Source organism: Saimiri boliviensis, assembly GCF_048565385.1.
Source record: "Saimiri boliviensis isolate mSaiBol1 chromosome 19 unlocalized genomic scaffold, mSaiBol1.pri SUPER_19_unloc_4, whole genome shotgun sequence".
NCBI lineage: Eukaryota > Metazoa > Chordata > Mammalia > Primates > Cebidae > Saimiri > Saimiri boliviensis.
In genome coordinates this window covers 962,028-1,106,206 of record NW_027412505.1, presented here as the reverse complement: position 1 = coordinate 1,106,206, position 144,179 = coordinate 962,028, and the positions used below count along the sequence as shown (strand labels likewise).

Sequence of the window (144,179 nt, the reverse complement as noted above, 5' to 3'; positions counted from 1 at the left end):
AAAACTAAAACCCATCAGTATGCTGCATCCAGATCCATCTCACATTCAAGGATACACAAAGACTCAAAACAAGGGATGGAGAAAGATTTACCAACCAAACAGAGAGCTAAAATAAAGAAATAAAAAGCAGAAGTTACAATTAAGCAACAAAGATCAAAAGAAGCAAAGAAGGACATTATATAATGATAAAAAGATCAATGCAACAACAAGAAGAGCTAAAGATCCTAAATAGATACGCACCCAATACAGGAATACGCAGACATACAAGACTTATAAAGAGACTTAGACTCCCACACAATAATAGTGGGAGACTTCAACATTAATATTAGACAGATCAATGAGACAGAAAATTAACAGCGATATTCAGGACCTGAACTCAGATCTGGAACAAGTAAATGTAATTAACATTTATAGAACTCTCCACTTTAAATATACAAAATATACACTCTTATCAGTACCACATCATATCAACTTACAAGTTTAAACGAAATGTTGGTTGGCTCCTTGTTTGTTATTATCTTCCCTCATTTTCTTTTATATCTCCATTATTAAGGACAATTATAGGCATACCCATATTTAGATTGCATTCTAGCCTGGGCAATAAAGCAATACCCCCATCCTCTCTCCCTCTTCCTCTTTCTCTTTCTTCCTCTTCTTTATTCTTTTTCTAAAAAAAAAAAAAAAAAGAATCTGCCTCATCTATGTCCTCTCCTAGAAACCTTCCTGTGTTCTGCATATAAAGAATAAATAAATAAATAAAAATAAAAATAAAAATAAAAATAAAAATATACAGTATTAACTATAGTCACCTTGATGTGCAATGAAACACTAGAGCTTATTCTTCCTAACTGTAACTTTATACTCACTGACCAATGTCTCCCTTCTCCCTGCCAACCTCTCTCCACCCCCACCCCCCCCAAAAAAAAAAAAAAAAAAGAGAAGGACATTACCAATGTGGCCCTGACCTTTAATAAATGTCATTATTGCTTGACACCAACCTGGGCTATCCTTATTGTTCAAACCAATAGGATAGATGATTTGCTGAGGTTTGGGAGCTTCTGCCCTCCAGAGCGTCCCAGATCTCCCAAAATTTGGTTCAGAGCTAAGGCTGATTTTGCTTTACAGCTCCCTTTATGAAGTTTTTCTCATTTCTGGTAAGGAAGACAAGTTGTTCTGCTTCCATGATGGTGAGAGCAGGCACTTCCTTTCTTGAGTTTCAGCTTGCTTCTGACAGGAAAGGTGAGTGTGAATTTTTTCCTACTTCTAAGATGGTAGAGAACAGTCATCAGCCTGAGCCTTATTTCCAGGTAAGTGGCTAAATTAGAGATTTGTCTTAAAATTTTTCCTTAATGACTAAAAGTTAAGATTACCAACCACTTAGTTTTAATTTCTCCTTAACATTATGATACTCAGTAATCATATTTATTGTGCATTTTTAATTTTCTTAACTTTTTTTATTTATTTATGTTTGGGATTTTGTTGTTATTTCACTTTTCTTTCATCAATTATGACTATATCTTTCTGACTTGGTCAAATCCAAGGGAATATTCAAATTTTAGGAAGCAAGTCATCTGAATTGGCTAAAACTCTTGTAGCTGCCAAGTACGTATTTTCTAATTTGCAGAAATTTCTTCTTCTTTTTTTTAACCTAGTTAAAAAAAAATTTCTGTCACATTAGGCCATCTTTTACCATCCAAGGCCAGACTGAAGGAGCAATGGTGACCTTCCAATCCTAAGATTCTGCCCTGTTCCCTACAGCAACCTGAGTTTGGTTCCTAAGTCTAGTTCTTTCTGGTTTGGTATTTGTTACTTTTAAAATATCAGCAGTTTTTCCCAGCTATGATGTGGTAGTAAGAGATTCAAAAGGATTTTCTTTAAGAGCTTTATAATTAAAAGCAGACTGGGGACAAGAGATCCAAGATGGCTGATCACTAGCAGCTCGGGATTGTAGCTCCCAGTGAAAGCGCAAAGAACGAGAGGACACCACACCGTCACATGAATTCTTGTTGCTCACGCACCAGGAGATTCCCAGTGGAGGAGCCCCACGGGTCGCTATCGCGACTCTTGTGACCGGCGAGGCGGTTTTGCCAGTGCCTCAGAGCGTCAGTTCTTGGTGCAGAGTCAGAAAAGCACCATCAATCTTAACGCTGCTGATTTAGTCAGCGCAGTGGGTTGCTCAGATTTCAGCACTGAGAATCAGTAAGTTGGACGTCCACTCAGAAACCCAATTACAAAGACGGTAAATACAAAGACCACAGATGGATAAATTTATATCGAAGGGAAGAAAACAGCCAAAAAAGGCTGAGAATACCCAAGATCAGAACGCCTCTCCCTCAGCAGGGGATCACAGTTCCTCATCAGCAACGGAACAAGGCTTGATGGAGAACGAGTGTGTTCCAATTACAGAAGCAGGCTTCAAAATGTGGATAATGAGAAAATTCTGTGAATTAAAAGAACTTGTTCTAACTCAATCTAAAGAAACAAAGAACTTTAAAAAAAGGTTTGACGAAATCTTAACAAGAATACACAATTTAGAGAGGAATATAAGTGAATTGATGGAGCTGAAAAACAATACGAGAACTACGTGAAGTATGCACAAGTTTTAACAGCCGAATTGATCAAGCAGAAGAAAGGATATCAGAGGTCGAAGACCAACTCAATGAAATAAAACAAGAAGACAAGATTAGAGTAAAAAGGATAAAGTCGAACGAGCAAAGTCTCCAAGAATTATGGGACTATGTGAAAAGACCTAATCTACACTTGATACGTGTACCTGAATTTGACGAAGAAAATGAATCCAAGCTGGAAAATATGCTTCAGGATATTATTCAGGAAAATTTTTCCAACCTAGTAAGGCAGGATAATATTCAACTCCAGGTAATACAGAGCACACCACAAAGATATTCCTCGAGAAGAGCAACTCCAAGGCACATAGTCATCAGATTCACCAGGGTTGAAATGAAGGAGAAAATACTAAGAGCAGCCAGAGAGAAAGGTCAGGTTACCCACAAAGGGAAGCCTATCAGACTTACAGCAGATACCCTACAAGCCAGAAGAGAGTGGGGACCAATATTCAACATCCTTAAAGAAAAGAACTTTCAACCAAGAATTTCACATCCAGCCAACCTAAGCTTCATAAGTGAAGGAAAAATAAAGTTTTTTCTGAATAAACAAGCACTCAGAGATTTCATCACCACTAGACCTGCTTTACAAGAGCTTCTGAAAGAACCACTACACATAGAAAGGAACAAACAGTATCAGCCTTTCTAAAAAATACTAAAAAGAGCATCAATAAAATGAAGAATTTACATCAACTAATGGGCAAAATAGACAGCTAATATTAAATGGCAGTATTAAACTCACATATGTCATTATTAATTCTAAATTTAAATCGACTAAATCCCCCAATCCAAAGACAGACAGCCAATTTGAATAAAAAACCAAAACCCATCAGTATGCTGCATCCAGACCCATCTCACATTCAAGGATACACAAAGACTCAAAACAAGGGATGGAGAAAGATTTACCAACCAAACAGAGAGCAAAAATAAATAAATAAAAAGCAGAAGTTACAATTTTTGCCTCTGACAAAATAGTCGTTAAAGCAACAAAGATCAAAAGAAGCAAAGAAGGACATTATACAATGATAAAAGGATCAATGCAACAACAAGAAGAGCTAAAGATCCTAAATAGATACACACCCAATACAGGAATACGCAGACATACAAGACTAATAAAGAGACTTAGACTCCCACACAATAATAGTGGGAGACTTCAACATTATTATTAGACAGATCAATGAGACAGAAAATTAACAGCGATATCCAGGACTTGAACTCAGATCTGGAACACGTAAGCGTAATTAACATTTATAGAACTCTTCACTTTAAATACACAAAATATACACTCTTATCAGTACCACATCATACCAACTTACAAGTTTAAACGAAATGTTGGTTGGCTCCTTGTTTGTTATTCTGTTCCCTCATTTTCTTTTATGTCTCCATTATAGGACAATTGTAGGCATACCCATATTTAGATTGCATTCTAGCCTGGGCAATAAAGCAATACCCCCATCCTCTCTCCCTCTTCCTCTTTCTCTTTCTTCCTCTTCTTTATGCTTTTTCTAAAAAAAAAAAAAAAAGTAGCCGGGTGCGGTGGCTCAAGCCTGTAACCCCAGCACTTTGGGAGGCTGAGGCGGGTGGATCACGAGAAAAAAAAAAAAAAAAAAAAAAGCAGATTTCTTATTCTTATTATTATTATGCTTTAAATTCTGTGGTACATGTGCATGTTTGTTACATAGGTATACACATACCATGGGGGCTTCTTGCACCCATCAACCCATGACCTACCTTAGGTATTTCTCCTAATGCTATTCCTCCACTAGGCCCAACCGCAACAGGCCCCGGTGTGTGATATTTTCCTCCCTGTGTCTATGTACTCTCACTGTTCAACTCCCACTTATGAGTGAGAACATGTGGTGTCTTGTTTTCTGTTCTTGTGTCAGTTTGCTGAGAATGATGGTTTCTAGCTTCATCCATGTCCCTGAGAAGGACACAAACTCATCCTTTTTCATGGCTCTATAATATTTCATGGTGTATATGTGCCACATTTTCTTTATCCAGTTTATTATTGATGGACATTTGGGTTGGTTCCAAGTTTTTGCTGTTGTGAACAGTGCCACAGTAAACATACATGTGCATATGTCTGTGGTAGAATGATTTATAATCCTGTGGTTATATACGCAGTAATGGGATTGCTGGGTCCAATGGCATTTCTATTTCTAGATTGTTGAGGAATCACCACACTGTCTTCCACAATGGTGGAACTAATTTACACTCCCACCAACAGTGTAAAAGAGTTCCTATATCTCTACATCCTCTCCAGCATCTGTTGTTTTCTGACGTTTTAAATTATTGTTTTTCTGAAATGACAAATGATGATGAGCTTTTCATTATATGTTTGTTGGCTTCATAAATGTCTTCTTTAGAGGAGTGTCTGTTTATATTCTTTGCCTACTTTTTGATGGAGTTGGTTTTTTTCTGGTAAACTTAAGTTCTTTATAGATTCTGCATATTAGTCCTTTGTCAGATGGATAGATTGCAAAAATTTTCTCCCACTCTGTGGGTTGCCCATTCACTTCGATGATAGTTGTGTTTTGTTTCATTTTAGTTTTCTGTGAAGAAGCTTTTTAGTTTAATTAGATCTCATTTGTCAATTTTGACATTTGTTGCCATTGCTTTTGGTGTTTTAGTCATGAAGTCTTTGCCTATGCCTATGTTCTGAATGGTATTGCCCAGGTTTTTTTCTAGGGTTTTTATAATTTTAGGTCTTCACTTTTAGTCTTTTATCCATCTTGTGTTAATTTTTGTATAAGGTGTAAGTAAGGGGTCCAGTTTCAGTTTTCTGCATATGGCTACCCAGTTTTCCCAACACCTTTTATTAAATAGGTAATCCATTCCCGATTGTTTTTTTGGTCTAGTTTGTCAAAGTTCAGATGGTTGTAGATGTGTGGCATTATTTTTGAGGGCTCTGTCCCATTCGATTGCTCTATATATCTGTGTTGGTTCCAGTACCATGCTGTTTTGGTTACTGTAGTTTGGTAGTATAGTTTGAAGTCAGGTAGCATGATGTCTCCAGTGATGTCCTGTTTGCTTTGCTATGCGGGCTCTTTTTTCATCCCATATGAAATTAAAGGCAGTTTTTGGCAATTCTGTGAAGAAAGTCACTGGTAGCTTGATGGGAATAGCATTGAATCTATGAATTAGTTTGAACCATGGGGCTATTTTTATAATGCTGATTTTTTTGTATCCATGAGCATGGATTTTTAAAATGTGTTTGTGACCTCTCTTATTTCTTTGAGCAATGGTTTGTAGTTCTCCTTTAAGAAGAACTTTGAGTACGGACCCAGGAAGGACAAGGCAGCTGTCTTGGTTCTCCGTGAGTCCATGCTTAACATTGAACTTATATCCCTTTAAATACCAGCTGTTTCTCCAATTTAAGTTCATAGTAGTTGTAACTGATGGGTTGCCATAGGTTGTAGCTTGACTTATACCATGGAGTTCATTTAAATTGCATATATAAACAGTTTCAGTATTGGCTGATTTAGAATGACAGTCTGACAAAATGTTTTGGTATTCAATTAAGTTTTCCTCTACTTGGGTAGGAGTTTTAAAAACAAGTAAGTCTTTTCATTAAAATTCCAGGAAATCTTACACAGTCCTTTAACTATTTGGGAATATTTGACAAATGATGTGATTCTAAAGTTTCCAGAAATCTATATTCAAGAGCTCTTTTTCATGGTCTTTCCATTATTTCAGGAACCTTCTAAAAGACACCATATTCTAGGACATTTTGTGCTTGTGAAGTTTTCAGAAACTGCATCAGTATTAAGCAGTTAAGTGTGGAAATGATGTTAAATAGTTATAGTTACATGATTTACAAGAAAATTTGTTCATTTCTGTGGTCTACAGTTTATCATGGAAACAATATAATTGATAGCATATATTTTGACGTATTAGAATTTTAGGAATTTCATACAATTTCCAAACGTATATGAACATTGATTACAATATAATCTGAAAAAGGTAAAATATTTCTTATTTTGACAGTGCTCCTTATGTAACAACATGTCAAATAATTCCATATACTTCTCTTTTGGATTTTTCAGTGCCCTCTTGTGCATTCCAAATTAAGAAGTCAAAAAGACTTAATTTTGAAGATAAAATTGGATTTGGGGAAGTGTATCAAATATATTAATATTCATATAAATATACTAAAGGCCTAAAACATTTGATATAAAATGGAATGCCAGGTCACAGTAAGTCATTCATTTAACCAAAATGGTAACTCAAAAAATGTTTAAAGGCAAAAGCCTTTACTCCTTGATAGAAGACTCAGCTTTTCAAGCAATGTGTGTCTTTCCCTTCTTTTTTCTGTAATTTATTTGAGGAGAGACAGAAATCTTTTTTATTCTTTAATATTATGTTAAAATCATATTCAAGAAAGAAAGTCAAATTTCTCTCTTGCATTAGTGTACTGTTAATGTCAACTCAAATTTTTAATAAAACCTTAAAGATGAATTCATCCAGTCTTCATCAGTTTGACTATAAGTTGAAATTCTTATAAGCTTTTGATAACCTTTTACAAATTTGTATTAAAGCAAAATTAGTGCTCTAAGAAAACCCTGTTGTGTTTTTATTCCAATGTTCAATTTATGGAAAAATTGAACAATACTCCTTTAAATTTAGCCAGTGTGTTCACACGGTGTTTCTTTTACAAGATGACTAGTTCACAAACCTTCCACAACTTGCTCAAACCTTTAGCTTCATTCTATTTAAGTCAAAACAATTTTTAACCTTCTGTACTAAGCAAAATTTACATTCTAATGTCTTATAATGTTTTACTGAAAGCACATTTCATTTTTTCCACAAAGCTTCCATGTAAAACTTTTTCATTAGTTTCAATTACATGTTTCTATGTTAGCTCTTAGCAATTTTTTTTTTTTTTTTTTTTTTTTGGTGAAACACCTGGCAGGTAAGTGATTTTAATTTTGTACTAAGTATGAAGCCTAGGACACCAGACACAAGTGCATGTAAAGTCTGACTTTTTCAAGCATAGCCAGGGAGCACGGCTAACTCCACATGTTCCCAGACCTTACCTAGAATCTAGTGACTCCAAAGCAGGTAAGTTGAGAAAATTTTAAAAGTAAAAAAGCAGTTTATTACTTTAAAGCATTTTACAAACCTAATATCTGACCTGCCTAATTTAGAGCTAATGTCTTTATTTTACCAATAAACTTTAAAACTGTCTTTATTTCTCAAATATTACTAAAGTCATGCGAAGTAAAATGTACTAGAGTTCTTATTCTTCTGAAAAAATTAATTTGATTTAAACATTCATTATTTTAAAGCCAATTAAAGACCTTTTTGTTTATAAACATCACCCACAACACATAAAAATACACAGAATAGATCCAGTAGTTGTAAGATTTTTCATTTGCCAGTTTTTGGTTTTCTTTTTTCTTTTTTTTTTTTTTTTTTTTTTTTTTTTTTTTTTTTTTACAGTGAACTGATGATATTCATATACATAGATTGCCATCAAATGTTTCAATTTAACAGGAGATTATAGAACACACTTTAACAGTATTCTAATTTGAAGAAAATATATATTTAGGTAAGGACTCATAGTATTTATCTTTTATATCACTTTTAATTTAGCATTTGTTTACTGTAACATTTCTCTATATAACATTTTATGTATGTTACTCATATTTGTAAAGATTACACATATCTCAGAGGTGAAGACTGTAAATATTAAATGTATTCATTCTCCTATCTTCTGAAGCACTTAAGTCAGAGGAACTAAATTATTCATTCTAATTTGACAACTCACTATCTTGTAACATATTATAATGCTTAGAAGAGCTCAGTAAAACAAAGCTCTAGTTACCTTGAAATTGTTTGTTTTTAATACTTCATTAGGAAATAAATTCCAGTTCAAATTGTATTAATTATGCCCCTTGTTCTTCCATGTCTTTCCAACATAGGATTAGAAAGACTTTCTTTATAAGATTAGACTCAGGGAATTAGTACCCCATGTTGAAATTGGCTCTCAGGAAAGCTTCCAGAGAGGAAGTCTTCTAGTTGGGGACTGATAATCCTCATTTTTATTACTGTACTCTGTTACTTCCCTGAAAGTAAGGGAGAATCCTTGGGGATTGTGATCTATCTCTCTTCACTTTTCCTGACTTCCCTTCCCATGGTCAGGAATTTTTTTTTTTTTTTTTGTAATTAAGTTCTGAAGTGCATGTGCAGATCTTGCAGGATTGATGCATAGGTAAACATATGTCATGGTGGTTTGCTGCCTGCATCCCCCCATCACCTACATGAGGCACTTCTCCCAATGTTCTTGTGCTGTGTTTTTCAGCTCCCTGAAGTCATTTATGTTCTTCTCTAAGCTGATTATTCTAGATAGCATTTCATCTAACCTTTTTTCAAGGTTTTTAGCTTCTTTGCATTAGGTTAGAACATGTTCCTTTATCTCAGAGAAGTTTGTTATTACACATCTTCTGAAGCCTGCTTCTGTCAATTCATCAAATTCATTCTCTATCCGGTTTTGTTCCCTTGTTGGTTAGGAGTTGTGATCCTTTGGAGGAGGAGAGTCATTCTGGTCTGTGGCGATTTCATTTTTTTTGTGTTTTTTTCTTCCAAACTTTGTGAATTTTTCTACGTTTGGTCTTTGAAGTTGGTGACTTTTGGATGGGATCTCTGAGTGCACATGCCTTCTGTTGATGTTGAAGCTACTTCTTTCTCTCTCTCTTTTTTTTTTTTTTTTTTTTTTTTTTCAGTTTTTCTTCTAACAGGCCTCTCTGCTATAGAACTACTGGAGGTCCACTGGAGACTGTGTTTGCCTGGGAATCACCTGTGGGGCTGCAGAACAGCAAAGATTGCTGCCTGTTCTTTCCTCTGGTAGCTTCATCCCAGAAGGGTACCCACCAGATATCAGCCAGAGCTCTCCTCTATGAGGTATCTTTTTGGTTATATGGGGGTCAGTGAGTCACTTGAGGAGTCAGTCTCTCCCTTATCTGAGCTCAAGTGTTGGGCTGGGAGCTTCATTGCTCCGTTGAGAGCTGCTGGGCAGGGACGTTTAAGTCTGCTGCAGCAGAACTCACAGTTACCCGTTTCCCAGGTGCTCTGTTCCTGGAAGGTGATGTTTTATTTATAAGTCTCTGATGTGCTGCTGCCTTTTTGTGTCAGAGGTGTCCTGCTCAGCAAGGAGGGAGCCTAGTCGCAATCTGCCTGTAGAGGCACTGCTGAGCTGCTGTGGGCTCAGTCCAGATGCTGTGTAAACTTTGTTTGTGTTTACACAGGTAAGGTTAGAACTGCCTTGGCATCGGTGGATGCCCTTTCCCCCACTGAGCTCCATCATCCCGGGTTGAGCTCAAACTGTTCTGCTGACTGCAAAACTGTCATGCCAGTGGGATTCAGTTGGCTGGTCTTTGTTGTGGGACACCTGCCACTCAAGGCCATTTGGCTCCCTGCCTTCAGCTCCCCTTTTTTTCTGGGGAGTGGGAGGCACTGTCTTGCAGGTGTTCCAGGTGCCAGCCAAAACGGCCACTGAGATTTGTGCTTAAAACTCATGGCACTGGCTGAAGTGGCCTCTCAGATTCGTGCTGGTCAGCCACAGCGCTTGTTGGCCCAGCTAAAATCTCCTGGTACGGGATATAAAGACCATGGGACAAGCGCATTATCTGAACTGAAGTGCAGGAGTGGCTTTAGAAGTTCCCCAATGGCCTCTGTTGGGTAGGAAGGACATCCTCCAGCCAGTTGCACTTCCCAGGTGAGTCAGTGCTCCACCCTGCCTCACTTTGCCCTCTTTAGGCTATGCCCACTGTGCAAGCAGTTCCATTGAGGTGAACCTGGTACCTCGGTTGGAAATGCCGAGGTCACTTGCCTTCTGCATTGTTCTCACTGGGAACTGTGCTCCAGAGCAGTTCCTATTCTGCCATCTTGGCAGAAGTATGGAAGCTTCTAAAGAAGCTTTAAGTGCTATAAATATAGATTAAATGAATGAATGATAGATAAGCAAAAGAATTCGAGAAAGAAGGCAGAAGGAAAAAGGAAGAAGAGAAAGAAGAAAATGGAGGAGACCAGTGTAGGGGGGGGGAGGAGAAGAGAGAGAACTAATGGCTGTCATAATTTTATTTTAAAAACATTATCTACAATAATTAGTATCACCCAATAGAAAAGTGTTATTTAAGGGGAACACTCAACCCATCAGCAATGAAAAGCAGCTAGTTCACTGAAATTGATATTCCATATCATCAACTAAGTCAAATATATTTTATTAATAATATTTGATTGATGAGAGAAGTAGCTTTTCTGTTTCGATTTTGGAGAGATAATCAAAACAAATGCCAGTGTTTACTATCCTTTCAAGCCATGTCCTCATGTGTTTTAATTTTAGTTGGATAAGGGAAAATTGACTGTGGATAGTGACATTCCTCATTACTGTGACAACAGTCTCTCAAAGTTCTCACAGCACAATAATATAGTTTTACAGACCCATTTATCAAATACTTTCACCCGAAATTGAGAAAATATTTAAGGAGAATGAAACCAACTGGTGATTGGTTTCTATTCTCATCATTTTTTAAGAATTTTTCTTAAATTTTACTTTAAGTGCATAGTATATCTGGCATTTCTCCCCAAGTTATCCTTCCGTACCCTCCACTTCCTCACCACCCTCCACTGTCCCTCTCCTAACCCCCACAACTGCCCCCAGTGTGTGATGCTTTTCTCCCTGAGTTCACGTGTTCTCATTGTTCCACACCCACCTATGAGTGAGAACATGTGGTGTTTGGCTTTCTGTTCTTGTGTCATTTTCCTGAGAATGATGGTTTCCAGATTCATCCAAGTTCCTGTGAAGGACACGAACTCATCGTTTTTTATGGCTGCTTACTATTCCATGGTGTATATGTACCACATTTTCTTTGTCCAGTCTATCATTCATGGGCATTTGGGTTGGTTCCAGGTCTTTGCTATTGTACACAGAACTGCAATGAACATATGTGTGCATGTGTCTTTACAGTAGAACAATTTATAGTTCTTTAGGTATATACCCAATAATGGGATTGCTGGGTAAAATGGAATTTCTATTTCTAGATCCTTGAGAAATCGCCAGACTGCCTTCAACAATGGTTGAACTAATTTACACTCCACTCCCCCAACTGTGTAAGAGTGTTCCTATTTGTCCACATTCTCTCCAGTATCTGTTGTCTCTAGATTTTTTTGATGATCGTCATTCTAAATGGCATGAGATGATATCTCAATGTGGTTTTGGTTTGCATTTCTGAAATGACCACTGATGATGAGCATTTTTTCATGTTTCTTGGCCTCATATATGTCTTCTTTTGAAAAGTGTCTGCTCATATCCTTTTCCCACTTTTACATGGGGTTGTTTGCTTTTTTTCTTGTACATCTATTTTAGTTCCTTGTAGATTCTGGATATTAGCCCTTTGTCAGATGGGTAGATAACAAACATTTTTTCCCATTCTCTTGGTTGCTGATTCACTCTAATGGTGATCCTTTTGCTGTACAGAAGCTGTGGAGGTTAATTAGATCACATTTGTCTATCTTGGCTTTTATTGCTATTGCTTTTGGTGTTTTAGTTAGGAAGTCCATGCCTATGCCTATGTCCTGTATGGTTTTGCCTACATTTTCTTCTAGAGTTTTTATGGTGTTAGGTTTTATGTTTAAATATTTGATCCATCTGGAGTTAATTTCAGTGTAAGGTGACAGGTAGGGGTCCAGTTTCTGCTTTCAGCATATTGCTAGCGAGTTTTCCGGACACAATTTATTAAATGTGGAGTCCTTTCCTCATTGGTTGTTTTGCCAGGTTTGTCAAAGATCAGATGGTTGTAGATGTGTGGTGTTTCTTCTGGGGTCTCTATTTTGTTCCATTGGTCTATGTCTCTGTTTTGGTACCAGTACCATGCTGTTTTGATACCAGTACCATGCTGTTTTGATTACGATAGCCTTGTAGTATAGTTTGAAGTCTGGCAATGTGATGTCCCTGGCTTTGTTCTTTCTGCTTAGAATTGTCTTGGCTATGTGGGATCTCTTGTGATTCTATATGAAGTAGAACGTGTTTTTTTTTTTTTTCAGTTCTGTGAAGAAGTTCATTGGTAGCTTGATGGGGATAGCATGGAATCTATAATTACTTTGGGCAGTATGGCCATTTTCATGATACTGATTCTTCCTAACCCTGAGCATGGAATATTTCTCCATCTGTTTGTGTCCTCTGTTATTTTGTTGAGCAGTGGTTTGTAGGTCTCCTTGAAGAGGTCCTTTACATCCTTTGTTAGTTGTATTCCTTGGTATTTTATTCTCTTTGTAGCAGTTGTGAATGGGAGTTTACTCATGATTTGGCTCTCTGTTTGTCTGTTGGTATATAGGAAGGCCTGTGACTTCTACACAATTATTTTGTATCCTGAGACTTTGCTGAAGTTGCTTATCAGTTTCAGAAGATTTTGGACTGAGATGATGGTCTTCTAAATATACAATCATGTCATCTGCAAATAGAGACACTATGACTTCCTTATTTCATAATCGATTACCCTGTATTTCTATGTCTTGGCTGATTGCTCTGGCTAGAATATCCAATAATATGTTGAATAGGAGTGGTGAGAGAGGGCATCCTTGTCCAGTGCCTGATTTCAAAGGAATTCTTCCAGCTTTTGCTCGTTCATTATGATATTGAACTGAACAAGCTGTAGGCTTGTCATACATAGATTTTATCATTTTATGCTAAATTCTGCCAGTACCTAGTTTATTGAGAGTTTTTACCATGAAGCGCTGTTGAATTTTATCAAAGACCTTCTCTGCATCTATTGAGATAATCATGTGATTTTTGACTTTGGTTCCTTTATGTGATGGACTACATTTATGGATTTGCATATGTTCAAACAGCCTTGCATTCCTAGGGTGAAGCCTACTTCGTCGTGACAGATAAGCTTCTAGATGTGCTGTTGCAGTCAGTTTGCCAGTATTTTATTGAAGATTTTTTCATCGATATTCATCATGGAGATTGGGCTGAAGTTTTCTTTTTTAGTTGAGTCTCTGCCCGGTTTTGGTATCAGGATGATGTTGGTCTCACAAAATGAATTAGGGAGGATTCTCTCTCTTCGTATTGATTGATAGTTTCAGAAGGAATGAAACCAGCTTCTTTTTGTATTTCTGGTAGAATTCATCTGTGAACCCTCTGGACCTGGACTTTGGTTGGTTGGTAGGCTATTGATTCCTGCCTCTACTTCAGCCCTTGTTATTGATCTACTCAGGGTTTCAACTTCCTCCTGGTTTCGTCTTGGTAAAGTACAAATGTCGAGGAATTTATTCATTTCATCCAGGTTTACTGGTTTATATGCATAAAGTTATTTGTAGTAATCTCTGATTGTAGTTTGTATTTCTGTGGAGTCAGTGGTCATATCCCCTTTATCGTTTTTTATTGCATCTATTTCATTCTTCTCCCTTTTCTTTTTTATTAATCTGGCTAGGGCACTGTCTATTTGTTGATCTCTTCAAAAAATCTGCTCCTGGATTTATTGATTTTATGAAGGGCTTTTTGTGTCTCTGTCTCCTTCAGTTCTGTTCTGCTCTTACTTAATTTTTGTCTTCTGCTAGCTTTTGAGATTTTTTTGACCTTTCTCTTCTAGCTCTTTTAATTTTTACAATAGAGTGTCAATTTTAGATCTTTCCTTGCTTCTCTAGTTGGCATTTATTACTATAAATTGCCTTCTTGACACTGCTTTAAAAGTGTCCCGGAGATTCTGGCACGTTGTGTCTTTGTTCTCATTTGTTTCAAAGAACATCTTTATTTCTGCCTTCATTTCATTGTTTATCCAGTCGACATTCAGGAGCCAGTTGTTCTATTTTCATGAAGTTCTGCAGTTCTGAGTTAGTTTCTTAATTCTGAGTTCTAATTTGATTGCATATGGTCTGAGAGACGGTTAAGATTTCATTTGTTTTGCATTTACTTAGGAGTGATTTATTTCAAATTATGTGGTCAGTTTTAGAGTAGGTGCTGTGTGGTGCTGAGCAGAATGTATATTCTATGGATTTGGGTTGGATATTTCTGTAGATGTCTATTAGGTCTGCTTGGTCCAGATCTGAGTTCATGTCCTGGGCGTCCTTCTTAATTTTCTGTCTCAATGATATGTCTAACAGTGACAATGGAGTGTTAAAGTATCCCATTATTATTATGTGGGAGTCTAAGTCTCTTTGTAAGTCATTAAGGACTTGCATTATGTTCCTCGGTGCTACCCTGGTGCTCCTGTATTGAGTGCATAAATATTTAGGATCGTTAGCTCTTCTTGTTGCATTGATCCTTTTACCTTTATATAATGCCCTTCATTGTGTCTTTTGATCTTTGTTGTTTTAAAGTCCATTTTATCAGAGACTAGGATTGCAGCTCCTGCTTTTTATTTGCTCTCAATTTGCTTGACACGTCTTTCTGCATCCCTTTATTTTTAGCCTACATGTGTCCTTGCACAAGTGATGGGTTTCCTGAATACAGCACAGTGATGGATTTTGACATTTTATGCAATCAGATGGTCTATGTCTTTTAATTGGGTCATTTAGTCCACTTACATTTAAGGACAATTTTGTTATGTGTGAATTGGATACTGCCATTTTGACGCTAGCAGGCTGTTTTGTCCTTTAGTTGACACATTGTCTTCATTGTGTCGATGGTCTTTACCATTTGGTACATTTTTGGAGTGGCTGTTACTGATTGTTCCTTTCCTTGATTAGTGCTCCTTTCAGAAGTTCTCGTAAGGCAGGCCTGGTGGTGAGAAAATCTCTCAGTAATTGCTTGGCCATAAAGGATTTTCTTTCTCCTTAGAATGTGAAGCTTAGTTTGGTTGGATATTAAATTCTAGGTTGACAGTTCTTTTCTCTAAGGATGTTGAATATTGGCCCCCACTCTCTTCTGGCTTGTAGGGTTTGTGTGGAGAGATCTGCTGTGAGTCTGGTGGGCTTCCCTTTGAGGGTAACCCGACTTTCTCTTTTGCTGCCCTCAGCATTTTTTTCCTTCATTTTGACCCTGGTGAATCTGACAATTATGTGTCTTGGGGTTGCTCTTCTTGAGGTATATCTTTGTGGTGTTCTCCATACTTCCTGGACTTGAATAGTGGCCTGCCTTGCTGGGTTGGGGAAGTTCTCCTGGATAATATCCTGAAGAGTGTTTTCCAGCTTGCATTCATTCTTTCTGTACATTGAGGTACGCCTATCAAATGTAGATTAGGTCTTTTCACATAATACCATATTTCTTGGAGGCTTTGTTCATTTCTTTTCACTCTTTCCTCTCTATTCTTGCCTTCTTATTTTACTTCATTGCATTGATTTTCAATCTCTGATATTTTTTATTCTGCTTGGTCAGTTCTGCTTTTGAAATTTGTGTATGCTTCATGAAGTTGTTGTGGTGTGTTTTTCAGCTCCATCAAGTCGTTTCTATTCTTCTCTAATCTATTTATTCTAATCAGTATATCATCTAACCTTTTTTCTAGGTTCTTAGTTTCTTTGCATTGGGTTAGCACATGTTCTTTTAGCTCTGAGAAGTTTGTTATTACCCACCTTCTGAAGCCTATTTCTGTCAGTTCATCAGATTCATTCTCCATCTATCTTTGATCCTTAGCTGGTGAGGAGTTATGATCCCTTGGATGAGAAGAAGTCTTCTGGTTTTTGGTGTTTTCTTCCTTTTTGAGCTGGTTTCTTCCCATCTTAGTGGCTTTATCTACCTGTGGTCTTTGTACTTGGTGACTTTCAGGTGGGGTCTCTAAATGGATGCCCTTTTTATTGATGTTGAAGCTATTTCTTTCCACTTAGTTTTCCTACTAACAGTCAGGCCCCTCTGCTGCAGGATCACTGGAGGTGCTCTCAAGATCCCACTCACCTGGAGATCACCCGTGGGGCTGCAGAACAGCAAAGGTTGCTGCCGGCTTCTGCCTCCGCTATCCTCATACCACAATGGTATCCACCAGATGTTGGCCTGAGCTTTCCTTTATGAGGTGTCTTTTTGTGTATATGGGGCTCAGAGAATTGCTTGAGGAGACATTCTGTCCCTTATAAGAGCTCAAGTGCTGTGCTGGGAGTTCTGCTGTTTCGTGCAGAGCTGCTGGGCTAGTACCTTTAACTCTGCTGCAGCTGAACTCATAACCTGCTATTTTCCCAGGTGCTCTGTCCTAGGAAGGTCAGCCTTATTAATAAGTTCCTGCCATGCTGCTGCCTTTTTTCATAGATGCCCTGCCTGGCACAAAGTAGTCTGCATTGGTAGTGGCAGACTTCCTTGGTATTGGGGGATGCCCTTCCCCCCACGAAGTTGGGCCATCCCAGTTTCAGCTACGCTTGTTGTGAAACTCTTAATCCAGAGTGTTTCAGATTTCTTGTCTCGTGGGTGTGGTACCCGTCAAGCCAGATCACATCACCTGGTTTCCTGTCTCAGCCCCCTCCCTTTCAGTTGAATGGACAGCTCTGTCTCCCAGGCATTCCAGGCACCAGTTGAAATGGCCACCCAAACTTTTGTGAATTTCTTTGTCCTGATGCATCCCTGGCTGAAACTGCTGAAATGAAAACTCATGGTGCTTTTATGCTCAGGAATCTCCTTGTCTGTTGGCAGTGAAAACTTCTTTGGAAATGTAGTGAGCACTCACTCTCTGCACTGTTCTTGCTGGGAACTACATTCTGAAGATGTTCCTATTCAGCCATCTTGGATCTTCCTTAATCTTATGATTTCTAAGAAAAACTCTATAAGTCGTATCTTATTTATTATTAATATTTTGAATTAAAAGCTTCTTTTGTATTATACGTTTACACCACAGACATAATGGTGATTTTCTGGAGGATCACTAGAACTAGCATCAGACAACATAGGGAAAATTCTTCACAATATACTATATACATCTGTGTGTATTACACACATGTACATATAAATACACACACACACACATATATATATATACACACCTATATACATACACAAACACACAAACACACACACACACACGTTTATTTTGAAACAGAGTCTCACACAGTCTGTCGCCCAGGTTGGAGTGCAATGGCATAATCTCAGCTCACAGCAACCTCCACCTCCTGGTTCACATGATTCTCCTACCTAAACCTTTTGAGTAGCTGGGATTACAGGTGCACACCAGCATTCCTGGTTAATTTTTTTATTTTTAGTAGAGATGAAGTTTCCCTATGCTGGCCACACTGGTCTCGAACTTCTGACCTCGTGATCCATGCACCTCAGCAGCTAGGATTATAGGTGTGAGCCACTGCGCCCAGCCACATGTAGAAGTGCAGTACTACATACAACACTGAACATTACATGCTGCTTGGATTACAGGTGTGAGCCACAGTATCCAGCTGCATATATTTTTTTATTTCTCTTTTTAAGAATCCTGATCTTAAATGAGTTCACAGTTGGATGTAGAAGTGCAATGCTTAGATGCAGATGTGTACATATAGGATACAAAACTTAGATTTAAGTTATGAATAAATGTAATTCTTATAACTGACTATAACAGTATTAGAAAAGTCATATATTGATAAAACCTTCTTCAGAAAAAGGAACTTAAAAACTTAGAGGAACTGCTTCTGTCCAAATATATGCATAGCTAAGGCTCTTACAATGGTGTGGTTTATAGGATAGATATCAGAGTGTAAATCCAATTTTAAAAACGTAGTCAAATGTATTAATCTTATATTTTATGCCTATGATTATTTTGTAATTCAGAGAAAGGCTTTTCCAATTCTGAACTTCTTTAAAATCCTCTAGTGATTTATTTTTCGTGGTGTTTAAATCAATATTGAAACTTTCTGGAATTTACACTCTATTAGGTTTGAATTTTTGTTCAACTTCTTTTCAGTTACATATTCACCATGGGAATTTTTTCATTATACAAATATACATCTTATGCTTTAAATTCAGAGGAAATTATGATATGTTATTCTATTGTGTGCTAACTAAAATGTTGCTTTGTTGACTTAGAGTTCTCTTAGCCATAAGAAAGAAAAAGATCTCTTGCATGAAAATAGCATGTTCTGGGAAAAAATTGCCATGCTTAGACTGGAACTAGACAAAATTCAACAGCAGAACCTGCTAAGGGAAAAAAAATTTTTTGGAGGACATTGAAAGTGTGAAAGAAAAGAATGCTAATATTCAAAAGGCTATAAAATTGGATAAGGAAGAATGAACAAAGACAGTATTTAAAGACAGTGGACAGCTTAGCATTTTGACAACGAAGAATAAAATGGTCAGTTCTGAATTGGAGAATGTGAGACACAACTAGGAAACACTGGAAATGGAAATTCAATCATGTCCTTGTAGACTGGCTACTGATCTACATGACTGTGACCAAAGCCAGATAGCAGAAAGAGACTTCTTTCCAGAGAACAAAACCTCAACAGGTTTATTTACAAGAGACAATGAATTCTCATACATCTAACCTGAAAGAGAACAGCAAGATTCTTTCTGAACAACTGTAATGCTTATTGTAAAAATTAACAGCCTAAAAATTCAGCTCCATCACACAAGATAAACTGTGAAAGAAAAGACAGGACAGGCTGCCATCTTTCCTGTTGGAGGAACTTAATTATTCCAGCCTGTGGGCATTGGAGAGTACAAACTGACCAGGGGCAGAAGAGTTCCCGCAGCACAGCACAGCTGCTTTACCAAATCATGGCCAGACTGCTTCTGTTAGCAGGCTCCTGATCCTTCTTACTGAATAGGACCTCCCACCTGGTGCTTACAGCTACCCTCACAGGTGTTCCCTGGCCTATGGAGATTTGAAACATTCCTTAGACAGAGCTCCCACAGAGAAAGGCAGGCCACCATCTTTGCTGTTTGGATGACTAGGTTCTGGCCTTAGGGCTTTGTAGAACCCAAGCTGACCAGGGGTGTAAGTGGTAGCTCAGCACAGCAGAGCCACCTTGCAAAAACATGGCCAGACCCTTGTTTAAGTCAATCCCCAACCACATTTTTAATCACTTCCATATCTCCTCAATGAGCAGGTCCTCCTGGCTTGGGTCTTTATCCAGGACCCCACTGAAGCCAACAAGCCAGTAGCAACTTGGCAATTTCTTGGACAGAGCTTCACAGATCGACTGAAATCCTCTCTGCCACTGCCTCTGCAGTGGATCTGCCCTTGTTACCTTCAGAATATCAAGAAAGCAAAGACCCTAAGTGCCATATTGATAAGTCTAACAAGCTGCAGTTGACCCAAGGAACAAGGCAGTCCATCTCTTGTGGATACCACATACCCCCCACTGCTTATCACTGGACAGGGAACTCTGGCTTGGGCCGATAGAACAGACCCTCTATCCTGTGATGATTACACTAAGTGATAGCTAACTCACATCTCTCTGCGGTAGAGCCCCCAGGAGACAAGCAAAGTGATGGAGCAGGAAGCCAGCTGATGTGAAGCCCAGAGGGCAGGAACAGATATCTCTCTAGGCTCTACTTGGTCTTATGAGACACTTTATCCCAGCACTTTAGGAGTGTGGAGGTCTGATCAGCCATATCTCATGTGAAGATTGCCCAGCAGAGATCAGGTATGTGATTTACCCTATTAATAAAAGGAAACTTGCTCAAAAAAGAAGTCTGGCCACGTTTTTGTAGAGTAGCTGTGCTGTGCTGGGGCCTCACTTTTCAGAGAGTTATCTGAGGCGTGATATCTACTGGGCATTCTTGCACATGAGATGAAGCTGGTCTGACCTCAGCACTCCTTAGTCTGCTTGCCTCTCCCGGGGCCCCAGCCTGGCCACGCCTGCCTACAGGGCACTCTCAGCTGCCCACACCTTTGTTTCTGTGCCAGTGGACCATGCCTGAGCAGTGAAGAGATGCAGCAAAGTGGACCCTTCAGGCACGCACCCGTCTCTACATTGCTTCTCCATACTGAAGCTCTTTATACACAAACGTCCTACATCACTTTGCTGGTGTGTGTTTACATGAGGGGATTTTGCTGCACTTGCCCTACCAGCACATGGGAATGTAGCACACACTTCAACCCACACCAACTCCCATTGAAGAAAGAGCCATGGCAGGCAGAAGAACATAATCACAACCTCTGCCAACACCTTCTCCTTGTGCTAATTCTGTGCACAAAAAGGGAATGGTAATATACGTTGAGTGGTCGTTGCTGCTTAGGGGGTCACAGAGATGGCACCCAGACATGCACAGGCCAGCACCCTAACCTGAACCAACACTACCACCAGTGCAACAGCACACACAGCAGGGGTCTTCTGGCCGCCACCAAGCTGTCTTGCCTCCACCACTTCCACCACTGGGCAAATGCCAACAGGGAAGCAGGCAGTTTTGCATCTGCTAACACTCTGCCACAGCTGCCACACTTTGCTGCCTTCAGTACAGTAGACTCCAAACTTTGAGGAGCCAGAGAACAAAGTTGAGACCCAATATAAGTTTCCCAGAGTTAAAGCACACAACCCAGGAATTGAGAGATGAATTTTGCCCCCCAAAATCCTCCAAAACCAAAGGCAGCTGCCTGATTCTACCTTAAACCACAATCAAACCCTCAAGGTCATCAAATATGATAAAAGAAAAATATCCTGTGCAAAGGTCAGCAACCTCAAAGGTTGAAGGTCAATAAGCTCATAAAGATGAGGAAGAATCTGTGCAAGAACACTGAAACTCAAGAAGTCAGCATGCCTTCTTTCCTCCAGATGATTACATCAACTGTTCAGCCTGTTCAAGTTTTCAGAACTGGCCAGAGGCTGACATGTCTGCAATGATACAAGTAGAATTCAGAATGTGGGTAGAAACAAAGTTCACTGAGTGAAAGAAGTATGTCATCATCCAATGCAAGGAGGCCAAAAATCATTGTAAAACATCGCAGGAGCTAACAGGCAATATATCCAGTATAAACAACATTACTGGTGCTCACTTTGGCAGCACATATATTAAAATTGGAATGATTCAGAGAAGATTAGCATGGCCACTGCTCAAGGAGGACCTAAAAATTCATGAAGCATTCCATATTTGTAGAAAGAATCAATATCTTGAAAATATCCATACTACCCAAAGTAATTTATAGATTCAATGCTGTCCCCCTCAAGCTACCAATGATCTTATTCACAGAACTGGAAAAACCCACCTTAAACTTCATATGGAATCAAAAGAGAGTGTGCATAGCCAAGACAATGCTAAGCAAAAAGAACAAAGCCAGAGGCATCATGCTACCCGATTTCAAACTATAATACAAAGCTACAGTAATCAAAACAGCATGGTACTGGTACTAAAACAGAGAAATAGACCAGTGGAACAGAACAGAGGTCCTGGTGGCAATGGCACACATCCACAACCATCTCATCTTTGACAAACCTGACAAAGACAAGCAATGGGAAAAGGATTTCTTGTTTAATAATTGTTGTTGGGAAAACAGGCTACCAGTGTCCAGAAAGCAGAAACTGGACCTCTTCCTTTCACCTTACAGTAGAATTACCTCCAGATGGATTAAAGATCTAGACATAAGACCTAATGCCATAAAAAAATCTAGACAAAAAATAGGCAAAGCCATTCAGGACATAGGTGTAGGCAAGTACTTCATGACTAAAACACCAAAAGCATTGGCAACAAAAAGGAAAATAGACAAATGGGACCTTATTAAACTCCAGAGCTTATGTACAGCAAAAAAAACCATCATTAGAGTGAACCAGCAACCAGCAGAATGAGAAACAATTTTTGCAATCTACCCATCTGACAAATGGCTGATATCCATAATCTACAAAGAAATAAAACAGATTTACAAGGAAAAAAACAAAAGTGGACAAAGGATATGAACAGACACTTTTGAAAAGAAGATATATATCACCTCATGCCAGTTAGAATGGTGACCATTAAAAAATCTGGAGACAACAGATACCAGAGAGCATGTGGAGAAATAGGAACACTTTTACACTGTTTCTAGGAGTACAAACTAGTTGAACCATTTGTGGAAGGCAGTGTGGCACTTGCTCAAGGGCCTGGAAATAGTAATTCTATTTGACCCAGCAATCCCATTACTGGGTATATACCCAAAGGATTATAAATCATTCTATTATAAAGACACATGCACACGTATGTTCACAGTGGCACTGTTTACAATGGCAAAGACCTGAAAACAACCCAAATGTCCAGAGACGATAGACTGGACAAGGAAAATATGACACACATACACCATGGAATATTATGCAGCCACAAAAAACGATGAGTTTGTGTCCTTTGTAGGGACATGAATCAATCTGGAAACCATCATTCTCAGCAAACTGACAGAAGAAAGAAAATCCAACACTGCATGTTCTCACTCATAGGCAGGTGATGAATAATGATAACACATGGACACAGGGAGGGGTGCATCACACACTGGGGTGTTTTTGGGGGTGGCCAACAGGGGGACACCAGGGGTTGGGGAAGTCAGGGAGGGATTACCTGAAGAGAAATGCCAGATGTATGTGACGGGATGGAGGCAGGAAACCACATTGCCATATGCGTACCTATGCAACAATTCTGCATGATCTGCATGTGTACCCTATAACCTGAAGTACAGCTTTTAAAAAAAGAATAAACTGATGTGATAGAGCTGAAAAGCACACTACATGAATTTTTATAATGCAGCCACATGTAATTGTGTGTGATTGCCTTATAAAAATTTTTGTAATGTGTGTGGGCACCCAAGGGTGCCCTGTAAGCAGGTGTTGCCAGGCTGGGGTCCTGGGAGAGGCAAGCAGACTAAGGAGTGCTGAGGTCAGACCGGCACCATCTCATGTGCAAGACCACCTAGTAGAATAGATCAAGCAAAGGTAAGAGTCTCAGAGCTTGAAAACTGGCTTTCTGAAAGAAAAGAGGCAAGAATGGGGGAAAAGAATAAAAAGGAATGAACAAAACCTTTGAGAAATAAAGTATTATGTAAAAAGGTGAAATATATGCCATATTAATGTACCTGAAAGAGATGACAAAAATGTAACCAAATTGGAAAACATATTTCAGAATATCATTCATCAGAATTTCCCCAACCTAGCCAGACAGAACAACATTGAATTCAGGAAATCTAGAGAAGCTCAGATATGCCACAAGAAGAACATCTCTAAGACACATAATCATCAGGTTCTCCAAGATCAAAATGAAATAAAACTTGTCAAAGGCAGCTAGCGAGAAAGACAAGGTCACCTACAAAAGGAATCCCATCAGACTAACAGTGAACTGCTCAGCTGAAACCCCACAAGCCAGAAGAGATATTCAACTACTTAAAGAAAAAAATTTCAACCTGGAATTTCAAGTCCAGCAAAACTAAGTGTCATAAGTGAAGGAGAAATAAGAACATTTTCAGGCAAGCAAATGCTGAGGGAATTCATTACCAGCAGATCTATCTTACAAGAGCTCCTGAAAGTAGAATTTAATATGGAAAGAAAAGATCATCACCAGCCACTACAAAAATGCACTGAATTACACAGACCAGTGATGCTAAAAAAAAACAACCATGTACACAAGTCTGTGAAGTTATCAATTAGGAGCGGGATGACAGGATCAAATACTTACATATCATTGCTAACTTTAAATGTAAATGGGCTAAATGCTCCAATTGAAAGACATAGGGCGACAAGATAGATAAAGAGCCAAGACTCATTTGATTATGCTGTCTTTAAGAGACCCATCTCAAATGAACTCCCATACATAGGCTCAAAATGAATGGAGAAAAATCCTTCAAGTAAATGGGAAACAGAAAAAAACAGGTGTTGCAATCCTGGTTTCTGACAAAACAGGCTATACGAATAAAGATAAAAAGAGAAGGGCATGGGCCCGGCACGGTGGCTCAAGCCTGTAATTCCAGCACTTCGGGAGGCCAAGGCGGGCGGATCATGATGTCAAGAGTACAAGCCAATCCTGGCCAACATGGTGAAACCCCATCTCTACTAAAAATACAAAAAAAAAAAAAAAAAAAAAAAAAAAATTAACTGAGCGTGGTGGCATGGTCCTGTAGTCCCAGCTACCTGGGAGGATGAGGCAGGAGAATTGCTTGAACCCAGGACACAGAGGTTGCAGTGAGTTCAGATTGCACCACTGCACTCCAGTCTGGTGCCTGGCAACAGAGCGAGACTCTACCTCAGAAGAAAAAAAAAAAAGAGAGAGAGAAGGACATTACCAATGTGGCCCTGACCTTTGATAAATGTTATTATTGCTTGATACCAACCTGGGCTATCCTTATTGTTCAAACCAATGGGATAGATGATTTGCTGAAGTTTGGGAGCTTCTGCCCCCTGGAGAGTCCCGGATCTCCCAAAATTTGGTTCAGAGGTAAGGTTGATTTTGCTTTACAGCTCCTTTTGTGAAGTTTTTCTCATTTCCGGTAAGGAAGACAAGTTGTTCTGCTTCCATGATGGTGGAGAGCAGGCACTTCCTTTCTTGAGTCTCAGCTTGCTTCTGACAGGAAAGGTGAGTGTGAATTTTTTCCTGTTTCTAAGATGGTAGAGAACAGTCATCAGCCTGAGCCTTATTTCCAGGTAAGTGGCTAAATTAGAGATTTGTCTTAAAATTTTTCCTTAATGACCAAAAGTTAAGATTACCAACCACTTAGTTTTAATTTCTCCTTAACATTAAGACACTCAGTAATCATATTTATTGTGCATTTTTTAATTTTGCTTAACTTTTTTTATTTATTTATGTTTGAGATTTTATTTCACTTTTCTTTCATCAAGTATGACCATATCTTTCTGACTTGGTCAAATCCAAGGGAATGTTCCAAATTTTGGGAAGCAAGTCATCTGAATTGGCTAAAACTCTTGTAGCTGCCAAGTATGTATTTTCTAGTTTGTAGAAATTTCTTCTTCTTCTTTTTTTTTTTTTTTTAACCTAAGAGTTTCTGTCCACATTAGGCCATCTTTTATCAGCCAAGGCCAAACTGAAGGAGCAGTGGTGACCTTCCAATCCTAAGATTCTGCCCTGTTCCCTACAGCAACCTGAGTTTGGTTCCTAAATCTAATTCTTTCTGGTTTGATATTTGTTACTTTTAAAATATCAGCAGTTTTTCCCAGCTATGATGTGGTAGTAAGAGATTCAAAAGGATTTTCTTTAAGAGCTTTATAATTAAAAGCATATTTCTTTTATTATTATTATCATCAACCCATGATCTACCTTAGGTATTTCTCCTAATGCTATCCCTCCCCTAGGCCCATCCGCAACAGGCCCAGGTGTGTGATATTTTCCTCCCTGTGTCCATGTACTCTCATTGTTCAACTCCCACTTCTGAGTAAGAACACGTGGCATTTGGTTTTCCATTCTTGTGTCAGTTTGCTGAGAATGATGGTTTCTAGTTTCATCCATGTCCCTGAGAAGGACATGAACTCATTCTTTTTCATGGCTGTGGGTGTATATGTGTGACATTTTCCTTATCCAGTTTATTATTGATGGGCATCTGGGTTGGTTCCAAGTTTTTGCTGTTGTGAACAGTGCTGCAGTAAACATATGTGTGCATATGTCTTTGTGGTAGAATGATTTATAATCCTGTGGGTATATACCCAGTAGTGGGATTGCTGGGTCCAATGGCATTTCTATTTCTAGATCGTTGAGGAATCACCACACTGTCTTCCACAATGGTTGAACTAATTTACACTCCTACCAACAGTGTAAAATATTTCCTATATCTCTACATCCTCTCCAGCATCTGTTGTTTTCTGACTTTTTTAATTATTGTTTTTCTGAAATGACAAGTGATGATGAGCTTTTCATCATATGTTTGTTAGCTTCATAAATGTCTTCTTTCCAGGAGTGTCTGTTTATATTCTTTGCCTACTTTTTGATGGAGTTGGTTTTTTCTTGTAAATTTAAGTTCTTTGTAGATTCTGTATATTAGTCCTTTGTCAGATGGATAGATTGCAAAAATGTTCTCCCATTCTGTGGGTTGCCCATTCACTCCGATGATAGTTGTGTTTTGTTTCATTTTAGTTTTCTGTGCAGAAGCTTTTTAGTTTAGTTTAATTCTGTGCAGAAGCATTTGTCAATTTTGACATTTGTTGCCATTGCTTTTGGTGTTTTAGTCATAAAGTCTTTGCCTATGCCTATGTTCTGAATGGTATTGCCTAGGTTTTTTTCTAGGGTTTTTATAATTTTAGGTCTTCACTTTTAGTCTTTTACCCATCTTGTGTTAATTTTTGTATAAGGTGTAAGTAAGGGGTCCAGTTTCAGTTTTCTGTATATGGTTACCCAGGTTTCCCAACACCTTTTATTAAATAGGTAATCCATTCCCGATGGTATTTTTGGTCTAGTTTGTCAAAGTTCAGATGGTTGTAGATGTGTGGCATTATTTTTGAGGGCTCTGTCCCATTCCATTGCTCTATATATCTGTGTTGGTTCCAGTACCATGCTGTTTTGGTTACTTTAGGCTGGTAGTATAGTTTGAAGTCAGGTAGCATGATGTCTCCAGTGTTGTTCTTTTTGATTTGCTATGCGGGTTCTTTTTTCATCCCAGATGAAATTAAAGGTAGTTTTTGGAAATTCTGTGAAGAAATTGTAAATGGTAGCTTGATAGGAATAGCATTGAATCTATAAATTAGTTTGAACCATGGGGCCATTTTTATAATATTGATTTTTTGTATCCATGAGCATGGATTTTTAAAATGTGTTTGTGACCTCTCTTATTTCTTTGAGCAATGGTTTGTAGTTCTCCTTTAAGAAGAACTTTGAGTACGGACCCAGGAAGGACAAGGCAGCTGTCTTGGTTCTCCGTGAGTCCATGCTTAACATTGAACTTATATTCCTTTAAATATCAGTTGTTTCTCCAATTTAAGTTCATAGTAGTTGTAACTGATGGGTTGTCATAGGTAACTTGACTTATACCATGGAGTTCATTCAAATTGCATATATAAACAGTTTCAGTATTGGCTGATTTAGAATGACAGTCTGACAAAATGTTTTCTTGGTATTCAATTAAGTTTTCTTCTACTTGGGTAGGAGTTTAAAAAACAAGTAAGACTTTTCATTAAAATTCCAGGAAATCTTACACAGTCCTTAAAGTATTTGGGATAATTTGACAAAGGATGTGATTCTAAAGTTTCCAGAAATCTGTATTCAAGAGCTCTTTTTCGTGGTCTTTTCATTATTTCAGGAACCTCCTAAAAGACACCATATTCTAGGACATTTTGTGCTTGTGAAGTTTTCAGAAACTGCATCAGTATTAAGCAGTTAAGTGTGGAAATGATGTTAAATAGTTATAGTTACATGATTGACAAGAAAGTTTGTTCATTTCTGTGGTCTACAATTTATCATGGAAACAATATAATTGATAGCACATATTTTGGCATATTAGAATTTTAGGAATTTCATACAATTTTCAAACATATATTAACATTGCCTAGAATACAATCTGAAGAAAGTCAAATATTTCTTATTTTGACAGTGCTCCTCATGTAACAACATGTCAAATAATTCCATATACTTCTCTTTTGGATTTTTCAGTGCCCTCTTTTGCATTCCAAATTAAGAAGTCAAAAAGACTTAATTTTGAAGATAAAATTGGATTTGGGGAAGTGTATCAAATATATTAATATTCATATAAATATACTAAAGGCCTAAAACATTTGATATAAAATGAAATGCCAGGTCACAGTAAGTCATTCATTTAGCCAAAATGGTAACTCAAAAAATGTTTAAAGGCAAAAGCCTTTACTCATTGATAGAAGACTCAGCTTTTCAAGCAATGTGTGTCTTTCCCTTCTTTTTCCTGTAATTTGAGGAGAGACAGAAATCTTTTTTATTCTTTAATATTATGTTAAAATCATATTCAAGAAAGAAAGCCAAATTTCACTCCTCCATTAGTGTACTGTTAATGTCAACTCAAATTTTTAATAAAACCTTAAAGATGAATTCATCCAGTCTTCATCAGTTTGACTATAAGTTGAAATTCTTATAAGCTTTTGATAACATTTTACAAATTTGTATTAAAGCAAAATTAGTACTCTAAGAAAACCCTGTTGTGTTTTTATTCCAATGTTCAATTTATGGAAAAACTGAACAATACTCCTTTAAATTTAGCCAGTGTGTTCACACGGTGTTTCTTTTACAAGATGACTAGTTCACAAACCTTCCACAACATGCTCAAAACTTTAGCTTCATTCTATTTAAGTCAAAACAATTTTTAACCTTCTGAATGAAGCAAAAATTTGCATTCTAATGCCTTATAATGTTTTACTGAAAGCACATTTCACTTTTTCCACAAAGCTTCCATGTAAAACTTTTTTCAGTAGTCTCAATTATATGTTACAATGTTAGCTCTTAGCAATTTTTTTTTTTTTTGGTGAAACACCTGTCAGGTAAGTTATTTTAATTTTGTACTAGGTATGGAGCCTAGGACACCAGACACAAGTGCATATAAAGTCTGACTTTTTCAAGCATAGCCAGGGAGCACGGCTAACTCCACATGTTCTCAGACCTTACCTAGAATCTAGTGACTCCAAAGCAGGTAAGTTGAACGAATTTTAAAAGTCAAAAAAAGCAGTTTATTACTTTAAATCATTTTACAAACCTAATATCTGACCTGCCTAATTTAGAGCTAATGTCTTTATTTTACCAATAAACTTTAAAACTGTCTTTATTTCTCAAATATTACTAAAGTCATGTGAAGTAAAAGGTATTAGAGTTTTTATTTTTCTGAAAAAATTAATTTGATTTAAGCATTCATTATTTTAAAGGCAATTAGAGAGTTTTTTAATTTATAAACATCACCCACAACACCTAAAAATACACAAAATAGATCCAGTAGTTGTTGCTCTTACTGTCCCCACCTGATGTCCATTTATCACTGTTGCTGACAGTGATAAATGTGTGGAATAGTTGGGGCTGACAAACATTTCACTGTGATATTCTTTTTTAGGTCAAATGAAATTTAAAGAAAATTTTATTGAAACTAAAACAAGCAGTGTTTTCAAATTTTTGCAATAAATGATAGGCAAACAGAAGTACGAGTTACTATATTGTTAAGAGGAGGCAACAAGAAGTACATGCCTATTTCTAATTGACCAGGCACAGACCACAAGAGGCAACATGGACAAGTGTTTGAGTAGTGACTTCTTAAAAGAAACATTTCCCTGAAAGCCACCTGGAGGGCACTGCTACTCAGAGGAAAAGAGCTTGTGAGGAGTGGACTATTATGTGGGTAGAGGTTGAGCAGAGAAGTCACAAATAACACATAAAATTATTACAGTGTGAAAATATCTGGAAAATGACAATGAATATTACTTCTCTCTTAGATTTCTTAGATTGCTGTACTTCTTATAGACACTTTTTTTTTTTTTTTTTTTTTTTTTTTGAGATGGAGTCTCGCTCTGTCACCCAGGCTGGAGTGCAGTGGCAGGATCTCGGCTCACTGCCTCTGCCTTTCACGTTCAAGCAGTTCTCCTGCCACTGCTTCCCAAGTAGCTGGGGCTGCAGTCATGCACCACCACATTCAGCTAATTTTTTTGTATTTTTAGTAGAGACTGGGTTTCACCATGTTGGTCAGGTTGGTCCTGAATTCCTGATCTGAAATAATCCACCCGCCTCGGCCTCCCAGTGTGCTGGAATTACAGGCATGAGCCATCACGCCCACCCTGAACACTTCTTCAGTATTATGTAGTAACACTGTGTGCGTGTGTGTGTGTTGTGTATCTGTAAACATTAGAACTCATGGGTTAGTCTAGATAAAAATTGAGAAGTTATATATCCGTCCCTCCATCGACTCTGTCACCCAAAAGAATCAGTTTACATTTTTGGGGAGAAGAAGAAACTTGGGTTTGGAGGCATGTTTCTTTTTAAATCTGGCGATTTTAACATGATAATTATTTGACTTTTGGTATGCTACTCAACTTCTTTATATTTTACTATTCTCACAATAAGAAAATGATAAATAATACCTTTGTAGAGTGTGCTTCAGAATTAAATAAGGTAATGTTTTTGGAGTTCCTGGCACTCGATATGTGACCAATAAAAAGTAGCTATTGCTATCAATTTTATCATTAATCATTATCTTTATTATTATCATTATTTATTAAGTAACCAATATGAAGCAGGAGTTATAAGAGATATGAGAAAATAATAATGAATTATTTTCTTATATTAAGTTGTTCAGGCAGAAACCTCTGTTTTCTAACTAATAGCTGATAATAGATCTGAACTACAGAGTTCTTATGGATGACTCCCTTATAAGTAATGTTGAGTTTAGACTGCTATTTATATACAAAAATTTTAGAACAAATGCTGACAGTTGGTGATGTGTCCAGAATCAGCAGTCTTCTATTACTAGCTCTCAGCTTCACAAATTGACATCTTCACTAATTTGATCTATGCCCATAACCTTTTCCCCTTTAGTCCACAGAACAGTCTAAATGTTTGAACAAAGATTTCACACCAACCACTCAGTTTACAAGTGAACAAAGATATATTTATCATACTTTGAATAAGAATACTTCTTATATTATGGAATTTTAAAAATGTTCTGTGCCTGGGGCCCAAGCAACGATTTCTAAATACCATTTGGCTTCTCAGTTCCATTGCAATGACATACTGTAAGCAGTTTTAAAATTTAATTAACTATACTTAGCTTCTTAGAAGGCATTTGTTTTCTGCTTTTATAATAACCTATCTGTTATGAACCATGCCTTGTAGTTATCAAATGGCATCAACTCCCATAGTTAGTTCATTGGCACTCTCTGTCTGACTGCACAAAGCAATGTAAGATATAAGAAGCCAAAGCAGAACACTAGAAAAAGCCAAAATATTATTACTCTAAAGGTTTCTCACCACAACTCTCAGGATGGAACATAATTAGATACAATAATAATAATAATATAAAGTTATAAATCCTTACATTCTCCAATCAGCTAATCAACTTAGAAGTTAATATGCAGTATTTCCTTTCTTTTTGCAACTATAACAACACATCGGGAATAGGTAGCTTTAACTAGATTAGTTTAACAAAAAAGAATGAGAGAAGAACCAATAGGTACAATAAGAAATGACAATGATGAAAATGCCACCAATCTCATAGAAATAAAAAAAGATCCTTAGGAACTATTATGAACACCTCTATGCAGACAAATTTTTAAAAAATTTAGAGAAAATAGATAAATTTCTGGAAACATACAACATCCCAATATTGAATCAGGAAGAAAGTGAAAACTTGAAAAAGAAAGTGACAAATTTTAAAATTGAATCAGTAATAGAAAAACTGCCAACTAAAAAAGTCCTGGACTAGATGGATTCACAGCTGGATTCTACCAGATGTTCAAGGAAAAACTGATATTAATCATATGGAAACTATTCCAAAAAAATGAGAAAGAGGGATTCCTCTCTAACTCATTCTAAGAAGCCAGCATCTACCTGATACCAAAATCTGGTAGAGATAAAACAAAATAGTAAATCTTCAGGTCAATATCCCTAAAAAACATAGAGGCAAAAACTCTCAAGGAAATATGAGCAAACTAAAGCCAGTAACATGTTAAAATGCTAATTTGTCATGATCATGTGGGCTTTATTCCCGGAATGTAAGGCTGGCTTATCATATGCAAATCAACAAATGTCATTCGCCACATAAACAGAATTAAAGGCAAAACCATATAACAGTCTCAATACACACAGAAAAACTTTAGATAAAATCCAACATTACTTACTGATAAAATCCTTAACAGACATGGTATCAAACGGCCATACCTCAAAACAGTAAGAGCCACCTATGACAAACCCCCAGGCAGCATCATACTGAACAGGCAAACAATGAGCCATTTCCCTTGAGGCCTGAAGCAATGCAAGAGTGTCCACTCTCACCATTCCTATTCAGCATAGTACTGAATGTCCTGGCCAGAGCAGTTGGGCAAGATAAATAAATAAAAGTCATCCAAACAAGAAGAACACAAGTCAAACTATCTCTCTTCGCTGTGATATGATTCTATATCTACAAAATTCTAAAGACTCTGCCAAAAGGTTCCTTGAAATATCAAATGATTTTAATAATATTTCAAGATACAAAATCAATGCATAGAAATTAGTAACATTTCTGTACATCAATAACATGCAAGCTGAGAGTCAAATAAAAAATACAGCAGTCACATATACCGCAGTCACAAATAAAATGAAATACCCAAGAATGTGGCTAACCAAGGAGGTGAAAGAGCTCTTGAAGGAGAACTACAATACAATCTTCAGATTCAATGTTATTTCTTATTAACCTACCAACATAATTTCTCACCTAATTACAAAAAATATTCTAAAACTCATATGGAAGCAGAAAAGAGCCAGAATGGCCCAAAGAATCCTAAGCTAGAAGAGCAAAGCTGGAGGCATCATACTGCCCCACTTGAACATATACTACAAGGCCGAAGTGACCCAAACAGCATGGTGGTGACACAAAAACAAACATGTAGACCAAAGGGACCAAATAGAGTACCCAGAAATAAAGCCACACACCTACAACCACCTGATCCAACCAATGGAGAAAAGACTCTCTGTTTAATAAATGATGCCGAAATAACTGGCTAGCCATAGGGAGAAGAAAGAAACTGGATACTCACATTTTACCATGTGTGGTAATTAACTCAAGATGGATTAAAGATCTCTAACTATAAAAATCTTAGAAGAAAATCTGGGAAATACTCTTTCTGACATTGTCCTTGGCAAAGAACTCTTGGCAAATTCCCTCAAAGCAATTGAAATTAAAAAAATTAACAAGTAAGTAGTACCTAATTAATGAACTTCTGCACAGCAAAAGACACCTGTCAACAAGTAAACAGATAATCCACACAATGAGAGAAGATACTCACAAATTATGCATCTGATAAAGGTCTGAGACCCAGAATCTGTAAGGAATTTAAATCAATAAGCAAACAAACAACAAGAACAAAGAGAAAAACAAAACAAAACAAACCCAATTCTATCAAAAAATGGACAAGGGATATGAACAGACACATCTCAAGATAAGTTATATTTAAAATACTATGTTATGTATTTATCATAAACATTTATATTTGAATATTCATATTCTCATTATTTGCTCTATTATATACTATTTAATTGTAGGTAATATACATTATGTGGTGTGTGTGTACATGTACGTATATACATTACATATTCTGTATTGTCAACCTATGAAGTAGGGAAGGTAGGTGTTGTGTCTTGTTTATAAGTGAAGAAATAATAAAAAGGGAAATGACTTTTCTAAGGCTAGAAACTGTTGATTTAGGACTCAGTTATCACTGTAACTAGTTTAATATGTTTTTTCCTATTATCTTGCAATTACTTAAGAAATTCTAACTAATTTAATCCTTCCTGAAAGAATACACAAATGAAAACTGTTACTTTAATGTAGATTTCTACAGAGCTCTCATACCTCAAACCTCACATCAGTCCTGTGAGGTAGATTATTGTCACTTTCCCCAGTTAGAGATGAGTAAAACATAGAGATTAAAGCAGCATTCAAAGTTAGGCTAACCACCTCCTCATATGTGTTGAAATCACTATCTATGAGCTGTGTGATCTTTTTCAAGTTACTTTATTACTCTGAGGCCTATTTTATTATTTGTAAAACTAATGAAGTAATAGTACATAAGTTAACAGATGTCCATAGTAATTGAATACGTTTAATGTGCTTAGAAAATTATCTGGAACACAATTAGTTGTTTTAATAAAGATTTATTTTCCTGGCTTTTAAGTCAGTATCTCTCATGTATTCATTAATAGTAAACAGTAAAATAATATATGAATTTTTTCAAAAAATCAAAGGTATGTCAACTAACCTTATCTAGTCCTTTAGAGTAGCTTGTGCCCTGGAGGAAATATCATGTCAACTCTGAATTCTGTCTATAATGAGTCCAGTTTTCAATACATAAAACTGACATAAATTAAGCCTGACACAGTTAAAATTAAAAACCAATGTGAGGCAACATTATATTGTAACTATCAACTTCTCTACTAACTAAGGAGATGTTTTAAATAATATGTTTACTGTTAATAAATACATTTGGGGTCTAAACCCGGGAGGATGTGGGGTTTCCAGTTCCAGAACTGAGCACCCGGTTGCAGAATCATCCCAGCGGACACTCTCCGCTCCCAGAAGCTGCAGCAGCCGGTGGGTTTGGAGCACCAGAGCCCCGGGCGTCCAGGGATGAGGACCACATGTCGGGGACTTTTCCCCCGGCGCCGGCAGTCAGGGTTCTTGGCTCTTTGCATCCTCCCAGGAGCCGTAGGATCACCCGTGCCCGCCCTGTCCCAGGCCGAGGGGACTGGACTGGGCTCTTTCCTCGTGAGCCCTGGGCCTCGGCACCTCGATGTCTTCCTCCCAAAGGGCGCCGTTCACTGCCGCTGTCTCTTAGTCTACCTGACTCCATTTCAGTAACAGTTCATCACACTTTCCAATTTTAGCAGGTATCGTCGTAAAGGCTGTGTCTCAGGGCACTTGGCTGTTCGAAAATATGAGCACACCATATTTCCCTTTATTTCTCATATTTATTTCATGAAGGCCAAGCCGTGCCTTCACGAGGCCGAGTGTGAAACCCTGGAAGACTGGGGCGGCCCGCTCAGACTCAGCTTGCACCTCTCTGCCTCGTCGGTCTTCTGATGCTTCTTGAAGTGCAGTTTTACTTTACCTTTTACAATGCTGAAATGTCTTACATTTGCTTTCTGTAATTTTCCTGTTCAGTAGGGTTATGGAGTGTGCATTTCAACCTAAGAGGGACAAACAGGTAAAGAAGGTTTTCGCTGAAAGTGTCTGGATGGATTTTCAGGTTCACCTCGCAGAAGACCGCCAACAGGCAGAGTCTCTTTTTGCTTGAAGATGTTAAAATCACTCTCTCTCAATCTCTTTCTCGATCTCTTTCTTTCTCTCTCTTCTCTCCTCTCTTTCTCCCCACATCCAAAATAAACTTAGCTACTCGGGAGGCTGAGGCAGGAGAAGTACTTGAACCCAGGAGGCAGAAGTCGCAGTGAGCCCAGATCGTGCCACTGCACTCCAGCCTGGGCGACAGAGTGAGAGTGTCTCAATGCCAGATATAGACGACGGGGAGGAAGGCAGCAAATCACACTGCCACGTGGGTACCTATGCAACAATCTTGCACATTCGTCACGTGTACCCCAAAACCTAAAATGCAATAAAAATAAATAAATAAATAAATAAGATAAAACAACAACAACAACAACAACAAAAGTTTGGAGAAGAAGGTGCCATTTTTCCTAGTCGCTTTTCTTACTGCAATGGTGACCGCGTTTCCTTCACACCTGCAGTCCAGGAGCTTCCACCCGGGGGAATGTGCAGACCTCTTGGTCAGTGATGCCAGGCCACAGTGCCGGCCTCCTTCTGCTTTTGGCCTACAATGCAGTCAGGGGCAAGACTGGACCTCACCAGATACTGGTCGGATGTTACCCTCCCCAGAGACTGGAGGGCCGCGCTCCCAGAGGCCTACTTCATAACAGCCTTCAGTCAGGAAATTCCGTGGCACTCCACCCCTCTGCCGCCCCATTTCCATATTCTGTCTCCTCCCTTGCCCATTCCGAGAGGATTTACCACCTTTCTGGACCCTTTGGAGTCCCACGTGGACAAGACAAAAGGGGCATTGCCTTTTCCTGCAGGAGCGGGAAGAGCAGTCACAGCGGGGGAAACTGGACTCACCGCGCTCACCCCCACATACTGGTGCCCTGCTGGGTCCGGCAAACTCAAACAAGCACTCTCTGAAGCTTCTCTGGAAACGGAAGGACTGTGAGGTTTCTGATGCGGCAAGAGGAGCCAAAGGGAGAGGACCCAGGCCTTCCCTTGGCTCTAGAGAAGGAACCCAGAAGAGGGGCAGATCCAAAGGAAAAACGCAAAGGCGGCCCTGCCCCACGACCTGAGCCGGCTAAGGGTCGCACGTTACATTGCGTTGATCAGAACAGTTGTTTGCTCATATTAAGAAATCCTGGAAGAGGCATTGTGTAAGCAATCTGAGCGTTTTATTCATGAATGGGTATTGGATGTCACCAGTGCTTTTCTTCCGTAAGCGGTGTAATCATGTTCCTTTCCTTTTTAGTTTGTTAAATGTTGGACAACACTGATGAATTTTGGAATGTTGAACCAAACGTGCACACTTGGAGTAAATTGTGCTTTGTGATGGTGAAAAAAAAAAAAAAAAAAAAAAAAAAAAAACAAATACTTTATTTGTTAGAATTTAGGAAGAACTGATTTTTAAAAGGTAAAATTCATACATTTATTTATCATTGCATAAAAAGACACACCCAAACTTAGATATTAGAAACAGTACTTTATCATTATGTCTCATACTTCCGTGGTTTACCAGGCTTAGCAGGCTGATTCCATCTTGGAGTCCTTTATGCACTGCAGTTATATGGTAGTTAGGTCTGGAATCACCTAAAGCCTACTTAACTCACATGTCTTGTTTCAATTGGGATGTCTGGAAGTATTGAGGGCTAATTGATCATCTTCCGGCTCTCACACTTGCTCTGTGTGTGTGTGTGTGTGTGTGTGCGCGCACGCGCGTGTCAGTGTGTCTGTGTATCTCTTCATGTAGTGTATCCCCGTGGCTATTTGAGCTTACTCATAACAGGGTGATCAGGGTAGGCTGGGCTACATACATAGCAGGTGACTGGTGACGTCCCTTAAGGCAAGCTTTCCAAAAAAAGAAATGAAAAAAGCTGCCAGTATCTTAAACTCTGGAATTGAAAACAGATATGTAATCATCTAATTGAGATCAGTGGGAGAAAGATCAAAGGGTTTGGGGCCATCTGTAATCTGGCATAGCCATCTAAAAACATGTATTTCATAGACTTTCTATCATTTCTGTGCATGTATATTTTATATTAATAAAATAGTCTAAAAAGTAGGTTACTTATAGAGAAAATATTTTCCAAATATTTAGCATTTAATGATTCTCTAGTATTTTGTTAATGTATATTTAAGAACTATCTCTTTGTTACTAATGTTGTACATTCTAATTGTCTATCGTTCCTCACTCTTTGAATCAACAGCATAGTGAACATTCTTTTAGTTTAAACATTTAAAAATTTCAAAGTAATTTTCATAAGAACTATCCTAAGAATCAAAATTACCTACTCAAATTCAATAACCATGCAAGTCTTTTAAAGCAACCATGCAAGTCTTTTAATGTGTGCAAAGAAATGTTTAAATGTAAATATTAAATCATAAATTCCAGAAGGCATATTTTTCCTATCTAAATCAAAGGATTTCAGTAAAACCATCTCACTGACACTGCAAAGAAAATTTTTCAGAACACCTTCATAGAACACTTTGCAGAGACAGAATATTTAACATGTTCACAATTAAGCAATGTTAATGCTCAGAATCTTTTACCATTTTATGTTATGTCAGGACTTATATAATGGTTATAATAATAAAATAACTGAAGAAGAAATCCAAGGTATTTTAGGTAGAATATTTCCATATTTCAAACAAGAAAATTCTGGACAATAAAAAATAAAAATACAAAGATTCTCTACAGAAGAATATGAGTTGAGATGTACACATACAAAAGTAATCAATAAATTATTAAATTCATAGTTCTGAAGAATGCCAGAATGAGCAAAAGTGGAGCTGGAGAATTCCATTCTGCAAACATCCTAGCTCCTCATTGTGAGTGCACACTCCTACCCCAAATTAGAGTCATATGAAGACATAATAGTAGCTATAATTAAAAGTGATAATCAGTTTAATTTTGGTCAATCTTTTAGGACACTGTTATATCCCTCAAAGTCATCTTCTGAAGAGAATGGCATGAGAATATTTTGAGGAATTTTGAGAAATGAGATTTAGCTTTCTAACTTTGGAAACTGCAATAACTGATATATTTCAGTTATTTGAATATATAAACTGAAAATCTTGACTACATCAAGAGACATATTGGTTGTACCAAATGGGCACTTGAGCCTCAATCTACAGAGACCAGCCTTTATATCATTATTTATCTCACATGTGGGGCAATTCTACAAGCACTAGCAAAGAATGCCAGGTCATAAGTTTTTAAGTGTCACTTTTAGGTGTGTGTGTGTGTGTGTGTGTGTGTGTGGGTGTGTGTGTCTTTACATATGCATTAAAAGTTCAAAGTAGAGCTATTTCTAGTCTAATAGAAAGCATAAAGTTATGCATAAATGCTTATATAAAATACTTATCAAGCCATATTTGCTTATATTGTGAGTTCTATCTTTCTTAACTGGTATCTCATATTTTTATAAATATTTTAATTAAAAGAACCAATCCACATCTTGATAAAGAGAGGAATCATTAACAGATTTTACAAGAAATAGCCTAATTATTTACAGGCTAACTTATGACATAGAGAATGGGTTGGGTAACAAGATTTATAGAATGATACAGATCTGAGATTATTTCTATTTAGATTTGCAATTTTTTACTTGTGAGAAATTTAGTTAATTATCTACAAAAAAAGAAAATATATGGCATCTTTTACACTGAATATAACTTTTCCATGTAAAATATTATTAAAATTAGGCTGGTCACAGTGGCTCATGTGTGTAATCCCAGAACTTTGGGAAGCTGAGGCAGGGGATCACATGAGGTCAAGAGTTCAAGACCAGCCTGGACAACATCATGAAGCACTGTACTTACTAAAAAAAATACAAAAGTAACCAGGTGTTGTGGTGGGCACCTGTAATTCCAGCTACTTGAAAGGCTGAGGCAGGAGAATTGCCTGAACCTGGGAGGTGAAGGTTGCACTGAACTGAGATCACGCCATTATACTCCAGCCTGGGCTACAAGAGCAAAACTTCACCTCAAAGAAAGGAAAGTATTAAAATTAATTAACACTAAATACATTTCTCAAAAGTCTTGTTTTCTACTTTGTTTTTAATTTTGATTCTTTCACGTTCTGCATTAAGTTATTCAAAGTCAATAATCAAGAAAGGCCAGAATGAAATGCTAAACTTCAGTAAGTAGCAATTTTTAATGTTATTTTGTAGATTGTCTTGCAGAGACTAGACACTGTAGTTCTTTTGTACTTTTGTCTAATTATTAGTTTCCTAATTAGGATTAAATAAAACAAATAGTAGCCAGAGATATTTTTTTCAGTGTTCACTTGACACAGATTTAAAGTTCCTTTAATCATACAATGACTTTGTTGGTTTGTTAAGCATTCATTACATAAAACTTAAGACAACTGAATCCTGCAGACAAAACAACTAATGAGTAACTTGAAAAAGATTTCCATTGGCTGGATTAATCTGTATTACTTAGAATCAAGTCAGTTCTTTGTTCATGTGGATATTGAAAATAATAAAGCAACATTCAAATTCATATTTTATTTAGTTTTAAGTAATGCCTAATTTTATCTTGACACTAACTCTCTGGCAAAATGAGCCATTTGAATATGCAAAACAAAATCAAACAACAAATAAATAAATAATAGATAAAGTTAAAAGTACGTTGAAACTTCCAGCTTTAGACTTCAAGCCATTTTAATTCATTTATGGATTAACAATAAAAGGGAAAACACTGAATAAGATTCTTCATCTTTTGTAGTAAGGCAAATATATTTAAAAAACATGTCATCCATGCATTAGCAACTGGAAAAGAGAATAGATTGTTTTTCCTATTTCATCCACCAAAATATTTTGGTATAAAATATATATTGAATTTCTAAAATAAAAATTTGAAAGTAGACTTAAAACATAATTTTACCTGGTTGAGGGTATGTGAACTCTTTCAAGATAACTTGGGAATAAAATTTTCAATACTTAATTATTTATCCAGATAAAACCAACCAGCATTTTAAACAATTTATTTCTGTACACTGAGTTTTTTTCCCTTGGCAGTGTGGGTAATAACAGATGCTTATATTTACACATTTGAAAAAACACTTTTTAGCCTTACATCTTTAATAAGTAGATGAAGCAATATGAAGTGTTAATATCATGCCATGCACCAAACCAACTTCTGTGACATAACTCCACTCCAGCCCTCCAGTTACAATGTATTTGAGGTTTTAAAATCTCAGTTTATTCACATGTAAGTGGATTTCTGTGAGAATGAAATGAAATAATAAGGGTGTAATATCAGTCAAACCAAATGGCACATACAAGCCTCATATAAGTTTTCAGTAAATGTTGCTTTTTTAAAAAAAAAAAATTCTCTATTGTAACTCATTTAGTCAACATATGAGAAAAATAAATATCACAACTTCATCCACCACTCCAAAAATGATTATATTCATAGTCAACTCTGTCTCTATTTTCTCTATTCTTAGGTAAGGTCATAACACCAAATAGCTACCTTTACTTCTAGAGTAATTGATCAAATAAGTAATGCCCATTGAAATCATAAAACATGAAAGGAACATAGATACAAAAAAGGTAAACATGCTTTAGAATTTGTATTATAATTTGTATTAGTGTTAGGTTAACACTAGCTCCTGTAACAGTTAACACCAAAATATCAAGAGATTAATATAATTTTATTTCTTTTTTACGAAATTCTAATGGGTGGTGGGAAGAGGTTTGTGCTCTGCTTGATATGTCATTCTTTATGGATTCCTTGACTCATCAGATGAAGACTGTGCTTCTTCTTTAAGTTTGTTTTTCAGTATCTCCCTGAGAGTCATCCTCAATTCACCAGCAAGGAAAAACTACAAAGACAGTAAAGAGTATGAGATGTGTCAAGTTGTGTTATGATGGACCTGAAAAAGGCTTACATCACTTATCTCCATATGTCAGTGGCCAAGGCTTACTCTTTTGGTCGTAACTAATTGCAAGGGATACTGGTGTAACCGAATTCTGGGGAGCAGGGGAAGCTCAGGTACCAATGTTCTTTTCCAGACCCTTGGTACCTCACTCACCCAAGAATGGGAGAGGGGACCACGCTGGGCATGGTGAGTGATTAAGTAAATATCGGACCCGAAAGAGTTTTGCAGAAGGTGATTTATTTAGGCAGATAAATAGAAAAAGGAGAAAGAGAAAGAGCTTCCACGAGGTCATGGAAGGGGATCCAGATATGGAGTCCAAAGAGGTGTTAAAGAAGGCGACGTTTAACCAGGGAGGAATTCCTGCCCTCTTTAAGTTTTCTGGGCCTATGAAGAAAGTTCCTTTAAACTTCACTGGAGTGATTGCTTTTTGATTTTTCCTGTGTATGCCAAAGTTTAAACAAAGACCTTCAGTCCCCGGATGGAGACGTGGGGGCAATAATGGCACCAGGAAGTCATATGGAACCAAAAGAGAGCCTGCATAGCCAAGTCAATTCTAAGCAAAAAGAACAAAGCAGGAGGCATCACACTACCGGACTTCAAACTATACTAAAAGGCTACAGTAATCAAAACAGCATGGTGCTGGTACCAAAACAGAGATGTAGACCAATGGAACAGAACAGAAGCCTCGGAGGAAACACAACATATCTACAACTATCCGATATTTGACAACCTGAAAAAAAAACAAGCAATGGGGAAAGGATTCCCTGTTTAATAAGTGGTGTTGGGAAAACTGGCTAGCCATGTGCAGAAAGCAGAAACTGGACCCCTTCCTGACACCCTACACTAAAATTAACTCTGGATGAATTAAAGACTTAAACATAAGACCTAACACCATAAAATCCCCAGAAGAAAATCTAGGCAAAACCATTCAGGACATAGGCGTAGGCAAGGACTTCATGACCAAAACACCAAAAGCATTGTCAACAAAAGCCAAAATAGACAAATAGGACCTAATCAAACTCCACAGCTTCTGCATGGCAAAAGAAACAGTCGCTAGAGTGAATTGGCAACCAACAGAATGGGAAAAAATTTTTGCAGTCTACCCATCTGACAAGGGGCTGATATTCAGAATTTGCAAAGAACTAAAACAGATCTACAAGAATAAAACGAGCCCATTCAAAAGTGGGTGAAGGATATGAACAGACACTTTACAAAAGAAGACATACAGGAGGCCAACAAATATATGAAAAAATGCTCATCATCACTGGTCATTAGAGAAATGCAAATCAAAACTACATTGAGATACCATCTCATGCCAGTTCGAATGGCTATCATTAAAAAATCTGGAGACAACAGAAGCTGGAGAGGATGTGGAGAAATAGGAACACTTTTACACTGTTGGTGGGAGTGTAAATTAGTTCAGCCATTGTGGAAGACAGTGTGGTGATTCCTCAATGACCTAAAAATAGAAATCCCATTTGACTCTGAAATCCCATTACTGGGTATATATCCAAAGGATTATAAATCGTTCTACTATAAGGGCATGTGCACACGAATGTTCATTGCAGCACTGTTTACAATAGCAAAGACCTGGAACCAACCCAAATGCCCATTGATGATAGACTGGACAGGGAAAATGTGGTACATATACACCATGGAATATTATGCAGCCATTAAAAAATTATGAGTTCGTGTCCTTTGTAGGGACATGGATGAACCTGGAAACCATCATTCTCAGCAAACTGACACAAGAGCAGAAAATCAAACACCAAATGTTCTCACTCATAGGTGGGTGTTGAACAATGAGGACACATGGACACGGGGAGGGGAGCACTACACACTGGGGTCTGTTGGGGGGAAATGGGGGAGAGACGAGGGATGGGGAGGTGGAGAGAGATAGAAATTACAGATATAGGTGAGGGGGAGGAAGGCAGCAAATCACACTGCCATGTGTGTAGCTATGCAACAATCTTGCATGTTCTTCACATGTACCCCAAAACCTAAAATGCAATAAAAAAATTTTTTAAAAAAGAAAGAAAGAAACTACCCCCACATTTCAGCCCCAGGAAAAGAATACATTCCCTCACTAGGACCAAAAGGAAACTTGTTTCTGGACCTCCTAATTTACCTGTTCCTAAAAAAGTCATAATTGAATACATAGTCAACATATAGTCTTTTTATGTAGTTACGTGTATAATATACTATTTAAACATTTTATATCCATATATTTGTTACAAAATAAAGAGCTTTTGTCAGTGCCTATTGAGCATCACAGTGAATATGCAGTATTAAATTATAGCTGGTATCATAGGTACACGCTATCATGCCCAGCTAAATTTTGTATTTTTAGTAGAAATGGAGTTTCACCATGTTGGCCAAGATAGTCTTGATATCCTGACCTCCTGATCTGCCCTCATCAGCCTCCTAAAGTGCTGGAATTACAGGCGTGAGCCACTGTGCCCGGCCTGCAGTATTGAAGCTTAAACCAGTATTTTGTTTAAACAAATGCATAACCTAGATTGTGACATATGTATATAAAATGTTGGGAATCCAATTCATATCATTTATAATCTGTGTTATATAAATGCAGTACTTCCCATTATTAATGATAGTTTCTGGTGTGCATGAGGGGAAATAAAAACATTATACATAAAATAGTAATTTTGCCAGGCCTTAATCCAACTGTAAGCACATTTAAAAAGATTCTTAGGTTTGAGATATTTATTTAATAAACAAAAGGAATACTTATATGTTAATTAAGACAGAAGTTGAATATTAAAAAATGAAGCTTTACTTCATATACATTATCTGATATATTTAAATATTTTACTCATCCACTTAAAATTTATTGTGCAAAGGTTGCTACAATTTTTTCAGATAAAATATTTTTGAGTTCAAAAAGATGTGCTTGAACATACAAAATAAAATTTATGTTTGCTGTGTGCCAATATTCTCCATTAAATTTTGGATTAAACAATTGACTTGAGATCTTACATTAGTTAACATTACAATTCCCACAATTTGAGATTTAAGAAACTATAATAAATTTAATAAGGAGACAAAATATGATTTATGGCTTATAAAGAGTTAAGAAATTTGATAGAAATTTGCATAAAATAGAGAAAATATCTTATTCTATTAAACATTCTAGGTTCTTTGAGGAGTTTAGATGATATTTCATACATGCTCAATTTTTATAAAGTATATATTACCTGTCATTCAGATAATCTACAAATCAAGTGCAGATGAATACAAGAAATTTCTTTGCTATATATGATTCATTTTGAAGTTGTATATACAATTAATTCATAAAGTTTTAAATTTAAAATTAGAGACTAAACTAGATGCATCTGAAGTCCTACAGTCCATTCATTTAAAACACACTTCCATTGAAATTGGAAACCCAGAACTTCGTATTTAAATGAAAATCATAGCTTAGGGAAGAGATACACACACACACACACACACACACACACACACACACACACACACACACAGAGTGGGGTGGAGAGAGAGAGAGAAAATATACTATTGGAGAAAATAGGCATCTCATCTCCACTGCCATCATAAAGATCTTCATAAAACTTGATGACAATAATCATTTTTTTTCATTACTTAACTTTCAAATATATCCGATAGTTGATAAGGAGTTCTAGTTTTGCATGCTAAAAATTATGTATTATTTTAAAATATAATATTTTTGGCATTCTTGAGAACAGAAGCTATTGTAAATAGATGTTAGTCTCAATACAGTCAACCTATGTAGTTATTCAGACTACAAACATTCATTTTACCATACAAGCAGGAATCTCCTCAGATGGAGAAGTGAAAGAATTACAAAACTGTGTAAAAATAAGAGTCTGTGGTTTTATTACTACAAAGAAAAATATGTCAAGAACCATTGAATTGTGGGAATGTTCGTAAAAAAATATCACTTACAAAATTATATTGCACTATCTTCCTTACCCATTGTATTCATTCTCTTTCCAACTCCCCCATCACCTTTTCACATCCTTGATGAAGTCATAATTTGTAGTTGACAAAATGTTTTTTTAAAGTATCCATTTATTATATAGAGAATAAACCAGTGGTAAAACTTTAATGATATTTTCATTGTTGTTGCTGGAAAGGGTGGTTATATCTGAAATTACAAGAATTGTTTTGTTTTAAGTTTTCTTGAAGCTGATAAGAATTTATTAGTTATTTTAAGTTCTAAATATTATTTGTAATACCATAACACTGCTTAAAATTTATTAAGTAATATTTCAGACATCACATAAATTTTTCATAAAGATAAAATGTTGAATGGAAAATGATGAATATTTACCCCAATGCCAGTTCAGGATTCAGGGATATCAGTTAATAACAAAAATGTAGTTTTATGAAAATTGAAATATTTCCCTGAGATTGGAACATCTTATCTCAATAATTAGCTTAATATGCTCAAAAAACAAGAATATTCTGATATACATAAAATGGTTGCTGGTTATGAGTGTTAATAAATAGCATTTTAAATAATTATAGATTTCACAGCTTTCCTAAGAGGTTAGTTTCCCTTATCCTTGAGTTATTAGTTTACCAAGTTTTCTCCATTAACAATATCTTAGTTTTCTTATTTAAAAAATTCATAAATTTTGTATAATTTATTATCATGATGAATAAAAATCATTTTATGGAATAATACTGTAGGCTAGAGATAGCATAAAGTATTATTTCCTTGTTTTTTGAGATCAATAAGAGATTATAATTAAATTTTATATCAAGTAAACAAGAATGCATTTCATGAATTCCTAAAAACATCAAACGTTTATGAAGAACACTTAGTAACTTATTTAAGAACCCAATAGAGTATAAGGATAACACAATAAAAATATGAATTAATTAAAACATATTTTCCCTATAATATTTGCCTTAATATCATATTAGTGACTGACTTCAATTCATAGAGGAACAATTATTATACATACTCTTTATGAATTTCTGATGATTTGAAATTCATTTGTGTTAGCTTCCAGATAGAAGAAGGCTGTGTAAAATGTACACTTAAATAAGAAACAAAGAAAAAACAATGAACTCACTAATGTTTCTCCCATATGGAAAATATTTGTGATATTTCTCCTTTTGTTTTTATCTTAGAAATCAGCTTATTTTTCTCTCTTGCAACTTCTCTAACAATGAAACTGAATCATGGAGCTTTAGTTAATTACCTCACATATGTAGGCTCTCCCTTTCTAGACCTTGTTTGTACTTCCTAGAAACAAGGGATGTGAGACACTAGAAGCCAAATAAAATGAGAAGAAAGCCAATATGAGGAGACTTGGGAGTATTTCCTGGTGAAATCATGGGAACCTACATCAACACAGTATAACTGTGGCATTATAAAAAGGCAAGCAGGGCACATTTAGGCAGACATTAATTAAGAGATTCTGGCTCCTCATCTTTTCTCAAGTCTTGTGTGAAACATAAGGAATCTAGTTCCTCAGAAGAAAGGCAGGACATAGCTGGGATATGGGAGAGAGAGAGTTGATCTTCATATGATAGTGAAGTTAGAAATGAGAAGACTTGGAGTCAGAATCTGTGGAGGGTACAACTTAATTAGGAACTATGTATTAATAGAAGACTTACCTAGAAAAATGGTATTTGCAGAACCAGGGAGAAGCAGAGGGGACAAATTGGAAGCTGTGCCCTGACTGCATCCAGATAAAAGGCCACAAATTACAATGGCTGCAAAGAGTTTTTTTTTTTTCTTTTTTTTTAATTGCATTTTAGGTTTTGGGGCACATGTGATGAACATGCAAGATTGTTGCATAGGTACACACACAGCAGTGTGGTTTGCTGCCTTCCGTCCCCTCACCTGTATCTGTCATTTCTCCCCATGCTATCTCTTCTCACCTCCCCACCCCCCCGCCCCTCCCCCATTTCCCCCCAACGGACCCCAGTGTGTAGTGCTCCCCTCCCTGTGTCCATGTGTTCTCATTGTTCAACACCCACCTATGAGTGAGAATATACGGTGTTTGATTTTCTGCTCTTGTGTCAGTTTGCTGAGAATGATGGTTTCCAGGTTCATCCATGTCCCTACAAAGGATGTGAACTCATCGTTTTTGATGGCTGTGTAATATTCCATGGTGTATATGTACCACATTTTCCCTATCCAGTCTATCATCGTTGGGCATTTGGGTTCGTTCCAGGTCTTTGCTATTGTAAACAGTACTGCAATGAACATTCGTGTGCACGTGTCCTTGTAGTAGAATGATTTATAATCCTTTGGATATATACCCAGTAATGGGATTGCTGGGTCAAATGGGATTTCTATTTTTAGGTCCTTGAGGAATCGCCACACTGTCTTCCACAATGGTTGAATTAATTTACATTCCCACCAACAGTGTAAAAGTTCCTATTTCTCCACATCCTCTCCAGCATCTGTTGTTTCCCGATTTTTTAATGATCGCCATTCTAACTGGTGTGAGATGGTATCTCAATGTGGTTTTGATTTGCATTTCTCTGATGACCAGTGATGATGAGCATTTTTTCATATGTTTGTTGGCCTCCTGTATGTCTTCTTTTGTAAAGTATCTGTTCATATCCTTCGCCCATTTTTGAATGGGCTTGTTTGTTTTTTTCTTGTAGATCTGCTTTAGTTCTTTGTAAATTCTGGATATCAGCCCCTTGTCAGATGGGTAGGCTGCAAAAATTTTTTCCCATTCTGTTGGTTGCCGATTCACTCTACTGACTGTTTCTTTTGCTGTGCAGAAGCTGTGGAGTTTGATTAGGTCCCATTTGTCTATTTTGGCTTTTGTTGCCATTGCTTTTGGCGTTTTGGTCATGAAGTCCTTGCCTACGCCTATGTCCTGAATGGTTTTGCCTAGATTTTCTTCTAAGGTTTTTATGGTATTAGTTCTGATGTTTAAGTCTTTAATCCATCTGGAGTTAATTTTGGTGTAAGGTTTCAGGAAGGGGTCCTGTTTCTGCTTTCTGCACATGGCTAGCCAGTTTTCCCAACACCATTTATTAAACAGGGAGTCCTTTCCCCATTGCTTGTTTTTGTCAGGTTTGTTGAAGATCAGATGGTTGTGGGTATGTTGTATTCCTCTGACGCCTCTGTTCTGTTCCATTGGTCTATATCTCTGTTTTGGTACCAGTACCATGCTGTTTTGATTACTGTAGCCTTGTAGTATAGTTTGAAGTCCGGTAGTGTGATGCCTCCTGCTTTGTTCTTTTTGCTTAGAATTGACTTGGCTATGCGGGCTCTCTTTTGGTTCCATATGAAGTTTAAGGTGTTTTTTTCCAGTTCTGTGAAGAAGGTCATTGGTAGCTTGATGGGAATAGCATTGAATCTGTAAATTACTTTGGGCAGTATGGCCATTTTCAATATGTTGATTCTTCCTAACCATGAACATGGAATGTTTCTCCATCTGTTTGTATCCTCTCTTATTTCGTTGAGCAATAGCTTGTAGTTCTCCTTGAAGAGGTCCTTTACGTTCCTTGTTAGTTGTATTCCTAGGTACTTTATTCTCTTTGTAGCAATTGTGAATGGTATTTCCTTCTTTATTTGGCTCTCTTGAAGTCTATTACTGGTGTATAGGAATGCTTGTGATTTTTGCACGTTGATTTTGTATCCTGAGACTTTGCTGAAGTTGTTTATCAGTTTCAGGAGACTTTGGGCTAAGATGATGGGGTCTTCCAGATATACAATCATGTCATCTGCAAATAGAGACAATTTGATTTCCTCCTTTCCAATTTGGATACGCTTTATTTCTTTTTCTTGCCTGATTGCTCTGGCTAGAACTTCCAGTACTATATTGAATAGGAGTGGTGAGAGAGGGCATCCTTGTCTAGTGCCAGATTTCAAAGGGAATGCTTCCAGTTTTTGCCCATTCAGTATGATATTGGCTGTTGGTTTGTTGTAAATAATTTTTATTGTTTTGAGATACGTTCCATCAATACCTAGTTTATTGAGAGTTTTTAGCATAAAGAGTTGTTGAATTTTGTCCAAAGCCTTCTCTGCATCAATTGAAATAATCATGTGGTTTTTGTCTTTTGTTCTGTTTGTGTGGTGAATTACGTTTATGGACTTGCGTATGTTGAACCAGCCTTGCATCCCCGGGATGAATCCTACTTGATCATGGTGGATGAGCTTTGATATGCTGTTGCAATCGGTTTGCCAGTATTTTATTGAAGATTTTTGCATCTATGTTCATCATGGATATTGGCCTGAAATTTTCTTTTCTTGTTGCGTCTCTGCCAGGATGATTTTTGTCTCGTAAAATGATTTGGGAAGGATTCCCTCTTTTTGGATTGTCTGAAATAGTTTCAGAAGGAATGGTATCAGCTCCTCTTTGTATGTCTGGTAGAATTCAGCTGTGAACCCATCTGGACCTGGGCTTTTTTTGGGTGGTAGGCTCTTTATTGCTGCCTCGACTTCAGACCATGTTATTGGTCTATTCAGGGTTTCGGCTTCTTCCAGGTTTAGGCTTGGGAGGATGCAGGTGTCCAGGAATTTATCCATTTCTTCCAGGTTTACTAGTTTATGTGCATAGAGTTGCTTGTAATAATCTCTGATGATGGCTTGGATTTCTGTGGAATCTGTGGTGATATCCCCTTTATCGTTTTTTATTGCATCAATTTGGTTATTCTCTCTTTTCTTTTTTATTAATCTGGCTAGTGGTCTGTCTATTTTGTTGATCTTTTCAAAAAACCAGCTCCTGGATTTATTGATTTTTTGAAGAGTTTTTTGTGTCTCTATTTCCTTCAGTTCTGCTCTGATCTTAGTTATTTCCTGTCTTCTGCTAGGTTTTGAGTTTTTTTGATCTTGCTCCTCTAGCTCTTTCAATTTTGATGATAGGGTGTCAATTTTAGATCTCTCCTTTCTTCTCATGTGGGCACTCATTGCTATATATTTTCCTCTAGAGACTGCTTTAAATGTGTCGCAGAGATTCTGGTATGTTGTGTCTTCGTTCTCATTGGTTTCGAAGAACATCTTTATTTCTGCCTTCATTTCATTGTTTATCCAGTCAATATTCAAGAGCAAGTTGTTCAGTTTCCATGAAGCTGTGCGGTTCTGAGTTAGTTTCCGCATTCTGAGTTCGAACTCGATTGCACTGTGGTCTGAGAGACTGTTTGTTATGATTTCTGTTCTTTTGCATTTGCTGAGGAGTGATTTATTGCCAATTATGTGGTCAATTTTAGAGTAGGTGTGATGTGGTGCTGAGAAGAATGTATATTCTGTGGATTTGGGGTGGAGAGTTCTGTAAATGTCTATTAGGTTTGCTTGTTCCAGGTCTGTATTCAGGTCCTGGATATCCTTGTTGATTTTCTGTCTGGATGATCTGTCTAATATTGACAATGGGGTGTTAAAGTCTCCCACTATTATTGTGTGGGAGTCTAAGTCTCTATGTAAGTCATTAAGAACTTGCCTTATGTATCTGGGTGCTCCTGTATTGGGTGCGTATATATTTAGGATCGTTAGCTCTTCTTGTTGCAGTGATCCTTTTACCATTATGTAATGTCCTTCTTTGTCTCTTTTGATCTTTGTTGCTTTAAAGTCTATTTTATCAGAGATGAGAATTGCAACTCCTGCCTTTTTTTGCTCTCCATTTGCTTGGTAGATCTTCCTCCATCCCTTTATTTTGAGCCTTTGTGTATCCTTGCATGTAAGATGGGTTTTCTGGATACAGCACACTGATGGGTTTTGGCTTTTTATCCAATTTGCCAGTCTGTGTCTTTTGATTGGGACATTTAGTCCATTGACATTTAGGAATAGTATTGTTATGTGTGAATTTGATGCTGCCATTTTGATGCTACCTGGCTGTTTTGTTGGTGAGTTGATGCAGATTCTTGATTATGTTGATGCTCTTTTACCATTTGGTGTGTTTTTGGAGTGGCTGGTACTGGTTGTTCCTTTATATGTGTAGAGCCTCTTTCAGGAGTTCTTGTAGAGCAGGTTTGGTGGTGATGAAATCTCTGAGTGCTTGCTTGTTCACAAAGGATTTTATTTTTCCTTCACTTATGAAGCTTAGTTTGGCTGGATAGGAGATTCTGGGTTGAAAGTTCTTTTCTTTAAGGATGTTGAATATTGGCCCCCAATCTCTTCTGGCTTGTAGGGTTTCTGCTGAGAGATCTGCTGTGAGTCTAATGGGCTTCCCTTTGTGGGTAACCCGACCTTTCTCTCTGGCTGCCCTTAGCATTTTCTCTTTCATTTCAACCCTGGTGAATCTGACGATTATGTGCCTTGGGGTTGCTCTTCTTGAGGAATATCTTTGTGGTGTTCTCTGTATTTCCTGGATTTGAACATTGGTCTGCCTTGCTAGGTTAGGGAAGTTTTCCTGGATAATATCCTGAAGAGTATTTTCCAGCTTGGATTCATTCTCTTCATCACATTCGGGTACACCTATCAGACGTAGATTAGGTCTTTTCACATAGTCCCACATTTCTTGAAGATTTTGTTCATTCCTTTTTGCGCTTTTTTCTCTGTTCTTGCCTTCTCTTTTTATTTCATTGAGTTGATCTTCGACCTCTGATATCCTTTCTTCTGCTTGGTCAATTCGGCTGTTGAAGCTTGTGCATGCTTCACGAAGTTCTCATGTTGGCGTTTTTCAGCTCCATCAATTCAGTTATTCTCCTCTCTATGCTGTCCATTCTCGTCACCATTTCATCCAATCTTTTTTCAAGGTTCCTATTTTCTTTGCGTTCGGTTAGAACATGTTCTTTTAGCTCACTGTAGTTTCTTACTATCCACCTTCTGAAATCTGATTCTGTCATTTCATCACACTCCTTCTCCATCTGGTCTGGTTCCCTTGCTGGTGAGGAGCTATGATCCCTTTTAGGAGGAGAGGTGTTCTGGTTTCGGGAGTTTTCATCCTTTTTGCGCTGGTTTCTTCCCATTTTTGTGGGTTTATCCACCTGTTGTCTGTCTCTGTCCAAGGGAGTTGGAGCTTTATGAGTTTCCGTTGCACTACTGCCTTTTTTGATTTTTCTTTCAGGTCTGACACGCCCAGCTAGCAGCACGCCTAGCCTCTGCCTGCCTGCAGGGGCTTTGCTGAGCTGCTGTGGGCTCCGCCCAGCTGCCCTGAGCTCTTCCCTGCAGTCCTTTTTATATGGGTGTAGTTAGAACTGTCTCGGCAATGGTGGCCCCGCCTCTGTTATGGCGGACTCTCTCTGTTGTGGCAGGTTGCCTCGGCAACGGCGGGTTGCCTCGGCAACGGCAGCCTGCCTCCGTAGCGGTGGAGAGTCTCAGTAATGGCGGAAGCCCCTCCCCCACGGAGCCGGACCGTCCCGGTTCAGCTGTGCTTAGTTTGAAGGGCTCAACCCAGAGGGTTTCCAATTACTGTTTTTGTTTTCGTTGTTGTTGGGGGTGGAGGGGTGGGACCAACCGAGCCTGATCACCTGGCTCCCTGACTCAGAGTCTTTTCTTTTAAGTTGAACGACCCCGTGTTCCAGTCGCTTGTTGAAAAGGCGCCGGGATCTCCTGTGCTGCGACTCACGGAGTCGGCTTGAACTGCGGCGCCGGCTCCTGGCGGATTTTTTGCCTAGGAATCTCCTGGCCTGACTCGCTATTTCAGATGAATGGGCAACTCTGCCGTCTCAGGGCTCTGATCGCCAGCTAAGAGGGCTCCCAGACCAGTGGCTTTTGTAGGGAGAACCGCAGCAACAGGGAGTGGTCACAGCAGCTGCGTGGGTGGAATCAGCCCCAGGGGCGGGGGCCAGAACAGCCGCACCGGCTGGGACTGCGACGCTGGCGACCCCTCTGCCTGGGTATCTCCTGGTCTGTGGGCAATAAGAGTTCGTCTGGAAATGCGGCGTCCACTCACCCTCTGCACCTTCACTGGGAGCTGAAGTCCTGAGCTGTTCTTAGGTGGCCATCTTCCCAGCATCACCTAGGGTTTTTCATTTTTCATTTGATAATCATAGGTCATTAGCATGCCTATCCAGTTTGCCCTTAGGTGGTGGGAGTTCAAACACACAAAGACCCACTGTTGGTACAAAACCATTCTCGCCAGTTTGGAATAGGCTGCCATGGTTTTTAACGTTATTGCAGCATGTATATTAATTATGGAATTCAGATACAATTTGCTTATGTTCTGCTATGGTATTTGATCGAATCCTAATTACAGTGACCTCTTAGTTAGCTCAGTATGTGCTTTGCCCTCACGTGCACACTGTTTATTACTTTGTAAGATGCCACTATGAGTACTGAGATTTAGAGCTGTCGAAAGGCGGAGAACTGGAAACAGCCTTTCTTCCATGTTCTATGCATTGCAAATGAGAGTAATAACATTTTGGGAGCTTTTAAAATCTGACAGAAGAGGAAAGTGACCTTCTCTGGCAGGTCTGTGCAGAATAGAGTATTTCATTCATTCCCATGCCGAGAATGAGCACTGTGCTATGGCGGTTCTTTTAGGGTTTTTCTGTGCTCTGGGCTCATGAAGATAGTGCATCATGAGCTGTGGCAGCTGTACTCTTTTTTGATGACCTAAAAAAGGATGATTTCTGAGGAATAAAGGGCTCCCATCTTTGACAGTGGATGTGAAAAACCTTTCCTAGCCTAGAGCATTTATATCTATAACACATTGTAAAGTCAGAGTTCATGTTACCTGTTTTAACACATGACTCCAAGTCTCAGTATACAAAAGGGCACTGGTTGGCATTCTTCTTAATGTATTTAGAAAAGATCATAAGAAATCCTTTAAGATGAATGGAAATGTTTATCTTAGAATGGATAGGCACTAAATATTGATGATTGAACAGTTAATGTTTTAGGACACTTGGTATAGTGCTTTGCACACAGAAAGAGATGACAGATGAGATTATTCTTTTGTGTCTTTTCACAGTTTTAAAAATTGCTATTGATTACAGTTCACATAGCAAGTTGCTGATAAAATGTCCATTTTTATAAAACATCTCCAACAACAACAAAAAAGAAATCCTTTAAAGTTTAAATGTCCAGAAAATAAAATTAAAATGTTAATAAAAATTTTTAGAAGTTTAAAGGTCCCTGGAACAGGCATACAGATTGTCAAGAATGAACTAGATTGCAGGAAAGCCATGTGACACCTGGCTTTCTGTGTCACATGGCTCCCTCTGTGTTCATGGAGCTTCTTTGAGGCTAGATTGATGTGACCATCCAGACTTCTCTGGCTAATACCTATTCTTCAACCACATTGGTTACTCTGACATGGGAATTGCCTTCTTTTTCTTGAATAGAAAGGACTTTAAACAATAATCACAAACAAAAAATATTCACAAACGTTATAAACGAATATATGTGACAATACTTGGCTGAAACCAAAAGAAGTTTCAGTAGACAGAATTGTACTATGTTTGAAAATCAAAGAGTTTATGCAGCTTAAAATGTGTATAGACTGCAGTGCCATCTACTGTTTGTGAATGTCGGCGTATTATCAGGAAAACCGTGTATACAGTCACAGTTGTATTTCCTCACCAAGTTCTTCACCAAGAGTGAAGTATGTTTTTGTGCCTTTCGGTTTCAGTTAGAGGCATATTTTGTGCAAGATGTATGTTAATGTGCCTCTACATTATGAATGAATTCTTTCAGTCAGACATTGTCTAAATCATAACTTATGATGCTTGGGAAAAAAATCAACAGTTGAAATTTCATGAAATTCTAATATTTGTATGCCAAAATACGTCCCATTGTTAGGATGGAGGGAGATATGTATTTGTGCTCCCTGAAGTGGAGATTCCTAGTTACTGACCATCTCCATGTTTAGCATTTTTCATGATACTTTCATAAATATGACATTAACAGGAGAGCACTAATATGATTTTACAGATGGAATAACATATTTGTCTGCATTAACTGAAAGAGTGCAAATATTGGTTCGTGGTGACTTGAGCTGACTCCTCCAAAAAGCAGGAATTTATCAACGTATCAGATAAACCCAGTTTCAGAATGATCAAGGAAAAACGTTTAGCTTTTTCTTAAATAGATGACAAAATACCTACATAGAGTGATACTTTAGTTAATGTAGTAAATGTATTTTCCAGACTGACATTCAGCTTAAATATGCCTGCATGTGATTTACTCCATAGGTAACTGATGAACACATTCTTGTCAGATTGGGTACAGATGCTAAACACTATCTGAAGGTCATTCCTAGTCATTTATATTTCTTAGGGTAAAAGTAAAGTGATTCGAACTATCAAAAGACCTTTGAAATAATTTATCAATGTATTAGATAAACTCAGTTTCAGAATGATCAAGAAAAAACGTTAGCCCAAATAATGCAGCTAATTAACAGTGGTACAATTTATAGCCGGGGGATTTAAAATGGACTTAAAGTTCTGTCTTGTGTTTTATTTTTGAACTTGCCGCTTTTGCATTCTGTGAGTTCAGTTTAAAGACAGTTAGTCTAAGTCCATATTCAGCCCTCGGGCTAGAAATCTTGCCTCTGATAATCAGCCACATTATCTGGGCTAACGTTTTTTCTTGATCATTCTGAAACTGAGTTTATCTAGTACATTGATAAATTATTTCAAAGGTCTTTTGATAGTTCAAACCACTTCACTTTTACCCTAAGAAATATAAATGACTAGGAATGACCTTGACATAGTGTTTAGCATCTGTATCCAATCTGACAAGAATGTGTTCATCAGGTACCTATGGAGTAAATCACATACAGGCGTATTTAAGCTGAATGTCAGTCTGGAAAATACATTTACTATATTAACAGAAACATCACTCTGTGTAGGTATTTTGTCATCTATTTAAGAGAAAGCTAAAAAGAATGGAAATCATATGACAGTGACTTAAGTCTTTCTTCAAAGTGCATGTGAGTCTTTTGCAGTACTTCATTCAGCCAAGTATCTGTTCTTTGCTTAGAAGGCAACATCAGAAGGTTAGCATTCATCAAAAACACAGAATTTTATTTTTTTCCTATTTGTGTCTGTTTATTTTAGATAACTGAAACTTCACAGACTTCAACAGCAAACAAAGTTTAAAAAATTCAGTTCTGTACTTTAGCTTCAACTATTTCTATTTTATAATCTATAAGGCTCATGCCATAGTTCAGCACCAACAGGATCCACACAAAACTGTTAAAGCATCTTCTTATTCATCCTGTGTGATAGTTTTTGTTTGTTGTTGTTGTTTTTTAAGGTAAAAGTCCTACTTTCAGACCTTGAAGTGGAATCCCTCTAGTCAGAGTATAAAACTTGGGTTGTACCTTCTTATTTTCATTGAACAGATACAAAAAAAAAAAAAAGGAACTGTGTTCCACCATTGATTTAGGTTGTCCGTCTATATGTTGAATTTATAACACCGAAGGGTCAGAAGGAACATAACAATGCCCTGCCCTATTCTTCCCCTCCATTTTAAAGTTTTAAAAAGGTAACCAGAAAAATGTTTCATTTATTCTTTAAAATAAGGTGCAAAGAAGGATTACAACAACAAACGTCCTCATCCACACCTCCAGCAACATCTCGCTATTTAGCATAATCTACCATGAACGATTCAGGGGCTCACCTAGAGCTATATTGACAGCTCCTGAATGGAGCATGTTTGCTATACCAGAGGCCTGCTCAATGGCAGCGTCTCTCTGTTCAGAGGTCATTACAAAATACATAGAATTTTCAAATGTGGGTTCGACTGAATAAATTTGAATTTATTTAGAAAGAATCAAAATACCTATTTAAAGATTGCAATATATGATAATCATTTTTAAAGGATTTTATTAAACCTGATAGGTTTTTCAGAAATGAATAAAAATCAGTTCTGAAACCAAAGCTGATTTTAAGAAAATTTGAAAATGTAAATCAGTCCTATCCTACCCATAATATAGCTGCTCCAAAACTTTATCTTAAAGAGTCATTTTAAAATCACTATTAAAACATGTAACTGCTATCTTAATGTTTTGAAATTACTTAAAACATTTTAAAATATGAATATCACAGTTTAAAAGAAACCAGGGGAAGGAAAAATAGAGAAAGAAATGCCAATTCCAGTCCAAAGCTTTAGTTGCCAGGTTTTCTAAGAATTACTTTTACCAATGTATGAACTCTTATGAACAGAATGTAAGATGTAAATCCTGAGCCTTTTGTCTAAAGCGACATTATTGACTGCTGTTGTGATGCTCCAGTAATGTAATAAATTATTCAATTGCTGCAAAGTGCTGTTTTTGCCTTAAAATTTTGTGTGTCTTGACGACTATAGTATTAAAGGTATGGAGACTCTGCAAATGCTGGGCACGCTTGGCATGAGATAATGTGTTTTTATGAAATTGTAATATAGCTATGCAAGTGTGTTTATTAAAAGAACACAAACTAATAAAAACGTGATTAAAAGTTATGGGATAAAAATTGTGTAAAGGTTGTGGTAAAAAAAAGTGGATAAAATGTGGAAAAATTTTATAAAAAGTATAAAATTTATGAAAAGGAAGTTAAGAGTGTGCGACCCGCAGAGACCCTTCCCAAAGCAAATGAGAGCGAGGAGTTGTTAAGCCGAGTCCAGGTTTATTGGGGTTTGCGGGCAACTGGAGCGGGAGAGGGAAGAGCTGCACCCAGCAGCTGCCGGAGAGGGTTTTTATAGGGGCGGCGGCCTGTTTAGGCAAGGTGTTGTGAAGTGATTGGTGGCGGTTGGGCATGGGCGAAGGGGGAGTATTGTGGAGTGCAGGGATTGGCTTAGCTTTGGCGGGCTAAGGTGGGGAGTACAGGTGAGGTGTTATGGAGTGATTGGTGGAGGTTAAACAAAGAAGAAGGAAGAGCCATGTGGCAAGAGGGGATGGGCTCCGGAGGCGGTCCGCTGGATGTGGGTCCCGGGCATGGGGAATGGGCCCTTTCTACCTAACAAAGAGATTTTTTAAAATCATCATGGGGAAAAATATAAAAATAAAAGCAGGCCCATGTCAGCAAGGCCCGAAGGGGAGCTGGAGTCTCCGCCCCACCATGTCCCTCTCAACCCTTCCCAGTCATGCCTTTATTACTAGCGTAGCAAGACAAGCCCCCCGTCTAATGGGGGGAGACAAACAGACCCTTTGCCACCTTCACCAGGGCTGAATCCTCAAATATCTGGGTGATGATGGTTGTTATTTAAGAGCCAGAGGCTGCTGGAGTTGATCTGGCCTCCTTCCTCTCACCAAAGCAGCTTCTTCCTCAGGGGGCTCCCATCTTCTTACTCAGAGAGGCAGCTGAGGCAGGACTGTGGCGCTAACTGTGGACCAGGTGAGGGCACGGGCTGCTGGGGTGACACTCCTTCCCCAGTGTACATATTGTATGTGTGTAACGTATATTTTGGCGGTTTTGGGTGCCCCTTGTATCTTACCTGGCAGAGGTTGGAGCTGGTACATGGGGGAGGAGGTTTTAATAATTATTTGCAGCTGGGAAACTTACTTATTGATAGCAGAGGACAGAGGAAGGAGGCGGGGACAGGGTCGTGGCTCCCTGGTGATGCAACTCCTGTTTATTTTGCCTTTTATTTTGGAATAAATGGATTTAGCCACACTGCTCGGCCTGGTGTAGTCCCGTTTCCCTCACTGGGTCCTGGAGTTTGTGCCCCTGAACGAGGAGCCCCAGAGTGTCTGAGCGTGTCCAGCCGGGCTGTTGGGGACCTTCCAGGCCTGTTACCTGTGTGCTGCCTGGTGACACCTGGGGGACTTCCCGGGGACTGCGGTGGCACGTCCGGCCCTGACACCCAGCAGGCTCAGAAGCCAGATCAGCGGTGGCCGGGAAGGCAGGTACCGGCACCCAAGGGCGCTGACTTCCGCCCACCCCAGGCGTCTGTCTTCCACCCCCCGCCTCCCTCTCCTGTCTGCGCCTGGTGGCCTGCGCTGTCTGTCCCTCCAGAGTGCCGGCTGCCCCGCGGGCTCCCTCCAGGCTGAGTTCATGGCCCTCCTGCCCACTAGTGGCCAGAGCCGGCTGCACGGGACAAGACCAGCTGAGCTCCAGGGGCTTTCCGGGAACAGTGTTCCTTGGAAAGGGTGGGGCCTTTTCACTGCTCCCAACAGCACCCCAGAAATGGCTTGTCCTTTCCCTTCCCCTGAGCTCCAGAGAGAACACAGTCCACAGGGAACGCATTCCCCATCGTCCAGAAATGGGTTTGACTCTCAGTCGAGGGACAGCAGGAGAGGTAGAGACTGTCAGGCCACAGGGCTGCCTGCGCAGCACCTCGGTGCTTGTCAGGGGACAGGAGGGATAGTGGGGCCTGGGTGACAGGGAGGCTCACTGGAAGTGGCGCACTTTGGAGAGGCAGTGTCAGGGGACAGCTTTCTCTTGTTCGGACACATGACTCCACCACAAGGACATCACATTGACTGATTCCCAGTGCCAGAGGCGAGGCGGTCAGCCACGTGGAGGTGTGTGTATATATGTGAGTATTTATAGCTATTTCTTGAACAGGGCAGGAGCATGCCACAGAGAGGGACGGTCACACCTGGATGTGTCAGCTTACCACTACAACAGACTAAGTCACAGATGAAGGGGGCTGCCTTTGGGGCTGGGGATTCACAGAACAGCCGCCCAGGCCAGCATCGCACCACATGGTAGAGCAGGAGCTGGGGATCATCTGGGCGATGGAGCTGGCTCTGAGGCTCTGGCTGCTGAGTGGCTGCACAGACCCTGCCAGAGGCAGAAGAGACTGTCAGCCTTTGGGACCCAGGCCCAGGCCTGTGGCTGCAGAGAGGCAGCGTCTCCCTGGCGTACGACCTTCAGCTCCTCCCGGGCTCCCAGCAGCCAGGAACGCCCACAGTCAGCACAGGCACCTGGGCGGACGGTGAGGGTCCGGCTGCCCGCCAGCGAAAGGAGCACATGCTTTTGGGCTGTCACTTGGAAGAAGTGTCCGGAGGAAGCGTGCCCGCCGTCAGGGAGGCCGAAGCAGAAGCCTCTGTCCAGGGCTCCTGGGGATGGGGGCATTGGGTCCACTGGCCTGAGCTGGCTCCCCACCCTGGGGATTCCCCGTGGGCAGCAGGAACCTGGGGCCTGCCCTCAGCACCCACCTCTGTGTGAGAACAGCACGAGCCCGCCGTCCAGCTGGGCCTGCGTGAAGCTGCACACCTCAGTGCCCGGCACCCCCCACAGCACTACGTGCCCGCTACTGGGCTGCCTGATGGTGTAGACCAGGTCCTCAGGCCCGGAGTCACCATCCGTGCTCCTCGGAGCCTCCGCAGGGATGGGCACCGTGGCCTCCTCCCACATCTGGGGACACGGGCCTGTGACGGTTCTGCCCTGCCATGCTCACCCACCCCCTTGTCCCCAGCCTGGGCAGCCACCAGGACTCCAACCCCACTGCAGGTCAGGCCTCAGCTGGCATCGAGGCTGGCACCACTCCGGCTCCCCTGCACAAGGGGACCTCCCCGACTTCACCTTCCCTGTCACCCCAGGGAAGGCCCCAGGGAAGGCCACCCTCCAGGCCCAGCCTCCCTGCTCTCCATCTGGCCTAGTCCGCATGTCCCTCAAGGCCAGCTTGTGTCCCCTGCCCAGGAAGGCCCCAGCTCTCACCCTCACCAAGTTCTCACCCCCCAGAAACCAACTCTGACCAACAGTGCTTCCTAATTGGCCTCGCTGGTGGCGCCGGGGTCTCCTTTCAGGCCCTCCATGTGTGTCTGGCAGGGGCTGGGCATGGTGGGAATGGTGATTTTGGAAATGGGCCCTCCTTCCAGCTGAGGGAGGGGTGGGACGCGCCGAGAGTGGGACGTCTGGAGAGGTGGGACGCATGGGGGCTGATGGCTGGCAGTGTCCTCGGCACAGAAGCAGTGCTGGGATGGGCCGGGTGCTTCCAGAGCAGTTCCAGGCCCTGCTCATGCTGGGCGAAGGGGACCCCTCTTCAGGCCTCCCATGTGCAAGGAGAGCAGGCGCCAGTTCCTGAGGTCCTGAGGTCTGGTCTTGCTCAGCAGTGCCAGCATGGGGCTCACATGCCCGGAGAATGGAGCCCTTTGGCATTCCTGGGCCCTCTCCCCTGGCCCCAGGGAGCCCTCAGGCCCAGCCCTGGCAGTAGGGGCCTTAATGTGGGGGGCAGGGCCCCAGCGCTGGGCTCCTGGAGCAAACACGGGTGGATGGCCCCACCTGGTGGCCGCGCTGCCACACAGCCGTCCCGGCCCGTGGTTCCTGAGCGCTGTGTCCCACTCACTCTTCAGCGGCCTCCCCACCACCAGGCCGCCCTCTACGGGCACATCCTAGACCACCAAAACCCCCCAGTGCCCCACATCGGAGACAGCCCAAGTCAGCCCTCTGCGGAACCTTCAGTGGCTCCTGACCACGGAGGATGCCCCCAAGAGGCTGACGGTCAAAGCCCTGCCGTGTGGGCTTAGTAAACGCACGCCACTTCTGTTCCAGCAGAACTACATGTGCAGTCATGACAGGTTCCAGCCCATGTCCGGGCCTCTACTTCCACCCCTGCCGAATGGGGGCCCTGCTCTGCTGGGGCACAAGGGGCAGGAGTTTGGGAAGCCAGGCCATGCCTTCACTTGCTGGGGTGAAGGTGGGAAGCTTAACGACTCCCGCCCTGGCACCTGCCCTTAAGGGCTTGTAAGTGATTCTGGCAGGTGTTCTGGTCCTGAGCCACAGGAGAAGAAACAGCAGAGCCACGTGTGGCCGCTCAGAAGTCTGCCTGCCGTGCCTGCGAGTGTCCAACAGCAAAACCTCCCGCCTTGCTCTGCTTCAGCACAATCTCACATCTCTCCTTCCAGCCACCGTGTGAGGCACGCGGCAGCTCCCCATTTGCAGAGGAGGAAACTGAGGCTCAGAGAGGGGGAGCTCTGTGCCAGGAGGGAGGGGATGCTGGCCTCTTTCTCGAAGCAGACATGGGGGGGTGGTCCCAGGGATGCTCTCACCTGCAGGCCAGTGTTTGTGGCGAGGACAGGGGGTTGGTTGTTGGCAAGCAGGACGGTGACAGTGAAGGCCACAGGATGGCTCTGGTGGTCCGTCTCAGAGGCATCCACCATCAGGACAAAACTGTCTGTCAGTGTCTCGCTCCCATCATGCACGTAGCGGATGAGCTGCTCTTCCACCTAGGGGCAGGCCCAGGGCTGGCGGTCAGGCCCCAGCAGCACCCTCCGTGTCCTGCCGTTGGGTGCAGGAGGAGACTGACTCTTTCAGGGCCTCTGTTTCCACTGTGGAAATGGGGAGAACAAGCTCCAGCTCCCGGAGGAGTTGTGAGGAAGAAAGCAGACGCAGTGTGGAAAGCAGAGGTGCTTCTGACACGCGACCCCCGACTCCTCTGTGTAAACCCCAGATGGGAGTCCCGGGGCTCCCTTCACTGGCGCCCAGAGCTGGCTGCAGCCCTGGGCCTCTCACAGCCACAGCTCTCTCCAGGAGAAGGCGCTGAGGGTCCTGGCTTGAGGTCTGTCCTCCTTCTGCAGGGCCCTGCAGGCTAAGGCCAGGGGTGCAGGTACAGGACCCTTTCAGGGATTTGCCTGAAAATCCCAGGTTGGCTCAGAGATCTCTAAACCCGTCTGGGGGCTGGGCTGTGAGCCTACAACATGGGGAGACCCCTGAGAACAACAGGTGGCATGTCTGCTCCTGGGGAGCTGTGGGTCCCGAGGGTGAAGCTTCCACCCAAACCAGGGACAGAGCCCCACCCCCAACCTGCTGAACTTACTTTGTGACTCTGAACAAGCAGGCTCCTCTCTCTGAGCCCAGGGCTTTCCCCTGGATCCATGGGGGTCTGATGCAGCTCAGGGGTTTCTGCAGTAAGTTCCAGGAAGGGAGGCAGCCTCGCTGACAACCCAAACCGTTAGGCCGTGGGAGATCTGCACGTGGGCCTGTCGAAGCAGGAGTAATGGCTGGAGGCCTGGCTAATGCCAGGGCTGGCACAGTGGCGGGCTCTTCCACAGGCTGGGAGCCGGCCTGGGCCTGGGGAGGAGCTGAGTGAGGGGCAGGAATGCTCAACAGGACAGGATCTGTCCCTGCGGAGTCCACCCCTGCCACCAGGCCACCTTGACACCTTGACAGCAGCCCTACAGCCATGACCCTACATCAGAGACAATCACGGCTTCATCGGCAATGCTGGCTTTTGGGGGGCGCTTTATTGAAGGGGGTTTGCTTAGGCTGTGAGAAAGTCGGGGGGGTTGGAGAGGGAGAGAACAGTGGGGGGTGGGAGATCGGGAGACAGGAACAAATATCTGGTGTTCTCAGGGAGCTGTCTGTCCCTGCAGACTTCTCTCTCTCCCCTCCTGGCGTCAGAGCCACTGGTGGGTGACTGCCCCCTGGCCTGATGTGGGGAAGCTCGCTGCTGTTGGGGTGAGTGAGAACACCATGACCTCTGTGCCCAAAGAGTGACGTGAGACAGTCCCTGCTTTTCTCTGAGCCTCAATTTCCTCATCGGTAAGATGGGAATGTTGGACAGGTGTGGTGGCTCACACCTGTTATCCCAGCACTTCGGAAGGCCAAGGCAGGAGGACTGCTTGAGCCCAGGGGTTCGAGACCAGCCTGGACAACACAGTGAGACCTCGTCTCTAAAAAAAGTAATACTCTGGTGTGGTGGTGTGCACCTGAAGTCCCAGCTACTCAGGAGGCTGAGGTGGGAAGATCGCTTGACCCTCAGAGGTTGAGGCTGCAGCGAGCCGAAATTGCTCCAGCCCTGGGGGACATGGAAAGACCTCATCTCAATAATAAAAAATGAGTGGGTAGCGGGGACCGTTTCCTGACCTGCAGGGCTGCTGTGGGCTGCAGGACTGACAACATAGTTAGTGGCACGCTGGGATGTCCCTGGAGGAAAGAGCTGGCCTCTCCTGTTTGGAATTATGGACCCTCCTAAGAAGCAGAGAGAGCTGGGAACCCTTGCCCCATGGAAAGCTAAGGACAAAACTGTTCATACAAAGTCAGTTCATTCAAACACTTTTCCTACAAACTCAGTAGGAAGAGTAATACGGTAATTTCGAATCCCGGCCTATGCCCGCAGCTGGAGGAAGAGTCTTAGCTCTGGAAGCCTCTATAGAACTGACAGCTGGGGCAGAGGGCCTGTTGGAAGCAAGAGGAGAGCTGAATGGGGTGGGAGTCAGGGTGAGGCAGTGAAGGAGCAGAGAGACCAGGGAGGGACCAGGCTCCAGGCCAGACCCACAGCCTCTTGTTCATTTGCTCCTGGCCTTGAATAGAACAGAGCTCAGTGTGGCACCCGTCCCCATCCTGTGCTCACTTCCTTTCCCACAAGTGCCACTGGCCCAGGTCTTCAAGGTAGGGGACTTGGAGGCGGCGGCAGTAGCCATGCTGGGCTCCTGGTCTCCGCCACCTCGGCCAGGTCTGTGGGAGTGGCCGTGTGCACGTGTGTGTGCCCTCATCTGTCTGTGCCAGTAAGTGTGGACGTCATGGCTATTTCCAACTCCCTCAGCAGCCCAGGAAGAGCCCCAAGCCCTGCTTTGAGGGTGCTCCCAGCCTGCGTGGGGAGCTACGCTTGGGCTACTGTGAGCGCGATGACAGATGTGGTATCCAGCTCCTTCGGAGCTGTGTGGGAGGCCCCCACAGAGAGCCAAGCATGGGAGGAGACTGGACTTGAGCTGATGCTGGAAGGACAGGCAGAGAAGGAAGGAGGTGACCTTCCAGTCTGAGGGTCAGAGTGAGAGCAGGGCATACAGGGATGGTGACTCCCACACCTCTTCCCTGGCCTGGCATTGCTGACTTTGAAAGGCAGAATGTGAGGGGTTGAAGTGGGACCCAGATGGGTGTACCTGGCAGGGAGGGCTTGTGTGTTACTGGGTGGGGGGGCTCAGAACTGATGGGCGTGTCTTAGTGAGCAGGGCCAAAGGGGCACCAGGTACAAGAAATTGAAGCAGGGTAGATCCTGCTGCCTCTGAGGATGGCTTGGGGGGACCAACAGTGATCAGGACAGGTGCTGAGCCTTGTGTGCACCTCTGTGCTGCCCCAGGCCTCTGGAGCAGGGCAGTGCCCCGGGGCCAGCACCCTTGGCCCAGCCCACCCAGACTCACTCGATAAAACTGTTCCAGAGCCAAGTGGAACTGAGCCTCCCTCCCTACGCCCGCCCACCCAGGCAGGACAAGAAGGGCCTTTTAGTGCTGCCCCCTGGGGGCCCGGGGAAGGGCCGCACCAGGTGGGCCTGGCGGCTGGCGATGACGGTGGGAGGGGAGTAGGGTGTGTGTGGCGCTCACGGAGGAAGTGTATAGGCTGCGTCTGGGAACTGGGCGTGCTGCACATTGTCGGTTCTGAGAAGGGATTTGAGAATGGCTCTCAGTTGAAGCCCAAGGACGTGGGAGCGTTGGAATCCCTCCTTGGCTGGAGGCTGGGCCTGGATGAGCTGACCGCCCCGGTCACCCTGGATGCTCCCTTCCCATCTCCCTGGAGGCCCAGCCCTTCCCTCAGGCCCTGAAATCTTAGGGGATCTGGTCCCTGCAGACAGGAACAGGGAGCCTGAGGATCCAGCACTGATTCACCCCGGGGGGGTCCTCCATTGACTCACTTCCCTTCCAGAAACCCCGTGATGCCCTCTCTGAGAGCTGGCTGCTCCATCTGAAGGGGAGAAGGGTGTGGCCTGGGCCCTGGTGAAGGAGGCTCAGGCCCTTCCTTGCTCCACCTTGCTCTTGGGAATGGTCCCGAAGAGGTAGCTGAGGCACTGAATCACGCATGGGAGGTGATGATGGGTGTGCCCTGAGGCTGCAGTTCTCATGGCATACCTCTCCAAAAGCAAACTTTCATTCAGCCTCAGCTGGGTCAAGCATCCGTGCTGGGACGAGGAGGTGTGGCAGTGGTGGTCCAGGGCTATCTGTAGGACAAGCCCCCGCTGGGGGGACAGGGTATCTGAGGGGCACCAGCTCTGCCTCTAGGAGGCTGAGAGGGTGGTGAGTGGGTGTCCCGCCTGTCACCAACAGGAGCAGGGAGAGAAGGGCAGAAAGAGAGCAGAGTGGCAGATAGACAGATCGGTCCACAGGGGAGGAAGTGGAGGGAGAAGGGGCAGAGCTGGGGAGCAGCTGGAGGGGTGTGTGGGGCTCCTTACGGGAAGGGTAGGGTGACACTTGCCTTGTTTCCTTCCTTGCAGCACTGCCCATTCCTGGCCCAGGGCATCTGAGGCTGCAGGACCCACTTCTCACTGGGTCCCTTTGGGCTCCAACATGGCCACCTCAAACTTGTCTGGCAAATGAAGTCTGGCCAGCATTGGGGTGGCCCCACTGGGTGTCTCAGACACTCCAAATGGGCAAAGCAACGCCCTAGGCCATCCATGCCTGGGTCGCCTGCCCTTGCTCCAACTGGAGAGCCTTGGCTAGCTAGAAACCCCATAACCTGAGATAGCGGGGTCCGTGTCCACCCCAGGGGAGATCCCTGGCAACCCCAGCCTGTGGTGAGAGAAGCGCAGCCTGCTTGACTCCTGATCTGGGGCCACTTCTGGCTCCTCCTGTCCTTTTTCCCTCCCTGAGGAACCCCTCTAGTTCCGCCAGGCTGGATCAGGGTCTCAGGCCCCTCACTCACCTGCGGATGCAAGTCTGGCCATCATAGCCAGGGTCCAAGCCAGGGCCAGGGCAGGGGCTGGAGGTGGGGCACAGCCCAGACTGCACCCCGGCGGGCTGAGCGACAGGACTTTTGAGATGTGATGGGCGGGCTCCAGGTCCATGCGGGGTTATAGTTTCTCTTGAAACCATAGAGACCTGGGTTTGAATCCCAGCTCTCCTATTTGGCTGTCAAATCTTGAAGTCCCCTCACCTCTCTGTGGCAGTTTCCTCATTTGTGAAATTGAGTTGATGAGGATTAAATGCTTTAATGTACCTCAAGTGCCTAGCCCAGGGCCTGGCATACAGTAGGTGCTCAATAAATGCTTATTCTTTCTCCTCTGACTCTGTCATTCTGCACATCCCTATGATTTGTGGTTTACATACAGCTTTCCACATATCACCTCCCTTGTGGCAAAGCTTGAACCTTCCCCTCCAGAGGCTGCTGCATACAGTTGGTGCAATAAATGCCTGCTGTGGTTGACTAAGAAACCAGTTGCTGCTGTTCTGTGGGGATCTGGGCAAACCTAGTACTTCCATCCGGGTACCCTGGGAGGCCTGGGATGAAGACTGTGCCAGGCTGGCCTCAGTGGCGGTGAAGCTATTGATTCCAGAACTTGTCCCTTGTTTTTCCTTCTCAAGTCAGCAGGACATTTGGTCCTCGTTAGGGGCTAACTACTGGACAGATATGGGCCTGGGGCTGAGGGGCTGTTGGAAGACTGTGTTTGGAGGAAAAGAGCTTTCTTTTCAGGAATGAGAAAAAGAAGAGAGAAGGCTTCTGCTCTATGAATCAAAAATTTGGGTGAAGGTCTCCACTGGCCCCATCTCCCCACTCTTTCTCCTCCCCATCTTCCCTGTTCTCCACCTACACAGATGTCTGCAGAGCCTCCAGATAGGGCGCTCCTGCCCACAGCTGAGATTCGTCGGGATTAGCTGGGAGCCTCCCCCTGCCTTGTTGCTGGCTCCACAGAGAAACACAGGCCTGGAAGATAATGGCAACCAGCAGGGCGGCAATAATCTGGCTCCAGCATCTCTGCTGGGGCTTCCCAGTTTACCAAACGTTCACGTGGTCTCTTGACAACCTTGGGAAGTGTGCGTGTTGGGAGACAGCGTCCCTGCTTCCAGATGAGGAAAAAGAAAAACAAGGGTGATTTAGATGATGTGCAATGATCCTGTTTCTGTTGCTGAGGCTGGAACGTGGTGACAGCCATGGCTGACTGCAGCCTTGACCTCCCAGGCTCAAGCGATTCTCCCACTAAAACCTCCTGAGCAGCTGGGACCACAGGCACGTGCCATGATGTCCAGCTATTTTTTTTTTTCTCATAAATAGAGATAGGACCTCACTATATTGCCCAGACTGGTCTGCAATTCCTGAGCTCAAGCTATCCTTCCTCCTCAGCCTCCCAAAGTGCTGAGATTACAGGCATGAAGCACTCTACCCAGCCCGTATGTTTCTTGAACTCCTGACCTCAGGTGATCTGCCCACCTCAGCCTCTTAAAGTGCTGGGATTACAGGCGTAAGCCACTGTGCACCGCCCCATCTCTTTGTTTTATAGTGAAAATAATATTTTGTGAAAAGTACTGTGTGTTCTTTACACATTTAAGATTACACTATTAAAAGCTGAGATCTCAGTTTTTAATAGTATTGCAAATCTGCCTCTTTTTTTTTTTTTTTTTTTTTTTTTTTTTTTTTTTTTTTTTTTTTTATAGATGGAGTCTCCCTCTGTCTCCCAGGCTGGAGTGCAGTGGAGCAATTTCGGCTCACTGCAACCTCCACATCCTGGGTTCAAGCGATTCTCCTGCCTCAGCCTCCTGAGTAGCTGGGACTACAGGTGCATGCCACCATACCTGGCTAATGTTTTGTATTTTTAGTAGAGATAAGGTTTCACCATGTTAGCCAGGATGGTCTTGATCTTCTGACCTCCTGATCCGCCCACCTTAGCTTCCCAAAGTGTTGGGATTACAGGCATGAGCCACTACGACCAGCCTATGTATTTTTTTTCCGTATTTTCAGAAATCTCTTTGTTTCTCTCTCTCTATAAAGCATTGTTACTTTATGTTCTCTCTGATAATTCCAGTGTCTGTGTCTGCAGAGTCTACCTGTTGTTTCTGCTGGGTCTCAGCGTGTATTGTTTCCTTGCGGTGTTTTTGAGTTTTGAAAACTGGAGATCTCATTTTCTTTTCTTTTCTTTCTTTCTTTTTTCTTTCTCTTTTTTTTAGAGATGGGGGTCTCTCCCTACATTGCCCAGGCTGGTCTCAAACTCCTGGCCTCAAGTGCCGGGATTCCAGGCATGAGTTACCATGCCCAGTCGAGATGTTCCTTTTCCTTGGAACTTGAGCAACACAAAATCCTGAGGCCTGGTGGGTTGTGTACCCCTGGGGCAGATTCTCAACCAGGCACACTTCTGCCCCCAAGGACACATTTCAACATCCCGAGACATTTCTGGGTGTCACAGCTGTGTGTGCACACACATGTATGTCCCTGCACATGATATGGGCACTTCAGGGATAGAGACCAGGGATGCTGCTCATATCCTGCAGGAAGACTGACCCACCAGTGTCACCAGGGTGGGCTCCAGGCAGGATTTGCCTGTGCCTCTGCCAGCCACCTAGACCCTGCCACCCGGGACCACTCTACCTTCTCCCCTCATGGTCTCCAAGGCCACACTGTAGCCTGATTTCAAGCTGTAACTTGGAGGACCAATTTTTCTTCACCTTGCATGGAACCCCAAGGCTGAGAGGCAGTTGTTCCAGAGGTGCCAGCTCATCTCACGTTTCTGCTTTAGCTGCAGGGTCCAGCTCTGTGTGGGTGGTCTCCTGATGAAGTCACCCTGGGACAGACACTGTTCTGTCTCCTGCTTCCAGTCCTGTAAAATTGCCGGGAAACCCCAGGGCATGGGAGGCATCCTCAAAGTCAGATGTGGGCAGGCCCTGGTGGGCAGACCCCAGCCTCCTATCAGGGAGGGAGGATTCTCCTGGTCTGCCGCTGGCCTACCCACTGTGCTGCCGTCCACCTGGTGCTGGGGCTGTGGGGCACAGGCCTTCAGGACCCGCTTCCTTTCCTGCCAGGAGGTCCAGTCCTGGTGTCTTTATGTCCCCAGGAAAGCCCACTACCATCCTCAGGGGAGGAGGGCAGCTGCATGCTGGGCTGGCTTGGGCCTGTTCTGGGACACCCCTGCAGACCGGGTGCAGGTGGGGGCATGGCTCTGTGGGATTGCAGTGGGCAGATGAGTGTGGAGCTGGATTCCGGAAAGGAATTGACCACTGCCTCTTAGGACCCCTCTTCTGAGACAGGGGTGCCTTGTGGGACAGTGCTCCAAAGTGCCCTGGGCACGAGGGGTCCCTGCACCCCCCACACACTGATGTTGCACTGGGGTCCCTGCACCCCCCACACACTGACTCTGCATTAGGGTCCCTGTGTCCCCTTCATACTGACCCCTCATTGTGGTCCCTGCACCCCACAAACACTGACCTTGCATTGGAATCCCTGTACCGCCCCACACACTGAGCCCGCATTGGGGTTGCTTCACCCCCCACACTGACCCTGTGGTCTGCACAGGGTCCCTGTGCAGGGATCCTGGACTGCAGAACCCATCCGTGATGTTGCCATGCCCTGGCTCTGGTGGCACTCAGTACCTCCAGGCCGGGCTCGGCAGGTGCCCCCAACCAGTACCTACCCCAGCACACCAGGAGTAGGCCTGGGCGGGGGGCAGGGAGTGATACCCAAGGGGACCTGCCCCAGCATCCTCCTGTACACTGGGGGTTCTCATTGTCTTTGGCTCAGGGAAGTGGCTTCTCCTGAAACCTGGGTTGGGCATGGCATAAAAAGGGGGGTGAGCAGGACCCCAGACCTTAGGAATCCTGAGTGGGGGGCAGAAAGACAGGCTCTGCCTCTGATGTATCTGGGAGCTGTCTGGGGGCACAGAGTGACCCCCTTCCTGGGGACGGGCCCTCCTGGGGAGATAGGCTCACAGGTTGTTGTGTGGGACTCAGCGTGGGGCAGCATCCTGGCCAGGATGAGGAAGGCCAGGACAGGGCTGGGGGCTCTGCGGGAGGCACACGCATGCCAAGCTCCCTGATCTGCTGCAGCCAGACTCCCTCAGCCTTGGCCGGGACCAGAAATCCGACGGCCATCCCTGCCAGGCTAGCATACCCCCGCTTAGAGGCCACCCCACCCCCCATCTGCTCCCATCCAAGCAACAGCCACCCTGTCCTGGTGCCCTGGGAAGGGGAAAGCTGGCCTTGGACCCGCATCGCAGCCTCCCGCACCCTCTGCGGGCCGTTTTCGGAGGTGCAGCCTGGCGTGAGCGGCGCCTTTCCCTGGAGAGGGGGCCCAGGGCAGCACCGCTGGAAACCGCTGGAAACCGCTGGAAGCCGCTGGGGTGGCCAGAGATCTGCTAACTCATCGAGGGTTCACCCCACCCCGTGTCCACTGACCGCGGCAGCAGTAGCTGCAGGCTATGCAGACTCAAGAGAGCCCCAGCCCATGTCAACACCAGGGGCCAAAACCGAGTCCAGGGCTCGGCGCGAGGTCAGCCTGGGGCAGGCCTGGGGAGCCCGATGGCAAGGGGGCCAGGAAGGCGCCAACTCAGGGACTGTGCCTGGGCCTGCCGGGGGTCTCCAGACAGAGAGGATGAGTGTGACGGGGTGCCTGCTGTCGCAGGGCTGAGTGCCAGGCCGGCCCTGGGGGCCCTGGGGCTAGATGAAGGTGGAGTCCAGAGCCCCCCTCGTCCTGCTGGCTCAGGATGGGGCCTCAACAGCTGCTTAATGGGCGTGACTCCTCCTGCTCCAGCTGCGTGATGCGCTCCCTCTTCTTGGCCACCTCCTGGGTGAGGAGTCGGTTCTGCTCCTTTGGCATGAGGATGGTCTGCTGCTGCCAGCACGGGCGAGGTGGACGTCAGGGCAGGGCAGGGGGGCCCAGAGGAGGAGTGGGCAGGGCCCGGCTGGCACAGGCCGCAGCCAGCAGCTCCCCCAGGCCCCGGGACATCTCGTGTCCCTTGGACAGTAGCCCCCCAGTGGCCAGGGACTCCCTGTGGCCCCAAAGTCCGTGCAGCCTCCGCTCTGGCCCAGGCGCGCCGCGCTCTGGGGCTACTAGGGCTCTGCGGGGCAGGGCATCGCCTGGTCAGGTGACACAGCTGCTCCGGGCTGTGGGTCCGCACTGCTGGGGCCGGTCGGAGAGCACGCATGCCCAGGGGCAGGGCCTTCCTCTCCAGGACAGGCCATGGCTAGTAGGGGGGCACCGACACCAGGAGCTGCAGCCGCGGCAGAGGCGGCAGCCGCGGCTGGTACCCTGGGGTGCCGTGGCGTGCTTGGGGCCCGGGGCTCCATCAGCCTCAGCAGCGAGGTGCGCAGGCCGGCCACGCAGTGCTTGAAGATCAAGTCGCTGCTGGCCGGGGCAACCTGGCACAGACCCTGGAGCACCCCGCGGAGCAGCTCGCGCGCGTCAGCATTCTGTCAGTGGGACTCGATCTTGCGCAAGTGCAGCAGCCGCTGGTCGTCCAGGATGTGGAACAGGGTGCGCTGGCTCTGCAGGAAGGCTCGGAGCAGTCCCTCCTTGCTGGGCAAGGGGCCAGGCTCGGAGGGAGGCAGTTAGCCCTGCTCAGCCATTATAGCTTGGGTCTCCTCTCCACCCGCCTTTGTTCCCGCGTGGCCCCATGGCTGGGCCGTCTCGGTGCGCTCCTGTATTTATTTTTAATAGATAATAAAATAATAAAATGGATTGTGTTGCCCAGGCTGGTCTCAAATTCCTTGGCTCAAGGGATCCTCCCACCTTGCCCTCCAGAGCGTTAGAATTACAGGTGTGAGCTGCTGCACTGGACAAAGAGAAATTTTATAGGCAGAACACTGTTGAGCCTTGCCATGGCATGATAATGTGGTTTCATTTTAATTTCTCCCCGTCAAATGTTTCTCTTTTTTAAAATTATTGTTTTTGGCCAGGCGTGGTAGTGTAAGCCTCTAATTCCAACACTTTGAGAGGCTGAGGCAGGAGGATCCATTGAGCCCAAGAGTTTGAGGTTACTGAAGCTATGATTTCACCACTGCACCCCAGCCTGGGCAAAGAGTGAGACCCTATCTCTATGCTTTTTTAATTTACATAATTGTACATAATTATAATTGTACATAATAATTATACATATTGTGATGTTTCAGTACGTGTACCTCCAAATGTTTCTGGGTGTGGGTATGAAGGGTCTCTGTTTCCTGATAATCATCACACAGTGTTGATTTTTACGTATCAATCCTTTTTCATGTTAATGTCAACTGAGAGGAAATGTTTGTAGATCATAAGCAGAAATACAGTTTGTTCAATCGGCAGTCATTTATCATCTCTTGGTATGTGCCAGATCCTTGTTTATCAGGGCTGGAGCTCTCTATCCTTGAGGAATTGCCCTCTATTTATTTGAAAGCACTTATAAAACTAGAGAGTAACTGTCAAGGAGGAGGACTTGTTATGTGCAGTGAGGACAGGGAGTCGAGCTTCTGAATTCTTAGTACACATTGGAAAGCTCAAAATATGTTTGCTGAGACATGGAATGAACTTCAATGCCCATCAGTAGTGGACTGTGTAGAGAAAATGTGGTACGTATGCACCATGGAATACTACACAGCCATAAAAACAATCGTATCTTTCACAGCAAGGATGGAGCTGGACACCATTATTCTAGGCGAACTAATGCGACAATAGAAAACTGAATGCCAGCCAGGCATGCTGGCTCACACCTGTAATCCCAGAATTTTGGAAGGCTGAGGCAGGTGGATTCTATACGGTCAGGAGTTTGAGACCAGCCTGGCCAACATTGTGAATCCTGTCTCAACTAAAAATACCAAAAGTAGCCAGGCATAGTGGCAGGTGCCTGTAATCCCAGCCACTTGGGAGGCTGAAGCAGGAGAATTGCTTGAACCTGGGAAGCAGATATTGCAGTGAGCCAAGATCATGCACCACTGAACTTCAGCCTGGGCAAAAGAAGAAAGAAGAAGAAGAAGAAAGAGAAGAAGAGGAAGAGGAAGAGGAAGAAGAAGAAGGAGAAGGAGAAGGAGAAGGAGAAGGAGAAGAAGGAGGAGAAGGAGGAGAAGGAGGAGAAGGAGAAGAAGGAGAAGAAGGAGAAGAAGGAGAAGGAGAAGAAGAAGAAGGAGAAGAAGGAGAAGAAGGAGAAGGAGAAGAGGAGGTGGAGGAAATGCCCCACTTTATCACTTATAAGTGGGATCTAAACATTAAGTGCACATGGACACAAAGAAGTAAACAATAGACACCTGGGCCTACTTGAGTGTTGCGAGTGGGAGGAGGGTGAGGGTCAAAAAGCTGCCTATAGGGTACTGTGCTTATTACCTGGGTGACAAAATAATCTGTACACCAAAACCTGAGACACACACAATTTACCTGTGTAAAATACCTGCACACGTGCCGCCGAACCTAAGATAAAAGTTGGAAAGAAAAACAGAAAACAAGAAAACTAACATGTTTGCTGAAGAATGAGTGAAACTGTTAAAATATTTGTTCCTCACATAGTGTACAAAGCAGGTATTGCTTTGCTTAGGGGGATTATCTGTAAGATACAGGGATGCTATTCCGAGGTAGGGGAAACGCTGACACTCACTCTCCTGGTTAACTTCGGTGCTGTCTCCAGTGCACTTCATCTGCCAGGAACCACGTGTGTTTATGGACGACACACACACCCCGGAAATAGCTCTCCCTGGACACGTGTGGGTTCAACATTCCTGGTTTCAGCCATTCACAAGTTTCCCTATAGAGTTGTGGCTACATTGTTCCCAGTCATTTATTGTCCTGAGGTATCACTGTTTAATGTACATTTCCATATGATGGAAATTATATGATTTAATGAGGTTAATGAAGTTGGGGGGTTCATATAAGCCTCTGGCTGTACCTCTCAGAATAGAAACTCTGCTGTTGCCCTTTATGAAAACCCATCTTGGCCAGACCCAGTGCCTCATGCCTGTAATCCCAGCACTGTGGGAGGCCAATGTGGGAGGAATATTTGAGGCCAGGAGTTTGAGACCAACCTGGGCAACATAACAAGACCCCATCTCTACAGAAGTAATAAAAATAAAAATAAATTAGCCGGGCATGGTGGCATGTACCTGTTGTTCCAGCTGCTTGGGAGGCTGATGTGGGAAGATCGCTTGAGCCCAGGACTTCGAGACTGCAATGAGCTATGGTCATGCCACTGCACTCCAGCTGGAGCCATAGTCTTATATATGTGCAGTTTAATCTCTTAAGTACCACAGTGAGTGTAATGGGAAAGTATATGAAATATCTGGGACAAAGCTTTTGAAATTGTTTTTCCATAGTACTTTCATTTTGCCTGTTTTTTTTTTTTTCTTTTCTGTTTTTAAGCTGGATTTTTTTTTTCAAATTGTGTCAATTATAAGAAAGTTGAGGTAGAAAATTTTCCAAAACAAGTTTGTTTATTTATTTATTTATTTATTGGAAATGGAGTTTTACTCTTGTTGCCAAGGCTGGAGCACAGTGCTGTAATCTCAGCTTGCTGCAAATTCTGCCTCCTAGATTTAAGTGATTCTCCTGCCTCAGCCTCCCAAGTAGCTGGAATTATAGACATGAGCCCCCACACCAGGCTAATTTTAAAATTTTTAGTAGATAGAGGGTTTTACCATGTTGGCCAGGCTGGTCTCGAACTCCTGACCTCAGGTGATCCACGCACCTTGGCCTCCCAAAGTGCTAGAATTACAAGTGTGAGCCACCATGCCCAGCCCATTTCCTTAGTTGAAGGAAGGAAGCTTGGTAAGTTGAAATGAAGCTGGAAAATTACCTTGGAGGTAATTTTCAAAAAAATTAGAAGCAACTGTGAAAACTTGTGTTTTGAATGGAACTGTTAGAAGTGTTTGAAGCTGGAAAGTGGTCAGAACCTCTCACTGCTGTCGTGCTGCCCTTACAGTGCTACAAGTACTGGCAAAAGCCCACATCAAAAGTTGTGATAATAATAACGGCTCAGCACTACCTACTAGGATGGTTAGAACCAAAACTAAACAAAATGGACAGCAAATGCTGATGTTGCTGTTAGGAATGCAAAATGGTGCAGCCACTGTGGAAAGCAGTTTAGCAGTTTCTCAAAAGATTAAACATAGAACTACTGTATTACCTGGAAATTTCACTTCTAGGTATATATTTAAAATAATTGAAACAGCACCTCAAAGAGATACTTGTACACTCATGTTCATAGCAGCACTATTCTGACTCCCTCTCTTTCTCTCTCTCTCTCTCTCTCTCTCTCTCTCTCTCTCGACAGAGTCCCACTCCGTTGCCCAGGCTGGAGTGCAATGGTGTGACCTCAGCTCACTGCAACCTCTGCCTCCCGGGTTCAAGCAATTCTCCCGTCGCAGCCTCTGAAGTAGCTGGGACTACAGGCACACACTACCACAACTGGCTAATTTTCATAATTTTATTACAGATGGGGTTTTACCATGTTGGCCAGGCTGGTCTCAAACTCCTGACCTCAGGTGATCTGCCCACCTTTACCTCCCAAAGTGCTAGGATTAGAGGTGTGAGCCACTGTGCCTGGTCAGCAGCAATCTTCTCAATAGCCAAAGGTGGAAGTAACTCGAGTGTCCATCAATAGATGAATAGATGAACAAAACGGTGCATATACATCTAATGGAATATTGTTCAGCCTTAAAAGGAAGGCAGTCTTGATATTTTCTCTACCATGACGGACCTTGGAAGCATTCTGCTTCATGAAATAAGCCAGACACAGGAGGGCAGCTGTTGTGTGATTCCACTTGCATGAGGTGCCTACTGGCTGTTGTATGATTTCACTAGCATGAGGTAAATTCATAGGGACAGAAAGTAGAATGCCAGAGCCTGGGGAAAGTTGGAAAGGGGAAGATATTGTTTAATGGATACAGAATATTTGCTAGGTATGATAAAACAGTGTTGGGTTACAAATAGTGGTGCCAGTTACACAGCAATGTGAATTTATTTAATGCAACTGAATTGCATATTTAGGAATAGTAAAAATAATAAATATTGTTATGTATATTGTACCACAATTTTAAAAAAGTGAGGCCAGGTGCTGTGGCTCACACCTGAATCCCAGCACTTCACGAGGCTGAAGCGGGTGGATCACTTGAGCTCAGGAGTTTGAGACCAGCCTGGGAAACATGGCAAAACCTTATCTCTACAAAAAATACAAAAACTAGCCAAGCGTGGTGGCACATGACTGTACTCCCAGCTACTCTGGAAGCTAAGGTGGGAGAATTACTTGAGCTCAGGAGGTGGAGGCTGTAGTGAGCCACAATCATGCCACTGCACTCCAGCCTGGGTGGCAGAATGAGATCTTGTCTCAAAAAAAAAAAAATTGTCAATCTAGAGTAGTGGCTTTTTCTTTTCTTTTCTTTTTTTTCAGATAGGGTCTTACTTTGCTTGTCATCCAGGCTGGAATGAAGTGGTGCAGTCATAGCTCACTGCCACCTCCATTTCCTGGGCTCAAGGGATCCTCCTGCCTTGGCTAGGAGTGCTAGGATTATAGGTGTGGGCTACTGCACCTGGCTGGAGCAGTGGTTCTTAGTGTGCTTCCCTGACCACCAACATCAGGACCATCTGGGAGCTTGTTAAAAATGCAGATTTTCACTGGCTGGGCATGGTGGCTGGAATTAGAACTGGGCACTGCAGTGAGGACGTCCAGATTTCAGGCAGCTGTTTAAGACTTCATACTTTGTAGGTTTGCAAATAGCCTCTTAGGTATAATAAGCTCATCGTCTTGTGTCATTTTACAATATAGGTACCATTATACGATGTAAGTTTTTTTCCTGAGTTTATCGGAGGGCCTTTTTGGATTTTACAGTATTGATCTAGGCTGGGCATGGTGGCTCACACATGTAATCCCAGCACTTTCGGAGGCTGAGGCAAGAAGATCACTTGAACCTACAAGTTTCAGACCAGCCTGGGCAACAGGAGGAGACCCTGTCTCTACAAAAACATTATAAAGGCCAGGCATGGTGGCTCGTGCCTGTAATCCCAGCACTTTGGGAGGCTGAGGTAGGGGATCACCTGAGGTTGAGAGTTCAAGCCAGCCTGACCAACACGGAGAAACCCTGTCTCTACTAAAAATGCAAAATTAGCTGGGTGTGGTGGTGCATGCCTATAATCGCAGCTACTTGAGAGGCTGGGGCAGGAAAATCACTTGAACCCAGAAGGCGGAGGTTGCGGTGAGGTGAGATCGTGCCACTGCACTCCGGCCTGGGCAACAAGAGCAAAACTCCATTTCAAAATATATATATTTTTTTAATTAGCCCGGCATGCTGGCATGCTCCTGTAGTCCCTGCTACTTGGGAGGCTGAGGTGGGAGGATCATTTGAACCTGGAAGGTCACGGCTGCAGTGAGCCATGATTGTCCAGGCTGGGCAACAGAGTGAGACTCTGTCTTAAAAAAATAAAAAATGAAGGAAGCATTGGCCTAGCAGATTTGAAATGGCTGACTGTAATCTTCCCTTTAGCCCTGTCTAGCTGTATCCCACAGGTTTTGGTATGTTATCTTTCAGTTTTTATTTGTTTCAAGAAACTTTTTGATTTCCATCTGAATTTCTCTGTTGACTCAATGATTATTCATTGAATCAACATGTTCTTTAATGTTGTTTGATTTCCATGTATTTGTCTAGTTGCCAAAGTTTCTCTTGGTGTACATTTCTAGTTTTATTCCATTGTGTCCAGAGAAGATATCTGATATGATTTCAGTTTTTGAAAATCGATTGAAACTTGTTTTGTGGCTGAACACAGGCCCTCTGCCGGAAAACGTGAAAACATTCCTTGTGTTCATGAAAAGAGTGTACATTCTGTAGTGTTAGAATGCACTGTAAATATCTGTCAGCTTTATTTGGTCTAAAGCTCAGTTTAAATCCCGCTCTTTCTTGATTTTCTGTGTAGATGACCTGTCTAATCCTAAGGTTTGGATGTTGAAAGTCCCCACTATTATTGTATTGGAGTCTATCTCTCTGATTAAATGTAGTAATTTTACAGGCTGCTCTTTGTTAGAAAAGAAAATATTTGGGGGCTGCGTTTCATTAAAAGGAAAACCTTACCCAGGACTTCTGCCATCTCACTGTCTGCCTAAATAATGTTTTCTTAACTCCTGTATCACCGACAGGGTCTGAACCGGAATGAGGTGGCACAGAGAACCCGGACTGTGCAGAATGCTTTGTAGTGAAGACGTCTAAGAGGCAGCAGTGATCTCCAGTTTCCAAATGCAGCAGTGACATCGGACCTCACCTCAGGGTTCAGTGTCCAGCCCCAGGATATCAGAGGTCTGAGCTGCGGTATCTGTGCAGTAGGGGCAGGTGTCCCTAGGTGGAACCTGCTCTAGTGTGGGCTGCGGATTCTGCTCCTGGATGTGTAGTTTCCAGCCTGGTTCTGTGGCCTTCGCCCCAGTAAAATTAGCCCCCAACACCAGATATCCTGGTTTATGTGTAAATTACAGAAATTTGTTTTCCGTAGTTTGCTCCAAGAAGTAAGCGAGAAATCAGTCTGCAGACCAGTGTCAGAGAGCAACACTGAGAGGTGTTCTTTGTGTGAGAGCTGCATCCTAAATTGTCTACCTGGCCTCTGCTCCATAGTGGAGAGAACAACAGGGAATCTCACGTCTCATAATTGATGATATACGTCCTCCCTTTTCTTTCTACGAGAAGAATGCTCTTTTAAATGAGGTTTGAAAACCCACCTGGTCCACCCACCCTGGGCACTCTGATCTCTGATCTCCGTGGATCCCAATCTGGTTGAGCAACAGGATTGCTGGCGGGGATTAGAAAATACTCAGGCAGGGCCGGGCGCGGTGGCTCACGCCTGTAATCCCAGCACTTTGGAAGGCCGAGGCGGGTGGATCACGAGGTCAAGAGATCGAGACCACACTGGTCAACATGCTGAAACCCCGTCTCTACTAAAAATACAAAAAATTAGCTGGGCATGGTGGTGGGTGCCTGTAATCCCAGCTACTCAGGAGGCTGAGGCACGAGAATGGCCTGAACCCAGGAGGCGGAGGTTGCGGTGAGCCGAGATCGTGCCATTGCACTCCAGCCTGGGTAACAAGAGCGAAACTCGGTCTCAAAAAAAAAAAAAAAAAAAAAAAACAAAAAAAAAAACAAAAACAGAAAATACTCAGGCAGCTTCCTAGAACACCTGTCTCAGAGTCTTCTGCACAAGACCAAGGAATCACTTATATGAGAAGTGCTATAAGTGAGGCTAATTCTCAGACACGTGGGATCCTGGTGTTCTAGATCTGGAGACCAGAAACATGAGCTCCAGCCTTGCCATAAATCCAGAATCTCTTGCTGGGCTCTGGATTTACTGGATCTCAGCACCATGTCCAGGTGATTCCTGTGCTCAAGGAAGTTCCTTGTCTAAGTGTCCTCTGGACATGGGGTCAGAACCGTGCAGTCTGCTCTGGGTATAGTCTGATGAGATCCCTTAGAACTGGAGGTCCAGGGTTCCATCCTTGCGCTCATTCTTTTCCACAGCGGGTCACTCCTTTGGTGCCTTCATCCAGGCTTGAGGTTTTAAGTAGCATTTATATGGTGTGACCTCCTAAATCGATTTCTCCAGCCCAGTATATTTTTCCTTTCCCCTAAACTCTGGAATTGTCTGTCCGACTGGCATGTGAGCTCCCTCACCTGCGTTCCTAGCAGAATTTTCTCCACTGAGTGCCTGGGATGTGCCCTCCTCCGTCTGCTTCTGCCAGAGCCTCCCCATGTCCACTGACAGCAGCTCCACCCTTCCGTCTACTCACTCCTTTTACAACGATGGGTGTCCTTGATTCATCTTCCTCACACCACTGATACAATCCATTGGCAAATGCTGTTGGTCCATCTTAAAATGCGTCCAGAATCCCCTCACATCCCACTATTTCCCCTGCTCACACCCCAGTCAAGGTAATGACATCTCCAGCCTGGAATACTGCACTCACTTCCTGCTGTTTTCCCTTCTGCCTCTCTTGTTCCTCACCTCTTAGTTTTGTTCTTAGCATAGCAGTCAGAGATCTTTTAAAGGAGAAGTTGTACCATGTCCCTCTTCTGCTCAAAACTGTCCTCTACCACCCCAGCTGACTCAGAGAAAATGTCAGATGCCTCCCCACTCCCTGCAGGCCCACCTGCTCTGGCTGTCCCTCTGCCCTCACCTCAGTTTCTCTCTGTCCGGCCCTCCTGGGTTCCTTCCTCTTCTGGGAACACAGACACCCTCTTGCACTAGTGCATTTGAACTGGAGGTTCCCCTGTTGGGAAAGGACATCCCCAGACATCCTTGTGGCCAACTCTTTCCTAAAAGGTCACCTTTGCAATGTGGCACACGCTGTCCACCCAGCACAACAGCCGCCTTCCCTGTCCCCACTCCCCACACCCTGGCTCACCTGCCTCACAGCACTCACCACCTTCTAGCACTTTCTTTCTTTGCTCTGGCTGCAGTGTATCCATCATCTGCCTCTTCCCACTGGAACACATGCTCCACAAGGTAAGAGATTTTTCTCATTTGACTTCAATTATGTTCACCAGATGCAGAACCATTCTGTCCTGTGTCTGACCCACAACCAAGGACAGTTGAATGAGTGATCACTGCAGGGGACCTCCCTGTTCTAAAGGCAATAGCTTTATTAACATAACCTCAGGCCAAATGCTGTTTTGTGGCAACTACAGCACAAGGTCCCCTCACACTGACATCGAGGCCACCTGTGCTTTTCTCAGCAGGGCTGTTTGTATGGCCCCCTCCCCCATGTCTCCTCCCACACCAACCCTCCCCCCAACACTGCAGCTCACCATCAGCCTTCTCTCTTCAGGGAAGAACAGTTCTTGGGGATGGGTCCAATTTCACAAACAAACCTACATCTAAATTAGACTCTGATTAGAGTCATGAGTTGGGTATTGGAGCCAGCAGCAAGAATACTGGAACCAGCGCAGGCAGAGGGCAGGAGAGCAGAGTGGAAGAGGAGCCCTGGAAGAAGGGCAGGAGCTGAAATGGTCTGAACATTTGTCTCAGAAAGTGCAGAGACTCCTGTGTGCAGGGGAGACCCTGGGTGATGTCTGACCCTCTGTGATCACAGCTCCAACTGGACAAGTTTCCACTGAAGGGACAAGGACAGTGGAGCCGTGAAGCTAACCCAGCTGAAGACTGACCACATGAAGCCCATGATGGACTGAACCGCAACTGGGCCCAGGCCCCATCCACACTCGGCTCCTCACAGCCCTCCCCACCCCCGCCTGCAACAAACTCGGCACAGCAAACACGCAGGTTCTGGAAGATTCTCAGGTCTTTATTTCCTCTCTCAAATTTTAGGAATTGACTTATTTAATTAACTCCTTAACCTCTCATGGCAAATATTTGAGAAAACAAATTTATATTCAGGTTCTTATTTTCAGTAGGGAAGTAAGAGGCTGCAGCTCAGTGCACCATGAAGTTGAGACAGAGATGGAGATGCCCATCCCTGAGTCTCTAGCACAGGAAAGACGACTGGGGAGGGACACAGGTCAGCGTGGGGACAGGGGTCACAGTGGGCACGGGGTGGGCTGTCTCTCCACCTCCTGACATCATGCTAACAGTGACACAGACACATTCAGATGCCTTTGCAGAAAGAGATGCCAGAGGCTCTTGAAGTCACAAAGAGGGGGGGTGTGAAGAAATCCTGTATCTCCGTCCCACACAAGGCAGCTGTCTCAGGCTACAGAAAACAATGAAGCAATTCAAGTCAGTCATGGTAAGTGATGACACTCTGAACAGCCACACACTCGAAACGGCCCAATCAAAGAATCTCCCTTACCCAGTCCTTTCCCCTCTGCCCCGCCCCCACCCACTTGAGACCCCCAGAGTCTCACCTTTAGGAGTCATGAGAGACATGTCAGAGTCCTGGGCACTGCTGGTGCCTGGAGTGGAAGAAGCACAGGACCTGGCCAGAGGCTGCAGGACCCGTGGGACAGGAGGACTTGTGGTGTGGGTGGGCTCCTCCACATGCCTGCCCCCCCACTTATATACAACCTGAGATTCACGCCCTCTTTTTCCACTTGTGGGAAGAACATGTCCTGTGAGGGTATAGAGAGGAGGCTGGGCCGTGAGATCTTAGAGGAGCCTCCTAGTCTTGGACCCCAGAGAAGTTTCCAGAATTATGACTCAGAACCTAGGGCAGGATCAGAAAACATGAGGAAAGCAGGTGTGTGTCCTGCACCACCCACCCTCCTAAGGTCTGTCCTTAGCAAGGACCTTCCCCTGACTCATGAATGCTGAAATCAGGACCCCAACACCACAATCACCAAGGTGATGAATCTGTCCTTCACTGTCACATGTGCTTCACAGAAGACCAAGTGCTGGCACACAGGGCCCCAGGCAGGGTCGGCCCATGTGTGGATGGTGCTTCCCAGTAACCAGGCAGGGACCACTTCTACCTGGGGCTTGAAACTGCCATGGGACAAGAAAACCCAGACCCCACCCCTCAGCCCTTCCCTACCTAAGTTCCTCCTCCTCCACATCAAAGCAGCAACCACAGCTCCAGGGACCAGAGTTCCTGGGACAGCTAGGCCAGCACCAATGGCCACAATGGGGATGGTGGGCTGGGGAGATGGCCCTGGGAAAGGAGAGAAAGGTGAGGGTCCCTGACCCTAGGCCTCCGCCCTGACCCTGCTGGAAGGCTCCAGAAGGGCTTCTGCTTTCTCTGAGAAGAGATGTGACCCTCATCCCCCTCCTCACCCCACCTCAGAGTGAGGGGCTCTGGCAGCCCCTCATGCTGCACATGGCATGTGTATCTGCTTTTTTCCAGAAGGCACTACCACGGCCGCCCACTTCTGGAAGGTTCCATCCCCTGCTGGCCCGATCTCCACAAGCTGTGCCCTGAGTTTGGTCCTGCCCATCCCGCTGCCAGGTCAGGCACTTCACATCTCTCATGGGACACCCCAGCAGCGTCCTTGTGATCGTCCTGAGAATGGACACCTGGGGTGTGGAAGAAAGCACAGAATCCAGACACCAGCCTGGACGCAGGACCCTGGGATAATCTCTTATTCCTTGGAAAGTTCTAGTCTCTGAGGGAGGAACAGCGACTTCTGGTCCTGATCTGAGTGGAGGTCGAGGGACTCACAAAAGCTGAAATCAGACCTTCAAACACACTGAGTGTGAGGCAGAGAACAAGGCCTGAGGAAAAAAGTCACAAAGCTCAAGATGGATGCAGGGTTCAAGGGGAGTCCCTGATCAGTATTCCAGGGACACTCTTCCCCTCCATTTCCTGAGAGACGCCATCCCTTAATTGTCCTAGAGAGCAGAGGGAGCCCTCAAAGGAATCTCAGGAAAACTCATGCCATGCTCCATGCAAGGGAGGGCGATGGTCTCTGTGATCCTATTTTCCTCCCGTCCTCGGGGAGACCGTCCCGGGAGAGCTATAGGAAGTGGGGAAGGCTCCCCAGGGCCCCTGGGACCCCGCGCCGCCGCGTCTCCTCCCCGTTCTCCAGTTATCTGTGGCGGCGCTCCAGGCGCTCAGTCTCGAAGTAGGGTCTCGCCCTCTTCGCCGAACGGCCCACCTCCCACTCGCGCTGGGTGATCTGAGGTCCAGGAGCGCGGGTCCTCGTTCGGGGCAGTGACGTTCTCGGCGTCCTAGGCTTGCGGGTCACACCCGCGGAGGAGGCCCCCTCGGGCCCCACGCGGCAGCCAGTCACCGACCAGACGGCCTGAGACCCTGGCCCCGCCCAGGGCAGCCCCGCGCCCGCCCCACCCACCCCGCGAGGACTTTGGAGCCTCTTGGTCACACTGCGTGCCTGGGGCCTGGCCAGGCATCTGTGTGTGGAAACCAGGGAGAGACCCCCAGGCTGCGCGCAGCCCCTTCCCCTTCCCTTCTCGTCCCGGAATCCCCTGAAAATGAACGGTGTAAAGGCGCTTGGGGCTCTCCCGGGTCGGAGGTCTGGGGGGTCCCGCGGCCTCGGGGTGGGTCTCGGACCTGAGACTCGAGGGAACCCGGCGTCGCCGGGGAGGGGGAGGGGTCGTGACTTGCGCCCCGGCCGGGGTCACTCACGGGCCTCGCTCTGGTCGAAGCAGCGAAGCAGGGTCCAAAGGTTCCTCGGAAAGTCCCCGCCTGGCCTTGACCCTCCGAGCCTCCGGGTCCCAATGTCCGACCCCGCCTGCTCCCCCCACGGTGCCCGCGGCTCCATCCTCGGGCTCGCGGGGCTGCTGTCCATCCGCACGCACTGCGTGTCGTCCACGTAGCCGATTTCGAGGTACTTGGACTCCCCGCGGCGGGGCCGGGACGCGGCGGTGCGGAAACACCTCACGGAGCGGGAGCCTGGGGGCGAGGAGGGGCTGAGACCCGCCCGACCCTCCTCCCGCGCGGCTCCCGGGTGCTGCGCCCCCGCCAGCAGGCCCCTGGCTCCTGCCCGCAGAGGCCGTTTCCCTCCAGACCCCGCACTCACCCGCCCGTGTCTCGGTCCGTGTCCCGAGAGCAGCAGGAGGAGGGTTCGGGCGCCACGGACCCATCCTCGGCGTCTGGGAGAACCTGAGTCCGGGGGTGACTGGGGACTTCAGAACCGGGACCGGAGACGCAGATCGCCCAGTGGGAGTGGGAACTGGGGACGCGTCGAGAGTGTCCTGGAAGAAGGGGCAGACACGGGTGGGGAGAAGTGAGGCTCAGGGGAGTGGGGATCGCCAACGCTGCGCCTCCCCGGTGCAGACGCGGCCTTCGGAGCCCAGACCCTGAGAGCCACACCCGGCCCCTGGGACTCTGTTCCGATCCCTCTCCTCCTACACAGAGGCTCTTTGTCACACTGTCTGCCTGAGGCCTGGGCAAGGATCTGTCTGTGGAAACCAGGGAGCGACCCCCAGGCTGCGCGCAGCCCCTGCCCCTTGCCTTCTCGTCCTGGAATCCCCGTCCGGACGGGGGCCTCCCACCCCGTGGCTCTCCCCTCCGACTCCTGTACAAAGAAACTCACCAGGATGACCTGATGCCGGAGAGTGAGCTCGCCCTGGGAGTGAAGGCGTAAAGAGGGGTTTTCTCTTCAAACCTGGTGAAGTCTTGTCTGAAGTCACCGGATAGAGATTCACATGGAGACGAGTTTCCTTTTAGTTTATTAATACAGCAGGTAGCACAATATTGGTAATCCCTGAATGATTAAGATTCCAATCAATAAAAGACCTGTGTGAAAACAGCATTGCAATTAAACTCTCAAAGCTTCTAAGTTTTACTTTCCCGGACTGGATCTGTGACTCTGGGTTGTTGCATGTAAAACAATCTTCATTCCCTAGCTGGCATTTCCCCCTGTGCGTCCAGAACATCTACTGAATATAAAGAAGCAGGGTGCGTTCCCGTACATGGCAGGAGCCTGTAGTCACCACCTGAGCATTGCGAGTGCTCCGGGCAGTCCCACTGCTCTTCCCCGATGCTCCAGCGCTGCCTGCTTTCGTGAACGAGGCACATCTAAGCAGTGTGCATATTTTATTTGGACACTTGGTATCGTTGTAACTTTTTTTTTTTTTTTTAAATCATGGGGAGGCCATTAGTTTTTAGGCATTCCCACAAGATGTATTCAATACCGAATGCAGAGAACCCCGGCTGGGCTCTTGCACCGCTTTAGAATTCTTTCCTCTCCCTCTCCTCCCCTCCTGCTTCTCCAGTCCTTCTCTCTGCCCCTCTCATCCCTCACATCCTCCTCTCCTGCAGTCCCTGCCACCCTGTCGCTCCTGAATTGTGGCACTAACACCGTCCCTCACTTCCTGCCCGTGTCTCTTCTCCCCACGGTGCTCGCCAGTCCTGCTAATGTGACTCAGGTCGTGTCATTTCTTCGCTTACCACGGTTGGATTTCGGTCTGCCATTTTGCTGTTTGTTTCCAATTTGTCTCATATTTTTGTTTCGTTTCCTCCTTTGCTACTTTCGTATATGTCAAACATTTTTTAGTTGATGGTTTTAATTATCCTGATGGCTTTTAGCTACACTTCTTTCCACTAATTTTTTATTGTTGTAAGAGTGAAAACCCTATTCCTTGACTTTTCACAGTGAAGTTCAGGTCATATTAAACTACGTCCAAGGAAATAAAGGACATTGGTAACAGCGTAGTTTTATTGAACCTACCATTACGCTATTATTCTTGTATGTATTATATCAATATGCATTATAAACTCAATGATACAGTGTAATACTTTCTGTTTTAGACAAGCAGCCATATGTCCTCAGGAAATTGAGTGAGTGTGTATGTGATACGTATATGTGCCTCGTTTCTGTTTTTAATTCTTCCTTTCTCTGTATCTGGGTCAACATCTAGTATCATTTCCCTTCAGCCTGTCAAATTTCCTTTAAAATAATATGTAGTGCAAGCCCCCAAGTAAATGAATTTTATGGTTTTGATGATCTTTATTTTTGCCTTCTTCCTCCCTCTTTTTTTTTTTTTTCTTATTAGGGCATTTACATGTAACAAAATTCACCAGTTTTAGTTGTGCTGTTTGGTGAATATCAGTAATTATTTATAGTGGTGAACCTAGGGCACTACCCAGTAGAGAAACACTGAATGCAAAGAACCCCCTGCTAGGCTCCTCCTCTGCTTTAGTGTCCTTCCCCTGCTCCTTTTCCTCAGGCCCTGCTTCCCCAGCCCTTCTCTCTGCCCTGTCACCCCTCAGACCCTCCTCTCCCCTCAATTCCCACCGCCCAGTCACCCCTGAACTGTGGCACTGTAGAGAACAGTTCCTTTCCCTAAAAACTTCTTTCATCCCGTTTCTATTTAGTCCTTGCCTCCCACCCTCACCCCTTTCCCTCACTCAGCCACCACTCTGCGTTCTGTCACTGCAATAGTGTAATTTATTATTTATGCAACATGTATTTTGATTTTATTTTCCTGGCAGCACAATAAGCCAGGACATGCTGAAACTAGAAATCACATCCACTTTCCAGTGATAGAAAGCCCCGTCCAGGGAGGTGAGAAGGAGACAGTCCTCATTAGCGCTGAGGATTCAGGGAGAACAAGATGGGTTGGGCAGGGAGGTTTCTACTTGGAACCTGGAGGTTGAGCAATGACGTCCCCCTCCCCACCTGAAAGCCCATCCTGGGCGTCCACCTCCTGGGAGCAGGAGCAGCGCAGCAGCACCACCTGGTGGTCCACGCACTTCCTTTTGCAGATCATGCACAGCCCTCTCCTTCCTAGGCACCTGGGACTTCTTCAGTGGACACCAGCCTGTGTCAACTTTCCTGTAAAGCAAAAGAAGCGTGAGGTTGCTGGGGGAGGAATGGTGTCATCTCCACCTTTGGGGTGATCCATGTCACCGTGTTCAGGAGAAGAGCCCGGGCTTCCACCCCATGCAGAGAGGAGGCTCTGGCCATAAAGGCACCTGTGGAGAGGTGAGGACCCATTTTATCTACACTGATAGCCAAGAGCCTGCAGACCGCGGGGAAGGCTTCCCCTCAGCCCTGTCCTCGCAGGTTTTTCCAGGAGTCAAGGAGTAGACCTGTGCATGGCCTCTGGTGATGTGCACTGCATGCACACTTAGAAGTGAGGTCACCCTGGCTGGGGGTCCCTGGGCTGCTGGTTGTTCTGGGTGCTCAGTGTCCAGAGAGCAGGATGAGGAAGAGGCTTTGTTCCAAACAGTAACTATACTCTCTGAATTATTTTTTTCAGTAGGCTTTGTGTCATAAAATGTAGGACTCCAGAGGGGAAAAAAAACTGTCTAAAATTTGTGTACTTTAATAACAAGTAAATGCCCATTAGCCACCAGGGATAGATGTTTGCAGGGCAAACCAAAAGCTCCATCATTTGCCCCAGCTCAGCAATAAACTCTTTCCTCCCCCAAATAAAAACACATCCTGACTTTTAGGGTCATCCTTTCTTGTTGTATTTTATATTTTTATAATCCCAAATTATAATTTAGTTTTACCTTTAGAACTATGCTTTTGTTCTCCTTTATTCTGTAGATTATTTCTCAAAATATGTATTCTGTGGTAGAGTTTCCCACAGTGTGCGTTTTGCTGACTGCTCCCCAAGGTGTAGTTGGCTATGTATTTCTATGGTTTGTATTGCCTCGAAGTCGGTGACTGGCTATGGAGGTTAGCTTAGTTCAGGCTTGATTTCCTTTTCACTTGCTCTTGTCTGCTGGTACTCTACTGCGTTCTTCCATCAAGAGGAAGAACCTAACATTAGCTTTTTTTTTCTTTATTGTGTTGTTAATTGCCATTGCTGTTCAATGGCTAAATCTGTTAATTCCTTATGGGTTGCAAAACAGTTTTTATAGTCTCAGTATCTCATTCCTTCCTCATTTATTATCTGAATAATTTCTAAAGTAAGAGATTTACCCTCCTCTACTGTTTGTTTATGACTAGAAACTTGTTCATTGAGAGACTAAGCCAAGCATCTACTCCCTTATGACCCAGCAATTGCACTCTTGGTTATAAACCAATAGAAGCACATGTATGTGTGTGCTAAAATACATGAAAGTATTCAAAGCAGCACGATTTGTAAAATCTGGATATAACACAATCGTCTATCAACAGTGAAGGGACAGGAAGTGTAACCTATTTATAAAGTGCAGCATTTGACAGCCTTGAGAATGACTAGCCTATGACCACAGACAGAGATGATGAGCCCCAGGGGCGTGATGGTGACTGTGTAATGCCATTCGGCCAGAACCTGAAGAACAAATTTGTGTTAGAAATCAAGAGTGGCTCCTCTGGGGTGGGGGAGGGTGGTTTATGGCTGAGTAGGACCCAAAAGTGTTTCCCTGGGGCTGTGATTGCTGTGGTTGGATGTGGGTGTTGTTTGCCGCAGGGTTCACTTTGTGAAAATCCGCTGCCCACTTGAGGATTATTCTCTTTTCTCCATGCATGTTGTCCTTCACTCAAATATACATTTCTGATGTTTTGAAGCAATTCTATCTACAATAAGAAGAATTGCTCCTACTGCACATCCTTGCAAATGCTGCATTGAAAAATCGGTGCAATTTTTCCAGGAAATAAGTACATATAAAGAGGATAATTGACGACAAGAGCAGTCGGCTTGGGAGCTGACACCACAAAAGCTTTGGGAATGGATGTCGAGCTAGGAACCAGGAATCAAAATACAGAGAAGCCTATGGGAGGTGAAGGATGTGAAGTGATGCCCCAGGAGTGCATGAATGAATGAGTCATGGGCAGTGGCTCTGGGCTTGGCTGGCAAGTCACGAACTTGGGGAAAACAGAGTTAAAAAATTGGTATTTAGAGGAGAGAGGTACTCATAGACCTCTTACTACACAGAGAATGTGTGAAGATAGTGGTTGTGTGTGGATGCTTACTAGAGGGTCTTTTGAGGATGGGGCTCTCTGTGATCAGGTTGGTGAGATGGCTTGACGGGTGATGCCACTCAGCCACACAGGGCTTGCTCATGGAGTCCCTGCACAAAGTGGCCGTGGTGGCTGGGATGGACACTGCATGGGCACAGCAATCGCATCACCACCTTGGTGACAAGGCTGACCTGGCAGCTGCCACCGTTGAGGGCCCAGCCTGCCAAAAGCAGCTGTTACTTTGGATGGAGACAAAACAGGAAATGGTAATTCTGAATAAAATGGCATTATGACAGATAAATATGCCAGTAATGATATAGTAGAGGTTTAAATAATTTTGAAATGATGAACAAGATTATACCAACGGGAAGAACTTACTATCAGTAAAGAAGTTAAAATGGTTTTAAAACTTTTTTTCCCTTCAGGCATATCCAGGCTGTTTTGAAAATAAGTTTGACCAAATCTTCAATGAAGTTTACTGAACTTATACATAATATCCAAGAGAATAAGGAAACATAGAGAGAGCTAGAAAACTCATTATTGTTTAGGCACCAATAACACTGATCCTAAAGCCAGCTAGAGAATAGATAAGAGAAAAGTATGATAGGATAGGCACTTCTAAGCAATTAGACATAAAGATACTGAGAAAAACAGCAGTAGACGGTGTCCACCAATGAGCTATAAACAATTTAAAAATCCTGCCCAGGTTATGTATTCCAGGAATACAAGAATACTTTAACTTATCTGGAATGCATTTTACCACTTCATTAAAGAATAAAAGACAGAGACGGTCCCATTTCACCAGATGTAGATGAAATCCAACACTCCCTCTCACCTACATTTCTTCAGTTATCTCCACTTTTAAGAGCTTGTGATCATTTTTCACGTTGGCAGCATGCAGAATAAAACTGGAATGATACACAGAAGATCAGCATGGTCCCTACACAAGGGTGACATGAAAGTTCGTGAAGCAGTCCATATTTTTAAACTCTCAACAAACTAGGTATTGAAGGAACATACCTCAAAATAATAGTAGCCACCTATGACAAACCCACAACTGATATCATACTGAATGGGCAAAAGCTGGAAGCATTTCCCTTTAACATCAGCATAAGACAAGGATGGCCTCTCTCACTGCTCCTCTTCAACATGGTGTTGGAAGTTCTGGCAGGAGCAATCAGGTCAGAGAAAGGAAGGATATTCAGATAAAAAGAGAGGAAGTCAAATTGTCTTTGCAAATGACATGATTTTGTATCTAGAAATCCTGATTGTCTCAGCAGAAAGGCTTCTTAAGCTGATAAGCAACTTCAGTAAAGTCTCAGGATACAAAAATCAATGTGCAAAAGTCACAAGCATTTATATACAACAACAATACAAAAGCGGTGAGTCAAATAATAAATAAACTCCTATTCACAATTGCTGCAAACAGAATAAGAGGGCCAGGTGTGGTGGCTCATGCCGGTAATTCCAGCACTTGGGATGCTGAAGCCGGCAGATCACCTGAGATCTCATTTGAGACCACCTTGGCTAACTTGGTGAAATCCAGTTTCTCCTAAAAATGCAAAAATTAGCTGGGCATGGTGGCATGCACCTGTAATCCTGGGTACTCAGGAGGCTGAGGCAGGTTAATCGATTGAACCTGGGAGGTTGCAGTGAGCTGAGATGGTGCCATTGCACTCCAGCTTGCGGAACAAGAGCAAAACGCCATGTCAAAACAAACAAACAGACAGAATAAGATGCCTGGGAATACAGCTAACGACGGAATTGAAGGACCTCTTCAAGGAGAATGACAAATCGCTGCTCGAGGAAATGGGAGAGGATACGAACAGATGGAAAAACACTCCATGCTCATGGATAGGAAGAATCAATATCGTGAAAATGGCCACACTGCCCAAAGTAATTTATAGATTCAATGCTGTTTTCATGAAACTGACATCTCTCACAGGATTAGAAGAAACTACTTTAAAATTCATATGGAACTAAAAAGAGAGCTTGTATAGCCAAGATGATCCTAAGCAAAGAGAACAAAGCTGGAGGCATCATGCTACTTGACTTCACATTGTACTACAAGGCCAGTAACCAAAACAGCAGGGTGCTGGCACAAAAACAGACACATGGACAAATGGAGCAGAACAGAGAACTCAGAAATAAGACCACACATCTACAACTATGTGATCTTTGACCAACTTACCAAAACAAGCAACCGGGAAAAGATTTCTTATTTAATAAATGGTGCTGGGAGAACTGGCTAGCCATATGCAAAAAATTGAAACTGGACCCCTTCCTTACACCTTAGACAAAAATTAACTACGATGGATTAAAGACATAATTGTAAAACACAAAACTATAAAAACTCTAGAAGAAAATCTAGGCAATAGCATTCAGGACGTAGGAAAAGTCAACAATTTCATGAAGGAAATGTCAAAAGCAATTGCAACAAAAGCCAAAATTAGCAAATGAGATCTAATTAAATAAAAGTGCTCCTGCACAGCAAAAGAAACTATTATCGGAGTGAACAGACAAGCTACAAAGTGAGAGAAAGGTTTTGCAATCTATCCATCTGACAATGTCTAATGTCCAGAATTTTCAAGGAACACACAAGGACATGGTCCCTACACAAGGGTGACATGCAAGTTCGTGAAGCAGTCCATAGTTTTAAACTTCAAATTTTCAAGGAGGACACAAGGTTCTGTGTCCTCCGGGAAACCCAGGTTTCTGCTGGAGCTGCGAGGTGCAGGGACATCCTGAGAGAGAATGTGGAGGTTTTGCTGATCATGGACTGAGAATTCCAGGGGGTGCAGTGGGAAGATTTGTGGAGTTGGGGAGGGAGGATGATGTGGACAGAAGAGGAGTGTGCAGAGCCTCGTGGATTCAAGTGCAGAGTATGTGGGGGACCCAGCGTGACTGACACAAACAGGGAGAGGGCGTGATAAGCTCAGTCGTGGTGGGCTTGAGGAAGACGATGGTGCTGAGGCTGTGGGAGACAGGGAAGGAGGAGAAGGGGTGGCTCTCACCTGGGCTCTGTCCATGGAAGTGAGGATGGTGGAGTGGTTGGGTCTCCGTGCTGTGTGGACCTTTCTTGACCACCTGATGACAGTTTGCAGTTCCTGACACAGCGGGCTTCTTAGAGGATTGATTCTTGACCCCAAGGAAAGGAAGTGAGCTCATTTTAGGTCTCAGGTCTACCCTGATGCCTTCTTCAGGGGGTGCCACTTCTGGGTCCCCCGTGGATCCCAGCACAGGAGCCCTCTTCTGCCCTGCTGAGGGGACCAAGGCCCAGGGGAGCTGTGCTCAGATTTCATAATGCCAATATATATCTCCGCACCTTGGAATATTATGTGGACGTGGAGGTGTTTTTCCCAAATAAAAGAAAACTAAGTAAATGGGACCCTAAAAAAAAAATACAACTGAGCAATGGAGAGTAGAAGAAAATTTTCCTACTTTTCAGTTTCCCTGAATGTTGGTCTCAAGGGGCTGGAGAGAGAAGTTGCAGGGAGAACAGAAACTCGGAGAGGGCTGGAGCTCCCAAGCGCTGCTCACCTCCACTAGAAAGACGCGCGGGAAATGGTTAAGGCAATTTCACATCACTTTGAAATTCTGTAATATTAGGGAATTGTAGTAACTCTCTTCAGTGTAATAATAATACTGTTGTCGGAAACATGTTATTTTTTAAGAGATGACCACCAAAGTATTTAGAAATGAAGGTCATGCTGTTGGCAAGTGATTGCCTAATGTTTCAGCAAAAATCGTGGACATATAATTTATTACATACACAAAGGAAATAATTAGATCTATGGTGACAATTATATTCTTTCCAACTTTTGGACTCTGAAATTTTTAAAATAACTTGGAAGAAAAAATTAAAGCTAATACTACATAATCACATGAGAAATGTTCACAACGTCATGTTGAATGAAAATTAAACTTCAAGACTGGCTGAGGTGACTCATATCCAATCCCAGAGCTTTTAGAGGCTGAGCTGGGAGGACCACTTTAGGCCAGGTATTTGAAAGCAGCCTGGGCAACATGGCGAGACCCGATCTCTACAATACACTAAAAAGTTAATGAGCCTGGTGGCAGGTGCCTGTGGTTCTGGCTACTTGGGAAGCTGAGTAGGGGGATTGCTTCAGCCTGGGAGTTCAAGGTTACAGAGAACTGTGATCATACCACTGCAATTTAGCCTCAGTGACACAGCAAGACCATGTTTCAAAAAAAAAAAAAAAAAAGTGAGAGAGAGAAGAAAAAAAAATAGATCAGGCCTTTCAAAGCATTCAAGAGCATGTGCATGAGAATGTCAGTTGTGTGTGGATGTGTCATTGTGTCGAGAGTGTCTGAGTAAGCATGTGTGTCAATATGTGTGACAACATCTTTTTGTCTGTGGGCAATGGTGTATGAGTCTATGTGTGCATTCATTCATTCATTTATTCACTCAACAAGTATATTTAAAGTAACAGTCACTGTTCGAGGCAGCTGTGAACAATCAAAATCACTGTCCTTGTCCTCATAAAGCATGTATGCTAGAGGACAGAAAGAGTATAAGCAATTAAAATAAACACATTCATAGCTGGGCACAAATGTATGTAATCCCAGCACTTTGGGAGGCTGAAGCAGGAGGACCACTTGAGGCCAGAAGTTTGAGAACAGTTTGGGAAACATATCAAGACTCCGTTTGTACCAAAAGTAAATACAAAACTAGCCGAGTGTGATGGCACACACCTGTAGTCCCAGCTACTTCGGAGGCTGAGGTGGGAGGATCACTTGAGCCCAGGAGTTTGAGGCTATGGTGAGCCAAGATTGCACCACCGCATTCCGGCCTGGGTAACAGCACAACCCTGTCTCTCAAAACAAATAAGTAAAGAATTCTTAAATGTTAGTAAAAGGGTTGCGAACAAAAACAAAGCAGGGTGGGGTGAGGGGGATGGGAGGTGCCAAGTGGGCAGTGCAGAGACAGGCTCCGGTGGGCATGAGGAGAACGTGGGGCGGGGGGCGGGGAAGGGAGCCCTGGAGATGAGTTTCAGGCAGGGGAGTGGCTGTGCAGAGGCTCTGAGGTATGGACACCTGGGGTGCTGGATAAACCGTGATGCCTGGGCGGGCCTCGGTCTGGCCCCACCGCACAGCCGCACCTGGGTAAACTGGGCGGTCACTGGAGAGGGCCTTGCCCACGAGAGGGACTTTTCACCATGTTCTCCGCCCTCCCCACACCCCAGTTCCTCTGCCAGAAATGAGCGCGTGATCACGCCTCGGGCGCCCTTCCCGGGAAGAAGTTGCGCACGTGTCACTGCTGTCACAGGAAGCAGGGGCGCTGAAAAGGAAGAAGGAGCAGAAGAAAACGTTTCTTCTTTCCGGGTTTCTGGAGGGTGGGCCCGGAGGGCTGGAGAGGGGATGAGGAGACAGAAACCTCAGGGGCGGCTCCAGAGCTTCCCGCTCCTCCCGCGGGTGGGGTCCCCGGCTGCCAGAGGCCGCTTCACCCCTCCGATGCCCAGCCCGGCTCCGGGTCTCTGCCTGACCCACCCCCGCTCCTCCCTCCGCTGCTCCGCAGAATCCGAGCGCGGCCCGCGGCCCTGCGGATGGGGGAGCTGCCGGGCAGAAACGGGGCGACACGGAGAGGGGCCGCTCGGTGCCAGGCGCGGCTGGGGGCGCCCAGGGGAAGGACCCGGCTTTGTGGCCGAGGCCAAGGCCGTGGCTGCAGGCTGCATGCTCTGTTTTCTCAGCCGCTCCGAGGACTCTCGCCCACGGCAGCACCGAGGCTGTTCTTCACGGACCACCCAGTCCAACCGCTTATCCATTGAGAACTGCGCACATAGGTCAGTTTTTGATACGAATTGCAGCAGGAAAAAACCTGGATGCACAGTTTGAAAATGATGAACGAATGACACCCTTGGAACAGCCCTGATGATCTGGGGTTCAGTGGAAAAGGAACAGGACAAACTTCACGAAGAAATAAGAGAATTTAATCGAAATTCAGGCTGTCGCTGTTTGTATGGAAAATGGCAACTTTAAAGAAGCAGAAGTCTTTGAAAGAATATTTGGTGGGCTGGGCGCGGTGGCTCACGCCTGTAATCCTAGCACTTTGGGAGGCCGAGGCGGGTGGATCACGAGGTCAAGAGATCGAGACCATCCTGGTCAACATGGTGAAACCCCGTCTCTACTAAAAATACAAAAAAGAAAAAAATTAGCTGGGCATGGTGGCACGTGCCTGTAATCCCAGCTACTCAGGAGGCTGAGGCAGGAGAATTGCCTGAACCCAGGAGGCGGAGGTTGCGGTGAGCCGAGATCGCGCCATTGCACATTGCACTCCAGCCTGGGTAACAAGAGCGAAACTCAGTCTCAAAAAAAAAAAAAAAAAAAAAGAATATTTGGTGATCCAAATTCTTATATGCCTTTAAAAAGGAAATTGCTTATGATAATCTCTCAGAAAGATACATTTCATTCCATGGAGTAAATGAAGAGTTATGTGAATTATGTGCTAAGTGAAAAATCATCCACCTTTCTAATGAAGGCAGCCGCAAAAGCATAGAAAGTAAAAGAGCAAGAACAATAACTTCTCAAGAGAAACCCAATGGTAATGATGCTGAAATGGAAACCGAAGCTAATTTGGATACAAGAAAAAGGTCTCACAAGAATCTTTGCTTATCTAAGTTGAAACATGGAACCCAACAACAAGACCTTAATAAGAAAGAAAGAAGAGTAGGAACTCTTCAAAGTGCAAGAAAGAAAAAAGAAAGCAGAAGAGCCAGTGAAAGTACGATACCTGTTTCAAAGGGTCAGCTGGTGACTCCTGGAAAGCACTGAGCTAGAAAAAGACAGATGTGGCTTTGGGAAGAAGACAAGAATTTAAGCTCTGGAGTGAGGAAATTTCGTGAGGGTAACATCTAAAGTACTGTTGCAGTATAAATTCAACAACCTGACAAATGTCATGTTAAAAGGCACAATGAAGAAACTAAAATGGATTTGCTCAGACAGTGAAGACTGATTGTGTTTGTAAAAGCTTGGTGAAAGGACAATTAAGTATTTTGGTTGCTACGTTTTGTTTGAAACTTGCATCATTGATGTATTTTAAAACTTTACATTGTTACAGTATTTTTCTGTGACCATCAATTAATATGAGGGTTTGTACTATAAGAGTTAAAGTATATGCTATCGTATTCTTTAAGAACTTTATTTTGATAAACTGTAAATTTGTCGAAGCCTGCTACATTAGCATTCCCACGCACAAATCCTGTTCCAATGAAAAAATTAAAAGCTGATATAAAAAAATTTAATTAACCTATTTTGTATCTGTAGGCTGACCTCAACCCTGTAACGTAACCCATTAAAATGAATTTGCTAGATGATTGAATAACAATAGTCCTTTGGTATGAGAAAATGACTTGGTTTATGGCCTTAATATGCTACTTAATTACTTAAGACATGTATTAATAGAATGATAAATGTACAAAGTAACCTATAAGTAACATTCTTTTGCTTTCAATGGTTTCATGTAAAGAAAAAAAAACGTGAACACAGTAATACCCAAGGACACAAGTGAACGATAGACACTGGGAAGGGAGGGTGGGAGTGAGAGCTGAAAACTGCCTACCGGGTGCTCTGCTCACTACCTGGGCAATGGATCATCTGTGCCCCACACCTCAGCAGTGCAGTGTACCCAGCTAACAAGCCTGCCATGTGCTCCCTGAATCTAAAATAAAAATAAATTTTATTATTACCCATGAAACAAAATCTGTACTATTAGCAAGAGTCATTTTGCGTCTCACTTGGAAACAATTTGACTTTTGTTCCAGTGTTTAAACTTTGACAAAAATGGTTTTGAATAGATCTGTATAGCCTGATGCCATAAACATAATATAACCTGATGCCATAAATATAAGATTCTCTGATACATTCATTTAACATATCAATATCGGGCCAAAAATAATATTGTGTAAAGTTTAAATAGCTATTGACTATGAGCACCTTGACGTCTATGATAGGTAATAAACAAGGCCATACATACCTTACTAAGCAGTTTTGGTTTTTCACTAACATTGCATTTTTTAAAGATTTAAACTCACAGAATTATTGAGCATATTGACTTGTGTGCTTTATTTAGCAAGTGAGTAAAAATATTGGAATAATAAAGCATTTGCATAAAAATCAAATGGAAGTGTGTTGTAATCTGTATTTTACTTCCTATTAAGGTTTTATACGTTACTTTCCCATGGTTCCTGAATTTGTTATCTTATTATATACTATATATAATCAGAAACATGGATAATTTTTTAAAAGAAGAATCTGACAGCTGCGCGGCGACGCCCCCCTGTGGCCACAGGGCTGAGAACGGTGGCCCTTAGCTCCATCCTCACCTGCTCAGCCGAGACCTCCCCTGGGTCTCCCTGGGCTCCCGGCAGCAGGAAAGGCGTCTGAACACAAGAGGGCGCCCCTACCCCATGTCACGGTTGGGATCGGCCGCGTCTGTGTGGGTCTATTCATGGGCTTTTTATTCTATTCCATTGATTTAAGCCTATTTTATAACAATGTCGCACTGCTTTTTATTACTAGAGGTTTATAGTAAATCTTGAAATTACTCAATATGCATCCTCCAAATTCCTTCTTTTTAAAATTATTTCAGCTATTCGAACTTATTTATATTTTCATAGAAATGGTAGCTTCAGCTTGCCAATTTCTTTTAACATTTCCTTTAAAGCTCACTGGTGTCTTAATTGAAAATGCACTTAATTTAGTAGCTCAGTCTTGGAGAAGTAATAACACTGGATATTCCACTTCTTGAATACGCAATTTATCTGTTAATTTTGATCTTCTTTACTTTCTGTCGGTAGTGCTTGTAGACTTTAGTGTAGAAATTATACACACAATTAAAAAATTGATGCCTGAACATGGTATTACTTTGCTAATTTTTATTTGGAGACAGAGCTTAGCTCTTGTTGCCCAGGTAGAATGCAATGACGTGATGTTGGCTCACTGCAACCTCTGCCTCCTGGGTTCAAAAGATCTCCTGCCTCAACCTCCTGAGTACATGGGATTGCAGGCTTCCACCACCATGCCCGACTAATTTTGTATTTTTAGCAGAGAGAGGATTTCGCCATGTTGGCCAGGCTGGTCTGGAACTCCTGACCTCAAGTGACCCACCCACCTTGGCCTCCCAAAATGCTGGGATTACAGGAGTGAGCCTCTGCACCCGGCCTGTTTTTTATTGTATTAATTGAGTTGTGTTATTTAATTTGCAGTTTATTTGAATCAAACACTTCCCCATAAACCAATCTGGAGTGACATATTTTTTTTTTAAATTTGTATTTGAATTTATTAACTTCTTGCACTGAATTTTTGGTCTTTGTTCAAGAGAAATAATTGTTCTTGTTTTTTTTCCTTCTAATTTTGTTGTCTGCATTTTCTTTTTTTAATCTGAGTAATGTTGGCCTCATAAATCCAGTTGAAAAGAGTTGCCTCCTTTAATTTCTAAAAAGGTGTGTGTAAAATTGATGCTATTTTCAACTGTGTGTTTCATATAATTCATCAGCAAAGCCTTCTGGACCTTCTGTATTCTCTATGGGAAGGATTTCAATTACAAATTCAATTTCTACAATTTATATATGGCTGGTCACATTTTCTATTTCTTCTTAGATCAGTTTTCATGAATTTTCTCTCTCAAGGAAATTGTTCATTTGGATGTCAAGCTTATTGGCATAAAATTATTAATATTCCTTTTCTTGACCTGAAGGTCACAGTGGTCTGATGTTCTTTTATTCCTGTTATTGTTAATTTGTATCTTTTTGTCTTGATGAATCTAGTTAGGGTTTTATAAAATTTACTGATTATTTTCCCGTACAAGCAAGTTTAGGATTTGTTAATTTTATTTATCTTTCTAAGTAATTGACTTCAGTTTCATTATTATTTCCTTCCTCTGCCTGTTCCTTTTCATTTCTTATGGCAGAAGCTAAGTTACTAATTTGACATCTTCTTCTTTTCTAATAGAGGTACTTAAAAATGTCATTTTTTCTCTATTATTTCAGCTGCACCCCATAGATTCTGATTTATTTTACTTTAATATCCTTCAGTTTAGAGGATTTCCTAATTTCTCTTGTGATTTCTACTTTGACAAAATTGTCATTTAGAGTTTTGATGTTTAATTTCTAAATACTTGGTATTTTTACAATCATGTATCTTAGTCCATTTCGGCTGTTGTAACAGAATACCATAGTCTGTGTGGATTATAAACAAAAGAAATCGATTTCTCACAATTCCAGAGCCTGGGAAGTCCAAGGTCAAGACAATAGCGGAACGAGTGTGTGATTCAGGTGTTTCCAGATTCACAAATGGTGTCTTTTCTCAGTGTTCTTACATGGTGGAAGGGGCAAAGGACCTGAATGAAGTCCCTTTTATAAGAACAGTAACCTAATTAATAAGGGATCTGCCCTCATGACTTAATCACCTCTTAAAGGCTCCACCTCCAAACACCATCACATTAGGGATTAGGTTTCAATATATGAACTTAGGGAATGACCAAAACATTCAGTCCACAGGATCACCTTATTGCTACCAAGTTCTAATGCGTTTTCATATGGTCTGAAAATACGTCTTGTATGGTTTCAATATTTTCAAATGTATTGTTTGATGGCCTGAGATATAGTTTCTCTTGGTAAATGTATAATTCACACTTGAGACAATATATATTTTTTCACTGATGTTCATATGTATTTATATACATAAAGTCTGTGTGGTTAATGCTTTTGTTTTTCTAGTTCTTTGTTGGAATTTTCTATAGTTTTTAAATTTATTGCTAAAGTTTTAACATATCTAATCATGCTCATAGAATTCTCCATTTCTCTCTGTAATTTTATCCATTTTTTTGTGAACTCTGAAGTTAAGCCATTGGGCGAATTTCTGATTGCATGTCTTTTTGTTGGATTGATGCTTTCGTTATTGTGAAATGTCTCTCTCTCTCTTTTTTTAATCTCTGGTAATACATTTCATTTGAAAATCTCTTCTTTACTGGTAGTAATATAACCGGTAGCAATATAATGCTTTCAACCCCCTTAGGCTTACTGTTCACGTGACATTGCTTCTTCCGTCAATTTTCATTTAACTTAGACCTACGTGTGTAGGCGTTAGTCTGTTTTCACACTGCTAATGTTGTAACCAAGCGAGTTGTAAGGAAAGTGCCACACTCTGAGATAGAATCAGGAGTTCTTTGTTGCCAGTGACCAAGAGACAGCTAACGCTCAAAATTCTCTTGGCCCGGAAGAAGGGGCTTGATTCCTTTTTACACTTTGCTTAGAGAAAGGGGGTAATCACCCCCTTGCATTTTGTAAGTCCAGGAATATTTAAGTTGGATTTAGAATTGGAATGCTAGAAGATCCAGTCACAGACGCCATCGATTCTTTGATTTTTGTCTTTTGGATTCCTCGTTTTTCCTGATTATCCACTCACAAGTTAACTCAGCTGGGAACCTGACCATGAATGTAGTGCTTTCTGGCTGGGCTCCGCCCCTCATCGGGAAGACCAGGTGAAAAGGTAAAGAAACAAACAAAAACCTGAATTCTCCCTTGGCAGTGTGGGTCATATCCACTGTCTGGGATTTAAAATGCCTCTTCATGTGCAAGGCGAGGTGGTCTGACCTGGAAAATGCTCGGTGGCGTTTCTGGCACCGGAACGGGCGTTGCCCAGTGTGTTTACCGTAGTGCCTGGTCAGTTCATCTGAGCAGACGAATTTCCATCCACAGCCCTGGCAGTCACCGTGGTAAGGTTTCTCACCTGTGTGGGCTCGCAGGTGTGCCTTGGGATGGGAACTCTTTGTGTGGGTGGCCGTGCTTTTCTGGGACACGATCGTCTTCCCCTGTTTGGCCTGGGCTCCTCGGCAGGCAGGAACCCGGCGGCTTGAGCTCTTGGTCATGGAGCGGCGGACTTGCGGCTGAGTCTGGTCAGGCAGGAAGGATGGGTAATCGGGCCCTGGGTGGGGATGGAAGCCGGGGAAGTGGCAGGGCAGGGTGACAGTCCCTGCTGCTCAGCAGTTCCTCAGGTCCCAGGGGTCGGGGGCTGCCGCCCAGGGGGACGTCGTGTGCAGCCCGCCGTGGCCATGGCTGGGAGGGGTCCAGCGCCTGAGTGGGTGCACGAGGAGACTCCTCCTGCTTGATCTGGGGGTACGGGCGCTGCGGGCCGCCGTTGTGGGGGCCGCCACCACCACCACCAGGTGGCTGCTGTCAGGGCCGTCTTCGCTGCTGCTGATGACAACTGGCTGTGTACTCGCTGCCCGGGGGCGCTGAGTGACGCCTTCAGCACGAACTTGCCAGTCACCCCAACAGCTGGCAGCTGCAGCTGCAGCGGTGGAGTGGACCCCGGCTCCAACTGCGGCTGCAGCAGGTCCGCCGCAGAGCCGCCAGAGGGGCTCATGTTGTGCATGTCCTCCAGGTCGAAGGAAGCCGTCGGAGGGGGAGCGGACTTTCTGCCACAGAGGAGGCCTCCGCCCGTGGGGTCCCCACGCCTGGGTCGCCCTGCCGGCACCGGACAGCTGAAGCTGCAGGTGGAGGGTGCGCTGGCAGGGCCGCTGCTCGACGGGAACGACGAGGAAGACGCGGATGCTGACAAGGGTACAGTGGCGGCCGCCGACTGCTGATGGACAGCGGATCGGAGAGGACAAGGCCCAGGTCCAGGAGGTCGCCGAGCTCCTCGGTCTCTCTCCGGGGCAGGGGGGCCAGGTTGCTGCCGCCGCAAGCTGCAGTGGCTCCGGCAGGTCTGTGGCCACGGTCGCCACCACTAGGTCCCGGCGTGGCCAGGAAGCATTGGGGGAAGTCCTTCATGTGGCAGAGCTCCTCCTGCCAGCGGCTAATCGGGTTATTTGGAGCACCTGCTTAACACAGTGTCCTCTCCCTTCCCGCCCGGCCAGACGCCAACGTGGAGAAAGGTGGGAGCAGCGCCTCGCTGACAGCCCTGTCAGACTCGCCAGGTGGCTGCCTCATGAATGTGAGGGCCCAGAAGGTCCTCAGGAGCCCGAAGCATCTGGGGCACCTGAGCCCCAAAGTCAACGAAGAGAAGACTTAGAAACGAAGCCAAAACCCAAACCCCCAAGTTGCCTGACGTCCTTCTTCTTTAGATTAAATATAAATTAGAGTCATCCTTTTTAAAAAGTTTCTTTGTTTACAAAGTTCTTAGAAAAGTAGACAATCTTATAAAAATAGACAATCAGCAAGGCAAGAAAGTAGGCCCGGTGGCCGGGCTGCCCTGTCTTCCACTCACCAGCGTCCTCCACCACTATCATGGTCACCTGGGTTGCTGCCGTGGGCGCAGGGGCTGTGGCCAGGGCAGTGGGCAGGAGGTGCTACTCGGTGAGGCTGCCACGGCGGAGAACTGGTGGGTGCTGCAGGGCACGGAGTCTGGGGAGCTGGAGTCTGGATGCACGGAGTCTGGGTGCGCAGAGGCCACAGGCGCGGGTCATGGGCCTGTGGGTGGGGAGGGGACCGGAGGGGCGGCGAGGTCACTCGGCGGCTCCTGGTGCCTCCGCTGCCTGCCACGGCCTCTGCTCCCCACGCGCCCCCTCCTTCTCTCTGGGAAACTTGGAAAAACTCTTAATATGTGCAGATTCCTTAGGCTTTCTTGATTCTTTCCGGGCCTTAACGTAGATTTAGAGAATTATAAATTCTTGCAACAGAAAATCTGCCTTAAAAAAGTCTTCCCCGGTGATCTTTAGGCAGCTCATCTACAGACAGGTTCTTAGACACCCTGGCAAGTTTCAATGTTGAAAATTGTTTCCTCTTCCCTCAAAGCAATGACAGGGCAGGTGGCCAATGGACGGGGCCGGAAACCGAGGCTGCCCCCGAGGGCGCGTCTAAGGCAGAAGACAAGGACGGCATCCGAAAGCACGTCCCGTCCCGTGGAGCTGCAGCATTTCAGATCAATACTGCAAATACCCCCGAACTGCCAAGGAACACGGCCCAGGCACCCTCTGAGGAGGGATTCTCACTTTTAATTCCTCTGTTCTTCATCTTCTGCTCTATTGGAACCCACAACCTTTGAGTGGATCTCTCCCGTTCTGGGAGCGCAGCTGTTCCTGGGACTCGGCTCCAGCTGCTGCCCACTCTGCCCTAACCCGGCTGTGCCGTGGAGGTGGCGGCCCCTTTAAGGCCCCGCTGCGCCTGCGCCTGGGGCTCTCGGAGGCGGGGCCGGAGCAGAGGACCAAGCGGCCGCAGGGGGGCGGTGGGCGGCGGCTGAGACAGCGGGGGTGCCGGAGGGGAGGGGCGGGGAAGGGCGGGGCGGGGCTGGGGAGGGGAGGGGAGGGGGGGGTGGGGGCGGGGGCGGGGGAGGGGCTGGGGAGGGGAAGGGCAGGGGAGGGGCGGGGCCGGGAGGGGAGGGGAGGAGCGCGGTGGGGGCGGTGGCGGGGAAGGGGCTGTGGCGGGGAAGGGCAGGGGAGGGCTCGGGAGGGCTGGGGAGGGGAGGGGAGGGCTGGGGAGGAGAGGGGAGGGGAGGGCTGGGGAGGGGAGGGGAGGGGAAGGGAGGGGAGCGGAGGGCCTGGGAGGGGAGGGGAGCGCTGGGGAGGGGAGGGGAGGGGAAGGGAGGGGAGGAGAGGGCTGGGGAGGGGAGGGGAAGGCTGAGGAGGGGAGGGGAAGGCTGGGGAGGGGAAGGCTGGGGAGGGGAGGGGAGGGGAGAGCTGGGGAGGGGAGGGCTGGGGAGGGCTTGGGAGGGGAGGGGAGGGGAGGGGAGGGCTGGGGAGGGGAGGGGAGGGCTGGGGAGGGGAGGGGAGGGCTGGGGAGGGCTGGGGAGGAGAGGGGAGGGCTGGGGAGGAGAGGGGAGGGCTGGGGAGGGGAGGGTGGCGCCGCCGCTGGGAGCCGCTCAGTGAGCGCGGCGCTTCTGGAAACGCAGGACAGGCGGGCGGGCTGCGGAGGGCGGAGGCGCGGGGCGTGGCGGCCGCCATGCCTGTGGGAAGTGGAGGTTTGCCGGGAAGTCCACCAGCGTCTGTGAGGTGAGGGCGCCGCGCCAGGCCGCGGGCGGGGAGTTCGGGACCCCGGCGCGCAGCTGGGTTGACGCGCGCAGGGGCCTCCGCAGCGTTTGCTGGGCGAGCCGGCCGGGGCGGCCGCCGGGCTGGAGTCCCTGCGCCGGGTTCCTCTCCCCGCGGCCGCCGCAGCCCTCCTCTCGGGGCGCCGGGAAGAATCCCGCTGGCGGGAGCGGGTCTTTGGGGCTTCTCAGATGATCTCACCGGGCGTCCTTTCACCGAAGCGCAGCAAGACTTTTGGAGCGGTGTCCTCGCTTTCCTTTTTTTTTTTTTTCTGGTAAAGCTGCTTTCCACAGGAAGTCTTTTCTTGAAGTGCTATCATTTCTTTGGGGTACAGTGTTGTTCGCCCGAAGGAATGACTCCCAGTGCTCGAGGACGTTAAAGTGATCTGCTGGTCGTTTCAAAGCTTTGTTCTGAGCTGATACGCGTTAGTAGCTTTCTTTTGTTGTTAAATTTTATTGGTAAAATTTCACCTGTGAACCAGCAGCTCGGTTTTCTATTCTAAAATGCTAGCTTTAAGATTTCTGAGAACTTTGTGTCAAAGAAATCTTTGAAAAGTTACAGAAGTCTGTGGAAGAAGTTGACAATTTGAAATGTGCAGATGGTCGGGGGGCAGTGGATCACACGTGTAATCCCAGCGCTTTGGAAGGCCAAGGTGGGCAGACCACTGGAGCCCAGGAGTTCCAGACCAGCCTGGGCAACATGGCAAAACCCCATCTCTACTGAAAATACAAAAATTAGCTGTCTGTGGTGGTGTGTCCCTAGCTACCTGGGAGGCTGAGATGGGAGGATCAGTCAGAGCCTGGGAGGCTGAGATTACAGTGAGCAGTGATCTTGCCAGTGCACTCAGGCCTGGATGGCAGAGGGAGAACCTAAAAAAAAAAAAAAAAAAAAAAAGTACAGGTAATAAATTTATACTAAGTAAAATTCACCACAGATGAAGAAATAGAACATTGCTAGATTGGGGTATATATGTTAAGAGTCACATTGTTGGTTTTAGAGGTATCAGATATTGTTGAACATTTTCCCAAAGTTGAACATTTTCCCAAAAACTGATGCTTGTCGGTTAAAAGTTATTTTGCCATTGGAGTAGAGGTGCAGTAATGTATCAGTGTGGTTTCATTTTGCCTTTTCCTGGTATTGAGGTTGAGTATTTTTTACTACCATTTATACGTCCTCTTTTGTGAAGTGCCTGTTAAATCTCTGTATCCTGTTTTCAGGATATGCTTGTTTTTCTGTTGATTTGTAACACTTTATTCTGGTTATGTGTCCTTTCTAGGATATATACGTATTGCATTTCTCTTTTTTCAAACTGTAGCTTGCCTTTTCACTCTTTTAATGGTGTTTTTAAATGAATGGAGATTCTCTATTTTTTTTTTTTCTTTTTTAGACAGGATCTCACTCTGTTGTCCAGGCTGGAGTGCAATGGCACAATTACAGCTCATTGCAATCTCGACCTCCCAAGGCTCTGGTGATCCTCCTGCCTGAGCCCCCAAGTAGCTGGGATCTGCAGGAGAGCACCATTATGCTCAGCTCTTTTTGTATTTTTAGTAGAGATGGGGTTTTAACATGTTACATAGGCTGGTCTGGAATTCCTGGGATCAAGTGATACACCTGCCTTGGCCTCCCAAAGTGTAGGGATTACAGGCATGAGCCAGTGTACCCAGCCTGAGTTTCTTAATTTTAATGAAATTATACTTGATCAATCTTTTCCTTTATGGTGACTGCTTTTTGTGTCCTGTTAATCAATGCCTAACCTAAAAATATGAGCACATTTTTTTCTGTGTTAACCTCATAGCAATTTTATTTTAGTTTATGCTTTTTTTTTTTTTTTTTTTTCAGACAGACTTTCACTCTATTTCCCAGGCTAGAGTGTGGTGGCATAATCTCAGCTCACTGCAACTTTCACCTCCTGGATCAAGCAATCCTCCCACCTTAGCCTCTTGAGTACCTGAGACCATAGGCATGTGCTACCATGCCTGGCTAATTTTTTTTTTTTTTTTTTTTTTTTTTTGTAGAGATGGGCATTCAACATTTTCCCAGGTTAGTCTCAAACTCTTGGGCTCAAGTAGTCTGCCCACTTCAGCCTCCCACAGTGCTGGGATTACAGGTGTGAGCCACCCCACCCAGCCATGATTCACTTTTTACTCTACTAAAAAATAGCCATCTCTACTAAAAATACATGGATGTGACTGTTTAATGTAGCACCATATATTGAACGGAACATCCTTGTCCTTCTGGACTGTGTGGCACTTTTTTTCATAAATCAGATGGCTGTATGATCATCTGATTTATGAAATCAGTGTGGGTCTGTTTCTGGACCAACCTGAGCAACATAGTGAGATCCCATCTGTACAAAAAATCATAAATAAAGATGTAAAATGTTTTTAAGTGGGTAGAGAAGATGGAGTCAGAGGTGATAATTTATAAATGATTGTCAATTTTTGGCTACATACAGGTGTTGGTAAGTCAGATCTCTTGGGAGTTTAGGCAACATGTATTAAGAGAATTATGTGTTCAGAATGATTGCTAGATGTTCACTGACTTCAATTAGATGTTATTTGAGATTCACAGAGCTACAGCTTTTATTATTTTATTTATTTATTTGTCTTTTAAAAAATTTTACCATCTTCCTGTCAAGGCAGTAACTCTATACTTAATTGTTCTTAAGTATACCTAATTACCAGGAAAATTTTATGGATCATATCTAATTGTTAAGCCATTAAAGGACTGACATGATGTAATGTAGATAATAGTATTCTACATAATAGTTTCAGGACTACATCAATGAAATTGTTTCTTTTTCTTCTTCTTCTTCTTCTTCTTCTTCTTCTTCCTTCTTCTTTCTTCTTCTTCTTCCTCTTCTTCTTCTTCTTCTTCTTCTTCTTCTTCTTCTTCTTCTTCTTCTTCTTCTTCTTCTTCTTCTTCTTTCTTCCCTCTTTCTTCTTCTTCTTCTTCTTCTTCTTCTTCTTCTTCTTCTTCTTCTTCTTCTTCTTCTTCTTCTTCTTCTTCTTCTTCTTCTTCTTCTCCTTCTTCTCCTCCTCCTCCTCCTCCTCCTCCTCCTCCTTCTTCTTCTTCTTCTTTCTTCTTCTTCTTCTTCCTCTTTTCTTCTTTCTTCCTTCTTCTTTTTTCTCCTGCATATAGTTTGAACATATCTTCTTCTCTTTGCTTTCTTGAGACAAGGTTTCGCTCTGTCGCCCATGCTGGAGTGCAGTGGTGCAGTGGTATGATCATGACTCATTGCCGTTTTGACCTCTCAGGCTCTAGCAGTCCTCCTACCTCAGCCTTCTTAGTAGCTGCTGGCATGCACCACCATGCCAGGCTCAGTTTTTATTTTTTGTATACAGGGTCTTCCTATGGTGCCCAGACTGTTTTCAGACTCCTGGGCTCAAATGATCCTCCCACCTTGGCATCCCAAAGTGTTGATATTACAGGTGTGAGCCATCACTCCTGGCCATTTTAGTTTTAATAATTTTATATTTTTCTAATTTAAAATATTATTTATGAATGTAATATTGTTATGATTATTTTGTAAGTGTTTAATCTCATTTTCAAAATAAGCTTGTGGAAATTAGAGATCTTGTTTATTATTTACTACTGTATTCTCAGTGCCTGACCTTGCCTGGTATGAAACAGATATTCAATAAATAGTTGTTAAATGAATGAATGAACCACATTCAACAATTCTCTAAGTATCACAGCTTTCACTGTCTAACAAATAAAATAGCTTGTATAGAATAGAGTCACAGTTAACCTGACATAAAAGGAAATGTCAACGAAAATAGACCTTTGTATGTGTAGCTGCTAAGATTTTGGGGCTTTTGTTACTGCAACATAAACTAGCAAAGCTCAGTGAGACTGCAGATAGAATATACATATATAAATAGACCAGATAGACCAGTGGATGAGATTCCAAAGATAGTTCAATCATCATTAACTAACCACACCCACACTCTCTTAATTTCCTAACAGAAAGAATGGAATTCCTGTTCACTAAGATCTGCCCCAAATATTACTTATTTTGTGAAAACTTCTCTGGCTACTCAGGAATCTCCCTGTTTCAGCCTCCCGAGTAGCTGAGATTGCACGTGTGCACCACCATGCTTGGCTAACTTTTTATTTTCAGAGACAGGGTCTTACTATATTGCCCAGGCTGGTCAGGACTGTTGATTGCATATGACAGAAACCCAGCCAATTCTAGTTCCTCACCGCCTTTCAATCTGCTCCTTTCTCAGTCTTCCCAGTCTCAACAAATGGCAGTTCCATCCTTCAAGTTCCCCAAGCCCCAAATCTTAATGTTAACCTTGCTTTCTCTCTTTTATGTCATAGCTCGTATGAAGGCCAATCATGTTCAGACCCAGGCGGAGGTTCCTGCTGACCCAGGCTCTCACCAGCACATTGTCCTTTACTGTCCTCCTGAGGGTGTCTGGAGCTTCAGTGCTGTGTGCTCTTGGCCTCCATGCTGGGGCACCACTGACTCCTGCTGTCCAGGGCTTCCAGTGGACTCTCCGAGGCACTGATGTAGAATCTTCCCCATTCGGTTCACCAAGAGCAGCCTCATGCGGTGTGGGCTGACATGAAGAGCTGCCAGATCTAACAGGTAAAAATCACGAGGCACTGCCAGCTGGATGGGGTCAGAGAGTCCTCTCTCCATTACGATTCAGATGAGAAGGGAAGATTCCATAGGCCCTAAACATTGCAGCATGACCCGCATGTGCCACCCACGAGCTGCAGTGCGTGGTCAGGTGGAAGTTATTTGACTTCAGGAGAGGACAGTGTTCTCTTCAGGCCTTTTCCTCAGTGGCTGGATCTGCGTCCCTCTCCTCTCTCTTCCCCTCTCATCCCCCAGTCTCCATCCCCATCTCTCTCTCTGTTTCCACCTTGCTGTTCCCTTTCACCTGCTTTCACCTCTTCAACTTTCATGATTCCCCCCTCCCTGTCCACCACATTTCCCAGGCTAAGGCCCCTGAACTGTCCTGTGTGGGGAGATGTGTCTGGATTTAGGCGGTGCCCTCTAGATGTGTCCAGGATGGGGAAACATGGCTCAGCTGCCAGTATAATGGTTTCAGAGAGTGGCCACTTTTGAAGGCCTTTCACATTTCCCATTCTAGAATTGTGTAGGACTTAAAATTGATGGGCCACAGTAGAATTCTTGGTTCCTCATGACCTTGTGGTGGTCACCTTCTTTCACTGAGCATTCACATGGTGGCTATTAGGTGCCAGGCCCTGCTCTGGGCTAGGGGCACCATAATGAGTAAATGTCAGATCACTACCCCATGGAACCCACCACTGCAGGCATTGAGAGGAGAAAGAAAGGGGCGTGTCCTGTTTGTGTTCTTTTCACATGGTCACCTGCCAGTTCCTGGGGGAGTGGGAGCCAGTGCAAGGAGAGAAGCCCAGTGAGAAAGGCAAAGGGATGATGTCAGACCCAGGAGCTGAGGCTCACATTCCCCTGCAGCTGGGCAGCTTCTGGAGTGGACAAGGAGCAGCAGGGAACATTGTGGCCTGGTGTTCTGGGGTTCACTGTCTCATCTCATTCCTGTGGGTGCCAGAACTTGTCCAAAGGGAAGACTCAGTGTCTCTAACAACAGCAAGGCGGAGACAGAAAGTGTTTCAGAGAAGCCGGAATGATTGTCTGCCATGGAAACAGTATATGGATTTATAGTAGTGTGTCTCTCTAATAACTAGTTAGCATGTTCCTGTTAATTGAACATATCGGTGGTGTAAGTTTCCTTGGATCTCCTCATCTTCATGTAAGTTTATCTGTTCCCCTATCCCTCCCTTCTTTCCTTCTTTTCCTTCCTTCCTGGGTTTTCTGATCAGGGTCATGTGAGGCTAAAATCCAGAAATGGACTAGCTATGCTGTTTCTCTAGAGCTCAAGCTTTTATTCCAAGTTCACTGCAGATATTGGAAAATGTTTCTATTCTTGTTTGTGGGGGACTGAGGGCCCTTTTTCTGTGCTGGCTGTCAGCCAGGAGATACTCTGACTTCAGATGCCACCTGCTTTCCTCTTTACCTGTCTTTTCTATCTTTCAACCAATCACAACTCATGGAGTCCTTCTCAAGCTCCTTCCTTCTCTGACTTCATCTTCTCCAACCAGCCACAGAAAGCTCTGTCATGTATGGAGTGATGTGATTCAATCCACTTCATGCAGGTAACCTCATCATCTTCAGGTCATGTAACTGTCACATAAAAACATAATCACAGGAGTGGTGTCTCTTCACCTTAACAGGCTTCAGAGACAAGGGTATGGCATGTTTGGGGACCATTTCAGAAATTCCATCTACCACAGTTGGACACTCACATTTCCCCATCTGCAAAATACATTCATCCTCTCCTCTAAAGTTTCCAAATTTCATGTCATTAAAGCATTAGTTCAACATGAAAAATGTCACGTAGGCCACATCAGATCCAAAGTTTAAAATCTTATCTAAAACATCCACACCAGGTGTCAATGAGGCTTCTGAGGGTGTCCATTAAGTACAGATTATTGACATAATTGCCTTACGTCTGTCGACCTGTGAAACTGAACAAACTGCTTATCTGCTCCTAATGTGGAATGGCGGGACAGGCACAGAATAACAATTACAGTGATTCTAGTTCAAAAAGAAGGAACATGGAAGGGAGAAAAAAGTCACCAATCCAAAATAGTTTGGAAATGGAGCTGGGCAAAATCCAGCAGGAGGTACTTAAGTAGGATCCACAGCCTGAGACTGACCCTCCATCCTGTGGGACTTTGCTTCTGGGATCTTTGCTCTGCATTTCTTGAAACCATTATTGTCTATCTTATTTCCCCCTACTCCTTTGGTTCTTCCCCTTTCTCCTCATGGCAGCATCCTCTGCTTAGTCCTTGGTCCATCGCCCCCAGCAGAATTGGTCAGATAGTGCCCGTGTCACAGTCCTGACTGTCTCCACGAGGGGCTGTCCTTGTGAGCCCGTGCTCCTCTGAGATCGTCTTCACTGTCCTAACCTCTCTCAGTCATGATTGCTTTCAGCTGCCCTGGCTGGCTCAGGAGAAAACCTAAGACTATGGAGTCCCAGAGCCATTCTCTGCCCTCTCTATCTCCAGGAGAGGAAGAAGATAACAGGGATCTTCATGGAGAAATGACCCACGTGAGGGCCTGGACTCTCCAGCAGTTACAGCAGAGGAAACTCCCTGAGGAAGCATGGAGTAGCTGAACACCCAGACTGGGAAAGCAGGGTTGTGTTAACCACTGTTTAATCCTCACATGCTCCCTGCCCCAAACTGCTAGCCAGTGAATGACAACGGACTGGGAGTAAGTAATAGGCCTAGAGAACCATGATAAAGAATTGTCCAAGGAAAGACCCTTTTACTCTGTTTGCAAGGTGAAATTGCTGTGTTTGATCTAAAGTTTTCTGAAAGGCAGCAGCGAGTTTCTGGAGGATGAGTTACCTGCTTTGCACAGGGAGGGTGAGGCCAAGGCTTTCGTGGTATATCTGCTGCCACTGGGTGATGAGGGAGCCTGGGAGAGTCTTAGTCTTTCTGGACTTGAGTTTTCTCATCAGTAAAGTAGGTGCTAATTGTACCTCTCTGAGGTCCCTTCCTGCTTAGTTTTCTCTGAGTCCTTGAGGGACTGAGATGGTCTTTAACACTGCCTGGACCTGTAACCTGCCTCTGATCTCTCTGGGTCTGACTCCTGACTCTGGCCCCTGTGTTTCTCCTTCAGAGCCTGAGCTGAGTTCACACCTGGGAAGCTGAGAACTGAGGGAACAGATGGAAGAAAGTCAGCAGGTTTTGGAAAAGAGAAGAACCTGTAAAGGACAAGTCAGCGCTAGAACAGGTGAGAAACAAAGCAGGGGAGAATAAGGACAAACTGGGCCAGAGGCCTCAGGGGAATGGGCAATGGGCCTGTGATCATTCAACCAGTCGAGGAGCAGCGCAAGCTGAGCAGCGGGGACTGGGCAAGACACTTAATCCACAGGAGTCTCCTGACCCTGGTGAGGAAGAGCCAAAGGGGGGATCAGAGCTGGTTTATAGTGAGAGGCAGCACCAACTCCAAGAGGGGAAGGATTTGACCCTGAGCCCCACCCCAGACCTAGGAGCCTGGACCTCGGGGCTGCCATAGCAGTGGATGCTGTTCAGGTCAGTGTGGGTTAGAGAGAAGAACCATGCTTGGAGAAGGGTTGGAGATGTCTATTCTTACATTAAACAGCTCTGCCCTAGGTCAGGTGCCAGAGTAAGTGTTTCTTGCCAGTATCTGAAGCAGTGATACTTACACTATTCCTCTGCACTTTCATTGAGGAAGGTCTCTATATGATATGAGTATTTACTGGGTGTACTTGGGGTTCAAATAGTAGTGTTTCCCCAAGCAACTCAAGCTCATGAGAGAAAGAACACAATGACATGATTTCAAGAAAATATAGTAGTTCTCTGAAAGTGGGGTGTCATGGCAGCCCAGAGGATGGGAGTGTAGGTGAAGACATTGCTCCTAATGACAAGGGGAACCATAAGAGGAATTCTTCAGAGTAGTCCCGTTTTTCCTCCAGTGTCCCACAGAAGATGCTGGGATGTGACTGGTGTAGAGCAGGGGTCTACAGGTGTAGGAAGGGGGCTTGCTGCATCTTGGGAGAAATTATAGCATCCCTGGTAGGACATTTTGGAGAGGATTGTTGGTGATTGGATTGGATATCTATAGTCAGTTTTATCCTATCTTCAGTGAACACTGCCGAGACCTTCCTTAGTGCCAGACCCTAAGCTGGGAATCATGAACACAGAGATGAGTAGATATGATCTCAGCTTTCACAGAACTCTCAGTCTAGTGAATAGCAAGTTATGAGAAATGTAGTGATGGTGGCTTCATTAGAGCAAGTGGCTCATGCTGCATGGAGATGACCTCAGTGGATGACCGGGTCCCCCTTCTGGTTGTTAATCAACAGCTGGCTGACTTGCTCTGGGACAGTGACCCTGGATTTCTGCCAGGTGTCAGCATCTTAGGTACAAGCAACACCTCAGTTTTCTGTTGGGTCAAAACAGTTATCACTGCCAAGGTGATCAGAGGACACTAGTGACATCAGTAGCTACTAATGAGGTCCTGGCCAGCTAGGGAAATAAAGATGTAAGTTTAACAACAATTCTAAATTTGTTCTTAACATCATGAGCAGAGAGTATCTGTCTTCTAAGTTAAATACTTTTTAGACTGCAAGATTCACCCACGTCCAAAATAAAATCTATATCAGCCATATTACTGCCCTGAGATGATTTTTCCCTGTCCTTACCAGAAGCCTGCACTATCTGGAGCACTGAGGCTGTCTCAAGCCAGCTGATCTGCTCTCTGGATTCCAGGGACACCCGCAGAGCCAGAGGTTGAAGGCACAGGCATTGCTATCTCTGACCGTTCTGACTCCAGGTTGATCCACCCCAATGCCCATTATTAACCACACAGTAACAGGATGCCACCAACATTTTGATTTGAGGCTGTCATGTCAGAATTTTAATAAAATTTAATAGATATTATTTTTTAGAGTACTTTTAGGTTTACAGATAAATTGAGCTGATAGCACAGGGAATTCCCCTATTCTCTCTTGTCCTCTGGAACACAATTTCCTCTATCATTAGTATCTTGCATTAGTGTGATAGATGTTTACAATTGATCAATCAATATTGGTATGTTATTATTAATTAAACTCCATAGTTTACGTTAGGGTTCATTCTTTGAGTTTTATAGTTCTGTGGGTTTTCACAATTACCTAGTGTCATGAATCCTCAGTACAGTATCACACAGAAGAGTTTCACTACTGAAAACCTCCTTGTGTTCAACCAATTCATCCCTCCTCCACGTTTGGCAATCACTGATCATTTTACTATCTCTACCATTTTGACTCTCCTGGAATGTCCTAGTGTTGGAATCATACAGTGTGTAGAGTTTTTAGACTCGTTTCTTCCTAGCATTATGTATTTAAAATTCCTCCATGTCTTTTCATGGCCTGATAGCTCATTTCTTTTTATAACGGAATCATATTCTGTTGCACAGATATACCACAGTTTGTTTAGCCATTAACTTAGTAAAGGACATTTTGGTTATTTCCAGTTTTTGACAAGTATGAGAAAACTGTTGTAAATACCTGGATGCAAGTTTTTGAGTGAACATGTTTTCACATTACTGTGGTAAATACCTAAAACTGCTATTTGCAGGATTATGTGGCAAGGCTATTTTTAGCTTTGCAAAAAAACAAAAACAAAAACAAAACAAAACAAAACAAAAACACCTGCCAAACTGTTTTCCAAAGTGACTAGCATTTGGCATTTCCACTAGCAGTGAATGAGAGTTCCCGCTGCTCTGCAACTTTGGCAGCCTTTGGTATTGTCACTTGTTTGGATTTGAGCCATTCTATTAGGTATATATTATAGTGTAGTGGCATCTCTTTGGTTTAATATGCAATTTCCTAGTGACACATGATTTTGAGCATCTTTTTCCTATGCTTATTTGCCATCCATATGTCTTTTCTGGTGGAGTATCCAGATCTTCTGCCCATTTTTAAATTGGGTTGTTTGCTGTATTATTATTGAGTTTTAAGAGTCCTTTATGTATTTTGGACACCAGTCTTTCATCAGAGCTGTATTTTGCCAATATTTTTTCCCAGTTTATCACTTGTTTATTCATTTTCTTAACGATGTCTTTCCCAGAGCAGAAGTTTTTAATTTTAATGAAGTCCAACTGATCAATTTTTTTCTTTCCTGGGTTGTGCTTTTGACACTGTATCTGAGAAGTCATCACTATGCCCAAGGTCACCTAGATGTTCCCCTATGTTATCCTCTAGGAGTCTTACAGTTTTGTACCTTGCATTGAAGTGTAAGATCCATTTTGTGAAAGGTGTAAAATCTGTGTCTAGATTTATTTATTTTTTACATGTGAATATCTAGTCATTCTAGCACCATTTGTTGAAAAGACTATCCTTTGCCTGTTAAATTGCCTTTGTGCCTTTCTCAAAGGTTAGTCTATTTCCGAGCTCTGTATTCTTTTCTAGTGACCTATTTGTCTGCTTTTTTTCTTTCTTCACCAATTTCCACACTGTTTGGTTACTGTAGCTTTATAATTAGTGCTGAAGTCGGCAGTGTCAGTTCTGTGGGCATTTTTCTTCTGATCTTTACTATGAGAACCTGGTTGGGCTCCAGGTGATAAAACTTAGAAAAATGTGAGATCCCCACTAAATCTGGGCCCCAAGGAGTTTTGAATGCTCAAGGCAGGCCACCCTCAGTTTCTAGTAATCTGTCAGTACCATTTAAGTGCTGGCTTCAGCAGCTTCTGTTCCTTGTATTTGCCTGTCTGTCTTGTTTTCAGCATGGCAATTTGCCCTGTGACCTCTCTTCTAGGCCCGCTAATAAGATTTGATAATTTTCAGTTTGTTCAGCTTTTTTCTAGTTGTAAGGACAAGTGGTGACCTCCTGGCTCCTTGCAGGTTGGAGTAGAAACCAGAAATTTTATTGAACAAGTTACTTGTAATGAAAGTCAGTAATCACAAATGCAGAATTGAATAATTTCCGTAGATATGTAGAATTTTGTAGCCATCACCTCAGTCCCCTCTTAGAATACAGACTACCTTTCTTCCCTCCCCAGATTCCCCAGAGGCTCTTTACAGTCATTTTCCAATCCCTGGTCACCATGACAGAGCCTGAACAAAATTAAAATTTGGGAAACAGACAACATTACATTTCAGCTTTTATTAGATTGGGATTTTATGTAATGGACCATTGTCTTAATCTTGTGTCAACTAGAGGAAATATTTTATTCTTAAGGACTTTCTTTATGGGAACTTAGTAGTTAGTCCCATTTATTGCTCTCCTTGAATTGGTTCGTCTATGCTGGTAGCAGATAGTTGCAATCAAACCTTGTCCAGTGGGCACAAGTGAAAGCGCTAAAAAAAAAAAAAAAAAAAAAAAAAAATCCTTCTATTAGAAATGTAGATGATGAATTTGCAGATAATGTTATGCAGAGTTACATTTGTTTGTTTTTGAGCCGGAGTTTCACTCTTGTTGTGCTGGCTGGAGTGCAATGGCATGATCTCAGCTCACTGCAACCTCTGCCTCCTGGGTTCAAGCAATGCTCCTGCCTCAGCCTCCTGAGTACCTGGGATTACAGGCATGCAGCACCATGCTAAGCTAATTTTCTATTTTTAGTGGAGACAGGGTTTCTCCATGTCGGTAAGGCTGGTCTTGAACTCCCAACCTCAGGTGATCTGCCCTCCTCAGCCTCCCAAAGTGTTGGGATTGGAGGCATGAGCCTTCATGCTGGAGTGCTATGTGCAATCTCAGCTAACTGCAACTTCTACCTCTAGGGTGCAAGTGATTCTTGTGCCTCAGCCTTTCGAGTTGGCTGGGATTACAGGCATGCAGCACCACGCCCGGCAAATTTTGTATTTTTAGTAGACAAAGAGTTTCTCCATGTTGGTCAGGCTGCTCTCCAACTACAAACCTCAGGTGATCCACGCACCTTAGCCTCCCAAAATACTGGAATTACATGCATGAGCCACCACACCTGGCTGGGAGTTAAATATTTTACCATCTTTTTTTCTTTCAGAATTTGGATTGGTAACATGGAAAAGACACTTCTCACCTGCCTGAAATGCCCTTCATTATCTTCTTCTAGTTGCACGGGCTCTGGAACAGCCCTTACAGTGCTCCCACAAAGGTAAGTATAACATTTTAATGTAGTCCCTTGCTTTTTTTTTTTCTTTTTTGTGCCTATAGGGATTAGCATACATGTATGTGAAAATATAAAAAGAGTACAGATAGGCACCTGTAACTAGTTTTCTGTTGCTACCTATTAACGCATTATAACAAGTTAGTGGTTTGAAACCACAGAAATCAGGAAAGATTGGGTTCTCTGATCAGGGTCTTAGGAGGCTGAAATCCAGTTATGGGCTGCCTTGTGTTTTTCATCCAGAGATCAGGCTACTCTTCCAAGTTTACTACAGATGTATCGGCAGAATTCCTCTTCTTGTGGGTGGAGGACTGAGATCCCTTTTTCAGTGCTCCTGGCTCTCAGCCAGGAGACACCCTGACTCCAGAGGCCACCTGCATTCTTTCTCACTTTTCCCATCTTCCAACCAACAACAGCCCATGGAATTCTTCTGCAGCTCCTATCCTCTCTCTGACTTTTTCTTTTCCTACCCACTAGAGAAATCTCTGACACTGAGGGAGTGATGTGATTAGATCTGGTGCACTCAGGAAAGCACAGCCTTTGTATTAGTCTGTTCTTGCAGTGTATAATTAATGACCTGGGTGATTTATAAAGAAAGAAGTTTAATCAGATCATGGTTCTGTGGGCTGTGCAGGCTTCTGCTTCTGGGGAGGCCTCAGGAAACTTACAATCATGGTGGAAGTGGAAGCAGGCACGATCTTCACATGGCCAATGGGAGAGAGAGAGAGGAGCGGGGGGAAGTGCTACATACTTTTAAGCAACTAGATCTCATGGAAACTCTCATGCAATGGCACTTGGGGGATGGTGCTGAGCCATTAGAAACCTTCCCCATGATCCAATAACCTCCTGCCAGGTCCCACCTCTAACACTCAGGATTATAATTCAACATGAGATTTCGGTGGGGACACAGAGCCAAACCATATCACTCTTTAAAGTCATATGACTGCCATGTAACAATGTAATCACAGGAATGTCTTATCAGCTTAACAGGTTCCAGAGATAAGGGTACAGCATGTTTGGAGACCATTTTAGAAATTCTACCTATCACAGTTTAACTTCTATTCCCCAGACATTCACATCCCTCACAGATGCAAAATACATTCACCCTTTCACCTAAGGTTTCCAAGTTTCGTGTCATGAATGCATTAGTTCAAAGTGAAAAATGTCATGTAGCTCTAATCTGATCAAAAGTTTAAAATCTCATTTAAATCATCTACACCAAGTGTGAATGAGGCTTCTGAGGGTGTCCATTAAGTACGGATTCTTTTTTGTTTTTTTTTTTTTTGAAAGTGAGTCTTGGTCTGTGACCCATGCTGGAGTGCAGGGGTGTGATCTTGGCTTACTGCAACTTCTGCCTCCTGGGTTCAAGCGATTCTCCTGCCTCAGCCTCTTGAGTAGCTGAGATTACAGGCATGCACCACTGGATTCAGCTAATTGTTTTGTATTTTTAGTAGAGAAGGGGTTTTGCCCTGTTAACCAGGCTAGTCTGAAACTCCTGACCTCAGGGGATCCATCCCCCTAGGCCTCTCAAAGTGCTAGGATTACAGGCATGAGCCACCGTGCCTGGCCCAAATACAGATCCTTGATATAATTCCCTTACCTCTGTTGACCTGTGAAACTGAACAAACAGCTTATCTGTCCTCAATGTGCACTGGTGGGACAGTCACAGAGTAACGACGCTAGTGATTCTTGTTCAAAAAGAGGGAAAGTGGAGGGAACAAAGTCACTGATCCAAAACCATTTTGAAATGGGGCTGAGCAAAGTCCAGCAGGAATTTCTTGATTGGGCTCCTCAGCCTGGAACTAACCCTCTGTGACAGGGGGCTTTGTCTCTGGGCTCTGCATATTTTTCTATCGTTATTGAAAACATTTTATTTTTCTTCTTCCCCCACTCTTTTGGTTCTTCCCCTTTCTCCTCATGGCGGCATCCTCCACTTAATCCTTGTTGCATCATCCCAGCAGAATTGGTCAGATATTGCTGGTGTCAGGGTCCTGACCATCTCCACGAGGGGCTGTCCTTGTGAGCCCGTGCTCCTCTTCACTGTCCTGACCTCTCGCAGTCATGATTCCTTTCAGCTGCCCTGGCTGGCTTAGGAGAAAACCTAAGACTGTGGAGTCCCAGAACCAATCTCTGCCCTCTCTATCTCCAGGAGAGGAAGAAAATAACAGGGATCTTCATGGAGCAATGACTCACATGAGGGTCTGGACTCTCCAGCAGTTAGAGCAGAAGAAAGTTTCTGAAGAAGAATGGAGGAGCTGAGAGCCCAGGCCGGGAAAGCAGGGTTGTGTGAAACGCTATTCAATCCTACGTGCTCCCTGCCCCAATCTAGCAGCTAGTGAATGACAGCTGACCGAGTATAAACACCAGGACTATAGAACTGTGATAAAGGGTTTGTCCAAAGAAAGGGGCTTTTACTCTTTTTGTTATCACAGTGGACATTGCTGTTTTTCATCTAAAGTTTCTGAAAGGCAGCAGTGAGCTTCTGGAGGGTGAGTTACCTGCTCTGCACAGGGAGGCTGAGGCCAAGGCTTGTGTGGGATCTGCTGCCACCAAGTGGTGAGGGAGGGAGCCTGGGAGAGTCTCAGTCTTTCTGGGCTTCAGGTTCCTCATTGGCAAGGTAGGGGCTTTTTGTACCTCTCCGAGGTCACTTCCTGCTCTGTTTTCTCTGCATCTCTGAGGAATTGAGATGGTTTTCAATACTGCCTGGGACCTTCAGCTGAGACGTGACTCTGTGTGTCTCCTGTAGAAGGCTGAGCTGAGTCTACACACTGGAATCCCAGAGATCAGGGAACAGGTGGAATAAAGAAACTCAGCAGGTTTAGGAGATGAGAATAATCCCCAAAGGACAAGCCATTGGTAGATGAAAACCAAAGAATGGGAGAATAAGGGAAAACTGGGACAGAAGCCTGAAGGGAAATGGGCACTGCCTGTGATCATTTAAATTCTCAAGGAGCAGCATGAGCTGAGCAGTGGGGACTGGGAAACTTACTCCACGGGAATCTCCTGCCTCTGGCCAGAGAGGCATAGGGTAGATCAGAGCTGGTTTATAGTGAGGGGCAGCTTCAACTCCAGGAGCGGGAGGATGTGACCGTGAGCCCCCACCCCAGACCCAGGAGCCTCGACCTCGGGGCTGCCGTAGCAGTGGATGCTCTTCAGGTCAGTGTGGGTTAGAGGGAATAACCGTGCTTGGAGAAAGGTTGGAGATGTTCATTCTTAATCAAACAGCTCTGTCCTGGGTCAGGTGCCAGAGTAAGTGTCCCTTGCTTGTATATGAAACAGTGATACTTATACTATTCTTCTGCATCTTCAGTTGAGGGAAGTTTCCCATAAATATTTATTATTTACTTTTCTTTATATTGGCTAAGGACTTGTGATTCAGGTATTTAATGTCTCTAAAGAAACACAAGCCAGTGAGTGGAAGAACACACACAGATCATTTCAATAAGATACGGTAGTTCTACCCAACTGAGGTGTTGTGGCAGCCTGGAAGATGGGAGGGTATGTCAGAGGACATTGCTCCTAATGACAGGGGGAGGTGTAAGAGAACATTTTCAGATTGGCTGGGTGCAGTGGCTCACGCCTATAATCTGAGCACTTTGTGAGGCTGAGGTGGGTGGATCACAAGATCAAGAGATTGAGACTATCCTGGTCAACATGAAATGGTAGACCATTTCTACTGAAAATACAAAAAAATTAGCTGGGTATTGTGGTGTGCGCCTGTAGTCCCAGCTACTCGGGAGGCTGAGGCAGGAGAATTGCTTGAACCCAGGAGGCAGAGGTTGCAGTGAGCTGAGATCATGCCATTGCACTCCAGCCTGGGTAACTAGAGCGACACTCCACCTCCAAAAACAAAAAAAAATTCAGAACAGGCTTGTCTTCCTTCAAGCTTCCACAGGAGAGGATCCTGGGGCCGCGATGGTGTAGGGCAGGCGCCTCTTTAGGGAAGGGGATTTGCAGCCTTCTGAGAGAAAGAGCATCCTTACAAGACATAGGGAACAGAAATGTAGGTGAAAGAGTCGGAGGTTTCTAATCAATTTTATTCAGTCATGGATGAACACTGCTGAGAGGCCTCTCTGTGCTGGGCCCTTAGCTAAGAACCGTGATCACAGAGGTGAGTAAAATAGGACCCCAGCTTTCACAGAATTCTCAGTCTAGTGACTGGTGATTGATGAGAAGTGTAGTGATGGTGGGTTCATCGGAACCAGTGGCTGATGCCGCATGGGATGACCTCAGTGGATGGCCTGGGCCAGTGACCCTGGACTTCAGCCATATGTCAGCATCTCGAGGTGCAGTACACCAATACCTCTGCTGCGTGTTGAGTCAAAGCAGTTAACACAGCCAAGGTATTCAGCCAAGGTATCACACTGGTGATATCAGTAGCTATTGACTGTTTCCAGCTGGGGAAACAAAGAAGTAAATTTAGTAAGTCTTCTAAATTTGTCCTTGACATAATGATAAATAACTGTATCTTGATAATGAATTATATACTGGCAAATTAATTGTAATTTGCCATAATGAGAAATAACTTTATGCTGAGTACTGCCGACACACAAGCCCTTGAGGACACATGCCTGAGGATTCTGATGAAGATAATGATGTCCAGATATGTACACATTTGGACCTACAGTTCAGCTTTGAAACAGTGGAAGACCCAGTTTCAAATTCAAGGTTGCTTTGAGTAGAATCTCACTTTACCTCTCTTTGCATGGCAATGGGGCCAATCTTCCCTAAGCTGTACCTTACAAGAAAAGTAATACTGGTAAGATTTCAGAGTTCAGCAGACAGAGGTAAGTATTTTAGTGCCAATGATTGAGATCTACTCTAACAGTGTCCAATATTATTAAATTCTTATCTTCAGATAATTTAAAATAAAATATTTAGCACTAAACTTTAGCCTCAATGACAAAATAATTTAATCAAATTTTTATTTTTCCGCAGCATCCTGTATATATCCCATATTTATTTAAAACTCTGTAAGTATGCCACTGGTCAGAAAAATGTTTTTTCACATATGTATTTATATTATTGAATACTATTTTGTAGTTCATGAGAGGTATTTAGGGAATAATAAAGAGCCACACACTGTTAATCTACTTAGCTCAATTAAATACATTGCTCCACAGAGGAACATATGTCTAAATCAATCACATTCATAGTCAAACCATTTTATATATTTGTTACCTACTATTTTAAGTAGTATTAAAAGTGTCACTAACTAGATATATCTTATGTCTTTTGTAATTATGAGCTGCTTAAGAACATGAACACATATTTACTTATTTGCACATTTTATATTGCCTCTCACACTGCTTGTTGTTTATAAAAAATCTGCTGCAATTAAAAAGTTAATAAAAACAATAAAATAAAAATGGTTTAAATTCAAAAGACAATCATAAGTTCTATCTGACATAATAAAAAGGAGGCCAGGTGCAGTGGCTCATGCCTATAATCCCAGCACTTTGGGAGGCTGAGGCGGGTGGATCACGAGGTCAAGAGATCAAGATCATCCTGGTCAACATGGTAAAAACCCATCTCTACTAAAAATACAAAAATTAGCTGGGCATGGTGGCACAGCCTGTAGTCCCAGCTACTCAGGAGGCTGAGTCAGGAGAATTACTTAAACCCAGGAGGCAGAGGTTTCAGTGAGCTGAGATCATGCCATTGCACTCCAGCCTGGGTAACAAGAGTGAAACTCTGTCTCAAAAAAACAAAATAATAACAATAATAATAATAATAATGAGAAGTTATCTAAACAGTATATGTAACAAAAGCATTTTTGTTGTTTTGTTGTTGTTGTTGTTGTTTTGCTACATAAGTAAGAAAACTTCCCAAGACACACAAAGTGGATTTGAACAAATTGAAAATAAATGCTATACCCTTGGATAGGAAGACTCCAAAAAATAATGTTACTCTTGTTCAAGTCAACTGACAAATTTGTAATTTATTCACTATGCTCCCTGGAAAATAATTAATACATCCCAACCATTGCCACAGGACTTGCAGTGCTTCACTGAGGGAGAAGACTTCCATGCCTACTGAGCTGAACCTGGCCACCTTTGGCAACCGGCTTTGGCCAAAAAAAGTAAGAAAAATTGATTTGTACCATTTTGCAGAGAAACTTGAAGAGCTTCATTGTGGTTTGGCCATGCTTTTCTCCAACATCTGCTTCAAAACTGAGATGGAAACTTTATCCCACATTGTGGTTTCAGAATGAATGTCAAAGCTAATATAGATGTTAAGATGAGATTAGTAGATCATCTGTTACTACAGAAGAAAGCGCTGATAGTTGGGAAATTGTTGCATGGAGGTTCATTGTAATCTCTACTTCATATGTGCATTTGGAAAATTTTAAAAGAACATGTTTGCAAAACGCTAAAAATGAACCAGTATGACATGTTGTCATTAGAAAGATATCAATGATTTAATCTAAAATATTATTCTAGCCCTAAAAAGTCCTTCATTTAAATTGAGAAAAACATTTGATTATCAAATCAAACTTGAACCTATTTTTGTATAATGTATATGTCTGTGAAAATTAATAATTTAAGAGAAAATATTACATATGCATATTTTAAACACTAAATATAGCTCAGGCCACGCAAAGAGAATGTCTCATTTATTCTTTAAAATTCTGTCTGTTATATATGGTTTTCTCTAGTCTCTAAAACCTCAGATTTCTATATAGAGTAGGGTTTGATTTAAAAAAAAGTTATGTACATCAATTTTTATTTGGCTACAAAAGCTTACTATATTTAGGAACAATCCAGAATTGCAAGTTGGTTTATTGAATATATTTTTCACTTTCTTCCCTCTACTTTTAATGTGGTGCATTATCCTGTAAATTACATTCAGATTATCATCTCCTTAAGTTTATAAAATGTTTTTCAAAATAAAAGTAAAAAAAATAACAATTGTAAAGTTTCTTTTTAAGATACAAACTTCATGAAACATTATGTTTTTTGATAAGCATGATATCAGCAACATATTTGGTTGAGAATGAAAGGCAAAGCTTTACAGAAACAGGAATATCTGAGTCAAAATTTTCCATAATTTGTTTTTATGTATTATATTTCACAAAATGCATGTAACTGGATTAGTTCTGCAATAGATTAAATTTGTTTTCTCACAAAATAGAACTTAAACAAAAGCAGGTGCTGTTTTCTGATGGAACACTATGAACCTATTTCCATAATGAGTTTTACAGACACATAAATCTTCAATTTACATTCTGCATTTTATAAAAGTTGCCTGCTACTAAAACCTTCAAGAAAACTACAAATTTTAAATTGATTGTTAATTTGAGGGTCTTTGAACATTTAGACATAAAAAGATAACTTTAAATTCCATAGCATTTACAGACAAGAAGAGCATGCTATTTTTAAAAATTATTTAAACACTTTTCAAAGAAAATTGTTTCATTAACATTTTAATATTTATTTTAATATCATCAGATAATACCTCAACACCTTACCATGAAATTTAATTATATGAGTTAAATAAAATACAATTTGACATTTAATGCTCACATTGAACTTATATCTGTTCACATAGAGAACGATACACCTTATGTATTATATTGCAAAAACATTAACAATGGAAACATATTCATGTTGCTTAAAATAGTCATGTATACGCTAACCTGAATTTTTATTAATGCATCAAATGAAATAAAATAGTCTCAAGTACAATTTAATATATATCTTTAGTTTTACATTTTATGTATCACAGAATGGTGCAGTAAAGTATGAAAAATATATTGAGCTGCTATCTAGGAGACTATAATAATTAAATAGTCCTGTGTCCTAAATAATCAAACTACTCTGAAAGCATATTTGTTTTTTATTAGTGTCACATTTCTGTGTAATATTTAAATTTCCTTGAAAGCCAAAGTAAATAATTTAAAGCATATCCTAATTATAAACATAAAATTGAACAATGTCAAGGTATAATTTAAAAATTTAGAACAGATTTTAAATAACAGTTGTAGATATTAACAGAAATATGGAATCAGTTACCTTTAATACTGGACTTTTAATTTTACATATTTTTTCTTGAGTTCAAAGTAGAAAATATGATGGAAGGGTCACAGGATCCTTAGGGTGTCACTTTTCCAGCTCAGAACCAGCCACCTTTCCATCTGTGGCCGGTAGCATCTTTGCTTGAGCTCTTTTCAGGTCACGGGGCTGGTTCCATCCACTAGGCCCAGCAGGCTGTGCTTGGCTCATGCTAGCAGCTCAGATTCTGTGCCTGCCAAGAGTGAGCAAGGCATAGAGCAGTGAGGTGTGTGTAAGCCAGTTTGGGTTCTGGCCACTGCTCACAGCCAGGTGTGCCAGCTGTGGCAGAGTGGGCAGCTCTAGGCCCTGGCACAGGTGCTGGCACCCAGTGAGGCTGTGGCTGGATCAGGTGTGTTAAAATTATCTTCCACTGTGGGTGCCAGGCAGCTTGGAGACACCAGAAACTGCAGAGCCTCAAAGAGTGTCAGCCCTGGCTTGGGGAGCACCTAGATCTAGGCTTCCAAAAGGGCCACTGCTCTTCTCTCTTCTCTCCTTTTAGTGATGAGTAGGGGCCATGTTTCATCCCCGTTTGTGTTATAGCTCTTTCAGTCCCATCATTTGGCAGGTCCTGAGTTTTTGTTCAACGTCCAGGTAGAATGAGTGGAAAACTGGAAGGTGAGCATGACAGAGAGAAGCTTCACTGAGCAACAAAACAGCTCACCAGAGATCCAAAGTGAGTAGCTCTTTCTTGCAGCTGGTAGTGCCGATGTCTGTGTGAGTCTGGCTGAGTCTGGGGTTTTTATATGCTCAGAAGGGAGGAATTGAGTGCTGATTGATCAATAGGTGGCCGTGGATGAGCCAAAAAAAGCACCATAAGTTCTCACTCCAAACCACAGACTCCACCTGGAACTGGTAACCCATCCCTGGCTTGAAGGTTGAGTTTCAACAGGGACCCACCCTTTGTGCCCAAGAACCTGTCTGCCTGCCACCATCTGCATTCAGTACAACTCAACCACTCTGTTTTCACAGAGGAGAACTTGCAACCCTGTGCCAAGCTGCCATTAGCCCCTTCCAGTCTCCCTCCTGTGCTCCTTGGCACCCCAAATCTGGAAGACACCAAGGCAGTGGTGGGGGATATTGTCAGTGCTGTCTTTAGTATGTGCACAACTGGCTGGGTTGCAACAGCACTCGGGCTTGACCACAGCTTTCCTCCAAAATTATTGCAGGTGCCAAGGGAAAGGCAGAGTCCAGGGAGTAAGAACAGAGACATCTGAGCCACTTGGGGGAGAGGCGCTTCCTGGTCCCCAAGAGTGAAGGGATCCTGAGTCTGGAGCTGCAGCTGGATAGCTGCAGCTGTGTCCCTGAGCCTAGCTCTTCTGCCTCACCAACTCAGCAGGGGGCAGGCTTCCCACCTGTTCCTGGCTCCCGCTGGCTCCATGGAGTGTGCAGCCCTGGCTGTGCCTCCCCCACTGCAGCTGGCACCCCCACAGAGGCTGCTCCAGATAGACCACCACTGCCATCAGAGGCAATTCTTTTAAAAACTACATTTTATTTAATGAATGATATTAAACACAAATAGATAATTTTAGAAATATTGTGTTTTCCATGTTATAGTTACCCAGTGACTATGGAAATTAAATATGTATTACAAACTGAAAGTGAGAAAATCAAGACATAAAATTTTGTTTGTTTAGCCCATTGAAAATAAAAGTCAGAATATGCTTCAGTAAGGCTACCTGTGAATTAAAAAAACATAATTATTACAACAATCTATTACGGTTATTCCTTAAGTGATTCCTAGAAGTGACAATAATTCATGCTCTTAAGCTAATGATTTCATTTTTTTTCTCACAGATTAAATATAAGCATATATATTTATAGCCAATTTAAAATATTTTTGACATGTGAAGTAGAGCATGGCATCAATGGTGATACCAATAAGAAATTAAAATATAGCATATTATATTAAAAGTTGCTGTTTATAAACATGTTGTATTATTGGTATGTCATTTGCACATTTTTTCTCAACAAGTCTTGCTATGACCATGAAGACAGAAAGCACTGTAGCTATAGCAAACAGAAAGATATTTAATAAAGGAATTTAGAAACAGCTCTTATAAAACAGCTGTTTTATAGAAAATCTGAGGAAGAAAAAGCCAAGGAAATCTGCCAGTGACTTCTAGAAGATCAAAATTTTTTAGTTAACATGGGAAGTAGTCGTTGATTTTCTCAGACTTCTGCAGCACTAGTGGGAGTATTTTGATAGACAGTGTCCACAGTCACTAGCAAAACCTTATGTCTGTCATATGCATGTCCTGTCCCATGTGATTCTTTGCTGCACCCACGTGAACAGGAGTGATACTTGCTTCTGTTATCCCCTCCAATGCTTTTGTTAATGCCTTGTATTTGTGGAATACAATCTAAAATTCTGCTGGCAGGAATTATGAAGAAATAGATGTTCTGGGCTTCTAGTCTCTACGACGCTGGGAAAAGAATACACAGAAAATTTATTATTGAGTGGCTAAAAGACAAAATGAAACAAACTCAAAATAGTTTTTAAGGTTTATACCTTTTAAAACAATTACATGGGACCTTAAAGATACTCTACCTAAGCAATACAATCTCCATTGCAGGGCATTAATAAACACACTTAACTATGTAGTCTCTTCAAGGAAGCTCAACCATATCTGAAAAAGAAAGAATTGCAGTCCATATATATAATTGTTATTAGAGAACCTTTGTTTTTGTTCTTGAGAAAAATCTGAGAATTCTCTCTTCTGTGTTATTCTTGTCTCTTGTTTATAATTGTCTCTATTTTTATATGCATAGTGAGAGTTAGAGCTACAAATAAGTATATATACCTAAGATCTTTATGGATTTGTGCATTGTAGACATTTTGTGCAAATCAAATGATACAATATGTGGTTCTTTGTGTCTTGTTTCTGGCATTTCACATAATTTATCCAAGGCATTCATATTGTAAACAATGTGTTTTACTCACCTATTTAAACTAAGTTGGGGTAGAAGAATACAGTGCTGAATATCTCAGTTACTGAACTCATTAGAGCTCTTAGTTTTCTCTTGAAGTCTGATCTAGATAGGTAGATCCAAGTATCTGGCTGATTATGTCTCTAAATCCTAATCATTCATTACTTTTCAGAAAACCTCAAACAAAAGCATTTTAGGAAATTCCTCCCACCATCTGTAGACCAGACAGTTATTATTACACACTCTAAGAATATTATGCTAGCTCCTCATAATATCCAACAAATTCTCATTCAATTTGTAGATATTACTATGAAACTGTACATTCTAAAATGGTAAGGCCAGAATTGGTCTTATTTGCCACTATATTCTCACTTTCTAATGCAATTCTTAGAACATAATAAATACTACATGTGCAGCTAACAAATATATGAACAAATAAAAGATCTAATATAAAGAAATATTGCATTGAAGTTTCCAAGAACATAATGAATGAAAATTCTAAGTGACGAATGCCAACAAAATCAAGAAATAGATTGAATGTCAGATTCACAGTCTAAGAAAATATCATTATGTTTAGGTTTTAAATAATTACAACAAAATTTTATTTCATAGTGCTGATTTTGAAACTTTTCCTGGATCTTCAGTTTATTAAAAAAAGATAAAGTGATAGGGAAGGAGAAAATAAAACTTAAAATGAGGAGGCTACCATCACTTAAACTATCATATGTTCGATGGTTTGGCTCCTTTCTGTGAAATCCCATGTTGAAACTGATCTCCAGTTTGTCAGTGTGGAGAGGTAGGGCCTACTCCGAGGTGTTTGGGTCATGGGAATGCCTTCATGTTTTTGGGCTGAGATGGGGTTGTGAAGTTTAGCTTCAGCAGGAATGATTATGTTTCTGAGAGAGCAAGTTGTTTTTAAAAAAATCTGTCTTCCTGGTTTCTCTCTCTTGCTTTCTCTCTCACCACATAATGTCTCTGAACCTGCCTGCTTCTTCTCCACTTCCTGGAATAAATGAACTCTACCAGAGTCCCTCACCAGGTCCATCTGCCCAATCTTAGACTTTCAGTAGCCAGGATTGTGGGCATTGACTTCTTTCTATTACAAAATACCTAACCTCAGGAATTCTGTTATAGAAACACAAAGTGTAAAAACCAATGTATATAGTAAATTACAAAGTAAAAGGCAGTATGAATTACTTATGGAATGGATAGTACAAAATCTATTTACATTTGAAAGAATAATCTAGTAGATAGAGAATGCAGATTTTTATAGTAAAATGAGATACCCATGTCTCAGAAAGAGAGAGAGAGAGAGAGAGTTAGAAAGTAGTAAAATAATTTTCAGCATAGTTTGCAGAATAAAGGTGGACTGAAATATGAACACGTCTTCAAAAAAAAAGAAAGCAAATAAAATTTTGGAGCATATTCATAAAATAAATGTGGACTGAAATGTGAAGACATTATAAAATCTATAATATTCTCAACCCCAGGAAATCAGGGTTCATTTCTCACAGATAATCAGTCATGTGAAGTCCTTCATTGAACCTGTTAAGCTAAGAGCCAGATCTCCCTAATCTATGGAAGTTTATTTAAAGCTTATTTGACAGGCATCACTGAACAAAAGGGAAGTTGAGTCCTGAGTGGGTGCACACCTGGGTGATTGGGAAAAATGTTGAAGCCAGAACATATGGGTTCAGTCCTTTATACTTCATATTCCCAGTGTCCTCACACAGCCTCATTAAGTCTCCCATTTTTCTGTGGCTCCACTATAAACTGGCTGGGGTGTCTGCCTCCCATACTCTGAGGGTGACTGAGAACCACCATGGCTCTCCAAACTAAGACTAGGAGACACAGCAAGGCTTAGGAGCCTAGGGGAGCAGCCTGTGGTGTCATTTGAGATGTTCTGGGAGCTGAAAAGTAGCATTGTGTCACAACTCTACAAATTGAGGACAACATACAGGAAGGTGATTCACAGGCTAAAGCCCAAGTCCTAGATTGTGAATCCCTTAGCCGAGACCTTCAGCATTGTCTGCTTTCTTTTGAGGCAGGTTGGAGAGCTCCAGTGATCCTTGAGATCTGTGACTGCTGCATGTCACGATCATGGCATCTTAGAACCCTGAGTGTGAGAACCAATGAAACCTCCGTCCCAGTGATATGCAAATGTGTCCTTTCTCTAATCAATCTTCTAATGCAAATGTTAGAAGTTTTAAAGAACTTTGTTAAATTTTTTAATTTTTTTAAATTGTACTTTAGGTTCTAGGGTCCATGTGCAGATCATGCAGGGTTGTTGCATAGGTGCATACTATATGTGGCATTTCTCCCCATGTTATCCCTCCCCACACTCCCTACCCCCTGCTGTCCCTCCCCTAGCCTCCCCCAACTGCCCCCAGTGTGTGATGCTCCTCTCCCTGAGTTACATGTTTGCATTGTTCAACACCCGCCTGTGAGTGAGAACATGTGGAGTTTCGTTTTCTGTTCTTGTGTCAATTTGCTAAGAATGATGGTTTCTAGATTCATCCAAGTCCCTACAAAGGACATGAACTCATTGTTTTTCATGGCAGTGTGGTATTCCATGGTGCATATGTGCCACATTTTCTTTGTCCAGTCTATCATTGATGAGCATTTGGGTTGGTTCCAGGTCTTTGCTATTGTACACAGGGCAGCAATGAATACACATGTGCATGTGTCTTTATAGTAGAACGATTTATAGTTCTTTGGGTTTTAAAATGCTTTTTCTGGCACTTTCACTTACTGCTATCTTAAACCTGGGTTCTCTCTCAATGATTTGCTCTTTTTTTCCTTGCCTCCTCATAAGTTTCTGTTATTTCTCTTATTCCCATTTATTTGCTTTTTTTTTTTTTGGCTGAACTACCTTTACAGTTTCTCTGTCTTATAGCTGTTTGTTTAAGTAAATTTTAACCATTTTGCAAGGTACTGATCCAATTATTTTATATAGGTGCAGGATATGTGTGTGTGTGTGTGTGTGTGTGTGTGTGTGTGTGTGTGTACACACAATTACTGTGTATATATCAACACTATATTATGTAAATATACGCATAACACACCCATGGAGTCCACATCCACACACATTGCTTTGAGAAAGGCACTTTGTTCTGGGAATGAGGCTTATAAGCAGTGGGTGTGGGAATCAAAGTGAGGCAGTTTAACTTCAAGACATTGCTCTAAACCATGACACCATATTACTCTCAGCTGTCTTTTTCACTTTGGATACTGATATACAACAGACACTTCATGCTAATTCTGGGAAATGATCATTTTGAAATGTGCAGGAAATGTTGCCTGTTCCCTTCTTTATCTGGATCCCTTCTTCACTATGACTTTGCTTTTTCTCACCTAGGATTACTTTTCTGACACATGCATGGGTACATCCCATTAAAGTAAGAGAGTTGTACTTTGTGTAAGGCACTGACAGAATCTCTCTTTCTCCATATACACCTGAACGTGACTGTCCTCTTTCTCCGTTCCAATTGTTTAACCCCAAATACCTTTTACCTTTTCAGATGTCACAAGGATGTGACTGAGTAGTTTCAAGGGCATCCACTTTTGCTTCCTCCTCCTACCTTTGAATCCTGCATCTGCATTGCTGGGTCTCAGGCCAAAGAGGAAACCCTTGTTTCCCATTCCAGGATATTTTGATGACCAACTTTTCTTATGTTGTGAATTTGAAGGACAAGGGCAGATAATGAGAAATGGATAGACAGGGACCTGTGTTCTGAGACCTGGGCCAGAGGACTGATGGAGGTGGAGAAGAATCTCAGTGATTCTGGCAGGCATCATGGATCACTAAGGGCCAGAGGAGTGGAACATATGGGCACAGGGTGAGAGGCCTGTGACAGGACACAGCCTATCTCCTTCACAGCAGAATGTTAATAGGCATTAGATTTTAATAAACAGAGAACATATCTCTGAGTCAGCATCAAAAATTTCTACAGTCCAGAAGAAGGAATAGCCACAGCACCTAACCTCATCTTCCCTTGTGAGTATGGGAGTCACAGGGCAGTGAGAATGGAACAGCGTTTATCTGAGGTTAAAGCCAATGCTTCTCTCTCTTTAGTCCACACTTACAGTAAGGTCCATTGGATGCTGTGGCTACAAGTTTCTGAACTTCTGGCTTTTGAAGGAAAGACTTTCTCACCCTCTATGCTGAAGGTATTCTATGTATTATGAAATCTGGTTAGTGGCTCTTACCATCAAGAAATCTTGAAAAGTACAAGGCACTCAGAAGGCCTACATTAATAGTTTCCAGCCACTTAGAGACATCAGAGGGGTTCCTGCCAAGGGTGCACTGACCTTTTTCATCTCACTGTCCTAGAGTTAGTGGGTCTGTCTCTGGTCATCTTGAAGGAGATGGATCATCCTTCACTCCCTCTACTTCAGTATCTTGTGCATCTTCCTCAATGGTTTTGCCATGTTGTTTTCATAATGATTGTCCAGTTGATACTAAATCTTGAAAAAAAATTCCAAAAGAATATTTAATTCTTTTTTGGTCTCAATTGTCGATTGCCCTTTTACACGAATCTGGGGCAGATCTAAAGGGCTTCTTAGAGCTCTTGTTTTATAGGACCACAGTCTCTGGATGTAGATCCTCAATGTCCACTTCTTAAAGATACATTCCATCCCACATTCTCTTCCTATGATGTAACTTCAAGACTGCTACTGTTGAATGTTCTAGTCCCTTTACTTTGTGTAGTGTTGTGACTATAGCTGATGTTTTACTCTAGCATAATAACACTTCTCCTGACTCTGTGGGAATCTTCACTGTGGAAAGGTAACTACCATGCTGTGAGCAAGCCCAAGTGGCTACGTGAAGAGGCCCTTTGAATATATTCGAGGTAACAGCCCCAACTGAGGAACCCCAGACATCAGTCAGGATCATCTGCTAGACTGGGAGTGGAACATCTGTTGCCATTATTTAATTGGTGATCATGAAAATGACCATGTGGTAGGTAGACAGACTCAGTTGACTCACTAGAATCTGGGTTTTTATCAGAACTGGGTTTTGCTTGTTTTGTCTTGTTTTCTTTTATCCTGACACTAATGTGTTCCCACTGTAACGTGAGGTGATGATGATGTCTCAGGTCTAGGTTATCAGTGAGAATTCACAATCTGTGTGAATTTTAAGTATAAACACATTTTAAAGCAGACAGTCTGCTCCTCTTGTCTATTTTCCCCTGGGTGATGCTGTTTGCTTTTTTAAACAGCTACAGAAGTCAATGTGGGTTAAACCTTTTGGGTTCTAGCTCAGGCATTCTGGCAAGTTCTCAGAGAAGCAAGGCTCCTCAGGCTGCACCATTTGGCCCATGTCTGCAGATGGCTGTTCTATCTAGGTTTTTGTAAGTTCACTCTGATGTTCACACAGTGATAAAAATCGCTTAATAATTGTGCGACCCGCAGAGACCCTTCCCGAAATAATTCAGTCCAAGGAACCGCTGGGCCGAGTCTAGGTTTATTGGGGTTTGCGGGCAACTCGAGCGGGAGAGGGAAGAGCTGCACCCAGCAGCTGCCGGAGAGAGTTTTTATAGGGGCAGGGATTGGCTTAGCTTTGGTGGGCTAAAGTGGGAGATGATTGGCTTGCCTTGTTGCTGGGTAGGCTGAACTCTAGAGGTAGCCCGTATAGGTGAGGTGTCATGGAGTGATTGGTGGAGGTTAAACAAAGAAGAAGGAAGAGCCATGTGGCAAGAGGGGATCGGCTAGGGTCCCGGGTATGGGAAAGGGCCCTTTTTACCTAACATTCCCGACTCCTTAAAAAGGAAAAAAGGGCGACGAGGTCATTCTGGCTACTTCCTGCTGAAAATGGGCGGCGGAGGGATCTGATTTTTTAGGGAGTTTGGGAAGTGGGCAGAAGGGCGTAGCTTTCCATGCAGGTTGGTGGGGAAGTGACGTGGTTGTTTTGGGGGGCAGGTGTTGGTATGGTGTTATCGTGGAAGACTGGTTGTAGCATCATCTGGTTGATGGTAACTCGGGTTAGTTTTTGGAACCGCCGTTGGAGAAACTGGAAAAAACAAGGAGCAATGAGTAGAACAAGACAGATAACCAGTAAGGGACCGAGTAATGGGGATAGGAGGGTGTACATGGAAGACGACCACCATGCGGAGGCTTCTGTTGAGAACTTGTAATTTTGGAGGCTGGTCTTGATTTTTTGGAGATTTTTTAATTTGCGTTTTTACTAGTCCAGATTCGTTGACATAGTAGCAGCATTCCTCTTGTAGGAAGAGGCAGGTTCCTCCACGCTCTGCTGTTAGTAGGTCCAGTGCTCTACGATTCTGTAGGGCTACTTGGGCAACCGAGGTGATTTGTCGTTGGAGAGATGCAAGAGATGCTGCTGAGTCTTCGATGGCTGCCTGAAGTTGTGAGGAGAGTTGGGCAAGGGCTTGGTGAGAGTGGAGCAGAGCCCCACCTCCCAGTCCTGCGGCCAGAGCTGAACCTGCGAGGGACAGACCTACCGCCACCGGGAGGAATGCTGCCCTTCGGGTGCGATGAGATGGAGCCTGCGGGACTTGTAATAAGAGGAACTCAGCCAGGGAGTAGACAGTGAGTCGAGGTACTAGGGTGACTGGAAGGCGTAAGAGGGTTGGAGGCTGGCTGGAAGACAGGGTTTTTGTTAGGGTGCCATTACACCAGAAGAAGATGCCCCTTGGAGCGGTTAGGCTGGTTGAAACCCGCTTGGTGTGGTTACAATAGGAATAGTTGTGGCCTAGGGAGTAGCAGGCCGGGAGCTGAGACTCAGGTAAGGCATAGAGTTGTACGTTAGGAATGGGAGTAAAGGGGTTAGATGATTCCAGAGTATTACGCGGAAAGGGAACCGGTACCACAACGAGAGGAGTTTGTCCTAGAGTGGCACACAGAAGGCAGGAGGTTAAATTAGTAAGTCCGGACTGGTTAGCAAGTGCTAACCCTTCCCTGAGGAGAGCAATCCAGGAGAAGGGAGTGTTGTGTTTGGAGGTGGAGGGGTGGATAGTAGAAAGGGGCGCCCGTAAAGGAGTTCGAACGGGCTGAGCTGTGATGAGCCCCGTGGACGTGCCTGCAACCTGGCAAGGGCTAGGGGAAGCAGGGTGATCCACGACTGTCGGAGTTCTAAGGAGAGTTTGGTGAGCTGCTCCTTCATGAGCCCGTTGGCTCGTTCTACCTTACCAGAAGATTGAGGATGGTAGGCAGCATGGAGTTTTTACTGGACTCCTAGGGAGGTAGAGACAGCATTAGTGACTTTGGGAGTAAACAAGAGGTAATGTTTTAGATTAGATGGTGGGAGGTAATGTTTTAGATTAGATGGTGGGCTAAACGATGAGTAGAGGAAGGGGGAAGTGGAGAGAAAGAGAGAGAGAGAGAGAGCGAGAGACAGAAGGGGTGCTTGTGGTTACAGAGGGTGGTTGGAGGTGGGCGGGAACTATGGCGGCCATAACAGGAACCTGGGAAGGACGGGCTGTGCCACGGTTAAAGGTGTGGGGCGGGCAGCCCCCCTTCCCCCCTGTGATAAGTAGGAAGGGGACACTCTACCCGCTACCTGAAGTGACACCCTGGGCCAGGCAAGGGTAACCGGGGTTGAGGAGCCAGGGCCTCTCTAGTTGTTTAAGAGTCCCAGCAACTCGGGACAGAAACCTCCGGAAGAATCCGACTTCCGTGCACTCTGGTCAGAGGCCGGATCATCCAGGGTTGCCCCGCGTGATCCAATCCCTCTGCCAAGGGCGGCTGAGGCCTTGGACGCACTGGGGCAATCTGACTTCCAGTGTGCCGTGAGCTGACAAAGGGGGCAAGGCTTAGTGGGCGGACGGGGTTGTGGGCAGTTGGAGGCCCAGTGACCCTCATTTCCGCATTTGAAGCAAGCTCCCAGTGTGGGGGGGGCGCTGACTGCCACCAGATTTCCCACCTCATGCCGGCCATAGAGCTGCCACCAAGGCCTGGGTTTGTAGAGTGACCTTCTGCATCATTTGGGCCTGGCGGGCTGCCTCTGCCGCATCCTCCCGGGCGTTAAAAACTTTAAAGGCCATTTTTACCAGGTCCTGTATGGGGGTTTCCGGCCCATCCTCAACCTTTTTTAGTTTTTTTTCAGATATCAGGGGCAGACTGTGAGATGAAATGAGAGGCGAGAACAGTTGCCCCGTTTTGGGACGCGGGGTCCAGCCGGGTGAAACGGACAAGAGCATCTTGCAAGCGGCCGAGAAAGAGAGCGGGATTTTCATCTGGCCTCTGAGTTATTTTTCTGAGTTTGTCATAGTTTACTACCTTATTGGAAACAGTATCCATGCCCCGTAGGAGATATTGGAGCATGCGATCACGAGCTGGGATGTGGGATCCTGGCCCCTCCTGATAATTCCACTGGGGGTCTGTGCTAGGGAGAACTTCAGTTCCAACGGGGACCTGGTTGGGGTTTATAGCATGGTTCCTGTCAGCTATATGTCTAGCCGCCGCTAGGATGCGTTCGTACGCCTCGGCGGAAAGAGTGGAGGTGCAGATGACACGGATATCATGCCAAGTGAGACTATAGGCCTGAGTAAGGTACTGAAACTCCTTAATATAGGTGGAGGGGTCAGCTGAGAAAGATTCAAGTCGGCGTTCGATTTGAGCCAGGTCTTGGAGGGGGAAAGGAACATGAACTCTGACGAGTCCCTCCGCCCTGGCCACCTCACAGAGCGGTGCCAAGACAGCTGGTGGGTGGGAGCGAGTACGGGCCGCAACTGGAGGACTTAAAGGGGGCGGCACCGCAACGGTCGGAGGGGAGGAGGAGGATGAGGAAGGAGGAGGAGGAGGAGCTATGGGAGTGGAGGCAGGGTCTGCAACTGGCGCAACAGTTGGAGGGGAGGAGAAGGACGAGGAAGGAGGAGGAGGAGCTGTGGGAGTGGGGGCAGGGTCTGCAACTGGCGGAGGAAGGGAGTTGGAGTGAGCAGGAGGGGGATGGGATAGGTGGTCAGGCAGCTCCTCCTGCTGTTCGTAAGGAGGGGGAGAGCTGACCTTGGGAGGGGTGCGAGCTAAGAGAACTTGATGAGTGGAACAGGAGGAGCAGAGGTCCGGGTGGGGATGCAAATCCCAAAAAGCCTGGACGTAGGGCACCTCATGATCCCTGCCAGGGACAAAAATTGTACGGCGACAAAAATTGTCTAGGTCTTGTAGGACGTTAAAATCGAAAGTACCAGTCGGAGGCCAATGTGACCGGTTATTAAGCTGATATTGGGGCCAGGCCACTTGGGACAGGAGGATTTGGGAGTAGCCTAGCTGAGAAAAGTTGAGGAGTAAGCACCCGAGAGGGGGCGTTGTTAGGAATTTGAGACTCCGTGTTCCCCATGGCGCGTGTGGCAGGACCTTTCCTTTAGCGGGATTGGGCTAGAGTGGTGTGAGGAGAGGCGTCCCGTCTGCCTCACAGCCCCTCTAGAGGGAGATAGGAAGAGTTAGAGGAAGCGTCCTTCTCTCTAACTGTTCCTATTATGGACGTGAACGTGGGAAGGATCAGAGGAGGCGTCCCTCGTCTGATGACTTCCAAGGCTCCTGGAGCTGGACTGGAGGATCTGACTCAGGCTGGCCGGCGCTAGGCGAGAGATCCGTGGAGTGGGAGACACGAAAGGAAAAGAGGCCACCACACGCACAGAGGGGAAGATAGGCAAGTAAACGGACTTACCTTATCCGGAGCGTGAAGGCCAATTCAGAGGAATGGGGGTCGCCAGAGGGAGGGGGCCGCTGGTGGAGCAGCCGCCCACACCTCCCGGGTTTCGGCACCAAATGTGCGACCCGCAGAGACCCTTCCCGAAATAATTCAGTCCAAGGAACCGCTGGGCCGAGTCTAGGTTTATTGGGGTTTGCGAGCAACTCGAGTGGGAGAGGGAAGAGCTGCACCCAGCAGCTGCCGGAGAGAGTTTTTATAGGGGCAGGGATTGGCTTAGCTTTGGTGGGCTAAAGTGGGAGATGATTGGCTTGCCTTGTTGCTGGGTAGGCTGAACTCTAGAGGTAGCCCGTATAGGTGAGGTGTCATGGAGTGATTGGTGGAGGTTAAACAAGGAAGAAGGAAGAGCCATGTGGCAAGAGGGGGTAGGCTAACAAAGAAGAAGGAAGAGCCATGTAGCAAGAGGGGATGGGCTAGGATCCCGGGTATGGGAAAGGGCCCTTTTTACCTAACGATAATGCATTTCTCAGAATGTGTTTTTGTCACCATAGGACACATGCCTGTTAAATCCTCATTTTCGCCCAAAGATTCAGTGACAATTTAGGTGTAATATATGTTCCCCCTAAAGTGATGAGGTGCAGACTTTATTGTATCAATAGGAGGGAGCTCCCACACTTGCAAATGCATTGTACAAAATCCTGTCTGTCCATGATGTGCAAATTATGTTCCTGCCTGAGATCATTCAGCTGGAATCACACACCCACATATTTCCAGAATTCCATCCAATAAATTCACAAAGCAGTTGAAAATCACAATATACACTTTAGGTAATGGGCCATTAGAGATTATTTTAATTGTAGAAAAGCATACAAAAATATTTTGCGTTTTATATATTTTTTATTTAACTGTAATAAAGTGACACTAAAACAGAAAAAAACCCCGAACAGTATGATTCCTTTGCTTGAACAGTGAAGGACTCCCTTGTACATGCAGTTCCCAAACAGTCAGCTTTCTTTATCTTAATCATCTGTGTCCAGTGTAAAAGACAGGCCTGACAGGGAAATTTAAGGAGCCATCCGGGTAACGCCATATGAGGGAATTCTTGGCTACATTATAAAAACTCAGATTTCCACTTTCAAAATCCAGAAACACACCAACCCGGCCCAGAGGTTTCTCTACATAGTGAGGAAGCATTGGAGAGCTGGTCAAGAGACGGAAATGATGATTCACCTTCACACATAAAAGAAGAAATATGTCCACAGATGTAATCATGGTGCCATTCTTCCTTATCTGGGAGTCCTTACAGACACCCAGAGCCCAGTCCCAAGAGTCGTCCACATCCAGCTCCCAATAGTGTTTCCCAGAGGAGAAGCCCTGGGCTCCCCATGCAGCAAAATAGTCAGGTCTGTCAGAATTCACAGATCCACCTTCCCGTTCAGGTCTACACATCCAACTTCTCACATCCTCAAACAGGCTGATATTGTGATTGCTTACTTCATAATTGAAGGAAATTTCCACTGTAGAAAAAAGAGAATGTTCCAGTGAAAAGCAGCTTCTACATTCTTAGGTTCAGATAAGAAAGAGACTCTCACTAGAAACCACAGGTCAAGATTAAAAGGCAACTTTTGTCTGGAAAAATGTTGGAATCAGAGGGTGTTAGGATACCTGCATAAGTACACGGCTAAACTACAAGGACCACAATTTCTATAAACTCAAAAATATAAGGGGAGGATTGTCATGCCTAAGTCTAGTCAGCTACTTCTTATAACAACTGAAAAACTGGAAGCTCTTGTACTGCATCCAAGTCCATGGCAATAAAATATATGTGCATTTCCTCTTCCTTGTCAGGGAAGAGCAGGAGGCTGGGGACAGGAGACGAGGTGGGGAGCCATTCTTACACCTAAATAAATTATCACTTTGCCAGAAATATGATCTGCCACTTAAGTAAGCAAATTCATACTTAAAGAGAAAATCTGAATCCATCTTCTGGAAAGTGCAGATTCCTTGCAGGAATTATCTGACTTTCATGCTGGATTTCAGCACAGACTTCTTTTATCTGCCTGATTGATCATGATCTGTCCTGGAGTTCTATCTAAGGGCTCATCAACCACCAAATCACTTTCCTATTGTTTGCAGATTCTCAGATTTGCATTGTTATTTAAGTTACTCATAGGGGGTGTTTTGGTTGATTAAAATGCACATGATTAAAATTACAAATGCTATGAAACTTACAAATGCACCTGAAATTTACTTAAAAAAAAAAACAAAACACTGTCACCAAATCACAATCATTAACAGCACTTAATTTGAAGTTGAAATGTCCTGAATTAACTCAGTTCTGTATACCTCATGTAATACTTGTATACATGAAATTTTGTCAGAGAATGTTTCTAAGTCCTAAGGAGCCATTCTGCATGTTTTATGTTTTTCTAAGTAATTTGTTATATGGCTGATTCTTATTACATTTTACCAGCTTTTAGTTTAGTCTCTTTGATGATAGTGAAACTATAAATATAAAGACATATTCACAAACTAGTTTCTTCCAGATGAAATATCATTACACTAGGAAAACTGCCCATAGAAACTATACTTGAAGACATTACATATTGATCCCAGCAAGACGGCGACACTCACCTCGGAAGCGGTTGAGCCTGTGCACCAGTCCAGTGATGGGCCCTGCAGTTAACTCTGGATTCACAGGCTGGGGCATGTGCAGCAGCACGGACTCGCTCCTGCAAGGAAGCAGGTGCAGTTGGTTAACCTTTCTGGTGTCTGTGTTTAAGAAATAGATTCCAACAGGAAATCCTTCATTCAAACCCACTTCTGATATTGTCATGTAACTCCACAATCCTAGGATGGGTTTATGGCTCTCTTAGGGAATCTTTCTAAGGATTCACTCCATTTCTAACCTACTACCACTGAAAGATAATTGCCTCTCTCTCTATCTGCCACCAAATAGTTTGTTTCTAATTATGATTCTGAATCTTAAAATTAGGCAACTATATCCTAGTAACTTCTGCATTGAACTCTTCAAAACATTACCCCCTGAGTCACTTGGGAAAGTAAGAAAAGATTAAAATCTGATACAGGGCATAAGAAAACATATTCAACATAACACACGAACACCTGAGTACACATACATACACACACAATCACACTGACACATTATGTTAACAAATTATGTTTTCACTTTGTTGAAAACAGCTTGATGTTTTTCATAGCACACCTTGTGCTTCGGCCTGCAATGATGACCAAAAACATACCTTGCCATGATGTCTCCCAAATCCTGTAAAGAGAGAGAGAAAAAAGATACTTCTTTAGAAAGTTGTTATTCTGGCTGGGTGTAGTGGCTCATATCTGTATTTCCAACGCTTTGGGAGGCCAAGGTGAATGGATCACCTGAGGACAGGAGATCCTGACTAGCCTGGCCAACATGGCAAAACCTCATCTCTGATAAAAATACAAAAAAAGTAACTGGGTGTCATGGTGCATGCCTGTAGTCCCAGCTACTGGGGAGGGTGTGGCAGAAGAATTGCTTGAACACAGGAGGTAGAGGTTGCAGTGAGTTGAGATTAGGCCACTGCACTCAGACTGGGTGACAGAACAACACTCTGTCTCAAAAGAAGGAAGCAAATGAACACACAAGTTGTTAGATTCTACCTGTCTAGTCTTTAGGTTTTGAAAACTTTCGAAGTACTACATACTATCACTGCAGGTCTTTTAAAATGTATTCTCATTTCTCACATTAATACCAGTAAGACCAATTGACAGAATCTGTTTCTGATAAATTCAGGACCCTGGATCTGAGTGAGAGAGAAAGGTTGAGTAGTGACTGTGCATTGCTGCAGCTGTCTACAATGTGGTCTTTTTCAGGGCTAGTTCCTGAGGGGTAATGTGGCTCAAGTCAAGGGCATTTCAAACCTAGGACTGCCCCAAAAAAGGAAGAAGGAAATGTTAGTTTCTTCATAATTTCTATGTATCATCCAACATAGACAAAAATATTATTTTCACATGAATGTTTTCTCTTCCAGAGTTTTAATGAAATGAACTGGAGAAGAAAGCTTGAGGTGGAAAATGTTCTGTGGAAATCTATCTGCACAGCTCCCTAAAGCTTTGTTTCTATGATTAGGTTAGGAGTTGTAGTTTATCTCTATAACTAGGTGGGAATGTCTATCACCATCAATGCAGGAGATGAAGTATGTCTTTGGTACCCAATGAAAAGCAAAGATGTAAATGTCAGCTAATAGGAAGTGTCTCAAGGGACATCCTCAGTTCTTACCTGGAGCAGCTCCACATCTGGTTTATGACACATTTCCATTAGTTCCCGATACATTTCTTTCAAGTGCTTCTTCTTTTGATGCATGTTGATGCAACTTCTCTGGAGTTGTGGAAATATCTCTTCGTGTTCCTTGCCCAGTCTCTCTAAATGTTGTTTTTCTTCCTTATGGAGAACTGGATGCACCTTCATATACTCAACCCTGATCATCTGTGCACGAAGAAGGGCATAGGCCTGGAGAGACATGGATTTTGTAGGTTACATACCCAGGTCGACTTCCACCTCACAGAACCCACTAATTCATCCTGACCTTTCCTTCGTTTAATTTTCATTCTTTACAAACACTAGGATAAGTTAAAAAGATCTTCCTTAGGGGAGACCAGGATGGTTGAAAGGAAGCTTCTCTGGAGTGCAGCTCCCACTGAGTGAGACACAGAACCAGAGCGATATCCACAGTCCACCCATCTGACAAAGGGCTAATACCCAGAATTTACAAAGAACTAAAATAGATTTATAGGAAAAAAACCAACAAACCCATCCAACAGTGGGCAAAGGATATGAACAGATACATTTCAAAAGAAGATATATGTGAGGCCAAAAAACATGAAAAATGCTCATCATCACTGGGCATTAGAGAAATGCAAACCAAAACCACATTGAGATACCACCTCACATCAGTTAGAATGGCGATCATTAAAAAATCAGGAGACTGGGAGGCCGAGGCGGGTGGATCACAAGGTCAAGAGATCGAGACCATCTTGGTCAACATGGTGAAACCCCGTCTCTACTAAAAATACAAAAAAAATAGCTGGGCATGGTGGTGCGTGCCTGTAATCCCAGCTACTCAGGAGGCTGAGGCAGGAGAATTGCCTGAACCCAGGAGGTGGAGGTTGGGGTGAGCCGAGATCACGCCATTGCACTCCAGCCTGGGTAACAAGAGCGAAACTCCGTCTCAAAAAAAAAAAAAAAAAAAAAAAAATCAGGAGACAACAGATGCTGGAGAGGATGTGGAGAAATAAGAATGCTTTTACACTGTTGATGGGAGTGTAAATTAGTTCAACCATTGTGGAAGACAGTGTGGCAATTCCTCAAGGATCTAGAAATAGAAATTCCACTTGACCCAGCAATCTCATTACTCGGTGTATACTTAAGGACTAGAAATCATTCTATTATAAAGACACATGCACACATGTGTTCATTGCAGCCCTGTGTACAATAGCAAAGACCTGAAACCAACCCAAATGCCCATTGATGATAGACTGGACAAAGAAAATGTAGCACATATACACCATGGAATACTATGCAGCTATAAGAAATGATGAGTTTGTGTCCTTTGTTGGGACATGGATGAACCTGGAAACCATCATTTTCAAAAAACTGACACAAGAACAGAAAATCAAACACCACATGTTCTCACTCATAGGTGGATGTTGAACAATGAGAACATGTGGACACAGAGATGGGAGCCTCACACACTGAGGTCCATTGTGGGTGCTGGGGGGAATAGTGGGAGGGAAGGTAGGAGGGATAACGTGGGGAGAAATGTCAGTTATAGGTGATGCGGGGATGGGGGCAACAAACCACCTTGCCATGAATGTACCTATGCAACAATCTTCCATGACCTGCACATGTACCCCAGAACCTAAAAAAAGACCTTCCTTCAAAATGTTTATAATTCATCAATTCTTGAACACCTGCATAAAAGCCCTTTAGATTTAAATGTTTAAATATATGTCCTCTCAAATCTGAAATACCACTAGAAAACAAGTAAAATTTATCATTGATTGTTAAATCATCATCAACAATATATATATTTGTTACTCAATTAGTCTGTAGTCTCAAATCTTTGTCCTTCACAGCCTAAACAGTCATTCTTAGTAAA

General features: G+C 43.4%; 1 protein-coding gene, 1 long non-coding RNA gene, 2 other non-coding genes and 3 pseudogenes across 8 annotated transcripts in view; 4 read left to right on the top strand and 3 right to left on the bottom strand.

The window, feature by feature from the left end:
- Positions 1-21,452: 21,452 nt before the first annotated feature.
- On the top strand, positions 21,453-21,559 carry LOC141583365 (U6 spliceosomal RNA). The gene has a single exon (XR_012516021.1). It is a non-coding gene; the product is annotated as a U6 spliceosomal RNA (small nuclear RNA).
- Positions 21,560-71,674: 50,115 nt separating this feature from the next.
- On the bottom strand, positions 71,675-72,190 carry LOC141583343 (suppressor APC domain-containing protein 2-like; annotated as a pseudogene).
- An 18,478-nt stretch (positions 72,191-90,668) lies between these two features.
- Positions 90,669-90,776, top strand: LOC141583373 (U6 spliceosomal RNA). The gene has a single exon (XR_012516028.1). It is a non-coding gene; the product is annotated as a U6 spliceosomal RNA (small nuclear RNA).
- Positions 90,777-95,532: 4,756 nt separating this feature from the next.
- On the top strand, positions 95,533-97,138 carry LOC141583349 (telomeric repeat-binding factor 1-like; annotated as a pseudogene).
- Positions 97,139-101,147: 4,009 nt separating this feature from the next.
- Positions 101,148-103,077, bottom strand: LOC141583342 (Krueppel-like factor 4 pseudogene; annotated as a pseudogene).
- Positions 103,078-104,881: 1,804 nt separating this feature from the next.
- On the top strand, positions 104,882-124,796 carry LOC141583347 (uncharacterized). Of its 5 annotated transcripts, none has more exons than XR_012516008.1 (5): positions 104,882-105,195; positions 109,098-109,368; positions 112,459-112,572; positions 117,307-117,417; positions 122,368-123,170. It is a non-coding gene; the product is annotated as an uncharacterized LOC141583347 (long non-coding RNA). The 5 variants fall into 5 exon arrangements; XR_012516009.1 differs by lacking the exon at positions 104,882-105,195 and adding an exon at positions 123,424-124,796 and having other exon boundaries at positions 108,887-109,368; positions 122,368-122,402; XR_012516007.1 differs by lacking the exons at positions 104,882-105,195; positions 122,368-123,170 and adding an exon at positions 123,424-124,796 and having other exon boundaries at positions 108,892-109,368.
- A 14,177-nt stretch (positions 124,797-138,973) lies between these two features.
- Positions 138,974-144,179, bottom strand: part of LOC141583352 (tripartite motif-containing protein 43-like) — a 7,031-nt gene continuing 1,825 nt past the window's right edge. The window contains exons 3-6 of the mRNA XM_074392563.1: positions 142,301-142,531; positions 141,285-141,307; positions 140,656-140,753; positions 138,974-139,538 (exon numbers count right to left, since the gene is read on the bottom strand). Coding sequence (XP_074248664.1) covers positions 139,045-139,538; positions 140,656-140,753; positions 141,285-141,307; positions 142,301-142,531 — 846 coding nt within the window. The 3' untranslated portion in view covers positions 138,974-139,044. The remainder of the gene's footprint in view (positions 139,539-140,655; positions 140,754-141,284; positions 141,308-142,300; positions 142,532-144,179) is intronic.